This window comes from Melanostigma gelatinosum (assembly GCF_949748355.1).
Source record: "Melanostigma gelatinosum genome assembly, chromosome: 21".
NCBI classification, from domain to species: Eukaryota; Metazoa; Chordata; class Actinopteri; order Perciformes; family Zoarcidae; genus Melanostigma; species Melanostigma gelatinosum.
Window position 1 is genome coordinate 16,352,759 of NC_136654.1, and position 106,144 is coordinate 16,458,902.

At 43.1% G+C, this 106,144-nt stretch overlaps 11 protein-coding genes across 17 annotated transcripts; 8 read left to right on the forward strand and 3 right to left on the reverse strand.

Moving 5' to 3' along the window:
* Window positions 1–15,591: 15,591 nt before the first annotated feature.
* On the reverse strand, window positions 15,592–27,213 carry LOC306795380 (regulator of G-protein signaling 9-like; the record flags this gene model as incomplete). The annotated part of the gene is made up of 19 exons (XM_079293881.1): window positions 27,074–27,213; window positions 25,446–25,542; window positions 24,376–24,426; window positions 24,175–24,281; window positions 23,006–23,057; window positions 22,867–22,925; window positions 22,718–22,794; window positions 22,540–22,621; window positions 20,972–21,034; window positions 19,962–19,991; window positions 19,766–19,827; window positions 19,255–19,368; window positions 19,053–19,168; window positions 18,800–18,887; window positions 18,324–18,462; window positions 18,136–18,218; window positions 17,668–17,785; window positions 16,319–16,722; window positions 15,592–15,754 (listed from the first exon to the last, which is right to left on the reverse strand). Exons 1-19 carry the CDS (start codon window positions 27,140–27,142, stop codon window positions 15,592–15,594), a joined length of 1,974 nt encoding a protein of 657 aa, XP_079150007.1. The 5' UTR covers window positions 27,143–27,213.
* Window positions 27,214–28,085: 872 nt separating this feature from the next.
* On the forward strand, window positions 28,086–36,134 carry LOC306795328 (guanine nucleotide-binding protein subunit alpha-13-like). The gene is made up of 5 exons (XM_079293809.1): window positions 28,086–28,399; window positions 29,211–29,437; window positions 32,333–32,383; window positions 32,950–33,150; window positions 33,831–36,134. The coding sequence occupies exons 1-5, from the start codon at window positions 28,117–28,119 to the stop codon at window positions 34,200–34,202; spliced, it is 1,134 nt and encodes a 377-aa protein (XP_079149935.1). The 5' UTR covers window positions 28,086–28,116; the 3' UTR covers window positions 34,203–36,134.
* Window positions 36,135–36,911: 777 nt separating this feature from the next.
* On the forward strand, window positions 36,912–42,915 carry LOC306795062 (uncharacterized protein). Of its 2 annotated transcripts, XM_079293403.1 has the most exons (5): window positions 36,912–37,052; window positions 37,846–39,069; window positions 39,230–39,340; window positions 39,545–39,661; window positions 39,758–42,915. In XM_079293403.1, the coding sequence occupies exons 1-5, from the start codon at window positions 37,043–37,045 to the stop codon at window positions 39,784–39,786; spliced, it is 1,491 nt and encodes a 496-aa protein (XP_079149529.1). In that variant the 5' UTR covers window positions 36,912–37,042; the 3' UTR covers window positions 39,787–42,915. The 2 variants fall into 2 exon arrangements, with proteins under 2 accessions (XP_079149529.1, XP_079149530.1); XM_079293404.1 differs by lacking the exons at window positions 39,545–39,661; window positions 39,758–42,915 and having other exon boundaries at window positions 37,846–39,083; window positions 39,230–39,282.
* Window positions 42,255–47,438, reverse strand: bicral (BICRA like chromatin remodeling complex associated protein). The gene is made up of 12 exons (XM_079292652.1): window positions 47,178–47,438; window positions 46,960–47,005; window positions 46,594–46,642; window positions 46,403–46,468; window positions 44,991–46,205; window positions 44,848–44,896; window positions 44,719–44,759; window positions 44,569–44,618; window positions 44,318–44,463; window positions 44,105–44,199; window positions 43,910–44,012; window positions 42,255–43,830 (listed from the first exon to the last, which is right to left on the reverse strand). Exons 2-12 carry the CDS (start codon window positions 46,998–47,000, stop codon window positions 43,361–43,363), a joined length of 2,325 nt encoding a protein of 774 aa, XP_079148778.1. The 5' UTR covers window positions 47,001–47,005; window positions 47,178–47,438; the 3' UTR covers window positions 42,255–43,360.
* A 3,399-nt stretch (window positions 47,439–50,837) lies between these two features.
* tbcc (tubulin folding cofactor C) lies at window positions 50,838–52,069 on the forward strand. The gene has a single exon (XM_079293575.1). It carries the CDS (start codon window positions 50,848–50,850, stop codon window positions 51,880–51,882), a length of 1,035 nt encoding a protein of 344 aa, XP_079149701.1. The 5' UTR covers window positions 50,838–50,847; the 3' UTR covers window positions 51,883–52,069.
* Window positions 52,070–54,882: 2,813 nt separating this feature from the next.
* prph2a (peripherin 2a (retinal degeneration, slow)) lies at window positions 54,883–59,162 on the forward strand (the record flags this gene model as incomplete). Its single annotated transcript, XM_079292695.1, has 3 exons — window positions 54,883–55,463; window positions 57,040–57,271; window positions 59,124–59,162. 3 exons carry the CDS (start codon window positions 54,883–54,885, stop codon window positions 59,160–59,162), a joined length of 852 nt encoding a protein of 283 aa, XP_079148821.1.
* A 6,122-nt stretch (window positions 59,163–65,284) lies between these two features.
* On the forward strand, window positions 65,285–81,670 carry qki2 (QKI, KH domain containing, RNA binding 2). Of its 6 annotated transcripts, none has more exons than XM_079293029.1 (9): window positions 65,285–65,874; window positions 68,041–68,189; window positions 69,309–69,425; window positions 72,860–73,003; window positions 75,413–75,500; window positions 75,717–76,001; window positions 76,841–76,864; window positions 77,500–77,577; window positions 79,603–81,670. In XM_079293029.1, exons 1-9 carry the CDS (start codon window positions 65,733–65,735, stop codon window positions 79,623–79,625), a joined length of 1,050 nt encoding a protein of 349 aa, XP_079149155.1. In that variant the 5' UTR covers window positions 65,285–65,732; the 3' UTR covers window positions 79,626–81,670. The 6 variants fall into 6 exon arrangements, with proteins under 6 accessions (XP_079149155.1, XP_079149156.1, XP_079149157.1 ...); XM_079293030.1 differs by having other exon boundaries at window positions 77,503–77,577; XM_079293031.1 differs by lacking the exon at window positions 76,841–76,864.
* A 3,795-nt stretch (window positions 81,671–85,465) lies between these two features.
* On the forward strand, window positions 85,466–88,473 carry timm23a (translocase of inner mitochondrial membrane 23 homolog a (yeast)). The gene is made up of 7 exons (XM_079293072.1): window positions 85,466–85,826; window positions 85,980–86,038; window positions 86,143–86,236; window positions 86,788–86,872; window positions 86,959–87,017; window positions 87,204–87,314; window positions 87,672–88,473. Exons 1-7 carry the CDS (start codon window positions 85,721–85,723, stop codon window positions 87,794–87,796), a joined length of 639 nt encoding a protein of 212 aa, XP_079149198.1. The 5' UTR covers window positions 85,466–85,720; the 3' UTR covers window positions 87,797–88,473.
* Window positions 88,474–88,738: 265 nt separating this feature from the next.
* LOC306794865 (elastase-1) lies at window positions 88,739–91,062 on the reverse strand (the record flags this gene model as incomplete). The annotated part of the gene is made up of 6 exons (XM_079293094.1): window positions 88,739–88,918; window positions 89,009–89,172; window positions 89,402–89,682; window positions 89,786–89,880; window positions 90,683–90,792; window positions 90,927–91,062. The coding sequence occupies 6 exons, from the start codon at window positions 91,060–91,062 to the stop codon at window positions 88,739–88,741; spliced, it is 966 nt and encodes a 321-aa protein (XP_079149220.1).
* A 6,363-nt stretch (window positions 91,063–97,425) lies between these two features.
* Window positions 97,426–100,378, forward strand: syt15 (synaptotagmin XV; the record flags this gene model as incomplete). The annotated part of the gene is made up of 8 exons (XM_079292696.1): window positions 97,426–97,432; window positions 97,515–97,704; window positions 98,209–98,348; window positions 98,483–98,775; window positions 98,865–99,032; window positions 99,699–99,807; window positions 99,960–100,142; window positions 100,239–100,378. 8 exons carry the CDS (start codon window positions 97,426–97,428, stop codon window positions 100,376–100,378), a joined length of 1,230 nt encoding a protein of 409 aa, XP_079148822.1.
* A 693-nt stretch (window positions 100,379–101,071) lies between these two features.
* nat9 (N-acetyltransferase 9) lies at window positions 101,072–105,235 on the forward strand. Its single transcript, XM_079293779.1, has 6 exons — window positions 101,072–101,207; window positions 101,993–102,102; window positions 102,297–102,437; window positions 102,551–102,610; window positions 102,899–102,993; window positions 103,074–105,235. The coding sequence occupies exons 1-6, from the start codon at window positions 101,131–101,133 to the stop codon at window positions 103,221–103,223; spliced, it is 633 nt and encodes a 210-aa protein (XP_079149905.1). The 5' UTR covers window positions 101,072–101,130; the 3' UTR covers window positions 103,224–105,235.
* The last annotated feature ends 909 nt before the right edge of the window (window positions 105,236–106,144 follow it).

Sequence of the window (106,144 nt, forward strand, 5' to 3'; positions counted from 1 at the left end):
AGATGGAGTGCAGCTCTGCTCTGTGGGATAAAGTCTCTCATAGGACCCATGTCAGACTGCACCTGCGTCAGTATCGAGATGACTGTGTGTCCAAATTCATCCTACAACGTTCTGTTAATGAAAACTAACCATCCAGCTGTGGTGATGGACTTTGGAAGACGTCATTGGAGAAAAAGAACGACAGGATAACCGATGGTGCACTAGTGACAGTGCTGGCAAAATGAGTGAAAGAAAGGCATAACACAAAACAAAGAGAAACCTGTCACCCCTCAGCCGTCATTGTCCACCTGCAGAACCTTTCCTACGGTGCTGCTGGGCCCGATCTCCAAGTCAGAACCCTCATCTCAAGAGGATTTGTGAATGATTTATTGAATGATTAACAATAAGATCCAGGATAATCGTTGATATCTCAACCTCTTGGCCTCTGAGACTTTATCAAATAAAACATTCCAAAAATGCGAAATCATTCTTCCAACGCACTGTTCACCTTCGAAGCTGATTTGATTCCATTAATTAGGAGCTTGCATTAGTGGGCTAGTATTAATGTAGTACCGGTAGATGGCCTTCCTCTCATCAACATACTGCAGCTTCGTTTAGGCAGACTTCCAAGAAATCCCAAACTTATTCCGCAGCAATGACTTCAGTTCCTGATGCTGGTATTCTAACTGACACTGAGAATTCCTACTTAAAGGTACGCTGAGTAGCATTTTAGGGGATCTATTGGCAGAATATATTATTATTAAATATGTTGGACAAGAATCTCTGTCTTTCCGCTACCTTATAGCCATTTATATCTGCAGAAACTGGCCGCCATGTTTCTACAGTAGCTCACAATGGACAAACCAACCACTGGCTCTAGATGGGGCCAAAGGCATTTTTTGTGTTGTTGTGTCGGCCACCATACTTCTCCGACACGCTTGGCACTTGGGAGGAGTTTCAGTTGACACGTGGATGCCACCAGATCCTACACACCAGACCTTTAATGCATTTCATGAGTTGATTTCATGACTATGCTCAGCTCTGATAACAGGACGGATGTAAGAAGTACTCAGATATTTTAAATTAAATAAAAACAGCAAGGTATTCGCATCAATATACACTAAAAGTACTCATTATGCTCTATAAGTATTGATGGAGTATTAAATGGTATAGTACAGTAAATGTGCTAATTACTTTCCACCACTGGCAATACCGATGTAGGAATGTAGAATATGTTCTATGAGCGAGAAATAAATTGATAGAGCGAGTGTGTCTGCTTGGCCATCTTGGTTTTTGCATGATTTGTATCACCAGTACTAAATGTAGGCAGGTTGTGTTTTTGTTATTTATAACGGATAATTTCATGTTGACAATGGATCAAATGAGAACATGTGCGTGAAAGGAGTGACTTGTAGTGACAAACTCACAGGTAATTATCACCGACTCTACAGTTCCCCTCAGCTCAGCGTTTATCGCCATTGAGCCTCATTGTTTAGCTTCACTTGCTTCACACCTGCCCAGCCCCAAACATCCAGGTGTTCCCCTCAGGAGTTGGCTGGGACCAGAAGGAGAGTGAATATCACATTACTTACATTCATTTGGTCTTCAGAAACATGACGCCGTAGTAATGTTAACACTGCTTGTAAATAAGCAACTGTTTGCTGCCAATTTTGCCCTAGAAGATAATAATATGTTATCGTTGTGTTTACAGCTTGTTTCTGCTGCCTCCAAGTGGCCCAAAAATCAATTGTATTTTCTCCCGGATTATATTTGATGTATCACAAATGTGCTTCAAATCGCAGTCCGTGGAAGTCTGAGTAGAGAGACGCTTTTTATTTTGTATTAAGTCTGTAACTTTAAAAACAATGTAAGGTTTTGTTTTGGCTCAATTTACAACGTTTACCTGTGTTTTCCTCAACTTCATTTGAGAATGCTGTTTGGTTGTACGGGAAAGTCATTTAGTTTCAATACAGAATATAAATACACATTCTGGATTAATGAAAGTCCACTCAATGTAGCACTGCTATCACTCTTCCCTTAGGTCATCATTAAAACAGTTTCATTAACGGTTATGTAGATGACAGTAGCACACCAGAGAGACACCGTCAACATCAACCAGCTCTTTTCCTCTTTTTATCCCTCCCTCTCTCCTCCATATGGATGGATTGTGGAAGACAAGTTGATTTGTGAGTGCAGCACTGACGGGTCCATGCTCATTTGCACACATGCCCAACACACACACAGACACACACACAACTAATAAACCTTCCACATACAAATTACACTCCCAATAGGAATAGCCCCAGAGCTTATTATGGAAACTACCACATGATGTCTGCCACATATGCATTCATCATAATTAGGGGCTTTAACTGCTAACATTGCACCCCCGTCTCTCTGTGGGTTCCTGCTCTCACACATAAAGATCTGACAGCTTTACAGGAAATCGTTGCAAGCCGGACGTAGCAGCCGAGATGAGTGACGTTGACGGGATGGCAGCATTTCTCTACATCGGCTTGGCCCCCTGCCAGTCAAACGTAAAGCAATCGAAATCTCAGTGACACCCGATCCGCTGGCACACTTGCCAAAACATACATGTAATGATGCAAATATGCATTCATTCACGCACATATTCCCGATGCGTTTCAATCGCTCCCAACTCTTTTTTGTCTTGTGGCCCTTTAACACAAATCACAGTGCGCTCACGTGTGCATGTGAGTTGTAAACCCTAACCCTTTTGATTTATCGAGTGACTGTTTTGGGGGGGGCCCCGAACCCCACGTTGGTCTATGTTACTGGGACCCATGCAGCTAAAAGACACTGTGCTACACGATGCCACAACGTGATGTATACGTAAACTGGAGCAGAAAGCTCCTCTCACTCATGGAGAAGAATGACAGCTTCTACAGGCAGCGTATGGGATGAATCAATGATCATTACAGGTAACCGACACGACAGTGAAACACTGCAACTGTAACATCTATAATCCATAAGTCACATTGAGTGAGCTTGCAGGTATGAGAGGATTGTGCGCACACACACACACACACACTCCAAACAAGCAGCTAACCGCCAAACCTCAGAGAGGAAGAAATGCCAATATGTCCTCTTACAGTAGTTCCTGTGATAGTAACAACTGGCTGCCCGCTTTCTGTCAGCAGCAGACGGGAGCTTTCTCTCGAGGAAACTCTTCACTTATGAAAACTGAAAGTATCACTGCACTCATGCTGTGCGTCTCTGCTCATGTTCCCCCTGAGCTTCTTGTTCTCGCATCGGTCTACTCTGACTCTGTCTGTCGGTCCATATCACACTTACATAAATAAACTAGCATTGTGCAGTGGATCCCATTCGGTGACAGTATAAGAGTGTGAGGGTGTGTGTGTGTGTGTGTGTGTGTGTGTGTGTGTGTATATATGTGTGTGTGTGTTAGACTTACCTGTGCTTTCTGCTGTCATCCAACTTGAACTCCTGCTGCTCCATCCTTTCCTTCCTCCGGCTGCTTTCCTCCAAATGTCTTTCTCTCTATTTCTGTTTCCTTTTCACCTGGTTTTCACCTGCCTCTCTCAGCACCTGTAGGAGTACGCATTTAGACAAGCCTCTGTGTGAGCACGAGTGTGTGTGTGTGTGTGTGTGTGTGTGTTTTTCAGCTTTGGATGTCTGCACACTCCTCTGGAGGACTTGACAACGTGACAGCGAGCGTATGTGATTTCTCTCTCCCCCCTCCAAAACAAACCCTCTTTTCTAACTCCTCACTTTTCTCTTTCTCTGTGTGTGTCACCGATTGTGGCCATGAAGGCGGAGACGGGACACCGAGATGAGAAAGGAAAGTGAGGGAAGAGGAGGGCGAAGGAAGACGAGAAGTGCGCGGGAGCCCGTATGGAAGAGCAGCCAGCCGGTGTGCGTTTGAGTGCATGTGCGTGCATAAACCCACTGTGTTTTGCTCTCTGTCTGTAGCCTCAGGTTCCCCGCCGGTCGGCTGAGGAGAGGAGCGAAAGGGGGGGAGGAAGAGTGATTAAAAAAAAGCCTCTTCAGCGGAGTAGCACAAACGCCGGTAACACTTCAGCAGCAGCGGTGATGCTTCCCGGCCGTCTCCTCCTGTCTCCCCCTCTCCACCTCCTCTGTCTCCTTCTCCCTCTCCCTGCTCGGGGGTAAGAGGCACGGCAGATCCATGAGAAGTTAGAAAATCTCACAGACGGATGAGGAAGGGTCCTGCGCACGCCTCTGCATGTTTGGAGCTAAAGTTTTTTCCCCCTCCTCCGGTCCAGTTATCAGACCCCTGAGGTGATGGTACTCCGCAGCAAGGGATCCCCCCCTTCCCCGGTGATGATGTCCCTTCTCAGGTCCCGTGTGATCAAAAAGGATGAGGAGAGGATGAGATTTGGGGTTTTTCTTTGGCCCCCCTCGTCCTCTTTCCCATGTGGATGCGAGGTGATCCAGATGTTGGTGGATGGGAGCGTCGATGGCAGGTCTGTGGGGTTGGGCCGGCTGTGCACTAGCAGGTCCTCATCCTGTTGCACTGATTTGTTTTTTGTTTTTTTCTTTTTCCACCAGACTTTCTCTCTCTCCCTCACCGTTGCGCTGCCGCTCATCTGCCGGTGCTGTCACACCAGTAATCCTGCTTTCCATTTCCTCTTTAACTCCATCTTTTCTTTATCTCTCTCTCTATCTGCTCTCACTCCATCACAGGAGGGGCTGCAGTGTGAGTCCTGATAATAATGGTGTGAGGATTTAGCCTTCCTCTCCTCTCTCTCACTCGCTTCAGAGCAACCCCTCCTCCTCTCCCAGCCTACTTTTGCTCCCGTTTTTCTCGGTATTATTCACCTTCATCCTGTCACGAATCCTGCCTTCTTTTCCTTGAATCACCTCACTGTATTGCTCTGCTGTTCTGTTCCCTATCTCTGCCGTTTTTCCCCCTATTTCCCAGAACCATCAACAGGTCTAAAATGAATCCCATTATAAGCATTGTTTTTCCAGTCACTCAACTGCCCATTGTTTATCAGTGTGAATACATAGTCAATAGACCAACACACATCTTATTTCCTTGGACTACTGACAGAAAGCAGACAAGCCAATTGCCTCACAAAGAGGCAAAGCAAATATTCCAACGATCCTGCTGTAACAATCCGAGGGCCCATTTGAGGGGAATTACCACATTTTTTTATGAAGTTCAGCTTCCTCGTCGTAAGGAGAGTTCAGACAGAATATAAAATACAAATATTTTTCCCCTTGTGCGATTTGCATGAAAGTTACTGTGCCAACTGTGCAGACATTCACAATGGTACGCTGCAGCTCAGCCTCTGACAGATCTAAAAAGTCACCAAAAGTCCATGTTCAAAACAAGTTTAAACATTTCCTTTGCTGACTTTTCCATACAATCATGGAACTTCTAAATTTGCTTCATGTTCAGTCTGCACATACTTGGAGACATATATTGATTTTTTTTTCACCATACTTTGTCAAACTGTAATAATAAAGAATTGCTTTGTTATTTGAATTCATTTGAAAGTAAAACAAATTTAACAAATCAAAAATTGAATTAATCAGCAACAATTTGGATAATTAATCAATAGCATTAATGTCCGGCATTCACTGGTTCCAACTTAACAAGTGAGAATTTGCTGTTTTTCTGTGTTTCATATCATTGTCAAATCTTTGGGTTTGTTGATTTTTTTTTTGTAAGTTACTCTTAAAATAGTGTGTTCGTCCTTTTTCTGTGTCCCCTGGAAACTGAGCACATTTGCTTGTGTTTTATCTATTTGCAGCATTTCCTTTTTTTAAAACTGAGTGAATCGATAAAGAAAAGTCGAGCCTACAAACATCACATTTCCCTTAGATCATCGACAGGGCAAACACACAAGCCGGTAAAACCTGAGAGACAAAGCAAATATGACAATGAACCACACCCATACAAATGTGTCTCTCAGTGTTGAATGCTGTCCGTCTCATTCACGGGTCAAAGTGCTCATTGGGGAGGCGATCATCTGCCTGAGAGGAAACTGAAACGCAGGAGGGGAAATACAAAATCACTTCTTCATAATGCTCACTTCTTTTCGTTCTGCAGTCAGACAACACATGGTTTTTCAGTAATGTTGACTGGAATCGTGTTGACATGCGTATAAGTGTGTGTGTCCTGGGAGTACAGAGTAATGCTGAGTTTGTGAGAGAGAGAGAGAGAGAGAGAGAGAGAGAGAGAGAGAGAGAGAGAGAGAGAGAGAGAACTGTCTCACTTTTTTCCCCTTCTCTTCATGGCTTACTTGCTTATTTCGTGGAGGAGAGACAAACAATTTCTCTTTGCTCTCCTCCCCTCTTTCACTTTGTCGGACAGGTGTTTCATAGTTTCAAAGAGTGGTTTCTTTTGCAGGCTGCCATCACTCCCAATAAAAGCAGTTTCTCTTCTTTTTGCACACTTGGCAGCTTGGTCAGGTGACAGGCTTTTTTAACGCGGCGCTATAAATACAGAGGAGTGTTAAAATAGAGCTTTTGAGATGTGAGCCGTGCGACTGAGGCGTCTACGTCTGTATTGGATGTGTGTAGTCGATACAGTGACACCCCTGATGAATGGGAGCAGACAATAGAGGACAGATGTTTCAAATGGTCGTCTTTCTCTCAGCAGCTGGACAGTGTGTGAACCAGCCAGCGGAGAACATGTGTTCTCCGGCCAGCAGCCCGATCGGATCCACAGATTAATGATTCAGAGAGAAACAGAATTATGTTTACTGGACAAAGCTTGCTGGCAAATAATTAATTCTACAATTTTGAGTGCTGTCAAGGAGGATTTATGTTTATATATCTTGTGAGATGTGGATTTGTTGAGCACTGTGTGATACTGATACAACATTGGTTTCTTCTGAGACTGTCAACAAATCCTCTGTATGTGCATCTCCTGCCGGGAACATCTGCAGCTCTACAGTATCTGGGTAGTCATGGGTAGAAAGTAAACAATTTACAGATTATTTATAATTTCATGCCAAAAACGACCTCTTGTGGCTGCATAAATTATGATTCTCTGGAGCAAAGAACAAACAAAACATCAGATTATGACATGAGATAACAGTGTCTGTTTGTTCAACACTCACATTAGTTTCCCTAACCTTCACGTTGTCGTTTTTGTGCTTTCACCTTATCAAACCCTCACCAAAGCAGTGTCATGTCAGGAGAAGGTTTTATTTTTGGAAAACTGACAAGTTATGTTTCCGCTGCTAATTATCCGTCAGATCAGATAATAAATATTCTTTCATGTTGCTTAATTTGGAGCAACATTGAACATTGCATAGACTAAACAATTAATCAACAGATTATATCACTAAGAAAGCGAACGTGAGTTGCAGCCTATGTGAAAAACAGCCACGCCAAGGCTTCAGCACCATGGACAGCGCTTCACATTGTGGCCGGTCAAAAGACTTCAGGCAAGACAATTTTCCTCGAGGTCTTGGCTTGTTTGGTGATTCATCCTCTTCGTTGACAATTCTGTTATTGTGCCAGAGGTCGGGCTATTTTTACGCCTCTGTCTGCGACGGCCCTGGTGTTATGTTGTCCGTCCGTCCAATCCGTTCTCGTGGGCGCGTGTTGCAGAACCACCCGGAGGGAATAAATCAAATATGGCACAAAAGTCCACCTGGACTCAAGGATGAACTTTTTCGAATTTAGAAGTCAATGGTCCAAGTCACTGTCACTCCCGGGAACAAAATGATGACAATTTCACAAAAATGTTTACAATGACAATGATGTGAACTGCAACATAGCTGGTTGGTGGAGGCATACAACCGCGAAGCTCTTTGTGGAATAGCTGAATTTAGTTTGTAGAGACAAGCCTGCAAGCCAGATGAGGCAGCTGCAGATGTGGCAATACATTCATACCCCACTCTGTGCAACACATCCCCAATGCACACTCCATAGGGCATTTAGAGCAAATCAACATTTTGGGAATTAAGCTTTTGCACTTCACGCGAAGAAAAGATTGACATCATTCTCCTGATTTGAGAATGGTGTCAATATTCTCATCTTATCCCCTTCCCCCCAACATTAGCATGCAAATGCAGTTTTTTAACATGATAAAAAAAGGGTGATAGACTCTTTTCCCTTTCTCATTGCCAGTAGATGAGTATGCCTTTCTGTTTATTTTCTGATGTGTCGTATTCATGAAGCCAAATGTGTCAGAATTAGACAATTCATTTAATGTGCGTCATATAGCATCACGTCAGACACGGGGGCGAAAATGAGCGTGTCCAACTGGGTGTCATGATTCCACGGTGGAGTCGATAAATACCTGTGGTTACTGCAGATTAATTAGTCCCAGGATTGAATGAATGCTGTATTCTCATATCAGTAATTATTCCTGACTCAACAGTGTACACATTTATAGAAAGAGCCACAATTATTGAGTTCAACCTTAAACGTGGAAGCTAAAGAACCACAGTTTTTCCCATTAAAAGATTGTGACTGCTGTGAAGTAGTGCAAAAGTGGGTAATAAAACAACATTACTCAAACAGAACCGACACTAAAATAAAAGGACACGTTATCTTTAGGTTAAATCAAAATAGACTTTTTAAAGAAGACTTTGCCAGACTGAAAAGGATGTACTATAATACCCTGACTGCTGCAGCCTGGTTCCTCTTGGGCTTTAAACTGCAGGAGCTCTTAAACTGAGAAGACAATCAGTAAAGACAGGCAATGATACAGATAATGTCCAGCTATCAGTTAGATAAAAGCCTCATAAGGAATGAAATGGCCTTGATAGTATGGAGTGCAGGGAGTTAGAATTGGCTGTGATTGAAGATAGAAGCATAGAAAGCCTTCTGAAGTGCAATGAAACCCCTAATTTTAGAGATGTTCTTCAGCTAAAAGAAGACTGAACAACCATCTCGACCGGACAAATAAAAGAGAGTTGCAAGCCAAGAAGGACAAGACTCTTAATAATTGCAACTGCAGTGGACGCTGTCAGGGATAATGGCATTTAAAAAAAAATGACAAATTAAACCATCTTTGATTTAATGTCACTGAAATCCAACTCTTAAAATGTGAGAAACAACAAGCCAGCATCACTGAGCTTCAGTTAGACACAAAGCTATGTCGTCCGCATAACAATTAGAAACAACGGCATGCTTACAAATGATCATGCTCACAAATGACGTGCCCTAAAGGAAGAATGCAAATATATAACCCATGGAACAGAGACGAGTGAAGGAAGCAAGAGATGAGCATTTCTAAAAGTGACTCTTTCTCACAGGAGCATATCCTCTACAGGTCACAGCCGGTGTTGCCAGGCCTTTTTTTGGGTCGTTGATTAGGATTGTTCGGTCATCTGTGTCGGAGGCAGAACTACTGTACAAGAACAACAAGCAGAAAGACACTAAAAGTCGGACAGATGAACCGCAGAGTCTGGGTTTGTCAGTGCAAATGACTCATTGCACTTTACACACACGTCATCTAAAGGTTTTGTCCTCTTGATTGCCTAGACTGTTTACTATGTTGGTCTATTCTGTACATCTATGTCATGTCTGTCTGTTCAGGGAGAGGGATCCCTCCTCTGTTGCTCTTCCTGAGGTTTCTTCTTTCTTTTTTCCCCAGTTTTTTTCCGGCGGGAGTTTGTCCTCATCTGAATCGAGTGTCTGAGGACAGAGGATGGCGTATTGCTGTACAGATAGTAAAGCCCTTGAGGATTTGTGATTTGTGAGCTCCTCGGCGTCTGACACCGACGCTCATTTAGCCCGCGTATGTGACGGGGCATTCGTCGTGGAATAACATGCGAGACAGTCCACACACACACATCAGTGTAGTTAGCTCATGACTCTTTAGCCACTCGGTAGTCTCGTGAGTCGTCAGTCAGTCAACTTAACGTCAACCACACTCTTGTCCTGAACCTAACTAAGTGGTTCTGTTGCCTAAACCTAACTTCCTGTGAAGACGGAAGTTTATATGAAAAGACGCTATGCGTGTAACAAGCGTATTCTGACACGTGGTCACTGATACGTGCATAGAGTTTTGGAGCATTGACCAAGCTGCATTATTGGACACATTGGTGTGAGAATGTGTTGAGATCAGTGCAGCTTTAGCTTTTGTCGTCTGTTTGTCGTCTGCAGCTACCAATGAAACATTTGATTCAGAATAATTTAGATAAAGAGCATCTGCATCAAATGTATAAGCCATTATTCCAGTATAAGGTCAATTATAAATGTGTGTGAGTACTGCATTAGTAGATCTTTAGATCTTAAAGTGATGTAGACAGTGATGTTTCCGGCTGCCTGGTACACAATCAGACATGGCCCTGTGTGTGTGTGTGTGTGTGTGTGTGTGTACACTGATGAGGGCAGATGTTTAAACGGGCAATCATCACTCAATGAGTAAACAGCTCTGAAGATGTGTGAGACTGTGGAGGTGAATACTAAGAGAGGACAGAGAGCGAGAAAGAAAAGACAAAAGGAAGAAGACAGAAGGGAGAGTAAACAAACTCCATCAGCTCATGTTAGAAAGCAGCCATCAGGGCTGAATGAAGATTTGCAATTAGCCCACATTTGTGTTATTTTTATCACCCAATGCAACTCTTTGATCACAGCAATGTGTCAGAAATGGAGGAGTCATCCGGAGGGGACGTTTTACCCCAAGTGAGGATTAAAATACCAACTGCTCGGAGCTTCACCGGCTGATCTCACACACCTTTCCCTGCACTCGGTCAGTTTGCCTGTTCCCCCCCCTCCTCTTCCTTCTCAAGACACACTTTGAAAACAAAAATAACCGGAGATAGACATGAGAAGTGTCAGATCCATAAATAAATTGGGTCTTTGTGCACCTTGTTTGAGACTGGCTAACATTTTAAAGCCTGCCAGGTATTAATACCATTTCAATCAGGAGAGACTTGTTTTATAATTTAACAATGATTTATTATACAACCTTCAAATATGCAAAGTGCAAAGTCTTTGGCGATTGGACTCCATCCTGAAGTACTATCACCGAGGGCAGGGATACTGAGGTCCAACAGGCCTAATCCCATCTGGAGTCCAGACACTGGTGGTGGTGGTGAAAGGAGTTGTTGCCATCTGATGATGAATCAGGCGCCTGACTGTGCTGCTGACTGGAGGCGACTGGGGTGGAGGCGGGTCGCATCTGCTTAACGCTGAAATGACAACTGACAGCAGCAGAGAGGAGAACACTTTAAAGTTTGACAGCAACGAGCTGATTGGCTTAAGGAAACTGTGTGCCGACTCTGGTTGGTTGCTTAACCGTGCACGCCCCCAATCAGCTGACAGAGTAATTACAAGGAGAGGAGAGACAGCGATCACAAGCGAATGTCTTCCTGACTGAACTTGCGCATGAGCTACATTTCTCAAGAGACAAAGATTGTATGCGTGGGTGTGCATGTTTGTACAATGCATGTTGTGCATATTTTGGTGTGTGTGTGTGTGTGTGTGTGTGTGTGTGTGTGTGTGTGTGTGTGTGTGTGTGTGTGTGTGTGTGTGTGTGCGTGTGCGTGTGTGTTTTTGTTGGCTTGAAAGGGTGCTTTGTTCGTTCCGATCCGGTTTCCCATTCAGGTCAGAGAAAGAGGAAGTTGCTCTACAATTTTTCGACTCAAATTCAAAGAAAAGCAGGCGACAAATTTTTTCTACAGTTCATGTCAAATAATATGCTACGTTTGAGCTGAAATATTGTAAACATATTTGTAAACTTACAGAGCAAATTAAGACGTACATGTGTATTATGACAATCCTTATAAGACACCTAACCAGTAAGTCAGCTGCACTATTATGTCTTAAGAGTGAGATGAGAAGCCTGATCCCGCTCTTATCTCATCCCGCCAAGCATTGCCCTAGAAACAGCTGGCGATTAGCTTAGCGTCGACAGGAGGCAGGTGGAAACATTTAGCCTGGCGGAGTGCTTATGAATGCCTCTAAAGGTGCAGACAGAATGCAAAGCACATCATTCATTTTGTGTTATTTGTGGACAGCATTTCTGTCTACAGACTTGACGAACAAGGAACAGTTTATTGGAGAGCTTTATGGGTGCTGGAAGGCGAGCTACGCTAGCTGATTCCTAAACTCATAGCCTCAAGCTCAATTACTAATATAATTCTCATCAAAAAGTGTATTTCCCAAAATGTTTTATTCCTCCAATGAACATTGGGTTGTTTTTGAAACTCTGTCTCTTTTTTTCCCCATGCAGTCCAATAATTCCAGCCAAAGGTAACTCGAAAAAATCAAAGAGTCAGAGGCAGAAAACAGCTGCACAAATGTACAAATGATAGCAAAACACAGATTTCTGAACAAACAACAACATTAAAGGCATGCCATGTCTGTATGGCTTTTGAAAAACTCATTCAGGTGCAACACCGAGCACCAAGGGCTTCATTAAAAGATGCTTCCACGCACAAATGTATTGTAATATATGCACACCTCCAGTGAATGCGAAATGACTTGCATAAATTCCCTCCCCGATGGTAAGCTAATGTATGAATGGACTGTGTGTGGACGTCCCTGTGTGGGTATTGTGAGATAGCGATCTGCTCGGAGACTAAAACACAAGCACAGATCAAAGCTCCGGCCTCAGTTCAGAAACCTCATTGAAGGCAGAAACGCTGTTGACTTGTTTGTTTTCTGTACTCTGCAGTGATGTCTGCATGGACATCAGATTGTGGCGATGTTCATACCTTTACCTCAACCTTGTTCAGGTGTGTGTTGAAATTAGATATCAGGTGCGCAGGGCAAAGCTGTTTCTGTCAAGCCTCTGTTTAATATTATTTCGTATAATCCAAATAACAACGAGGAAAGCGTTCTGATAAACCGTAAATGCAGATTTTGTCTTTTCATTTTTCAGGTTTCAGGGAACTATTGCATTTGTATCTTAGAGTCCCATCCAGCAGCTGGTGTTTGATTATGTAAAAGGCACCTTGAGCCCATTGTTGCTGCTAGATCGCCACCTAGTGGCACTTACTGAGGCTGGTGACAAACGTTATTGTACGTTGCAGGAATTATTTCAGTTGAGTTAGAGATCCTTTAAAGAGTCAGTTCACCCAATTTACAAAAATAAGTACTTTATCTTCAGGAAAAACCTATTGCTTTCTCTTTGTGGAGTTTAATTGTTTGTACTCATTCTATACAGCATGTAGTAATCGTCATAGTATACTGTTTATGTACTTTTAACTGTACCAAAACCACTCCACATGGTGACAGAGCTTGTGTGAGCTGTGTTGCTGCTGTGTTGTTTGTCTTTCAGAGTTCCTGCTTCCTGGTTGGTTGGAGCTGGAGGCCATCAAGGAATTGGCAGCAGCTGGCCTCTGTTTCCAGTCTATAAGACCCACCTCATCCTGGCTGTCTGTTTGCTCCTTTTGTTTTTTATGTTGAGCTGTCTCACCACCACCCACAATTTATTTTAATATGTTCCAGCTCTGAGCAGTTCCTTTTTTTGTGTGTCATGCATTGTGGGAGAATAGTGGGCAGCTACAGCATACAAAACAACCTTATGTAGTTAGAATATTCTGTACTTTGAGTCCTACTAAAGAGATATAGTGTCACTTTTTTAGAGTGAAAACTCACAACATACTTAAAACCTTCTTCGTTTAGATTTGAGAGAAATGTTTGTTTTTGTGGGTCACACAGCATTGACAACAGCAACCACCCTTTCCAAAAGAAGTGTATTTATTTGCAGATGTAACAACAGTTTTCATTGGAACTACTTTCTATAAAATAATTTAAATAGTCCGTCTAAAAAAACTGCTGGATAAACCGGACTCATAAATGACTTTCCCCTTCATTGTTTAGGGTGGTAAAGATTTGAAAACCTGGGCAAATAAAACCAAAACTATCCTCATGTCCAGATTAGTGAGAAAATGTTTTTTTTTTTGTAATGTGGGTGAACTACTCCTTTGAGTTAACATGTAACAGCAGCATCTCATGAAGAAGGTGAACCTCTTTTTCTTAAGACAGTCATTTATTGAGGCACTTGACACAAGCCATGGAATGTACAAATCAAATACAACAAATGAAAAGTATTTTCCACATTCTTGTATCTGTAAACATGGTAAAGAGAATACATTCTGACAGTTAATTCACATTGAACCGTTCTCTCCATCGTGGGTGGATGGGGGAAGTGCACGAACAATATCAACACCTCGCTCAGAGTAGTACACCGCGTATACGACAGCTACAAAACAGCAGTGGAGCTAAATACAAAATCAACCGACCGACTCCCCGTTAACTGTCACAACTCCTCATTGGTTAAAAGTCTGTCGGGAGCGGATCAGCAACAAAGCGACATGCAGACAAGCTGTTCATGTGCTCTCGTTTCACCTGCATCTATTTTCCACGTAACGTGTGTAAGAGGTAAGTAAATTGCGGATGAGGCATCTAAGTCTATTCATCAGCACAAGAACACTTCTCTACTTCTGATCATTATTTCATAAATATATAAATACATTATATTTTTAGCAGGCATATGCACAGTCCAAATGTCTTTCTGCTTTGGCTTGTCACTCTCTAGGATGTAAACATTAATGTATATTAACTTCACGAAAATAACAGTTTTTATACTTTCTTTTATTTATTTTGTTGTCACCTTGAGGCCCTGAATGTCTGCGTACATGCCTGCTATGTAAAACCTTCTGAGGCCAGAAAACACAAAATATTTCAGGTGTGCGAAGGTGGATAAGGCTGCTGTCGGGTTACTGTGCCTGAATAGATACAGAATGAGGTTTGAACGCAAAAGCGATACAGCTCAAGTTTTCAAAGCTCTTGCTCATGTTCGTACACCCTGTTGTCCTCATGGTCCTCCCAAAACTAAACATCCAACCGAAACAGCTGGCTCAGCTGGTGCTCACATCTGGAAGGGTTAGCGTCAATAAGGCTGTAGTTAGAGGAATGCTCAAAGCATATGTTTCGAGGATCAAACACATGGCTGCCTGTTGGCTTGTAAGGTGCAGGTTCGTTGGGGGGGGAAAATATGGTTGGACACAACTTGCGATGTCAGTAAACACAGCTGCAATGCCACAGGGCACTAACATCATGTCGGCTCGATTTAAATTGCATACCAATCACTCACAGAGGGGATGTTTCTACAGAGTTATAATCCTGACTGTGCGAAGAAGCCAAAAACAGACGGAATGTAAACAAAATATTACAAAAAAAACCTTTACAGCCTTCTTTGATGGCTGTAGTGAAACATTTCTCAGAGGGGAAGGGTCTCGCACTGGTGGACTTCGCACTCAATCCTCACAGCTGTGAAAACACTGTATTTCGCCATATTTGGTTGTTTTTTTAAAAGAATGAGCGTGGACAGTGGGGAAGAGGATTATGCTGCAGCCGACATGTGACTGGGGATTTACAGTCAATGTGTTTTAGGCGCTCTAACATACCGTAGGTTTCCTATAAGGAGTTAAAACTTGGACACAGAAAGTCCATGCTCAGTCTAAACAGTCAGAGTCCCAGATTGACCGTTTTGTGTCATGTTGTGTGGTATTTGTGTTGTCGTTTGTGGCCTTTGTGGTGAATATGTAAGCCACAGTTACACAGGGATTTTACCCCTTCATGTCTGTGTGTGCTCTTCTAAAATCCTCCTGCTCAGACAAAGACGGATGATAAAAGTCCCATATTTCTTTTATTTTTTAATACCTGTGTAAATGCAGCCGATTAGCCCGTCCCGTTCTGTGGAGTGAGACTCTCCCAGGGACAGATGATCTCTTTGGCTCCCACTCCTCCACGAGAAGCAGCCCTGCTCTCGTGGACCTCGTCCTCAGACTCTATGGGGTAGATTCGGCACTCTGGAGGAATATCCACTTTAATCTGGAAAAAACTGATGAAATACAATGCGGGCTGCAAGTTATTAGCTCGACAACATTGGATTTGAAATGTAAAAATTAGTTATAAGTGCAACTTTAAAAAAGACTGTTGTCTTAATGGTACACTGGGAAGATTCATAGTGGCATCTAGTTATAATGTTTTCCCTGTTCACCTGGGATGTCTCCCCTTATTATTTTAAATAAAATCATCGCATTCAAAAAGAGTGTGCAGACTGACTGTGTGTGTGTTCCAATACTCACACTACCGTACTATTTAGTGTGCCAGAGAAGATTTAGTACGTCCCAATACGTAGTAAGTCAAATGCAGCATGCCAAATACTTCATCCCATTTTGCAGTTTGCAAGCCAGCATGCTTTACTGGCTATTCGTGACCCACAATCCTCTGAATCTACACTGCAGATTCATGAGCAGAAGGGCCAAAGGTCAAGGTGCAATGTTATGAGGAAGTAGTGTGTCCCAATCGATTGCATACTGCATGCAACAGTACGTGTAACGGCAGCTTGCAGTATGTACTAACACTAAAAAAGATAAAGCGGGTCATTTTTCCTCACACTCACTTGCCAATCCGTCTGGGTGGAGCCTGACTTGGTTGATCTGGGCTGATTGGCTGAATGCGGCTGCTCGTCCCGGTAGCCGAGTGGCATTTGGGCGACAAGCTGGCGAACATGGAGGCGGGGGTGCAGCCGCGCTTCAGCAGACGACGCAGGGACAGAGCCATGCGAGACTTGGACACATTCCCACCGACCGGAGCTCTGGCCGCAGGGTCCCCCTCGCCTTCTCCCCCACTGGCCTCCGCTCGCCGCTCAGAGGCCGAGGTGCTCTCCAAAGCCACGCTGATGGGGGACGGACAAGCCGGGGTGTGGGCCAGGAAGGGCAGAGAGGGTGAGGCGTTGGCGGTGGGGAAGTCGGTGAGGCCGGAGTAGACGACGAGGTGGGGGACGGGAGTAGTGAAGCGGCACAGCTGTGAGGTCAGAGGGCAACAGAAAAGTGCATTTTTGGAAAACTTCCATGTCATTTCAAATGTTGCACTTACTTTGACACCATGATGTACATGATGAACACTTATAATAAGTCATAATAAGAAATACCTGATCAGACGTACAATACATATTCGGCTACAACTGTTTTTAGGCGACATGACAATCAAACGACATGAAAAAAAGTGAATGAATGACAACTCAAAACAAACAGAGAAACATGCGATGGTTTGTGGGGGTTTTATTCGCTCATGACTGATGACAAAGAAAACAAACTGTACAATACAGAACACTGTATGAGTGGAGATGGACAGTACAACACATTGGTTGTGAGAAACAACATGACAAACAGTTACAGCTTTTCTGGGGACAGACATGTAACAGATGGTAACAGGTATGGCCGAACACATCTCCAATATTTATCTCTTTTTATCTTTGTTTTTGGTCTCTTTAGCTTCTAAATACTCCACTATGTCACCAGATAGTTGCTAACTCTGTATATCTGCTGTTTGGTGCTGAGCAGGTAATGCACAGAGGATTTTTAATCACAAAATACTAAACTATAAGAGTGAACCAGAACAGTAAAGTTGCAGGTAGTAAAAGTGAAACTACAAACTTAAACATGTTATAAAGCTCCCGAGAGTGCAGTGATGTTCATCGCTACGAGCGACCCCTTTCATATTAAACACGGTCATTTGACTCATTGTTATTATAAAAATATTGATTTCAACAGCTCCGAACTTAAAAGTAAAATGGCATTAAAATGTAAACATTATCATTAATAAATAAACTGCAGCATATTGTTTTTAACGATTCCACTAAATAGTTCTATAAAATCCATGAACATCGCGTGTTTGTGTTTATTTCTTCGCAGGAGGACGAGGAGGGGGGGGCGCCTCCTTGCCCTGCTTGCTGAGTTTGCTCATGACCTGTGTGATGTCAACGTTGGCGGCCATCTTGGCCTTCTGCTCCTGCTCCATCTGCCGGAGGATGATGGGGCTGAGACTGGGCCACCTCTTCTTTGCATTCTGCCCCAACTGGGCGTCACTGGGAGGGAAAGGATAGAGAAACAGGAGCGAGGAGGAGAGGAAGGAGGAAGAGACGAGGTGGAAATTAAGTTTTGGAAAGTGATGCATGTGGTGGTTTCATGAAGCTACAGGGACACTAATATCAGCCAGAGCAGATGAGAGACATACAATTAGGTTTTTCCAACCAATGTCACTCCTAAGTCGTCCTCTGCAGTGAATAATGTTCCTCATTTGATGCTCTTGTGCTTTATCAGGCAAATCAAACCACTGAAGTTTTTTCCACAATTAAAGCCGAGAAGATTAAAGCTCAACATCGTCTGAAAAAGTCAATTTAATGCATAAATGTGGGAGTTAAAAGCCAGCGCATGCCTGAACTGGTGCTCTTCGGGACAGATGGCCTTCTTCACCGTGTCCTTAAACACCGGAGATTTCTGGTACCGCCCGTACGAGTCCTGCAAAACACACACAAACTCGTCATGGATCAGTGCTTTGGTGACGGCGAGTGCGGGCCTGTGGGAATTATGACGCCACCATTATCTTGTGGTGTGTTGACTGACCTTCTTCATGAGCATGTAGATGTGAGTTTGGGCTGGGTCCAGGACGTATCTGTGTGGGTGTTTCAGGCCCTTCACCGTGATTTCCATCGTCTTTCCGTCGATGTTGATCCACCGCGGTGCACCGCGTGCCAGGAATGTCCTGGGATGAGGAGAGTTAGAAACACTTGCATCAAGTACTGCACTTCAGTACAAATTTGAGGTACTTTACTCGATTATGATCAGAGGATAACATCGTTTTTACTCCACTACAAATATCTGACAGCTATACGAGTTCATCGCCAATGAAAAGGGAAGAAAACTTCCCAAATGTCTTCTTGTTTCATCTGACACAAAAATATTCAGTTGACGATGATATAAAACTGCAACCAGAGTCATGAATTGATTATCAAAACAGCTGCTTGACTAATTGTTTCTGCTCGATGACTAACCTCTGTCAACATTCAATGTATTCTACACAGAGTAAATGAAGACATTACTTGTAGATGTGCTCTGCTTTCTCGCTCATCGTCGCAGCTTCGCCCCACTTCAGATCTTCGCAGCCTTCCCAGAATGCCAAGTTCTCACCTAAGACGGCACAGAATAGAAAATAATAGAAAAGAAAACTACTCTCAGCCCATATCTGATGGCTGAAATATTAACATTGTGTGAGCAGAAATGAATCTACACCACGATAACACTTCTGTAATCAGTGCTGTTCCGCTTATTGTTTTCAAATAACGACCATCGTACCGCTGAATTCTTTCTTCAGGAAGAGTCTGAAATCATCTCGTCCTCGAGGGTCTGAGAGCAGCTCTGCGAAGCTGAAAGTCCACCTCTCCACGCGCATTTTAGTTGGAATTTCCACACTTTTTAAACACACAAATAAGACGAACAAGTCATTGGAAAATGATTCTCTGGATTATCAATTGTTTGTCGTCCTCAGCTGACTCACTTGGGCATGTTCAAGGTCCAGTATGTGGCGTCATCAGTGAGCCAGGGGTTGCTGGGGAGACACTTGGAGAGGAAAGGGTCGTGGCTTCTATAGGTGGCGCAGTACTTCACCAATCTGCAAGAACAGGGAGAAAGATGAACATTATGGTCTGTAAAATACTGGAAAACATTTCACCTTCCCCATAAAGTTTGTGTTTTGGGTACAATTTGAAGGATATCTTCAAAATATGAAGACATATATTAAAAACATGAAGAGTAATTAAACTTAGTCTGTTCCTCTGTCACTCTGTATTTTATGCTAATCATTTTCAACTATTAAAACAGCAGCCTTGGTGATAACATGATAATAACAAGTCACTGAACCTGCAGTTACTGTGTCTATATCATCTGTGCTTGACTTTCAGCAGGTCAGTCAGTGGAGATGCTATTTTGAGACGATATGATGTAACCAATCTAAAGTGACTGGTTTGTCACAGATACAAGCAGACTGGGAATATGATGGACCAGCTTACGCGCTAATGGACACCGATGACTTCACTCTGGGCCTCATGATGGCCTGCTGAGTAAAGATCATCTACAGGGAAGCGGAAGAGAGATGACAGCTATAAAGATGTCGGTCTCTAAGGATCACTGATGGTTAACAGGACTGGAAGGGAGGAACAATGATGGGACAGTCAGAGAAAGAGTGGACTTTAAATCCTCACTCACGATTCTCTCGTAGACGTCGGGTGTTTTGGCCTGAGGAAGAAAACGTATTAAAGGTCATGTTGTGAGATCACAAAATAAATCTAAATTTGCATAGACAAAGATTGATTTTTGGTCTGTGTGTATTTGCGTGTTTTTGTACATGCTTTCATGTTTTTGAGTAACACTGAGTATTTAAAATCGAGAATACTGACTAGTTTCTCAACATTACCAAACCTAGCTTAACTTTAGCTTTTGGGTTCAAAGAGTACTCAACACATTCAGCACTGCACTCCTGTAACATTGTCTGATTCATGATCGACAGTTTTTAAAAAGTAACGTTGATGCTGCAGAACCAGAAATATCGTCCTTTTCTTCCATGTATTCTTCTTCTTTGTCAAAACTTGCCGTCCACATTACCCACAACGCAACAGAAACTCATAAACTCCACATCTCCAGCATATTTTTCATATTCAAACTTGTAGTCGTTAACCTCAACCCACGCTGACTCAAGTTTCATCACATCACATTTATCAGACTTCGCACAGCCCCCCCTCTGGAGCCACAAAGGGCCTGACTCAACCTTTTTTTAGTCTTGCAACTTAAGACCTGTGAACTGATCTTGAAGTGTAAAAGCGGTGGAGTTTACCTTTAGGGTTTGGAATTAAGTTTAAAGTCGAGGTTGCAGTAAGGGTTAAGTATGTACGTAGCTGTGTCAAGTACAAACATGAGGGTTGTGTGTGTGTGTGTGTAGGTGTTCATAACCAGTTTAAAAAGTCTGAAAACAAAAAGAGAGACATGGGAAATGCCTGCAGAAGATAAGTGAAGACAAGAGAAGACAAGGAAAGACAAGAGAAGAGAAGTTCATTTCAGTAACCGATAACTCAAATGACTGAAACAGTAGACGGGGGAAAGGAAAGGGAAGTAGAGGACAAGCATCCTTTACTGGATCCATGTATTAAAGCCTCTTATTGAATATAAGCTGATTGGCAGGAATTATGTTCACCCGGGTCACACAGAGACTCACCTGTTACCTCGTCTGCGTTTGGATCTGTTAGTCGATCCAGTCCATAGTCCATGGCGCTCACTGTCCCTGGCTGCACACACATCAACAACAACACGATGATGTCACAATGTGCGTTTACCGAAGGACGCATTGTCGAAAGCAGATGGCTGTTGTTCTAACGCTAATCCCAGGCTGCCATTGTGTCACACTCCACCCAACCATCTGAGACAACAAGCAGCCAGTCACGTGTAAAATGGGATTTTGTGAAATGAAATGTGTTTGTTTTCAGCAGACATGTTTTGACTTGAAACCACATTTAGCAGCAGGATAAGTCTGTCCCTGGATTATGATGTTGTGTTAGAAAGAAAGCTGACTTTGACTTTTAGGATTAAAAGGATGAGTCTGTGTATTGTATGTAAATAATGCATCTCAAGAAAAACGTTTTCTGCGGGAGGAAGATGTTTACAGATCCACGCATTGCCTTAAAAGAGAAATAAACTATTTATTGGAAGCCAGTGTGCAGACCTCCGCTGTGCCCAACACTTTCTGTGGAAGAAAATATGAAGGACTAAAAAGGAAGCTTCTGTACAAAAGATCAAAGTAATATATTTTGGAAAATACGCTTCTTCACTTTGTTGCTGAGCGTTAGACAAGAAGATTAGCCTAGCTTAGCATAAAGACTTGACGCAAAGTAAAAAGAGAAATGCACCTGCCAGCACCTCTAAGCGTCTATTTCTTTAAGTATTCGCTCGATATCTAAAGTGGTGTTTAGCTGCTACAGCCTGAATGTGTCTGGTATGACCGGTTAGCTTAAAGGTAGCACACTTTAGATGGATGTTGCTGTTTAACTGATATGTCTGAGTCAGTTCACTGACTTTATGACTCTTCTTCTGTGACACAATGTTTCCAGCAATCGTCATTTAGTGTCTTGAACTTTGGCAGGTCAGGAAAAGTTGCAAGTTAAAAGGTTCCCTTTAAGAGCAGTCGAACAATCGAACTCAGTCGAACGATCGACTCGTGGCAGCTCCCTTATATTTTGGCTAGAATTGTAGAAACCAAAGAGATTTCGACACATTTAGTTTTAACGGCTATTCACAGTGTTCTGTGATTTGTGGAGTGATAAAAGCAGATATCCAAAAGTGCCTCAATAAAAGCCTTTGACTCTATTATGTCAACAAATTTTGAACCTGGCTTTATCCAACGTTAAGATTTGTGTTCTGGAAAGTTGTGAAGCTGAATCTTTCTGGAGGTTATGGAGTGAGCCTCCTGGTCAGTAACCCAGCCTCATGAAACTCAGACTCACAATGCCACGAGGTGCAAACCGCCGCACCACATTCTCCTACGCAGTGTGAAATATTAATCAGTGGTGCCCTTTTCCTCTGACTGGACATGCAATGGTAATGAGGCATCATGGGTGGAGATAATGAGATCGCCTGGGAAGTATGGAGGTGGAGTGCAATTTATTTCCAGACGTCTCAGTCTGCTGGCAATCCACTGATATACACGAAGCCGTATCCTGTGTGTGTGCAGTACATGTCTGATGACTATCTGTGTGTGTATGTGTGTGTGTGTGTGTGTGTGTGTTTGTGTTCTCACCGGAGGTCTGTGAACCACCCAGTAGGCTCGCTCCTGGCAGTCAAACACCACACGGTCCGGTTTCTTCCTCTCCTTCGCGGCCCTAGAAATCGCACACAAACACGGAGCGTCGTAACACCACCGTAACACCTTCTTGATCTCAAAACTGAAGGGGACGTCTCTTAGTTTGTCACACCACCTGTACTGTTCTTTAGCTTGCATCACTATGAAATCCCATTTGTGATTCATCCACTTGTGAAGACGGTTATAGTGCTCCTGTGGACATAACACAACACCTCAGTAAATGCCAGCAGACTCAATGGATGGCTCTCATTCACTCAGTCTCACCTGCTCGTGCGGCTCCAGGATTCCTTTCTTGCGTATGTTTCTTTTTGCCAGGTAGATTGCTGTCATAATGAAAGGGAAACATGTGAGTGTTTGGTACCAGGAAGTGAGATCAAATGTGTGCCACTACAGTCCCACTCACCATAATCTGTATCCTCAACAGGCCACTGCTGTGTGGGCCAGAAGTACGGTGTCTGGGACGGACAAAGGTCACAAGTGTCATTGTGATGTATCGGTTACAGACCAGAAGCCAAGTAGGATTCATTTATCATTGCTCAGGAAACTAAAAGCAACCCAATTTGTGGTTTTACGTCACAAAAAGAAGAGTGAGTAATAGCACTATAAACACCCGTCTCTTTGCTTTGAACAGTGCAGAGCAGTTACGCTCTCGTTTAAAAGCCGGAATGACCTCAGCCCCTCAGAGGCGCTTCATTCATCATACTTTGTCTTTATAATTGATCAAGAAAAACTGTGAAACATTCACAGGTTCCAGCTTCTCACATGTTTAATTTACTGATTATCTCTGTTTTATAAATGGATTACAATAGTTTGGCGTTTTACAGACTTAAAGATGAATCTATAATTTAAATACATAATAGCTGTCCTAACTATCTCCCTTAGAAGCTGCTGTGTGCTTCAGCCAAAAAAGGCACCAATGAAAAATGCAATCAGCCTCATTATAGGATACCACGGTCTCCACCTGCTAGCGTCCTAATTGTCAAGTCAATATAATTACAGAGCATTGAAAGCCAACAAACGTCGACTAATGTGCGTTTTCATCAGCATTCAGCTTTGATTGACTCGGATGACGTGCATTGCATCGAAAACTTCAGTCCTTGCACCGAATAAAAGCTGCACATGGATCAATATTCAATCGTAGTAAAATAAAATCATAATATAGCCTGTTAATAGTTTTATCAAAAAACTTTAAAATGCACTTCTTGTGTTGTTTTTGCAGGATGTCCACAGTCCTTTTTAATTTAAACGGTTCCCCGTGGAGTTTTCTTTAAAACTAAGATTTCATTTAAAATCTAATTTATATTTAAAGTTTCTCAACATAATGTGTTTTAATGTGCATTTTCAAATATATATTTGAAATTGTGCATTGTTTACTTGCAGTTCTCTTCTTCACTGCCTTTATAATACGTGTTTTTGCACATTACCGCCACTAACTGTTGTTTGTGCATCCTCACGCGAATGCAAAAACCTTCATTCATGGCGCTATTTGTCGTAAAAACCTCCACGAGGCGCCTTTAAAAATCTCTTTAAGAGCTGCCTTGGCTCTGGGGTTTTGAGATGCGGTGTGTTTACCTGGAAGCGATAGAGAGATACGTCTGGTTTGATCACTAAGCGTTTGTGGTCTTGTAGAGGGTAGATGTATCCTAACGCCACCAGCATGGAGCCAAAAGTCCTCGCCTCTGGAGACAACCGGAAGAGAGTCGAGCAGCAATTAAATCAACTGACAAACTGTGTATTTAATGTATGAACGGCATCCGCTGCCTCATCTCTCACCTTGTGTGTCTACTTGGAATCTGTCCGCTAACCATGTAATGATGTCTTCACCTGAGGAGGACAGATAGAAAGCAACAGTCAGGGGTAACAAAATGTTCACCAGCAGATAGGAAAGCAGCTCTGAGGGCGAACACCAAGAAATAAGTGTTTGTGTGTGTCGATACGTAGGTGGGCTTCTAAATGCCAAACCCCTGATACACCGCCACTGACTGTGCTGTTAGCCTGTGAGCCTCTAGAGCTGATGTGGAGGAGGAGGCACAGCAAGACACAAGGAGAGGAAAGGAGGAAAGGAAAGAAGAGAGGAGGAAATAAAAACGGGGTATATAAGAGGAGACAGGAAAGGAAAGGAGATGAGAGAAAAGAGGATTGGAAAGAAATGTAAAGGAGTGGAGAGGAATGAAGGAGTAATCAAGAAGAGAAAATGAGAGAAGAGGAGATGAGTGTGATGGAAAGGAAATAAAAGAGATGAGGAAAGGAGTAAAGGAAATGAGGAGAGAAGAGATAAGGTAATGAGGTTAGAGAATTGGAAAATAAAGGGGAAAAGAAGAGATAGGAGGGAAAAGGGGAAAGACAATGTGAGGAATGGGAAGGAGAGGAAATGAAATGAAAGGAGGGGGAAAGGAGAGGTGAGACAGAAAAGGAAAGGAAGGGAGATAAATGAGTGGAGAGGAGAGGAGAAGCTGTTTGCATGTTTGGTTTCATTCATTCATCTGTTTTAAACTGTCTGGATTCAAAGCTCGCAAATGACGTAAAAGTCCAGGTTTCCTCTCCTCCTCCTCCTCCTCCTCTCTGCTGCTCTCTTATCTCTGGTACTTGCTCTTTTCCTCTCGCCCACTCAACCACCATCACCCTCCTTCCTTCACCTACTTTCTCCCTCTCTCCCCGACCACTCGGAGACCACGGGGGTTGTCATGGAGATTAAATCTGGAGCTCTCGAGTTTGAGTCGGTAGCTCCGGTATCCTCCAGTGAGACTATGCAGCCGCAATCACTCAAGCAGCTGCTGAATAACATCAAGTGTGTGTGTGTGTGTGTGTGTGTGTGTGTGTGTGTGTGTGTGTGTGCTCTTTACCAGTAATAGCGTGGGGTATTGTTGTTATAACCAGCCTCTGGGGCTGTGACTTAACTCCTGTTTTCGGGTCCTGCATCTCCAGCAGCACCTTCTCTGCCTGCAAAGGAATATCAAGATGAGGTGAGACGGATTTGGGGATTAAATCTGCTCCAATGTCAAGGACAGGATGGTGATGATGATAATTATCCACATCTTCATCATCCCCATTCACCTCTTTTCTGTTTAATGAAATCGAATTGCCTCTCATATTTGAACCCTCTGAGACACATTTCCCCCCCCCCTTGTGATATTAACGCTTCATTATTTCTATCAAGCCAATGCTGTGGGACTTAGTGACTCTGTCACCGCTTCTATTAAAAACAATATGTGACAATTAACCGTGAAGCTTAACACATCTAAACAAGGGGAGCGGTGAGATGGGAGCTTTGTTTCATGCCCTGATCTCATAGCTTTTGTTTGGCTTACGTGGGAGGTTCTGTGGTGAGTCACAGCCCTCTAAATGGTGTTTAATTCATCATATCACCAGCTCAGGTGTGAACTGGAAAGCAAGAAAGCATGCAGTACATTAATTGAGTTTGTGTGTGTGTGTGTGTGTGTGCGCGCGCGCGCGCGCGCGTGCGTGTGTGTGTGTGTGTGTGTGTGTGTGTGTGTGTGTGTGTGTGTGTGTGTGTGTGTGTGTGTGAAAGAGAGAGGGAAGGAGTGAGTGTGTATGCAGCTCCCGGGCCTGTTTGAAGTGCTTTGTGCTTTGAAGTCATCCTGGAGAGGCCATAAGCCGCAGGCTGAGCCAGACCAAAGTGGGCTTTCATGGACCAAAACACAAAGTTCTCCTGGAAATGAGTACAGCATTCCCCTGGAGAGCAGGACATTGTGAGTGCTGCATCCGGGTACAATCGTCATATTTTTATCTTAACTATTTCCTGCATACTTTTTTAAAATTTGAAATGTGAGATGATGAGTCGAGCCTCGCTCATGGCCACAGGACAGGGCTGCTGTTGTGCAACACACAGTGCCTGGATTAAGTTCTCTCCTGTGGCTGGTTAGATGGAAGCACCGATACTGATCCAGGATTAATGCTGATTAAACTGAACGACCATGACACTGAAAAGGTTGCAACAAAACTGTCTAACATTAAGTGTGACAGACAGGTGCCCACTGAAACCAAGATGACATGTGCTTCAGGTTTTAATGTCTTGTCATTCTGTTGCATGCACTTCTGAATGCTTGGTTCCATTTAAATGTTGTGTTTTTTTCACTAATTCTGACCAATCTGGTAATTTAAATGCGTATTTGCATGCATAATTGAAACATGGTATATTTGTTGTCTGCTTTGTTGCATTCTGTATCCCAAATTATATCTGTGGGCTTTGTTGCTTTGCAAAAACCTAAATAAATCTATACGCTAAAAGCATAAAGAAACCAGGATTCCTCTGAGGACCTGTAGAGATTAGTGCAGTTTTTTATAGGACAAATGCCAATACAGCCTGTGTTTATGGAGATACAGCAGACTACCACAGCCCAAGCAATATTGGAGAATTCATCTAAGTGACTGGTCTATAAGTGCGTCTGCAGGTATAGTCCAGCCTGAGCAGCCCGGTGATCATCATCTCTGATGTAAAAGGATAGCCTACCTTCTTGATACAAGCCATGCGTGGTCGATACCTCTGTCCATGGTCGTGGAGAGTGTTTCTAATAGTCATGTCTAATGATCACTCCCTCACAGACACACACACGGAATGCCACTGTGTCGCCTGAGAGTCCTGTGTCGTGTGGGGATGCGTGAAGGGAAGTGCAACGACAGACACTGATGCTGCCTTCAAGTGTTCCCCATAAGCTCCTGCTTGGAGGGTGGGAAATTTGAATTGTGGTGTTACGTTCTCATTTTCCATCATTCAAGTGAACGTTATAGTTCAATTAGTTTTAGGAGAATTGGGCTTTTTGTTAAAAATACAACCAAGCAGATGCAAAACAACAATAAATGACATAAATTTATGAGAAAAGTCCAAAATAATAAAAGTGTAACACTTTTATCAACAAATATTGACAACTTTTCTGTGACAGTACCCTCGGAGATTCCTCAAAGGTCTACTCATAGAAAATCGAGGGGTATCCTGGCTACATTTCCTATTTCATTGACCTTTTTGAAGTGCGTTGAAGTATATATTTTCATATTTCCAACAGCACGTAAAGGCAGCATATCTAAAGAAAGGGGAATCAACCAATCAGAGCGCGTCCTTTTCTAGCAGGTATGCAATTACCAAACTGAACCAGCAGGTGGCGACAGGGTACCATCAGTACAGATATCAAGTCAAGTCTTGCGTTTTAACAAAGTTATAGATTATTTTGTCAGCGAAACAAAAAATTAGGCGTTTGAATTGAGTTTAACAAGTTTATAAAAGTTAAGGTTTTAATCATAAATTGTGTGATAGCGTCGTTAAGATTACATATCTACACATGTAGACTTCACCTGACGTATTTCTACGTGAACATCGAATAGTTATATGTGTGTGCGTGTAATAAAATGCAGTGTTTGTGTGAGTCAAAGCTTAAAGCGACTTAATATTGATGGTAAACAGTCAGCAGCACTACTTCCTGAGTTTAGGGAAGGGGCTTGGTCTCGTGCCCGCGCCCCGCGAACGCGCATCAAATTAGCATCGATGAAGTTTGTGCGAACATGGCGGATTTCCTGCCGACCAGGTCCGTGCTAAAAGTTTGTCTACCCGTCTGCTTGCTGAACACCGGAGAGGTGGAACAGCTCCGAAAGTCCAAGGACATCGACCGATGTCTCTCCCGGGAGAAAACGTACGTGAAGCGGCTGGTGAAGATCCTGCTGCTCGGCGCTGGCGAGAGCGGCAAGTCGACTTTCCTCAAACAAATGCGGATCATCCACGGCCAGGACTTCGACCAGCAAGCGCGAGAGGACTTCAGAGCCACGATTTACAGCAACGCTATCAAAGGTATAACCGTCGCTGCCTCGAGAGGGGCTGAGATAAGAAGACGGAAAGGCGCTTAAAAAAATGGATGGGGAAAGTTTCCACATCTGTTTAGCAGCGCTGGGCTGTGAGAGAGAGAGGACGTACATAAACAGTCTACATCTGCTGTCGGCACACCCTTTACGAACCGTTTCTCGACTGAAATCTCCACTTTTTAAAGAGTTCATAGACGCGTAGCCGGTAGATATTCAACGGTTTAAATTTGAATCATAGCCGTTGGTTTCAAACTCAACGGCTAACAGGGATGTAGCTAATGGAGGTAAACCCACCAGTGTGTCTTGTAAGGTGTTCCTGTTTTTCCACTCTTTGTATGTACTCAAAATAACTTGGACAACCTTCTAATAATATTTAATTTAGTGTAAACAAAAACACCTTAACATGCAGTTACATTAATACCTCTGTGACAAAAAAAAAAAATTGATTGTTATAAGCCTCACAAATGTATTTATTTCCACCATTTGCAAGATCATGTGTTGGTGTAACTGTGTCCAATCAAGATCAATTATTAATATTACAGAAGAAAAAAATTGTATAAATATTAGTGATATGTGGTTATTAGTGGTTGTGATACTCTGAAATATATTTTTTGCGTTCATTCATACATCCCTCTCAGACCAAACAGGTTTGTAGCACACCTGTTATTCGTGGTCACCATTGCAGTTCACCTGCCCTTCTAGTCTCTCTTCCACCTTAGGTTTCACTCACATGTGGCCTCCTTTAACACACTTCGAGTGGGCCTCTCTCTCTTATCGAGGTGTCTTCACTTCCTCTCCAGGTGTCCGCGTGTTGGTGGACGCCCGGGAGAAGCTGCACATCCCGTGGGGTGAGCCAGACAACCAGAAGCACGGGGACAGCCTGATGGCCATCGATACCCGGTCGGCCAAGATGGCCAGCGGGCAGCTGGAGATGTCCGTCTTCCTGCGGTACCTGCCCGCCATCAGAGCTCTGTGGGACGACTCGGGCATACAGAACGCATACGACCGTCGTAGGGAGTTTCAGCTGGTACGTAGCATTGACACAGATCTACACAAAGTTAGGCCCAGATTTTTTGCACACCACTCTTTCTCGCACCAAAATCAGGAAGAGTTTTCTGGGCTTTTTTTTTTTTTTTTTAGAAAAGTCCCAGTGAACGACAGTGGAAATAGAAAGTGAAACAGGGTTTTTCTTCTTCATTCATCCTCCCTCTCTTCTCCATGCAATTCTTGGGTCTCTCGCTCTCTCTCTGTCTCTGTGTGAGCGGTCAGACATGTGATTGACTCAGCTTCCTGTTTACACCTCTCCCCGCTCCTTCTGTCTCGGCGTCTTTTTAACACACTTGACATTTTACCCCAGAATAACAGCTGTGGTCGCCGGTACGTTGGCATGTCCTTACTGAGACCTTCCTGTGCTCTCATTTATGCCTGGTGTCACTTTCACAACCTGCAACGACTACATTTGTTTAATTTTCTGTCCGGTCATGTGATGAACTTTCTACATTATCCAGCAGTCGGGGACACGCTTGCTTTCAGTAATGAGACACGAGCAGAACATTTACATTTCCCTTTCAGTTGCATAAGGCTGAACCGTTCTCAATGGCGTTTGGTTTTGTGTCCCACACACACACACACACTCAGCTGGTTGTGCAGACAGAAAAAGGGGAATAAGAGTGATCAGAGCTGGAATGTTGATCTGTAGTTAAACAGCTTTATGCTCACAAACAGAGCTCTAACTCTCCCACTCAGTGTTATTGTCACACCTCCAGTTACATAAGTACCAGGACACATGCACACATACGATCTGTGAGCATGTGAGGCTGAAACTAACCATTATTTTATCATATTTTGGTGTAAAAAGTATCACCTTCAAATTGCTTGTTTTGTCAACAATACAAAACTCAAAGATATTAAAGTTGGTGTCATCTCATTTTAGCGGCTTGAACAAACTTTATTATTTCATTATTTTTAGCTTTGAATCGTTGTTTGTTTCTGAAAGAGATATTTAAATTTTTTATGTGTTGATCAGGAAATATTGAATACATATTCTTTAATGATAATACTTTACTGTTGCGTTAACAAGTTTTCATATTTTTATTTTATTTACAGTCTGTGTATGATTAACACAGATTACTGTACGGCTGAAACCTCAACAAACAAGTAATCTGTAGAACTATTTTGGTTATCGTTTGTGATTTTGAATGATTATTAATCCCCCAAAAAAATAATCTATCAGGTTAATCAATGATTAGCAGCTGTAGCCGTTTGTAGCGTATAAATCCTTGATTTTGAATTAAATCGCAAACTTAAAGGAAAGGAGTAATATTCTATATCTATTGTGATATGAGACTAGATATCGTCTTGGATTTTGGATATCCTAATATGACATACATCTTTCTTCTATTCCAGTAGAGTGTTGTCATTTTGTGAACTGTTCTTCTGTTATTTTCCGTTAACCACTTAGCCTTTATATCCACATGAATGATGTTTATTTATCATAAATCTCAAAGCACAAATAGTCAACCCTACGATATCGACACAGTATCGATATCGAGGTATTTGGTATTTGCGCTTCCAGAGGCATCGTCTCCCCAAAATACAAGCTCTCCCATTCAGACAATAACAAGAACAATAAAACCCCAAAAGCAGCATCTGAAGAGTTGTTCAGTTGGGAGCTGTTGAATATTCCCTGCTCTCGTTTACGAGGACTACCGGTAATGAGTTTTTCTGCCAGCAGATACAACCCATTGTGTTTTAAGTATCTGCATCACAAATCACATCTCGGGGTCTCTCGTTTATTATCATTACACACACACACGGATCCTCTCGCTTTGCATAGAACGAGGTTCACAGAGTTGCTCTTGAAATCCCCCCCCCCCCTCTAAACATTTCAAGAGAATACAGTTCAAAGGACACGCTGACATTTTATGTTTCACTTTTGTTTTCACAGCACACTCGTGCTTCATAACGAACAGATAGAGCTCATAGTTGTTGCTCTACTCATGTCGCTTTTTTGACGGTTTGCAAACCCCCGGTCCTCTGGAGGTCCGAGCTCGGCTGCTCCGCCGTTGACAGAAAATGTGTCCAGAATTTAAAATTAGCTTCATAGAAAGGTAGCTCGGCTTTCTTTTGGCTTTAGCGACGCACCATTCTACTCCGCCCTTGTGTAATGTTACACTCCCCACATGCACACACACACACACAGGATTTTCAGGTCAGTTTAGTTTTTTAAAAGATCAAAAGTGAGAACAGGAGTTTACAGTGGAGGAGGGGGAGGGGGGGGTTAAAATCCAGAAATACTGCCCAAACTAACAATACTGCTGATCAAATTTGAATTTTAGAGCAAAGGTTGTTTTGTTCACTGTCGTTAATGCAAAACACTTGCAAAACAAACAATAAAGGGTGTGGTGTGTTTACAGTGGAGACACTGGGTCACAGGAAAGATGGCGGAGGGGGTAAATCTGGTCTGCAGTTTTTGGTTTATGTTGAGTTCAGGACACAGATAAAGGAATGCGTCTCAGTCCCGACGGCCTCATGTCCGGGCTTGCACTAAATGTGCATGAACAGCGTCAGAACGTTCTAGAAAAAAACATCCCCCCCACACACACGCGCACGAGCGAAGCTAGCCACACTTCTGTATACATCAAAGACACACTGCTGAACACGTGTCTTCTGCAACACCAAATACTTTGCATCCTGCTTCAGCGACTCAGCTCTCAGCCGAACACACACACACAGGTTTGGAAGTGAAAACAAACCGTGTGTGTGTGGTAGCTAAAGGGACATATTTTCCGACCGCTACAACAGCAACTAATGCATTGTGTTGAATTCACTACTATCCGTTAGCAAACATGCAGACTTTGAAATGACTGAATCTAATAAATTGTGTGGAATTAACGGACATTCCTCCTCTGTCCTGTCGCAGGGTGAGTCAGTGAAGTATTTCTTGGATAATCTGGATAAGCTCGGCGATCCGGTAAGTTTGTTTCTGCCCTCGCAGATTGTTATAATCAGACGTGTACGGTATATGTTAAAGTTGCTATTGCAACACGTCTGGACCATTTTAACGAGCGACCGGGATGGTTGACAGTGCTGACGAAGACGCTCCTATTAGCTGGAACCACGTCTCCTTGAGGAAAGGCCTCAGAAGTATTGAACTCCGTCTCCACAAGAAAGGCCATGTTGTCATCCATTAGTTATACACCAGCCCACTGTTGGAGCCTACAGGACTTGTAGTTGTTGATAATCACGTGTATCTACTTAAAACTACATTACAATGTAAACGTGTAGTAAATTGTTATAATCTGCTTATAACCCTTTTCGAGCCTTTCCTTGACCTCGATAGAAAGTCTACATCATATTAACGATGGCCCCATGTTGGATGAAAACAAGATAACATGTTCTCCTCCATAAGCCCACTAATACAACGCAGAACAAGCTTTCTATATAGTATATTAAAGTAGGCGTGTTGTCTTTCCTTCTTGGTCTACCAGCTCAGTCTGTTCGATGGTCGTTCACCGTGTTTCTCCGTCTCCCCTCCAGGACTATGTTCCCACTCAGCAGGACATCCTGCTGGCTCGCAAACCCACCAAGGGCATCCACGAGTACGACTTTGAGATCAAGAACGTCCCGTTCAAGATGGTGGACGTGGGGGGGCAGCGGTCGGAGCGGAGGCGCTGGTTCGAGTGCTTCGACTCGGTCACCTCCATCCTCTTCCTCGTGTCCTCCTCCGAATACGACCAGGTGACCACGCCGTCTCTTTTCCTCTGGTACACACGAGCCTGTGACAGCCCGATAAGCATCAAGTTAATCAGTTTGTTCTGAAAGATAATGTTTGGTGACTTTTTGATAAGTCCTCATTGTTGTGTCTACATACGCGCTCTTATTCTGTTGTGATTCATGCCACAGCACGTTTGCCTTCAAATAAAACTCAATTAGTTTGTGCCCAATGATACCATATTTTTAACCGTATGATTAATTATATTTTGTCGTCTTTTGCCCAAATTCACAGTTTGATGCGTACTTGAGTTTTAGGGTCATAATTTAGTCCCGATAAACGTAAGAAATACACACAGGACATTTGTTTTTTATTTTTAAAAACATGCACCTTCCACACAAGGATTACCCATAGTATATTTGTATGTAAATATTATAACTTAAACTACGTGTTTTGATAGATTTTATTCAAGTTTGGTTCTTACATAGTTATGACCAAGATGTGTACTGAGCAGGAAAATGTATAGAATTGGGAAAAAAGACTTTCCAATGCCCTCTGGTTTGCGACACTGAATCTAAATTACCTCAATTACTTGTGATAAAAATCAATCAGGTCGATCCAGAAAGAACCTTTAGCACTTTGAGAGATCTGTGTGGTTACATTTCCGCAGTAGTAATTGTACTCACCGTACTGTTCTCCTCAACAGGTGCTGATGGAGGACAGGCAGACCAACCGGCTGCGCGAATCGCTCGACATCTTCGAGACCATCGTCAACAACCGCGTCTTCGTCAACGTGTCGATCATCCTCTTCCTCAACAAGACGGACCTGCTGGAGGAGAAGGTGAAGAGCGTTCCGCTCAAGGACTACTTTCCCGAGTACACCGGGCAGGAGCACGACCTGCCGGACGTCCAGGCGTTCATGGTGGAGTGCTTCCGGGCCAAGAGGCGCGACGCCACCCAGAAGCCCCTGTACCACCACTTCACCACGGCCATCAACACGGAGAACATCAGGCTGGTGTTCCGGGACGTCAAGGACACCATCCTCCACGACAACCTCAAACAGCTCATGCTCCAATGACCCCTGTCGACCTGTGAAAGTAGAGGACCTGAACGGGGACAGACCACCATCCCCCCCCCCCTCGCTCCTGACGAGGACTCGGGAAGAGGACCAGCCTCAGAAGAATCCGTTAGACGTCAGCATTCTTCTCCAGCCGTTTTTATATTAGTTTTTACCCTCCTCTTTTGAAGAGTGGTCTTCTTGTTTGTTAAAGGGTTTGGTAGGGGAACAGACTGTCTGTGGTTATACAGAAAGACGGGCGGGAGGTTCAGATGTTGGATAACATCTGATCCCTTCTGCTTCGTCTGCGGAAAACCTGCGAAACTTTTACAAACCGGGCAGATGGTCTCTCAACCAGATACACAACCTGCCGAAGCAACAGATACAGGAACGACGATGTCTAGACAACATGGAAGCAAAAGAGTTAAGGGGGTCAAAATGTAATCAATGTTGATTTGCCAGTTTGTGTCCAAAGCACTGAATTCATCTAGTTCCAAAAAAAAGAATCACTCCACTATTTCTGTTGCACCCTCCAGTGCTGCTTAGCGAACGTGGTTTCTAAGCCCCCCCCCCCCCCCCCACAGTTGTTTTGTTCCCGCGTAACACCGTCCCTCCCTCTTCTCGTCCCACTCATCACCTTTTCTCGTGCCTTCGAGACATTTTTGCCAGGACAAGGACCAGTTCATTGATGGCGGAAAAAAAGCGTTCACAAAGTTCAATATTTTATGTGGTAAATGGCTCCAGCACTGGCACCTTGTCTTGAGGGGAAAAGGGCACAAACCACAAGACTGAACCTATAATGTCTTATGTAGACCTAATCACTGTTTAAATCCTGCATTTGTGCCTGTTGCCTCTATAGAATGAAAGCCTTCAACAGATAGCTAAGATGCAAGTTCCCATGCAAGTTGTCCTTTTTGTTTTTTGGCAGTTCAGAGGACAAAAATGACCTTGAATGGCGCATGAGGCAGTCGTGCCATCAAGTGAACATGCAGTCCACTGTTTTCTCAGGGTTGAATCAAAACCAGCGTCGATGCTGAAGTCGTCGTTGGTGAACTAACTGAATAGTTTAAACTTTGTCTGGGTGGCCAGGCCTCAGTACAGTTAGCTGGGTGGTGTTTGGTACTGGATCCTCCTGGCTTTGACCCAGAATCCCCCTCTCTCTCTCTCTCTGTTTCCATCTCTGATTAGATGCCTTGTAAAGGGACAGACTGAAATGATGACTGTCTGTTCGTAGACGAAGAGAGATTTGCTCTAGATTGTCTGAATATACTGTAACTGTGACTCCAGGCGTCTCTGAAAAACCCTTGAAGGTTTGTTTGTGTTTTATACGCCAACTTGACCGATTTAGGAGTTTTTAAAAAAGGCGTTTTAAATTTCTTGAAAGAACAATGTAGACAAGAATCAGCTACTGGAGCGACTGTATTCTTTAGGGGGCCAATTATTTTTTTCTTTTAGAGGACAATTCCCAGGCACTGTTTGAATCTGTATTTCTAATCCAAATCACCCCATGCTTTCTTGTGACTGTTCACATTCTCTTCCCAAATTAAGCTCCTGTGAGCGTCCATTTGCTTCTAGTTTTGGCTTTGTACATACTGTAATCTGTTGCCGTGTAAATAATAGTCAGGTTTATCTCCGTATATGTAAATGGTTGTAGAAATGGATTATTTTGTTTTTCAAATCACTGCTTTTCCAATGAAGATTACCTTTTTTTGATTAGGATGTGTTGTCTTATTGTTTTCATCACCTTCTTGAAATTCATTCCTGTGCCAAGTCTCATGCCACTCTAACCCTATCAATAAAATACACTTTTCTAATGAAAGTAGACTATCTTTTTCTTAATTTGACATCTTGAGTATTTTGCCTCTTCATGATTAACATTGGCCCAAAAAAACGCAAGGAGATATGTTACAAAATTAACAATTGTTTTGTATTTCTACATTAAAAGTACACTGAAACTAAACGTTCTTTGGACATCATTTATATTATGTTGGCAGTCTTATACAAGGTATAATATGTTTTAAATTAATGTTATTTCATATAACAAATGCATGTGAGGTGCCTTTGAGTGTGAACTAGATCCTCTCTGAAATCTGTTTCTTTAACAAATATTTCTTTGTATTGTACATACAAAGTACTTTCAAGTAAGTTAAGCATGTTTCCTGGCCTACTTAACCTTAATACTCCTTCATAAAACTTGGGGGCAACTGAGCAACTCCATTTGCTGAGGAAGGCCAGGAGTAAATTCAGCTCAGATATTTTCTGTCTTTTAGACCGGCCAAAATCCTTTTTGTTATTAAAGGTCTTGTTCTACCAAATATTATCGTCAACACCACTATATTAAAGGCTCTAGTGGGGATTTTGACCGACTACATTCACAAAAATAAAGCTTCGCTCGGGGATTTACGTGAAACCGGAAGTAGGCAGCAGCGAATCATCTCAACTCAGTCGACGCACCACACCCACTGAACGGTCACTACAACATGATGAAACATGTATACAAGTAACTGTCACACTCTACTAGACAGGCCCGTTATAACCCAGCACTTATGATTACAGTTTTAAAGTCCGTTGCTAAATTATAGAGCAATACTTAAAAGCTAATTTCGCGATATTTGTTCAGCTATTTACATCCAGGCTTCTGACGCGACACCTGAAGGGTCCTTCCACGTGACAGCAACAGTTAACGTTATATCAAAACATGTGAACATGCGTCTGCTAAACTGGTTGAAAGTTCAAACCACTGTGCATTAATGTGATAATGTATGTCACGTTACGTTGTTTGACGCAGTTACAACTTTCCTGTTCTAACTTTTTGGAAAATGCTTCAACCTGATTGACTGTTTTTACAGCCGCGTGCAAAAATGAGCTCTGGTAAGTATCCCAATTAGGGTTTATTTGTCCTTCACGAGCGACACCACGTGCCCTATGACTACAGTTAATATTTCATGTTTGTATTGGGACTCGCTGTACTGCTGAGCGATTAAATACAGTAGAATGAAGTAGAGTGGGCTCTATTGTGAGTTATTTTCCTTCAATGATATGGTCAGCCCACAAAGTAAAGAACATATGCACCATGCAATGAATAAGAGACACTACGTGTACTTTTAATCAGCTATAGGTCGATATTTAGTATTATTTTATAGCATCTTAAGTTATGCATACTTAAGTACTGTACTTAAGGACAATTTTGAAGTACTTGAATATTTCCATGTTCTGTTCTATAGCAGTATTTTTACTGCAAACTAACCTTAAGTACATTCATATTTTGGTGCAACTACTTTTGTACTGTTATTTAAGTAACATTTTGAATGCAGGATTTTTACTTACGGTCTGAGTATTTCTTCCGATGATTAGAAAATGAATAAACTACTATGTTGATCATTTTAGCTTTTGAACCATTTTCTGTTTCCAGCTTCTGAAAATGTGCAGTTTTGGTGCTTTTTTTGTGTTGTGTGTAAAATAGTAAACTGAATAGCTTCGAGTTTTAGACAAAACAGGCAATTTAAATACATCACCACTGGCATTTTATAACGTTTTATGGCCAGAAACAATTGATTAATCAAGAAAATGATCAGCAGATTAATCGTTTGTGTTATTAACTGTAAATATTGACTACACTGCCACACTGTGCTTGTTTTAACCACACTCTCTGTTGCCCCCTCAGAGGTTTGCCCATTCTGCGGGAAAACGTACAAAAGGTTGAAGAGTCACCTGCCGCATTGCAAAGCAGCAGCGAGCACCAAAACGCCTCCAACGATACACGATGTCACGGGGAATCAGACGTCGCCGTCTTCTCAACTGCTCGCAGCCTTCAGCGAACTAACGGCAAAGTCCACACAGGCGTTGTCGGTAACATCAAGTCCACCGTCGAAGAAGAAGTCTGTGGTATCAGCAGCAGCAACACAGTCGTCGTCCCTGGATTCTGCTTCACTTCCACCATCAACGAAGAAGACGAAACAGAAGCCGTCCGAACTAATCAAGACAGCCGTCGTTCCCTCCTCTGTCACCGTTTCCCTCACCTCCTCCCCGTCGCTGCCGCCGTCTCCCTCCATCTCCAAGCCCAAAAAGCAGAGTCTCCGTGCTTTGATAGAAGCTGCAAAGTCCGAACAGGTTTCTAAGGTATCACTGGAGGGAAGCAGGTCCGCCTCAGACGACCTGCCTTCAGGTTCAGCTCCATTTGTGGCAGATCCTCCAAGCTCCAGGACCACAGCTGGGACCAGAACTGATCCAGACTCGGTAAAAGATGACGCCCTCCCTGCCTTTCTGTCCACAGACGCCAAACCCAAAGCTGCCTCCAAAAAGAAGGCATCAAAGACGAAGAAGGCTGCACAATCCCTTCCCACAACCACAGATACCTCCAGCCCGCTGGACTGCAAAGTCCATGAAAGTAGTGCGAGAGACAACTTCTGGGTGGAGGACGACGGGGAAGCTGTGAATAAGATGTTCTTGAAATCAGGAAGCGGCCACCGGGCCCGGATTACCCTCCAGGATGTTCAAGCCACGTTAGGCCGAGCTAACGGCCCCCGTCAGTCCGGCAGGCCGAGCATCCTGAGCCAGATGGAAACTACTGACGATCTAAGCAGCAAAATCAGTCTGATGTCCAAACAAGCATCCGTAATCCCTCTGCACCAGCCTGAACTAACCCCCCCTGCAGCTCCGCTCCTTCCTGGCCAGCTATCGTCTCAAGTGAGCAAAGCCTCGCCTCGTCTACGCACCGTCGCCGTGAACGACGGGCTGAAGTTGACCGGACTCCTCACAATATCACCGTCACTCGCTAAGTTCTCCAGCACTCTGCCGGCAGCGAGGGGGGAGACAATGAGAGCCGGTGATGGGTTGAAGTCGCAGCTCGAGGTCAGGGAACAAAACACTGCTGATAAAGGAACTACAGGTCAGTATTTGATGGTAAAAAACAGAACGTTTCTTTGTACGGACTGAAATGTGTCTTTCGTGCCAGATTCTACGTCTTGTTTACTTAATAACAAAGAGGGTGTGTTTTGAGTGTGTATTTATCTGTGTCACTGGTTCTTCATGGGTGCTGATAATTATAGGTGCTCTGACACAGCGGAGTCTTGGACAGGTGAGACTGAGGGAGCTGCCCGAGTGGCTGGCCTGCAAAACCCCCAACCGCCCAAGAGATGTGGTGGAAATGGTGCAAAGAGGTGAACAACACACTCATCTCACACACACACATACAAATATATGTGTAACTCAGAAAACACACCACGAGGCCCAATGTTTGTGTAAGCTAACCGGCTAACATCTAATTCTCGGCAGAAAATGATGTTGAACTATTCCTGTTTCATATTTAGTCATGTAGGAAGCTTAACATGTGTATTCAATCCCATCTTCTGTGCTTCCACCAGGCTGGCAGTGGTATTACAAGAGGTATATTGATGTGAAGAAAGGTGGTGCAGGTGGACTGGGCATGTTGTTAGCAGGCTACTGTGTCCTCGGCTACATCTGGAGTTACCCTCATATCAGTAAGTGTGTGGATTACTCTCATGTTTGCTCCATGGTGTGAGCTACGGAGATAACTGAGCATGTCTGTGGTTGTTTTTTCTTCTTTTTTTTTCTAGAGCGTGATCGCTGGAGGAAGTACCATTAATGTCAAGGGAAGATGTTCGGACAAGCGTGACTGTGTATGAGGAAACAGCAGCTGTGACAGAGGGAGGCTTCAGCCCTTAAAGGCGCAGATTCTCTTCATACAATATATAATGAATCCAAACATTCCACAGGATTTATGTTGATACTTGTCAACATGGTAGCTCTCCCTGTCAGACCCACTCTTGTTTTCTTCTACAACCTCAATATGAAGCTGCAGCTGGTTAGCTTAGCATAAAGACTGGAAACAGCTAGCCTTGCTCTGTTAAAATCCATCTACCAGCATGTTTGTTCAGCACTTCATATCTTATTTGTTCATTCCATACAAAAAGTAGGCTTTTAGACTCGCTTGTTTCCCGTCTTTATGCTAAGCTAAGCTAGGATGTAGCTTTATATTATGGACAGATGAGAGTATGGTATCTATCATCTTGTTTAACTCTTCACCAGAAAGTGAATCAGAAATTTTCCCACAATGTTGAACTATTCCTTCAACAAGTTTCACTCTCAACTGATTTGCACCTGCAGGGGACATCTGTGGACACTGCACTGTGGCTTGTATAAATTACCTTTTTATTATTATTTATTCACTTATCTATGTTTACCTCAGATGTTAACCGAGTTAGCTTTGTATCTTATTTCAGTTTGAGAAGGGAAAATGTCCAGAACAGAACAGAAATAGTTGTATTGGGCTCATCAGTGGCCTGTCATGTGATTCCCCACTAGGCTCCACTAGGTGTCACTGTTGTGTCACCAAAACTAAATGGGCTGTGCAGTCAAATGTTTGCTATGCATAGTTTTCTTAGCCCCTTTGTGCAGAGGCTTTGGTTCCGGGGTCAATGAGAGGATTAAAGGAAACCAAGAGATGTTTTAACTTGATTAAAAGCTTTACTCTGGCAGCCCAGATGTAGAGGAACATGAAAATCTAAATACCCGAACGTCAGTATCCGTCAGAAGATCGTATCTGTGGGTTTCAAATCAGTTTTTCTTTTTGCGAATGCTTCCCCTGTCACATGATGTTATTGTGCATGCTCAGTCCGTCGGTGCCAGTAAGTGAACACTCACAGAATAATAATGGAGGGCCGCTGAAGGAGGTTCTCATCTGGACTGGACCAGTTTATCGTATTCAAAATTAATTTATTGTTGACTCTCCTTGCTGCTGTAGTGAACACACATTAGCTACAAATGAAGAAATTACTTTTTTTTTTTTTGTAACAGGTTTTCTTGATGCCTCTTCTTAGACCACACAATAAAAAATAATTTCCATTTCCTTGTTTTTTGTTACATTCTTTTTTCTCCATACAAAAATTATAAATATTTTGTGTTTCACTTTTCATTTTTGTACAAAACAACAAACGACACAAATCAAGAGTGAAAATGTAGGCAGCAAAAACATTTCTGAACTGGAGACGGGGGAGAAAAAGCACAGGATGTTCCTGGCCTCACACGCTGACATGCATCCGGACAACACGACGTGTCCCCAGCACCCAACACAGCCCTACTTTGTGCAACTCCTCAACTGACTTCCTCGTGGATTTAAGTGCTATAGAGGCACAACGTCTTGCAGCAACAACTTGAAGGAGCAAATAAAAGAACTCTCATGACCCTTGCATGTCAGAGTGTACTGGAAGATATAAGAGGTCTAGATGGGTTGAGACAGAGATACAGGCTGCGATGGCCACTGGCATTAAAAGAAAGAAAAAAAGACAAGACGTGTTCTCCATCAACCCATGTAAAAGGCCTTCAGTCTGCTCCTGTCGCCTATTGGCGAGCATATTTCACAGACGATTGTAGGAGAAAGGTGACACGATCCAGAATCAACCTGAGAGCATTGAACACATTTATCCGAAGCTTTGGTCCCGTGCCCCTTTCTTGCTTAAAACCATAGTGCAGATTTCTGTAGATTTGCAAAAAGGCCCTACCAGGAACCAAATTACATGTCCAATATTTCGGATTCATTCTTTATCATGATGAAATATCACTAAGTTTGTGCTTTTAAAACTAAATGAAAACTCTTCACAGTGGGAGCTTCAGAGGAGACACTACAGAGCTGTTTTCACCAGCACAAAGACTTGAGATCAAAAGATCTGACGGCGATTCTGGACGAGGCCACGCTCTCTCCTAGTTTGAGTTTTGGTTGCGCTGCTGAGTGTGAAGAGATAGAGAAAGAGAAATGTGGGAAACGCTTGAAAAGAAACAGAATGAAAGTGAGAAAAACATCCCGGGGGGACTGAGCGAACTCTTGGGAATGAAGTTAGAAGTTTGGCAACCAAACAACAGGACGAGATGGGAACACAGTCACAGCCCAGTGTGTGTGTGTGTGTGTGTGTGTGCAGACTAACACACACACACACACTGATCGACATGTCACAATAGCTGGATTTGATCGATATGCAGAAGGCAGACCAACGTACCTAGAATCAACAACAATGTTGTCTTAGTCACAAAGCCGGGGAACACATCACAACAAACAAAATCAGTCATCTTTTTTAATGTCATTTCTAAAAAATTAAATAAAAATTGAGGAAATAAAAATTCTAAAAATAGTAAAACATACTGGAACATAACTTCCTCAATCTGAGGACTAAGCTCCCCTTGACACAAACACGGTGAAATGATAGAAAGTGGTTGAGATCGAGTATCTGTCCTGTGTCTGTGTCGGGGCTCGCATACCTTTAAGGTACAAAAGAAAAAATGCCAAAGAAAATGTGACTTGAGCACAAGAAAAGAAGCATTGCTGAGTACAGTAACACTACTATATATACGTCTGTGTGACCAGTTTGACGGGTCGCTCGTGTGATTTAGAGGTCCGCCTTGTTGCCGGCGGCTGAAAGCAGGCGAATAGATTTTGGTTCTGTTCCAAATATTCATTGTGTTTTAGCCGAGCGCACACCGGGGATCAGCGAGAGCCACGTATTCATATAGTTCCTGAAATAAGCAACAGTACGTTTAGTGCAATTCGTCAATGTGAATATGTCTCCACTGAAATCTACACCTCCGAACCATGAGTCTACGTAACATGTACTAAAGCATGTGTGTGTGTGCATGTTTGTAATGCAGGAAGAAACCGAGTCGATGGATGCTGTTGAATAAAGCTCCTTCATGTAAACACTTCAAAATAAAAACCTAAAGTTAGGCACAGATTTGTCATTTTTGTCCCGTCCTCCTCGTCCCTGTTTTTCTGCATCGGTAAAAAGGGAAATCAACTGGCACAGAAGATTAATGGTGCGTTTGTGAAGAGAGGGACTCTTATATTCAAGCTATTAAAATTGACAGACCCTTCCCCTTTAAAATAATGTTAAAGTAAACAAAAACAAGAACTTATTCCATCTGTGAGCACATCGCATTGCACACATTCCCGGATCTTTATCGGTAATCTTGAGTGGCTTGCATTCACCTGAGTCTCTGACTCCTACTTCATACCTAAAATAAAAACTGAACACATGCTACATGGCCGGAGATGGTGTCACAAAGATAATAGACCTGAAAGAAGAGTTAACCTCTCTTCACACAGGGACTGGGGTGTGAACAAAACGTTCACACGCACACAAAAGAAGTCAAAACGAGGGATGATATCAGTCTTAACATTCCAAGATGCTGTTGACTGCCGCCTCTAGAGCAGAGTCTGTGTCCCCGTGAGGGGGTGAGGTGAGCTGAGCGGGGTACTGGGGCTGGGTCGGGTGGTGAGACACCTGGTGGTTGGTCTGTCCTTTTGCTGCAAAGGGTGAGGGGTTACCTTGGGGGTCACTGTTGGCAGCGAGGGGGCTGCTGTTGCTGTCGCTGCTGGGCCCGTAGTGTTGCTGGGATCTCTTCAGTTCCAGGACGCTCTTGTTTTCTAAGAGCGGAGGGTGGAGTCTTTCTGTGGCACCTGGTCCTACAGCTCCACCCCCTCCCGGGTCTCCATACCCGGGCTGGGAGTCTGTCCTGTACGGCGGCTCCGCAGAGCCTCTGTCCGACTGATTCCAGCTACAGCTGGACGACGACTGAGAGGGGGCGGGATCTTGGGAAAGTTTGGATTTCATCCCGCAGCAGAAGTCTTCGAAGAAGGCGTCTGTAAAACAGAAGAAGAGTTAAATAGAACCTCTCTGTGGGAAAAACTTTGGCTTTATTCTTGCTTCTTCTTCTTTTACCTGGATCCACTAGTATCATGCGTTTGTCATGTGTCAGGTTGCTGCGCTCCTCTTGGTTGAAGGTCCTGTCAATCATCACCATTTCTGATGACGGACTGGAACGCTGCAGGGCACAGAGAGGGAACCCGTTAGCCTTTTGCATGTCATAACATGAAACACCTGTGTGCTCCAGTCTCTGCTCATGCGTGTGTCTACCTCAGCTTCCACCATTAGCAGCCGTCTGTATTTGTTCACCATGACATGGGTCCTCATCAGCACTTGGGTTGCAACCACCTCAAATTCTTCATCCACTGTGGCAAAAAAAAAACCTCTTTAGATGCAGCTACTTCAATTCTGCAAATACATGCACAACCACGCTAAAGCTGTAGTTTCCAGCAGATTCACAGGTGAATCTATTAAACTCTGTACCCTGTGAGAACTCCTCCTGGCTGGGTGGAGCCCCCTGGAACACGTGGTACGGGAGGAGTCTCTGCAGCGCGTCGTCGATTGAATTGAATCGACGCTGATCTAGGGTCTGAACTCCAGCATGATCCTTCCTCAACTGTAGTAAAATCCTGTAGAGATGACAGGGAAAAGACAAGCTCCTTCAATGGCTGAATGACGAGCTCACATGACAACATTTGACAGATGCAAAATACATCGAAGTCAAAACAACTCACATTTCTCCTCTTGTAAGTGGCGGAAGGGCAGGTCTCTTCTGAGCACTGACCTATGAAGAGAAAATGTACAGAATAAAGCCATCGATATCATCTCTATCTACATACAGCATATACATGAGTGCAAAACAAATAGGCTGCAGGATGAGTTACCTGAGAGTTGAGCTTTGAATCTTGAGTCATGGTTGTCATGGCTAAAAGAGATCAAACAAACAAGTCAGCCTCCTCAAGTGCTGCAGACCACATTGAAATACATTGACAAATATGATCGGCCCTTAATACCATGTATGCTGCTGAGCTGCGCCTGGTGGAGGGCAGGAGATGAAGAATTCTGAAAACGTTTAAGTGAAAGTGATGTCAGTCAGACTGAAAGTTTTCAGGGAAGAGAATACAAGTGAAACACCATCGGGGACGTGAGGCTGTACCTGTCTGTAGTCTTGCTCCTGCGTCACAGTACCAGCTAAAGGAGACAGAGAAGTGCAATTCTGAGTTTGAGTCACTAGGAGGCGCTGAACGGGGCTAGCCGACACTTGGCCTTGACCGGCGATCCCCGCCGCCGCTGGGCCCACCAGAGTCAGGCGGCCGGGAGCGCACGACGTCTGAACGGGGGCGGCGTTCGCACAAGAAACTCCGGTCCATGTTTGAGCGACAGCCCCTCCGACCTGACTCCTGCTGACTACTCCCTGATTCAAAATGAGCTGCCCCCCCTGCGGCGCCGTGAAGTTCTGCCCTGCAACGAGCTGCACCGCGTTCTGACTGGTGATCAGGGCGTTGGAGTTGGGGTCAGCGGGGCCGTTGTGGAGCAAGAACTGTCCCGGTGGTATATTTGTCTGGGCATGTGCTTGTTGCTGCTCGACTATGGAGCCGTTGGCCGTGTACTGCCCCCCGGGGGAAGCGGCGTTAGCGTTAACTACGTTAGCCATGGTGGTGGCAGTGGGCTGGAGACCGAGGCTGTAGACAGTCTGAGCCCCGGGTTGGAGGGGTTTGGGTTGGATAGGTCTGACGAGAGTCTGGGTCCCTCCCGGGCCTCTCTGGATGATGATGTTTTGAAGGGGGATGTTTTTGAAAGGTAAGCCCACTTGGCCGAGCTGCCCTTGGGTCGGAGCAAACACTTGCCCCCCTGTTGCGGCTACAGGCACCCCCGGCCTCAGCACAAGCTGAGGGGTTCTCTCCAAGCTGCTCAGAGTCATCACGCCAGCACCCGCCCCGAAGGACCCCAACACCTGGATGTGCTGGGCGGAGCCGTTGGGCAGCTGGGAGACCCCTTGCAGGAACTGGCCCGAGGGGAACGCAGCTGTCGCAGTGGTTACCACACCCACACCCCCCCCATAACCCCCAGAGACCAGCTGGGAGGGGAAGGGGACGGGAGCCTGCACCAGAGTGGGAGCGGGCTGGGAGTCCAGCAAGGCCTCCTGGGCCAATGTCTGCTCCGTGATGTCGGCCTCCATGAGAGACTTCTGTAGGATGTCAAAGGGCTGGTCCTCTCCCCCGAGATCCACCCCTCCGGGGCAGTCCCCGGACCCCAAATCATCCTCGATAAATGAAAGGCTGCTGGAGAGCTGGAGGCCGGCCCCTGTTGAATCGTCGCCGAATTCCCCCATTGTAGAAGAGCCATCCTTGAGGCCAGAGTTTGAGCCGACCTGAATGAGGCATTTAGAGGAAATGAGCAGGAAGTGGGAAACTATTTGCATGTGCACTGCATATATATTCCTCGTAGGTCTCTTTATAGCCTGTACAAAAGAAGCAAACTATTCCCCTAAACTTTGTATAATATCTTTTTCATCATGTACTTTGTGTGCAAAGTGTGTTGTTGGATCAAAGGAACAATCACACTCACCGTGTCACTGGAAAAGAATGATGCATCCGACCCAAAAGCTGCGTTATTCACATCGTCCTCCTCAATCTGCAGAAAAACAAAACAGACTTTTAACAGACAATCAGCAGATTCTTAACGCATTGAAGTGAAGTAACTACTCGGACAAACTTGGCAGAGAATGACTGTGAATACACTCTGAAAGAGTCACTCACAGACTTGCTGTTGCTGCCATGGAGATAGTCATTCAACGCATCCACATCTCTGAAAAGGGGTAAAGAAGAGAGTTTAACATAACATGAATGTCTTTTCACTTGTGTGTGAGTTGAAAAAAAGACTGGTGAATGGGACAAAATATATATATATATATATATATAAAATGAAAAGTTCACAGGTTCCCATGGCTTTGATTTGAAAGAGGAACTGTGGTTAAATAACTATTTATCAATTAAAACGTATGGACGCATGCAAAATAATATGTGGCAACACAAGAGTTGCTGGTTGAAGACAAATGTAGGTGCATACATTCATAAAGTGATGATATTTCCGTAGTGTAAAGAAAGTTTTATAGTTATTTTTACCCTAAAATATCCAGAAGATGACGATCATCCTCATCATCCATGACACCTGAAAGAATATGGGGGGGGGGCACAATTCAGCAGGTGAGGAGGTGGCTGCTGTGGTTCATTGGCTTCATTAATCATGACAATAAACCTCAATGAATCACTTGTTTTTATTCTGAAGTAGCAGAGTATGAGCTGTAATTGATTCGTAGGAGTAGTCAGAGCATCTCACTCACAGATTTTCCAGCAGGAAGCATGGGTTCAGTCATTTAACACCCTTTGTTTCCTGGGCTGCAGAGTGAGAAACTGCATTTAGTAATATGACATAATTAAAACTGTGTGACAAGGCAGGGGTGTGTGGGAGTGTTTAGGATGTGAGATAAAGAAAGAGATGGGTGTGTGGAGAGGAGGAAGGGGGACAGACTGTGTGTTATTCAGTGCTGTGGGAGATCTGTATGTAAGTGAAGGGCAGGATGGCCTTCATCCCCTCCTACAGACAAACTCCCACCCATTACACTCCTCTGCTGTCACACATTGGTTGTCTACACAGACTGAAAATGGCCATTAGAGTGTAAATAACTCCACCCTGCTGCATTTGTGCCACGGTTTGTTTGAGTTGCTACATTGAACGAGGTGTTGGCTTTATGTTGTGTCAGCCAGCAAAGGTATGCAGCTACATTGATGCTACATTATACAAAGAGGGGACAAAACCCACGTTCACTCATTTGATCCAGCAGAGAAATGGGGTAACGAGTGTTTGGATGTCTGTCCAATTATTTTTGTCTGTTTTAATGTAATTTGTTGTGTTTGAGCAATGTGGAGAACACAGGGGATGTAGCTATATCAATTCATGTGGTCATTAATCCAGCATTTAAATAAATGGTGTTTGATTCCTAGGTTCTGTTGTACTTTGAAGAAGTCGTGGGGAAATGCAGGCTGTGTTCCTGAGTAAAACATTACAGCTGCAATGCTACAAAATGGCTGTTACCCTGCCATAGGCTGTCTTTACAACAGAGCCACGTTCAGCGTCCATCTTTGGTTTCAGAGAGAACAAAGAACGACATGGCTTCAGAACAAAATAGGCTCTGTAAACTAACCACACTACGATTTAAACGTGCCGGGAAACCTGCCAAACGGTCGTTTTATTACAGGATAGTGTCGTTTATTTAATAGCCACACTGAATGGACTTCATTTTCTCGTAAAATGGGATGATTATGCTACCAAAGGCAGTGAGGCGCTTTAGTACAGCAAACATTAGAAACAATGCAACGAAATGTGAGAGGAAGCAATGTCGACCTTTCCAAACAAAGAACGGAAACCAAACTATTAACAGTTACATTTTATTCACGCAAAAAGTATATGTCTGTAAGCTACGCTATATATGTGGACTGTTTATGTAAAATACGACCAATAGTCTGTTCTCTCAATAATCCAAGGGTCATCCCAACAACAACAAGCTACGAACGTTACTAAAATTAAAACGTAGATTTCCATAAAGACGACAGGGCTTAAGTGCCTATGCGGACAGGAAAAAATGGCGTTTAAAGTAGCTCCAAAACACTGGATTTGAAGATGTATCGCCCATTTGTGTTCGGGGTTGTCAAAATTCAGACACCCTTCCCGTTCAATTTTAACAGTTTGTTTAAGTTTTAGCTCAAAATCCGTCCTAGCATGCGTGCTTCGACGCAGACCAAGCTACGGTTAGTCTCCGCCGTTTGGTTTAAGTAAACCAGCTAACTTACAGCTCCTAAGTTGTAATATCCCAAAATAGACTGAACGGACAGTATGATAATCGCATTGAAGCAGCACAAAAACGCCCGGCTGGTCGTCGCTGACGTGCTCTTTCTTTCTCTGTTGGGGACGCTTTCATTTGTCCTCCATGCGGCTCAACTGCCAGCATGAAAAAACGTCACATTTAGTATATCGATACAACGGAACCGGACGCGTTTCAATCGGGGGCTTCTGTCGCAGCTCCGTATTTCTGGTCGGGTAGCTCCACGAAACCTGGACGCTCCGCAACAATTTTGTTTTTACCGACAAACAACCGGCCTGTTCTGGTTAGCTAGCCGCGGTGTCGACGACGCCTATTTTGGAAAACGTCGGGTGGATTTCATCGAAAGTGCCAGAGGACTAAACCCGTGTCGAGCCATACATAGTTATCCCGATTAGCACAACATAAAGACGACTCAAAGAGGCAAACCCTTTACTCCTGTCTCACTCCTCTTGAAACCCAATATCTCCATTTGGCAACTTTTAATTTGCTCCCCCCCCTCCTTCTCCTCCTCCTCCTTCTCCCTCTCCCACTCATATATTTTTTCTCACTGTCCCTGTTCTGTCTCGGATAGATTTTTCTCTCCGCTCAAAACTCTCTTCCCTCCCTGAAGGAAGGGAGGAAGGAGGTTGTGTGTGTTTTTTCCTTGAAATTTTTATCACAAAATTATAATACACTCAAAGGGAAACTCACCGTCATGAAAAAGCAGTGCCTTGTCAACGGGGTTTCCTCGCCATCACCGCACGGGTTGTTGGGGTAGTGCACAGAACAAGGCGACCCAAATCATCAGTCCACAGCGGTAGCATAGGAGTCGCTAAATATTAATAAGAGTTATAGAAACAAACACAAGCCATTGTTAAACGCATATTTTTTTACGTTAATTTCGTTCATAATAAGATGTTTCTCTGCCCTAATGAACAGTAGATAAATGTTATTAGACCTAATCATTATCAACGGTAGAGGGCGGGCCTCTGGTGTATGCCACACCTTGACGTTTCCTCAGGTATGATTATAGTTACTGTATTTAGTTACCTACTGATCCACATATATTGTACACGGACATAATTAAAGGTTAATGCATCACACTGACATTAGCCTACTTTTTAAATGATATTAATATATTTTGTATATTCCTCCCAGTGTTATGCCACCACACACTGTATATAAATATCCCAATATTGTAAATAAATATGAAATGTGACAATTTAATACTGTGATAAATACAATTGCAGGTTTAAACTAGAATAAAAAAGAGATAGAGCTTATAAAGTTCATCGAGTGCATGTCAAGGATGAAGGGAAAAGTTGATTTCTATTTTTTTGTGAGGGCGGGCAGGTTTAGGAATTTATTTTTATTTCATTTAAATCAACAAACACACTTGTCCAGATGTACACGAAACCAGGAAAGAAAAACATTTAAAAAACAAAATGTATATCCAAAAATAGCTTTGCACTTCACACAAAATATGTAAAAAAAATCACTAAAAGTTAACATTAAAAGATCACAATAACAACAAAGACTGCAGTGCATCTGCTGTTACAGTAAATGTAAGTTGTGATGTATGTCTACTTGTTGCATGTATTACACAAAAAATAAATATTAGCTACATATTCTAAAATTTAAAATACAATCAGAGTATCTGGCCTCATCGAATAAACTGCTTGGATTCCACACACTCGAAATATTTAGATCCAGAAGAGCAATTCAATGTGCTGTACTTCATATAACACCTGTAAATATGCTGCTACCTGGTCATGTATGCACATAAACAAGCCTGCTTCAGCCTACTGGCAATTTTGATGATTTAAAATATTTTATATTATAGGGAGTTGACAATGCATTTGATTGTACTTTTCTTAATATTACGTGTAATTTAAGACAGGTGCCTCAACAATTACATTTACATCTTCTTTTTTTTTACTTTGCGGGGTTGAAGGTAGCTTACTCAAATCTAAATATATTGTAGGTTTTGTTTGATTTTTAATAATAATTTGCGATCACTGCCCAGGTGGTTTACTTGCCATGACATTGCCGCTACACTAGGTGGCGGTAAGCGCCTTTAAACTTGTCTCGCCATAGTCACGAAGAAGAAAGCCTGACGTAACACTTCCGCAACAACTGACAGTGCGACAACATGGATGCGACGCATGAAGTTAGCCGGGAACCCGGTGGGTTTGCGGGCGAAAGCGGCGCAGAAAAGATCCAAGAGCGGCTTCAGAAGCGGCACCAGGCGAGGGCAGAGGAAGCGGAGCGGAGGAAGGAAGCCAAAGAGAGCAAGTCTGTCGCGGAGGAAAAGGGCGAGTACTTCTCCAGCTCCTTCAACACCGAGCGGGCGTCCATCGAGGAGCTGCTGTCCAGCTGCTCCGGAGCCGACCGGGCCGTGGTGACTCCGAGGCTGGAGGAGGCGACGGCCAAAACGCTCCAGCTGCAGAAGTTTCTCAACGACAGCATGTTGTTTCTGACGCAGTACGAGCTGCGACGAGGCCAGGCCGCTCTGCAGAAGCTCCAGTCCTCCATCGTGGAGATCAGAGAGGAGGCTCAGCCCAGGAAGAAGTTCACCTTTGGAGCTCGCACCAAAGCAACGGACAAAGTGACCGATGCTCCTTCACCTGAGGCCGACACACCTGCAGATTCTGGTGGCAACAAAGTGGATGGAGCTGCAGAGTCTGTGCAGTGCAGCTTCTCCGACTTGGACAATGTGTGTCTGACGAAGACGGCTGAGGAGATCCAGAAACGAGACGTGCTGTTGACTCACCTGTCTAACTGCAAGGTCCGCCTGTTCGGTTCCCCCAGCACACTGCACCTGAAACACATCGACAGCTGTGAGATCCTGTGTGGACCCGTGTCCAGTTCAGTGTTCATTGACCACTGCACAAACAGCACTCTGGCCATGCCCTGCCAGCAGCTTCGTACCCACAACACCACCGACACGAGGGTATACCTGCACGTCACCAGCCGAGCCATCATAGAGGACTGCCATGGGGTGAGCTTCGCCCCGTTCTCCTGGTCTTATCCCACCCTGGAGGAGGACTTTGATGTGTCTGGTTTGGACCGGGACCGAAACAACTGGAGCCAGGTGGATGACTTCAACTGGCTCGCTGCAGGAACACATTCCCCCAACTGGACTGTCATTCCAGAAGCTGACAGGAAAACCACCTGGGACCCCTAGAATGAACTTTTAAAACCGTGTTATTTTTCTCAGTAACATGTCAGTCAAACCATCATAACGTTGTTCAGCCTTCATACAAATAAGGGTTTTCATGTCATTTCACAAAGATCAGTTGCTGATCAGTTTATTTATGCTGCTGATGTCTGTTAAAGTTGCACTAAGATATAAAAAATATCCTGTTGTGCATCCACACAAGATTAAACTGCTTTTGAGTGTTGAAGGCTTGTGTTCTTCTGTGTGACAAACGAGAGCGAAATGCAAAACTCCTAAGAATAGCAGTGAAAGAAGACTTGAATCTCTAACATTCGATTTAAAGGTGCAGCCTGTGGGATTCTGCATCATTTCGCCAACATTTCATTTAACCAAGTGAAACTTCTCCCGTCTGCCAAGTGTGTAAGAGAACTACGATGTGTTTGGTTTGTCCCTTCTGGGCTCCTGTAGAAACATGGTGGCCAGCTCTGTGAAGAGAACCTTCTCCTTTAGGTACAAATGGCTCAATTTATTACAACTATTCTCATTTTCAGGTGAGGATACACTGAAGAAAACATACTTAATATTAAATAATTAATACTTTTAATTCATGATTAATGTTACATTCCATTTCTCCAAATAGATCCCCCTAAATGCTACACACTGCCTATAATAACTATTTATATGTGCTAATTAAATATTATTAGATATGTTAGCAGGATTTCTGGTAAAGCCCATCTGATATTAGTTTGTTGCGGATATATTGGCGTGGTTATATATCTCAGCCAATAAGTAACAATAAATTGCAAAATAAATCATTTCCAACTGTAAAGTTACGTTTTATTCGGAACACTTAGCCAAAACATGTAAAGGTTTTGATGCTATTTCCAGTCATTTTGAAGACTGCAGGGTTTTTTCTGCTCTTTATTTCTATTGCATTATACTGACGGGTGTTTCTATTATTGTGTCCACCCCATTTATATGAATGAGGGTAGGCTAAATATATAAAAACGCACCTGAAAAGTTGGCAGTACTCCAGCTTCTTTTTTTTTCTTCTTCAAACTGTTCCCCTCCTGCTGATCCTTTCTTACAGATTTCCCCGTAGTGAATTGTCAATGAATGGGCTATTAGTGACTGTCGGGAACTATGAACTATGAAAAGAAAGAAATGTGAGTCATTGTGAGTGTTACAAAGCACCTTTAAATGTATAACTACTTTTCCGACATCAAATCCCCTCAAATCTATCGTATAATAAATACAGTATCATTAAAAGGACCATTCAAATAATTTTAGCATAACATCTACGAAGCACTCTCACACAATGGTAGAGAATCGGTCTCCATTGAAGTGGATTTGAGCAAACTGACTTGAATAAAGAACAGATAATGATCCCTTTGCTGAAATGATGCCTTTATGCTGCTGGCAACCACCGACCCTGAGTGGCACTTATACAGAGAGCAACGAAATGTTAATTGATGGATTTGTAACTAATTCCTGTAGTCACTCGTAAGTAGAGGCTGCTGTATAGACGGATAAAGAACTACAGTATTGTCAAACAGTTGTAAAAGGAGACAAATAATATGAATATCATATCTTCATAAAACTACAGTATGGTGTGTTAAAACATTTATTAAAAGTGTATACTGCTCATAACTGCTAAAAAAAAAAAATATTAGCTCGCTAGAACAAATATCTTAACAATTGTTTTAGATTTATTTACAATTAAAAGTCAACATAAGACAAAGACAGAGCAAGCCTGTCACATGACATTTAGAAAACAGTAATGGGACGCAGTAACAGTGATGCAATGCAGCTATAAGCTGATTTAGTTTGTGAAGTGTTAACTGGAGACAACGGTTGGTTCTTAAAGTCTAAAGGCGTCGTAGTAAAATGTACAAGAGAGGGGAAAGTGTTGACTGTAAGTAACTCAGGATAGACCTCAACAAACATCATTTAAAAGATATGAAAGAGGGAGCCATGCATTCAATACTAACACTAGAATAAGCCAGGAACAACAACTCTTCAGACTCGATGTTGCAGTAAGCGACGCTGCAGCTCTCATGTCCGTCCACCATGAGAGTGAACTGTTCCAACTTGATTCTAACTGCCAAGATAACAAGTGACAATAAGACAATCGTTTAAAGCACTTAAATGCATTTCTAAGACGACATTTTCCACATCTATCTTATGCCCGTATTTATTGACGTGTGTGTGTGTTTATTGACGTGTGAGCGTCTGTCTGTGTTGTCCATCCGATGTGTCTCAGTGTTGTGCTTTTTTTTAATGTAGTTCTAAATAAATGAATCACACATTCAGTCGGGTTGAAGTGTGAGCCTGAAAGCTCTTTTGTTTCTGTGAGTGGGCTACTGGGGCTTGAGTTGCTCCACGGTGAACCTGTGAATGAGTATGTTTCATAATTAGCTCCACTATCATTCCCATGGTCTTTGTCAAACTTCAGCTGATGCCATGAGAGCTCCTGGTGCGTTCGATCAAGGCGACCGTGGCCACATGAAGGCTCAAACCAATTATGGCCCCTGGCAGCGGCTTACGATCAGGCTCATCTTGTGTCGAGGGATTTCTGCAAATTGGATCAGGCCGCTTACAGGGACTTAGCATGACGTACTGCAACTTTGAGTTTAATCGTGAGGATCCTCGGCAATCCTCCGCCTCTCCTGGAGAACGGAACATCACGATTAGCCTCACCTGTTTGTTAAGGAAGACAAAAAAACGGTACAAGTTTTGGGAAATAAAGCCGTTTGTAATTTGAAGTTTCTGTCACAATGGGAGAGGAGATAGTTTTCAAGAAAGAACACTCCTGCGCTGCTCCCCGGGTCCTCCTGGGTTCTTTATCTCTGTTGTTCTTGCTGTGGGATGGATCGCAGGCTGAGCTGACTCTCCTGTCCCATTGGACCAGCCAGAGGAGACTCTGACAGCAAAGAGACCGGGAAACAGGAACATCTCGGAGCTCCTGCCGTTCTAGATTGTCAGTCGACTCATCTTCACGGGCGAGCACAAATCTCAGGTTGAACAATGGCGTTGATGTTGATCAAGTTTGACCTGAAGAAGCGAGTGAAGCTCGCCCAGACGGTCTGGTTCATGTACTGGTTCGCCGTAATGGCCGGCGTGCTGGTCTTCAGCATGGGCCTGTTCTTTAAGATCGAGCTGCGGAAGCGCTCAGAACTTATGGACAACAACGAGCGCCACTTCCTGCCCAACCTGCTCATATTCATGGGTCTAGTGGCCTGCGGCATCAACGCCTTTGGAGGCAAAGTCTGCTACGACTCACTGGACCCTAGCAAGTTTGTAAAGTGGAAGCCCATGTTGAAGGACTTTTTGTTTTGCTGCGTGGGGTTCAACGCCCTGCTGCTGTTGACGGCCCTGCTGTGCTTCACAATGAGGATCCCTCTGCAGTTCACCCTGGCCGAGGGGCTGAAGAACGGCATGAAGTACTACAAGGACACGGACACGCCGGGACGCTGCTACATGAAGAGGACCCTGGACCTGATGCAGATAGAGTTTCGTTGCTGCGGAAATGACAACTACAGAGATTGGTTTGAGATTCAGTGGGTTAGCAACCGCTACCTGGACTTCAGCGCGAAGGAAGTCAAAGAGTAAGTGACAAGAAATCCAAACTAAATTCCTCTTAAAAACCTTATAGAGATGAATGTGTGAGGTGACGGTGAAGAGGTTGCCATTGAGGTTTCAAGGTGGAGGCTGATGAGGTGGGGTCCTTTTAGGGGTTGTCTCTAAATTGTTTAAGTTCAGTGGAAGTGGATTTGAGGTGAAGGAAAGTCAGGGCAGGTGTATTATTCACTTTCCTCCACTAAGGATTATCGTCACAGAAAGGGTGACAGCCTCGGGGCTGCAAGGGCGGAAGAGGTTACTCTGCAGTTTTATGGATAAAGTCGAGGAGGGACTTGAGGAGGTGATTAGGACCAGAAAAGGTCCACAAGGTCAATAAGGCACCAGCAGGATTATAAGTGCATTGTTCCAGTCCAGTCATACGAGGCCTCTTTGTGACAACCTGCTCATATCCACACAACAAGTACCTGTTCATTTTGAGAGGACAATACGTGGAGAGGACCATTTTGAGCGTTGGCACGTAGGTAGTGTTTAATCTCAAGGATTACAGCGTCCATGTCCTTCAAGAATCAGTGTCCTGTCCAATCAGCAGAAGACCTGGCAACATGCCAGGGACAGACAGCGCTGCACAAGAAAAGTATTTGTACCTGGGATTTTAAAACGAGTGTAAACAATGTGTGTCTGATTACAATAATACTGGGCTGTAACATATGGAGATGACTGGCAAAAACTCATGCGATGCCATTACAGGACAGTAGTCATGGAAAAGACCTTTATTTATGGCTCATTTTAAAGTTCCAAAGAGGCAAAGTTTTTTTAATCCTTCCTTAAATATCCTTAAATATCAGTACAGCCATCTTTCTAATTCATAACGTCGTGATTCATATCCAGAACTTCTCCCACATAGTGTAGTGGTTTGTTCTGTCGTATTGACCAAAGCTATCCGGGACATGATTTTGGGTGATCAGGTGTTGTCGTTTCCAGAAATCACTGATCCATATCTGACCCTCTCCGGTGTTAGTAATCCAATCATACACGTCTTTCCATTGACCTACTACCATCAATCTATCACAGGTGACCTGATTTGGGTCAATCCCATGAAGTATTGATTTCCCATGTATTGAGTTTGTGTGACCTGTAGGACCGTGTGATAGAGATGGATCAGTATTAATCAATGACGCTTGATTAATACTGGAGTGGTTCTTCAGAAACACAACAAAAAAGGAGTACAAATGAAGCACTAACACAATAAAATCAATACAAACCACTTCATCAGTCTGCAGTAATGCCACCTGTGTGCAGCTTAAAAGGTTTGATCTATGTTTAGCCTCTTTGAGAGAGCTGGGTAATTGCCTATCGTTGAGGAAACACTTGAAGAAACACTTTATTTCTTGAATTTGGTTCAATTTGATTGTATTAAGTAACTGAAAAGATGAAAAGCACAAAGCTCGGCAACAATAACCATCAAACCTTACAGTTGTTTTAGCATAAGCCATAGTGATAGTTCAGGCACAAATATAGTTCCTGACCATTGATCTCGTCTCACTTTCACCTCCAACCCATCATAACGTGACATTAACGTGACACTCCGCGTCGTCCTCTTAGCCGCATTGGCAGCAACGTGGACGGCCAGTATCTGATGGACGGAGTCCCGTTCAGCTCCCCCAGACCCTGCATCCAGCTCCAGATGACCAACAACTCTGCATACTACAGCTACGACCACTACACGGAGGAGCTCAACGTGTGGAAGCGCGGCTGCCGCTACGCGATGCTGTCCTACTACGGAGGCATGATGAACACCATCGGAGTCCTGGTGGTGCTGGTCACGATGCTGGAGGTCAGGGCCAGAGATGCAAACGTGAAATTAGTTTCGACCCCACATCAAACTGTTCAGTTGGAGAATAATGTTTACTCCATCATGTTAAGTGTCAGTAGAGTACATACACCATCACTTAGGGTTGTGTAGGAGATAATCCCACTGCACTTTAGAGGTGGGGAGGTTTATCATCCAACAAACCAATCAGTTCGTCTTTTCTCTTGTAACTTCGAAAAAAACACAGTTTAAAAACACTTTTTTCGGCAAGCGACACAAAGGTGTATGGAAGAGGATTAGCGCCTCGCGAGTAAAGAGCAAAGTTTATCTGAGATTATTCTGCTGACTTTAAACTCAGAGTTCTAAGCTAAGAATTAAAAAAACATTTTTTATAGATATTATTATATTATCTAATACTACATTTTTTTGGTTAACTTCCTTACCTCTGTTCAAAAACACTTCCCTGAGCTCTCCTATGGAACCATCCAGGACCGTCTCACACAGTGGAATAGACAGCCCCTAAAATGTGACACTTCAAGGGGATGTTTTAAGACAAATAGGAATATACTGCTTATTTATGTGCTTTTTATATTTAAAAAAAATGTCAATTACCTTTTTGAATATGCAAATATTTTCATGATAACATCAAAAGTTTGACTGCTGGACACATACATGCTGGATACTTAACAAAATAAAAGATGTATCAGTGTGTATGTGCTGGAGGTTTCCAGTTTCCTCATCACTCGTGTGTACGTCACATATTGGTCCAAGCTTCCAAACTATTGCCATAAACTCCCATCTGTGTTTGAGAGACATGTCTGTGGCCAATATCTCCAAAACTACCTCACATAAAAGCAATCTGGGCTGATATCAGGGCGAACCGTGCTTTTAAACTCTGACTTAAAGTGACCTCAGAGAAACTTCCCTCTGCCAGTTGATGAAAGTGAACACAGAAGAACCTTCTGCACAGTGAAGAAATAATAAGCGAGGGTGGGGTGCATAAAACGCGAGTGTGCCGAGGCTTAGAGTGGGTAGGTAGTTATAGGAGTGTGGCCGGAAGTGGGCGAGTGGCTGAGGTGTGGTCCTGCTCCTGAAATTCAGCTAAGTCTTATCTCCAATAAATTGGGTCTTAACATTTCTCAAGATAGAGGCGAAATTTAGTGTGAAGATTTAATTCAAGAATATTAATATTCAGTACAAATGTTTTTGCACACCTATCCCTTTCAACTGATTTTGTTCTTGATTTATGGATTCATGGATTCTGCAACAAAACTGACATCACTCCCACCTGAAGAGGAGAGGAAGGGGACGTGTGAGATCACTACATTTCTCTTCCAACTCTTATTATGTAGACACACACACATGTTCAGCTGTGAATGGACTCCTTTCAAATGGACTCCTTGCATAATTAATTATAAGCTGTATATTCGCACACAGCGAGAGATCATGTGTAGGGTGAGTTAAGTTATGGTTCGTCATTTCGGGTTTTTCCCCAACCAAACACATCCGTCTCGTCTTTGCTTCACAGCATACTTTTGAAGAGATTGTTTTGGTTCCCAACACTCGGTGGGGTTTGGATCTTTAAAAAAAAAAAGATTATAATTCAAGTAAATGTGATATGTGTTGATAAATGTCAGGTGCTTGGCAATCACAAGTAAAGATGTCATTTTTTTCCCGTTGTGTTGTTTGTCGGATAGTTTGGCGGGGATGGTGGTTGCTATGCAACCCCCCCTCCCATGGAAGATGATACTTACAGCACAAAAAACACAGTTTTATTTTTGTTGACCGGTCTATAGTACTTTGACTTGTAGCTGATACCGTTCATAGACAAAGCAAACAAATTAAACTCTCCACGCAGCTCTTTTTTATACTCCAGTCCACCTTTGTCCACAACGAGGACTGGATAAGCTCCTGAGATGGAGTCAAATTATGGATTGAATGACTCGATATGAATTATGCATGAATGTTGCGGCGCATGGTCGGAGAGTGAGGCATGGGAACGTGGATTTGAGCCCCGTAGAGAGGCAGGGACAACTCCAAACCTGTGGATGACTGAAATTGGCAGCTAAATCTTGGCTCCTGACCTCTGTACTGTCATCTCAGATCATCTTTGGTGTTTCCCTTCAGTGTCTGTATATTGACACACATGTGTATATTCCAACACTGGGTTGCTGTCTTTGTACATAGTGTAGAAAGGATGACAAAGTTTCACTTTTTTTAAAGAAATATAATGTAATTAAGCAAAGTATTTTATTTAAATCCATGTCAATTTGTTTTTGTTTTCCATAAAATTTTTTGTCTTTGTGTGTCTTTGTGGAAGAAGAGATTATGCTGATTGTAAAAACGAATAAAGAATTTTAGAGATGTGGTTTGATGGTGAAATAACTACGTTGTGTTGCCTCGACCTTGAGTCACAGACCTGCGATCAGGAGGCGAGGCATGCTGTGTGTGCCGCAGGGTTCCTGATTTAGGCGACAGGATGAGGGCAATTATGGCATTACTGCTTCCACATGGACATTGGATGATTCTTCACATGTCCAATGTAAAGAAGGGGTGGGAGGGGGGGGGGGTTAACACCAGATGCTTTCACCAACAAAATAGAGCCTGGGCATGTGTTTGCGAGTGACTTTTCTTGTGAAAATGTATTGATTTCATGCACAACTTGATATTTGTGTGCCTTAAATCAGCTCTAAAATAATGGGCTGTGGAGAGTCAGCAGGAAAAGTAAAGAGGCCAACTCTGCACGGCATTTTTGTTGGACCAAAGCACATAACCAGCACTGAGTAGATAAGAGGCCTAATCGGCTTTAGATTAGCATGAGCCCCTCGGCCAGGTGAGCAGGTGATGTCCTGCTGCAGGACTGGCGTCACGGAGACACACAAAGACGAAGATAGAAGGACAAACAAGAGAAAGTAACGATCTGAGAGGGATTAACAAGGCTGATTTTGAGACAAATGAGGATTCACTTGAGGTACTTTACACAAGAGAAATGTACAAACGGTGGTGGAAGAAGAAATCAGATAAGTAAAGTGAAAGTCCTGCATTAAAAATCTCACTTGATTAAAAGTGCACAAGTATTTTCACTGTGACTATTTTAAATATTTTACATCAGTAGAGTCAACAATGATAGATTCAACAATGCATCATCGTGTTTTTTGTTCAACATCTTTTAATTTAATGCAAAGTAAATAGTCGTATCATTATCAAATAAATACAGTCGAGTGAAAAGTACAACATTTTATAGTTATAGTACTTGAGTAAATAGTTTACCAAGAAAAACGTTGAAATATATCCCGAGATATATTAAATATCAGCTCAAAGTGTTGAGCAGTGTTAATCAGTATTCAGATCATTTACTCTTCAACCCGCAGGCCTCTGGCGCAGGCCCCTGCTCGGAAATGGCATTCCCAAAATGAAGTAAGTGTATCTCTGCAACTACAAGGTCTATTTGTATAGTCTTAGTATTGTAAAGAAGGTAAAACACAAGAGATTGTTGCAGAGGTGTACATTTCAGTATGTTATTGGGTCAGAGTAAATGAAGATGGAACAGAATAAATTTAAGATTTAATTCCCGTCTAACAACAGTTTACACTTTTATAATGAATATCCCTTCGGAGTGATGCAGTTGCTGCCCAAAACCTCGAGCAAACCATATCACATCTGAATCTTACCTGATGCTAATAAAGTGACGCAGAGAGGTAATAATTAATGAATCAGTTAATAATAATAAAATAATTCCATCTTGTCAGGCTTCAAGTCATGCGTTTGTGTCTGTTCAGCCAGCGATCAGACCAATCAGCAATAACTAACTAATAACTAATCAGCGTCCTGTAAGGGGCCACTGGCAGCTGCGGGCGTGGCTTATGTGTTGGTGTGATGCATAACTGTCAGTTTAAAATAACAATGGCGCCTCTTAAAGAGGTCAGCGTAACTGCAATAGCATCAGAACTAGAGAGTATTTCTCCATTAAGACTGGCATGAAAACGCTTTTCTCCCAACTGATTAAAAGATGGTTCATCCAATGACCAGCCAAATATTTTTAGTTTGCTTCTTAGATGAAACCATAACCTATTAGTCTATTAGACCAGCTCAGGGCTGAAGGCCTATGCCTTATGGATGAGTGCAGTACAACGATTCATCCACCAGATGGCGACATAGACCGTGATTTCACTTGCAAGGCTGAGGATAGGCTGTTCGATACTGGACAAAGGCAGTCCATGCTCCTCCATGCCATGCAACTGAATGCAGACGGCTTGAATCAGCTAAACAATTATCCAGAAAGCGTTGATATCCCCTCGAATACAACTTTTGTTCACCAGAGGTAAGACACGATTTATGGTTACGTCTTTCAATTCTTCGGCTGCTAGTTCAAGTGCGAGTGATAAGACTTATACAGTCGGAATCTACGTTGTCTCAACTTTAATGACATATAGTTTGCGCAGGTAGCATGAAGAAGCAAAACATCGCTAGCACCACTGCCGTGCATTCGCTGTTTTTGCTGTGTGCTCATTTAGTTGGTTGGTGTTGTAATTGTGTGTTGCTTTGATAAAAATGCTTATCATGGGCTTTTAGCCATCCAAATGAGTTTCTTAATGATATTTTGTATTTTTAATCAAATTGGATGATAAGGTATAATGTTTTCTTCTAATATGTAGTGGAGTAGATGTATAAAGTAGCAGAAAAATGGAAATAGAGTTCGCTCAAACTCAAACTTGTTCTTTACTCGTTACTTTTAAACAGCATCTAAACAGCGCTACTTTTGTTTGATACGAATGCACTTGAAGCTAAAACTAAACTCCCTTTATAATACATATTTCACCAAATGAAACCTTGCTTTCGATGTTCTTTCCAAACAATTCATACTCACAAAAAAAGACTGAAGCTTTCTCCCACAGAGCCAGCATCTGTTCACTGTCCTGTAAGAGACACAAACAAGCTGCAGACAGCATCCGGAGTGTCTTCTGTATTCTGCTGCTCTCTGTTGGTGACTGCAGGTAATAAAGAGAGATACAAAAAACAATACTGACTAATCCGTTAAGGAGCTCTTACAGTGTTCTCACATGTAGTTAGGTTTCCAGCTGATTCACTTTCTTCTCTCCGACAGTCTGATTTGTGATCTCACCAACACTCCCACTGCTTTGTTCGACTTTTAAACTGGTCTTTGGGTGTGATTTATTTTGACTCCGAATGTCTTCCAAACTTCGTCTTTGTTGTTGCCAAATTTGCTGGCATGCATGAACTCTTTGGGCTTCCCACTGTGAAAGGTTTCAGTTACATTCAAAGTCCACAAGAGGGTGTCTTTCCATCAATGATAATGTAACAGGAGTGGCCTCCCCACTGCTGCAAAACATTAAAGATCAAGAAAATGTTTAACTTTGACTTGATTATAATTAAAAAGAAACGCATATGAGCCAATTGAAATGTAGTCCCTTTATGTGTAATGAAGTGAACGCCTTAATAAGACCCATTTCTTCTGGTACTGATGATGAGAGTTCCTCTCTTACTGCAGCAGAACCCTCCAAATATAGTCGAGAAAACAAAATGGATTCAGGCTGGATACAAATATTATTGTCATCACATTCTGATTTGTTGATCACTTTCATGATTATTCAATTAATTGTTTATTGTATAAAATGTAACAAATGAGTGAAAAAATGACCACCACATGTTTCCAAACATGTTCAGTTCTGCTCGAATCCAGAGTGACATCTTTAGATGTCTTCTTTTGCCCGACCAACACTCCAAAATCCCAAAATATTCAATTCAACAGAGCATTTTTGCTTGATAAGTTACTGAAAATAATGAATTGATTGTCAAATTTGTTGCTGCCAATTATTTTCTGTCAAACGAATAATCCTTACAGCTCTAAAAATGACAATCACAAGTGTCCAGAACCCAGTAATAATATTCATATTACCGGTACTTGTTTTGTCCTTCTAACAGTCCAAAACATATTTAATTGATAATGATTTAAAGCAAAAAAGTAGAGAGAAAAACAACAAATCCTCACACTTGAGAAGCTAAAACCAGAGAGTATTTGGAATTTTTTATGTGACAAAGAACTCAAACATGAATCAATTATCAAAATCAGTCAGTCAACCAATCAATAAATGATCAGCCGTTTCAGAATAAAGAGATATAGATTGCTTTGTATTCAGAATGTGACAAAAGAAAATGAAGTGAGCAAATAAATATGCATAAAGGAGCTGCAGTGAGGGATACATGCACCATTTGAGGCATTTATCGATGATTTAATGTGATGTAGAACAGGTGTGACGTCTTCATGTTGACATGTGCTCTCATATTTAGTTGATCTTGTCCTTTCAGCCAAAAGGTCAGGGACGGTACTACGTATCACATCTCACTCCAAACTTCACTATGGGCTGAATAAATATGGCAGACAGAAAGAAAAGCAGAGGCAGAGGCAGAGAGAGAGAGAGAGGCCCGTGACTGGTAGATGTGTGGCCATGCTCAGAGGGGCATTGTTGGAGTTATGAGAGGACAATGCACTGCCCCCTCCCTGAATACTCGCCATACCAGCTGACCAGCCATTACCGACACTGCGGCTACCCTGTTACAATTCCTGCTGCTCTCTCCCTCTCGCTCACACACACACACACACACACACACACACACACACGCACACAAACTGCATCCCACCCAGTCTCCATCGTAAGTTTAAACCAGGCAAAACCATACTTTGTGTATAACAGTGGACAGAGGAGAGAGACCAGGTGGGAGGCCAGCAGCGCCTGACAAAAGGCTTAAGTCAAGGCATGCATGGGCACACATGTTGTCTCGCTTCTGTGTGTGTGTGTGTGTGTGTGTGTGTGCACATGCGTGTGATTTACAGTGAGTTAAGTTTAGCCACTAGCACCTATCTGTTCCTTCAGCAATAACGTTTCTCTTCCAGCCACCCAGAGAGCACCAACTCACACATCGCACCTTCTTATTATTTCAGGATCCTTGACAAACGTCCTGAAAGTGGAGGGTGTGAACAGGGGGGGGGGGGGTTGTTCAGTCAAAGTGTCAAAAAATACTTCATCACAAGTACAAGCTATTTAATGCTGAAGTCAGTAAAATATAAGATTAAACCAGTGGTTCCTGATCGCTTGTTTAGATATTTATGACACCATAGAGACATTCCCTCCTGAAACTTCTCAGAGGGTTGCATTTTAATTATTTTTGGAGGCCCAAATCGGTAAACATATGCAATACTTCAGAATAGAAGCACAAATCAGGAATAAATCCACACAAATGTATTATTTCCTCTCCCACTAGTCATATCACGACCCCTCAGATTTATCGAGTGACCCTTTGGAGGGGCCCGACCCCGAACTAAACTATCGAACTAAAGTTAAACTAGCGCCACCTTGACCAGCTGCAACAATTTGCTGCTACATTGATGCATCAATATCAACAATCAAATAGTGTAATATACAACCACATCCAATATAATTTGTCAGCAGAACCAATACTTTTACTTTTGATATAATTTGCTGATGATCATTTTTTACTTGTGCAGGATTTTGAATACAGGACTTTAACTTGTATTTCCAAATTGTTGTATTTGTACTTTTACCCAAGTAGAGGATAGTCATATTTGCTTCTTTTGTATCAGAAGTAGAGGCTAAAGTTGCATGAAATGGATGTAAGTGCTCAAGTACAAATACGTCAAAATTGATGTTCAGTACATGAGGGCACCTGGAAACACACACACACACACACACACACACACACACACACACACACACACACACACACACACACACACACACACACACACACACACACTTCACAGGACAAGTGATGGACAGTAACAGGTGTGAATACATATGTGGAGCTGTTATATTGTTGTACTGTGGGTGTAAGGTGTGTGTGTGTGTGTGTGTGTGTGTGTGTGTGTGTGTATGTGTGTGCGTGCCTGTGCGCGCGCGAGAGAGAGGCGGGGGCTCTGTGGGGACGAGCACGAGCCTCCTCCCCTGAGATAGCGGCGACGCGCGGCGCGCTCTTGACATCCCACTCGTGCTGCTGCTGTACTGTAATCATATGATAGGGAGTCGATACCCGCTGCAGAATACCGACACACCGGGCGGACACTAGCGGAGCAGTCGTGGCCAGTTGATGGGCGATTGTTTCTTTTAGTGCGTGGAGTCCTTTGAAGTGTCGCCTGAAGTCTCAAAAAAGAGCCAAACTCCACTCCAAAAAGGAACTTTTTCAAACTCTGGAGAGAGTTGGACACAGGGGGGGGGGGGGGGGGAGAGAAAAGAAGGGCACGCAGACGAAACGTTAACCGAAGGACAGTCGGTTTAACCGGAGCTGATATTTGAATTTGATCAGCTAACAGAGAAGCCGGTGGAAACCCCTGGGGTCCTCGCATCGCTTGTGTCGGAGCGCGCGTGTGCGTGTGTGTGTTTTGGGTGAATTTCCCCACAAGTTTCTCCACTAACGTCAGCTAGGTCACTTTATCGTAGAAGCTAAAGCCATGGTCGGAGAGACAGAGGTGAAGGAGAGACCCAAGTCCAACCCGGACTACCTGATGCAGCTGATGAACGACAGGAAGGTGATGAGCTCCCTGCCCAACTTCAGCGGCATCTTTACGCATCTGGAGCGGCTGCTGGATGAAGGTAACTCGGCTTCAGTTCGGGTGTTTTAACCCCCTTCACTGAAGACTCTAAGCACTTGTCAAACAAATGTCATCCCATCAAACACTGAGATATTCTAATGATGAATTATTAACCCACGTTGTATTTATGTTGCTTGACGCTGAATTCCTTCATAGAGATGTGGTTGTAAATTAAAAATGAGCGCGTGAATTGGATGTTTGTTTTACCTCAAGTCACATTTTAATTTTGTTGAGAGCAGCACACACACACACACACACACACACACACACACACACACACAGAGTTGGTGATGGGAACAAACAGACAGTTGTTAGTCCAGTGACCGAATGCGCAGGCTTACGTGAATGATGCAGCCCATCCCTGAGCAGGAACGAGAGCGTGTCACTGTGTCAAATATTTGATTTGAGGCTGCGTACACGCTGTCTGTACAACTTATCAATGCACTTCACTTGTTGATATCTTACGATTCTTGCGAGCACTTCAGAAATAACGACAGAAGACTGGCATTGTTGCAAAAAAAAAAAAAAAAAAAGTTTAAAAGTGGCATCTTATTTTTTAAGTGTACACTTTTTTTTTTTAACGTCAGTTCCCGAGGCCTGTGGTTGCTGCTGTTGTTGCACATCAGGATGACAGAGGTCCTGACTTTGTGCTCTGTGACATGTCTCATGACGCAGCAAGGTTGTTCTTATACCAGACAGCCTCTGCAGCCTGACACATGGGTCAACCTCACATCTCTGGTCGTGTTCATGTAGAAGACTGACAGCCGGGCACATTCATCCCTCAGCCACGATAATGGCACACCCTCGGTTAGAATGAAAGGCATTGTACCGCGCTCGTTTTTTTTCAGCCTGGCTGTATCTCCTGCCTGAGTAATGTGGACAAGGGCACAGCACCAACAAAGTGTGTGCCGGGTAATAAGAAAGCCTGCCAGTCACACATACTGTCAGGGTGCATGTTTGTGGCATATTCGGAAACAGTCCGGTCGATATATAATCCAATGACAGGTTGAAGTGTTAAGATAAGGCCTGCTACAGCCCCAGCCCCCCTTATCTCTATTTCCTTCGACTCTCTTGTTCTTCTTTCACTTCTCAATTTCCTCCCTGTTTTAGCTGAAGTGTGACAAAAGCCCTGCTTGGCTGTGCAGATTTGCTTGTGTGTGTGTGTGTGTGTGTGTGTTTCTTCTTTTAATTGTCACTTTTGGTCTGTAACAGGTCAGAGTGGGTTATTAGAGGATCATCATTGTCGCTGTAGCTGTGGCTTTAATTATAGGATCCTACTGTAGTTATTATGGTCAGATTTATCACTCTCAGAGCGGGGAGACATGCCTGTCAGCCTGCTTAGGTCAGATGATATTTGTGCCTCGAGGCAGTTATTCTGCAATGTGTGTGTGTGTGTGTGTGTGTGTGTGTGTGTGTGAGAGTTCAAGCCGGGTGTCTGTGTGTATGTGTTGCATATATTTGTGTAGTGCAGTAGTCAGTTATTATTGTGCTAGCGTGTCATTACAAAGGCATCAAAGGCTAACGTCGGCCATTGAAACGACAGTAAACAAGCAGACAGGCAGACAAACATACAGTCTCATTTATGTTGGTGCTTCTGCGCCAAACCTAAGACAAGAACTTGATCGTTTAAGTCATTTTGCAGCTTTTCTGTGGTTTATATCATTCATTTGAAGATGTCAAAAACTCTGGAAAAACTTTATACACCAGAAGATTTATCATCAAGAAAATGGTGTGTAAATAAGCCTTCTCGCTTTTAAAAAAATTCGATTTTTGTGGTTGTTGACCAACTGTTTTTCCTTGTGTTATTTACAGAGTGAAATGGGGAGCAACGTGTGTGTGTGTGTGTGTGTGTGTTAAACACAGTTGGAGAAAGAAATAGAAAGACAGAAATTGTCAGCAATAGAGGAGGCCTGATTGCAAAGCAGTCAGTGGTTAGATACTACATTGTGGTGCAGAATGCTTGTGACTGTGTCCCTGCCTGTCTGTCTGTCGGTCTTAATTGTCTGTCTGCTGTCACACTCCGAGCCTCCCGTAATCCTGGTGACCGTGACTCATCGTTCTAAGAAATAGACGGTCTGAAGAAACGTGACACTTGCGGTTGCTCCTCGACACTTTCACGGACGCCTTGGGTTAAACTTTGCTCCCTCTTTCTGTCTCTGTCTCCCAGAAATCGGCAGGGTACGCAAGGACATGTACAACGACACAGTGAACGGTGGCATGTTCAACGGGCGGGACATGGAGGAGCTTCCCGAAGCTGTCGGCCCCGTCGCTCAGCTGCAGGAGAAGCTCTACGTGCCCGTCAAAGAGTACCCCGACGTGAGTGGACGAATCCATGACATTTGACCTTTCAGAAGAGTTTCTGTTTATCCGGTCACTTTATCTCCTCGTAGTTACAGAGGGGCGGCCAGAGGGTCAGTGAGGCGTAATCATAGCTTTACATTTGATCTACAAGCTGATTTCATTCTGAGATAATCTGTGCTCACACCCAATGATGTCATCGAGACTTGATCGATAATAAACCCCGGCCAGTGTTTCCAATAAGATAAAAATTCATAATTTACAGTAATATTTTAAGATTCAGATTTGTTTTTCCCAAAAAGGCAATATTCCCTTACTTCCTGATTACGTACGATTACACCATGAATATTTACACCACTCTTAAAAAGGTGGATGAAGTCTTTCCCCCAAATATAAAGACAAGTGCACGGCAGTCAGTGAAGGGTTCAGTACGCCGCTGCTCCCGCCAAGTACAGTTAAGCGCTTCGATATGAGTTGCGTTGATCCTCATGCTCACATGATTTTCCCCACGCATCAGCTCGCCAATCACCGAATACAATGACAGGCTGTCCTCACTCACATGACAGGAGGCTAACAGGACACACACACACAGGAAAACGGTTGAGATCAGGGTTAAATTTAGAGAGAGGTTCCTCTATCTGGATTTGCGGCCGTGTCTCGGAGAGACTCTGGGGTCGCCCCTGAGCCCGGAGCGAATATGTTGCAACTGAAGATAACATTCGGTCAAACTTCAGTGGAGTTAGAAAAGTAGGAAGAGGCTGGACAAATGCTGTGAGAGACAAACGCTAGAGACAGAGGGACAGTGGCAAGGAAACAAACACAATCGCACACACACTCACTCACTCACTCACTCACAGAGGGGCAGCTGTCTAGTTAATCACTCGGCCTTAGTGACAGATAAGGTTAAGAGAACGCCGCTGTCCTGTTATGCCACCAACACCAGCCAGCACCCGTATAATGAGCTATTTTTGTCTCTCTGAGTAACACCTCACAGATGCACAAACACTGACACGCAGCACATGCAAATACACACACATTGTAAAAAAGACAGTCTGAGAATGTGATGTGTCTTCCTTCAGGCCTGTTTCTTTTTTACGATCATGTGTGTGTGTTTTGTTTTCTTGCTCTTTTGCGTAGTTTAACTTTGTAGGGAGGATCCTGGGCCCACGTGGACTGACGGCCAAACAACTGGAGGCAGAGACCGGATGCAAGATTATGGTGCGAGGAAAGGGCTCCATGAGAGACAAGAAGAAGGTAAAACACTCACAAAAACACACAAGACACACACTTTCATTGTCATTTGTTACAGGCCGTGACAATTATTTGGCATACGCACATCGCATTCATTTTCACGATTAGTTTGCAATTCTTGAGAGTTAAAAGAGAAGATTGATACCACACTTTGTTTGTTTGGCATGATGTTAGGATGCACATTTGAGGGACTTTCAGCAGCTTTGGAATGAATAGATTCCAACAGCAGACTGAGAATGATAAACATTAGAAATGTAAAATATATTTACTTTGGAAAATGTTGAGTGGTGAAATGGAGTCTATGTGAGTGAAACATGCAAAACTCTTTTTTAGCTTGTGGTCCTTAATTTACCAAAAACAAAACTCTCTCTCTCTTTCTCTCTCTCTCTCTCTCTCTCTCTCTCTCTCTCTCTCTCTCTCTCTCTCTTTCTCTCTCTCTCTCTCTCTCTGTCTCTCTCTTTCTCTCTCTTTCTCTCTATCTTTCTCTCTCTATCGTTCTCTCTCTTTCTCTCTCTCTGTCTCTCTCTATCTCTCTCTATCTTTCTCTCTCTTTCTCTCTCTATCTTTCTCTCTCTCTGTCTCTCTCTCTGTCTCTCTCTCTCTTTCTCTATCTTTCTCTCTCTATCTTTCTCTCTCTTTCTCTCTCTCTGCCCGCCCGTCCATCCGCCCTCCTTCCTATCCAGCCTTTCATCCCTCCCAACATCTGTCTGTCTGTCTTTCTATCCATCTATCTACATATGTGTATCCCTCCATCCATCCGTCCAACCAACCCTTCTCTCGAAATTAGTTTTTGGTTGTCAGTTTTCCTGCCCCGGTGTTCGGTCCATCTGTTCCCCCTTCCTCTCCCCTGGTGTCTGCTGTTGGACGGAGTCGGCACAAGCTTTCCAAACGGCAGGTGGAGCAAGTCCAGCATTCCTCCCCCTCCCCTTCTTTCTCTCTCTCCAGAACATTCCCAACCCCGCACGCCCCTCAGAGAAAGAGAGAGACGCACAGACACACACAGAGACGGAGAGGAAGGAAAACAGAGACACAGTGGGAGGCAACGGGGGAGAAGGGAGAAAGATGTTGACTTTTGGTGTTTTTCAAAATGATACATCTCACTTGACAAAACATCTACAGAGGATAGAATGTCCCAGCACGCAATACTGAGTTAAAAGACTTGATTCTTGATGATTTCAGTTTTAACTTGGCTACGACTAACACTTATTTTCATTTGAATGAGTTTTGGGAAATATGTGTATTTGCCTTCTGCCGAGAGTTATATGAGAAGATTGACAACACTTTCATTCTCCCTTTCTGCAATCAGGAGGAGATGCTTAGCTTAGCTAAGCATAAAGACTGGAAACAAGGGGGGGGAAACAGCTGGTCTGGCTACAAAGTCACTCTGCCTTGCCAAGAAATAGTTCCAGCGCATAAAGGTCAGGTTATGGTCACACAGAGATAGTTCTTATGACGTATTGTTCAACCACAATGGCAATTACAGTGTTTATAGTTGTTGTGAACGGCCTCACCCGAAGGTGGAGTGAAAGGCCTGCTGTCAATGAGATGTAATATCGTTAAAATATGGGGATAACTCTGCACAATTTCAGTCTGTCATGGAAAACATGCACAGCGTTGCACTTGTTTGTACTCATAAAAAGTGACGGAAATAGTTGTATAATTAAAAAAAAAAGAGATTTGGAGCAAAGTTGAAACCCAGCTCACCTCAGCGGAGCCAATCACAGCATGCAGTGGGTGTTAATATCGAATTATCGGTATCGGAAAGTGATTGGACACAGCTCCGCCTACTCTGACGTTGGAAAGGTGTGAGGGAGAGGATCTGACAAAGAGTTCTGTCAAAACCTACTGGCTGCTGAACAACAGGTTTAAAAGATTAAACAAACAAAATATACTTTTCTAATTGGTGAGCTTTCGAGATGCTCGTGGGTGGATTTTGTAATTATTGGACCGAACAAAGTGAGCTGTTTCCAGTCTTTATGCTCAGCTTCCTCATATTCATAGCATATAGATATGAGAGTGGTACTGATATTCTCCTTTAACTCTCAGCAACAAAACAAATAAACATATCTCCCAAAATGTCCAGTTTTTCCTTTGAGCACAGCGGTGCTTTGAGCTAATTGCTAACGTCAGCAATGACAATGCTAACATGCTGATGTTTAGCAGGTAATGTTTACCATGGAAAGCATCTTACTTTAGCGAATTAGCATGCTAGCATTTACTAATTATCACTGAACACAGTAAAGCTAAGGCCATTTGTTTTGCAGCTATTTAATTATCAATGAAAGTAGTGGACAGATTTCAATTTTGATCCAGTTCAGGATCACCAGAGTTATGAAGATTCATCCTCTGAGAACCATGAACATGGAATCAAAATTTCACAAAAATCCATTTTATAATTATAAGTTATTTCAGTCTGGACCGAAGTAGTAGAATGACCGACAGAAAACATCATTCCTAGAGCCCCTGGAGCCTAAAACTAATAACTAATGTATCACATAAGCCCAAACAGACTTTCTTCAAATTCTTTATTTGTCTGATGAACTTGAAAAAGAAACCAAATATTGCAATAATCTGATAAGCCGCGGATCCAGCTTGGGTTTGGTATTTTTTTTTCTAACTATTTGGAAGACAAAGTTATCCAAACCTTCAGGAGACCAACAAACACGACCAGCAACAGGGCCCATAATCTGGTATTTTTACCTACGAAATGATTATTATTGTTATTTAATCAACATCAGAATATTGAATTGATTTATTTGACATGGACAATGCGCAGATTATTTAGCTGTACCAGAGTTAGCTATACTGATTTACATCTTCAGCACAAGAAACAGATAAAAAAAAATCTCTGTTAAGAAAATGAACACTGTAAAAACACAACGTATATTCACTGTACAACAACAACATTAAGGAAGCACAACAGCAACCACCAGATTTCACAAAATTAAGACACATTGTGTGTTTGCGTTCAGGCCTAAATTTGAAATAGTAAGGCTGCAGCACTGTCTTATTAATTTGGTATTGAGCTCCAACAGTTGATCAATGAACTAGTTTTGATTAAGTGTCAGCGAGAGATTAAAGAAGGGAATGAAATGCAACTCCAAACTTGTGGAACCACCGAAGAGCAAAATGGTTATTTGGTGAGTTTGATAACTCTTCCAAAGCTGCATTGCACGACCTTGAGCCTCGAGTGTGTGTGTGTGTGTGTGTGTGTGTGTGTGTGTGTGTGTGTGTGTGTGTGTGTGTGTGTGTGTGTGTGTGTGTGTGTGTGTGTGTGTGTGTGTGTGTGTGTGTGTGTGTGTGTGTGTGTGTGTAGTTTGAGGCCGATCCAAAAGCCGAGCCAAACAAGAAGAATAGTGAAATCCTGTTCCCTCTGTGCCGGTAATGGGCCGAGCTTGTGTGGCGCATTCAAACACAGCTTTTCAAATGTTTTTCAGGAGGAGATGAACCGAGGGAAGCCCAACTGGGAGCACCTCAGCGAGGACCTCCACGTCCTGATCACAGTGGAGGACACACACAATCGGGCCAAGATCAAACTCCAGCGGGCCATCAACGAGGTCAAGAAGCTTCTCGTGCCAGCTGTGAGTATCAGTCCGTAAACCCCTTTGGACGGCATATATTATGGTCTGGACTGATGGAAAAACTGCGTGTGACTGGATGAGAGTTCACTGTGTTGGTATGCATGGAAGGGGGGGAAGGGGATTGTCAGTCCAAAAAACTGTGTGTTTGTGTCTTTTCTGTGTTTTTTGTGTGTCTCTGTGTGTATGAGAGAGTATGTGTAAGGGGTTAGGGTAATTAGGGAACACGTATAAAGGGGTTTCCATGGTAACCCCGGGTTGTTTGAAAGGCTGAGGGAATGAATGGAGAGTCTGTTCACTTGTTCTCCCCACTCCATCACTCCTTTCACTCGTTCACAACTCACTTCATTCCCAACTACTGGCTACAGTATCCCTTTTTTCGCCCTGTTTTTTTTTTTTTTTTGTTGTCCACACAAGGGGACGTTTTGATTGCACTCCTCAACATTTCTCACATTCTCCAGACCACCTACATCCCCCCCCACAGACATACATACATGCATAAAAGTGCACAAACATGACGACAAACAAGAAACACACTGCACAGAGATGCACACGCACACACACACACACACACACGCACACACACACACACATGCTCTAAAACATCCTGTTTTACACACAAACACAAAAGCACATATTTTGAAAATCACAAGGCTCCTTCCTTTTTTTTTCTTCTGCATTATTTGCAACAATAGAAACGGATTGAAAAGACCAGCAGGGGGATTCCTATTGCGGCAATCAGCCGTCACTTCCACTCTAATCACAGCACGGTATCGGCAAACCCTTGAAGTTTAAGGATGTAAGAAGTGTCTGCAGGCAATCAGGAGCTGAGCACCTGTTCACTTCTGTTTATAAATCCGTGTGTGTGGAGGGTTAGGTTCATGATATGTCTTAGTTTAACCCAGCCGACCTGGCTTTTCGACTGTAAATCAGTCAAGCTTTTCATCGAGCTGCAACCGGAGATGTGGAAGTTTGAGTCTGTTCCACAGCGAGGAGGCCAGAGCACGCGTCCGGCTGCTTTGTACAGTCGACACGCTGCAACAATAAATCTACCAAGACTGGTTTACAATTAAAAGGAATTTAATCCCACTGATGCAAGCACATTATTTACAGTGAAGGACACTATTTCATGAAATATTAAATCAATAAAACCCCGTTTGCAAAAAACTCAACTCAGCGCCTCAGGTATAAAACCCGTCCGTCCTCTGAGAGCCATCACGCGAGAGAGAAAAATACTTGAAATGAAACCACCCACATCCGTTCGAAACACCTCCTCTTCCGTTTATCCCAATTCCTATTGGCTAACTTCCAGGAGTGTATTCTGTCTGTCTGGCTTTCTGTCCCTGAGTTTACGAACACATTCAATGACTGTCAGTTACGGTTTAGTCCCTTCTATGATAATCCTTCAGTATAAACGTTAAACTTCTGCAACTTTGGCAAAAGCTTCATGTCTCAAATTCTACTTCTAGCTACTAATCCTAAAACACTTTATGCTTATCTTAATTATGCATTTCCAAAACCCTTTGTTTATGACTAATTATGAATTCTTTAATATGAATCATTGAACACTTTTATTATAGCTACTAAACACAGTTCTATGCTCACATTTCTTACAGAGATAAGAAGTTAAATATGTCCCGTATGGTGGAGCGGCTGTGTACATAGTCTGGTCATCTTTGTTTAAGTTATTAATAAGGGTGTGAATCTCTCCGTATCTCACAATTCCATTCAAAGATCAGTTCTCGATTCAGTACGTAGGAATGCTAATTTCAGGATCTGCGCCAGTCTTCTGTGCGCTCATGATGGCATGAAAGCAGAGTGCGTATAAGATTATGTTTTTATGTTTGAAAAACTGATATCAGCTGATTGCAATCATGTAAACACACACCTAAGAGAAAAAAAGCAACATTTATTCATACTAAACTTGCACAAATAAAAATGTTTAATTTCTATCAATATCTTATTGACTTTAAGAATAACAATTCAAGTGCTACACTAAAAACTAAAAGTGCTGCCTGTTACATAAATACAATTGGTAGGCCAACTTCAAAAGATAATTCTACTCAAAATAACACTTTAAAACTAAGTTTTGCAGGATTTTCCAACAAATCACAGATAATCCTTGACACAACTCTGACTTGGTGTGTAGAATAACTGTCCATCGGCAGCAATATCTGTGTTTGTTTATAGAAAGAAACTGTTTTGGAGGTTCCTAATCAATTCGAAATATAAGAACAAAGGAATCGTGATTCTTGCAAACAAAAAACAATTCCCTCTTGCGTCATAATTAGTGTCCGCATCCTGTAACATTTGCTGACTTTTTGACGCCCACAAAAGTGAATTCATTCACTTGTCAAATGGCTGAATGGCAGTCCTGGCTCAGTGAGCTGATTGTGCTGCTCTGCTCTGTAGGCTGAGGGGGAGGACAACCTGAAGAAAATGCAGTTGATGGAGCTGGCCATTCTCAATGGGACCTACAGAGACGCCAATGTCAAGACGCGTAAGGATGACATCATAGTTAACTTGTGGAGGAGGGTTGGTGGGTGACAAAGGAGGGGTCTGGGTACAGGAGTCCACTGTATATATGAACAATGCCTCTGTTTCTCCTGTTAAATAGACTGTTTGTCCTCTCCTCTTCTCCCCTGTCTATTGTTTGTGTGTGCTTGCTTGTGGGTGTGCGCATACTTGCGTTATTGTATGTTCGTGTGCCGCACAGTCACCGCCGGCTTCCCGCTCGGGACACCTCAGGCGCCTCGGCTCATCACAGGCCCGACGCCCATCCTGCCTCCTTCCCTGCGCAACGCCGCCCCCGTCAACACGCAGACCATCATGCCTCTGATTCGTCAGATCCAGAGCTCCGCCCTCATGCAGGGAGGCAATCCGCATCAGACGCTGATGCAGCAAGGGCCCGAATCTGGAATCATCTACACGCCCTACGAGTATCCGTACACACTCACGCCCTCCATATTGGAATACCCGATTGACTCAACTGGAGTTTTAGGTATTTGGAGATCAAACGCTCATCAGTTCTTATAGAGTCAATGGATGTATTATGAGAACTGGATAGCGGACTCCAATGAAAGTTGCTCAGCAATCTCGTACGTCAAAAATCCTCTTTGTTAGTCTCTGTCGCCGCCCACTTGTCCCATAGACGACAACTTTAGACGACAAATTGCTTTTTGCGCCACAGTAAAGTTCTGCACTTGAACATGGCTTATACAGTACCTGCATCTATGAGGGTGTGTTCAAACCGTCTTACTACGTTGACTCTTTTAACTCGTTAACTCTTCATTTATGCAGTCATGCTATCAATTGACTGGACTCAACGGTCTATATACACAGAAGTCTGGGAATGACAAATTTGAGAGCTGAATTTCATCCATTGCTAACTGTTAGCTTGCGAGGCTAAAGCCACACGTTGGCATTCCTTTTGTAAATTATCTCTTTCAAAAGAGAGTAGAGTAGTTAACACAGTCACATACAAGCTCACCCACACTTCCTTTACACAATGAACACATTGCACTACAGGACAGGACCCTGAGAGACACGAAAGACGAGAAGTGTGCATGAAAAACATGACGTGCATGCACACGGAGGACAGTCCCTGACTGAGAACAAAACTGGGAAATTACAAGGTGATTTTGAAATCTTAACAGCCAGAACACGATCAAAAACCTGACGTCTTCTGTTATTGACGGGTTAGGAAGCAGAACCGCAAGATTGCTGTTCTGCTGCATTACCACGGTTCTCTACTGGGACAACTTGGCATCCATATCCAGCTCTTGTAATACATCCGCAACATATATAGAAGAATGCCGAAGCTCATTGCTGGGCTAACAGTCCCTTCTTCCTGTGTTTTTGCAGGTATGGCTTTCCCAACCAAAGGCTAAGCGATAGCAACCCTTCCTAGCACACACACGGACTGGCTTGCAGAGACCCCCCCCCCCCCCAACACATACTTATCCCACAGAGCAAACACTCAAAGTTTGCTCATACTTTAGGATGACAGATTCCTCGACAGTCATTCTGTCGTCAAGTGTCCATTCCTGTTCATTTCCTCTTTGTATTAGCAGACTAGTGTTGTGGTGTGTCAGCTATTTAACTTCTTTTAATAGTTCAGCTTCTGCTTGTAATTTTAACACATTTTAGTGAACCGATAGATATTTTAGCGCCGCTGTTTGTGCTTTAATATATGTTAAAGCTTATTTTAATCACAGAGCTATAGAGTGACTTTGCTTACAGCCGATGTTGAATCTACGAGTGAAGCTTAGTGAGGAATTAGTGGTTTGGATTAATATTTTCTTGAGAGAACAGAAGACCACGAAACAACAAGAACTCTGTCTCTTAGAAGTGAGATGTTTTGATTTACTTTCACCCTCAGCCTTGAACACTTTGTAGATTCCTGGTTTCACTGATGTTGGTGCCATGAGTGGACTGTTTGATGTCTTTCTGATGAGTAACCTTCTGTGTTCTGTTTTGGCGATGTCAATGGCTGTTAGCAGGTGCCATGACCACTAAGGTACGACGCTACGACAAGAGAATCCATCCTTACCAAAGGGTAGTGACCCCAGACAGAGGTTAGTTAGCTCACCAGCCACTTTATGTGTATGTATATGTGTGTGTGTTAGTGTGCGTGCATGCAGACCAATGGACCAATTTCAGTTTACATGCGTCTGTAATACGGCATGCCTTAAAAAACCGAGGGGGGGGGGGGGGGGGGGGAGAAAGAACTGCATCAGTCAAAAAAAGGTCACACGCTGACACGGCATCGGTAAAATGTGAAAGTATCTGTTGCAGTGAAAGTGAAATAAGTGAGCAGATTGGGAGGAACCATGTGAATGGTGACAGCCGCAGCGGGTATCTTCGCTCGCCTGGTAGATAAACTGGACGGCTTGCAGGCCGGGACCCTCTCAATTAGAATGGATCGCTCCATTCATGTGACTCGATCCTTGTGACTCTGGATTTGAAGTCCTCTCTCTCAGAACCGTTTGTGGGGGGTTTTTTCGTTGTTGTTTTTATCTCTTCACTACTACTTTTTACCCGACAAATAACTGTGGGAAATTTTATTTATACCCAACTTCATTCCAGTAGATTTCCGCAAATGTTTTTTTAATTAAATCCTGTGTTGTGCCCAATGACTATATGACACTTAAAGTAACAGTGATTGTCTTTTCTCTGAAGGTCATTGAATTCAATATGATCTTTGGTCTTTACTACTAAAACACAGCGTGTGATAACTACTGAAGTCTGTGTTACAAGCTCTTTTGTATGAAATACTGTTGTTTTGGTCTTATCAGTCGCCCACTGGACTTTATCATTGGGGCTGTTTCCATCTTTCATATATTTCCTAGCCAGAGGGGTGCTGTTACCATGTATTTAGCTGCAAAATAAATTTGTATATAGGGATTTTAAGGATTTAAGTGCTTATATGAAGCTTATGGAACAAGATCGCTTTGGAAATACATGTAGTATTTTTTTTTTTTATAGTTTTTTTTAGTTTGTAAAGTTTTATTTTTGTTTTTACGATACGCTTTTTAGAGATGAAGTGTCTCCATGTAAACTTCAAACTTTTGTTCAAGGTGTGTAGCGACTACTGTTTTAGTCACCGCGAAAGGTGGCAATGAAGGCAGTGTTTTGCTCTGTCTATTTAAGATGAGGTGACCTTCTGGATTCACAGGCCTCGTGACTGTTTTATGCAATAGAAATGGACTAGCTAGCTACATTATATGTGTGTGTGCGTATGTGTGTATTTGTGTGCGTGTGCGTGTGTGTGTGTGAAAGAGAGCGGTGGTGCTCTTGTTGTACACGATGGACAAAAAACACTAAAAGGCAATAAAGATGACTGTTGAAAAAAAATCTCTAAAGAAAACCAAAGCCTCTAAATTCTTGTAGTTAGTCTGTCTATTGTTAAATTGTTTCTTAAGTCCCTCTAAAATCACCATCTCTTAACCTCTCATCGCTATCTCTTATGGTGCCTCTTTGCTTAGTCACTAGGTGCTCTTCTAATACTTCATAGCAAATAGATCAAACCACAATCAATAATCAGTTAATCACAACTGTTAATCACCCTGATTTTACGCCTGCTGCTAAACAATAGCTGGACTTGTCAGTAAGTGAAAGTATAGCCGAGGCCCAGACACTGTTCTGTGGACATAAAGGTCACTCTCTCACCCACATGAAACCATGCTGTCTCTCTCTCTATCCATGGTTCCACTGTCTGTCTGTGCTAGACGTAGTCCGGCTAGCACGAGTAGTATCACTATAGCAGCGGCCACTCGACAGGAGGGGCATCTCCGAAAGCTTAACCCTGCGAACACCTTCATGAGCGCACGAGAGCATCGCTAACCAGCCATTCCTCGTGTCACCACCCGGTGGTTGATGCGAGTCCTCCTGAATGGCTATGCAGGGCTCATGGAGGTGTTGTGCAGCTCGTAGGTAGCGCCCCTCCTGCTGTGTGACTGCAGTAGATCTGCCTTGTTGTCATCCTGACGCCACTAGCTGACACTAATCTCTCTTCTATCTTTTTTTCTTTTTATGTCCCCTTTTATGTGCCCTTTTTGTTTCCTTTCCACGTCTGTCCGTCTCTGTCTGTCTAACTCTAGCTGCCACGGCAACTAACCCATGACCCCTTGACCTTCTGACCTTTCCGCCCACTGATGACCCGCCCATCTCTGCCCGCTGGCGTGCTCATTGGCCCGCGGCCCCCGTCACTCCCCCAGCTCAGCCAACCAGACCAGCACATTGGGAACATCCCGGCTGCTTCTGTCTAACCAGCCAACCAGACGACAGCGATCATGGGAATAGACCTCAGGACCCCGCCCATCACCAAGTCCTAACCTAAACTTTACCAAACGTGCCCAACGCCAGTCTGAGCATGTTTTACAACCAGTCCAAATCCCCGATCTGTAACAGCTGTTGCATAACCAGTAGACTTAACTGGGGCCAGGCCCGAAACTGGTGAAGAGCTCCTAAACCAATCCCTGGCTGTGCCCAGCTGTCAATCTGAGCTGCCCTCCCCTCAGTCCATGTGATGCAATAATAATGACTCTATTAATAACATGGTAACTATACTGATAATAATGGTACTTATCCAGCGCAGAAACCCTCCATAAACACTAAAACTAAATGAGATATGTTGATATTATGAAACATCTTTCCTCTTCGGGGCACCTCTTACTTCACTTTTCTGCACACTCTTTCAGGGGAACGGCTGTTTTCAGGGCCGACCATTTCAATTAATTTATACGTCAACGTTGGTGTTGCGATAACGACATATTAACACACTTTCCCTTCACTTGTAACACCAACAGGTGGTTCCAGTGATGTGTTTAAAATGTCACTCGTGTTTCAAAGAGTGTGTTATTTTGTGAATCTTTTCCGAGATTTCCAATTCTCCCTGACACGTTGGAACACGGAAAACAAAGCAACAAAAAAGTGAAAGCAACAGGTGCTCGGTAAGGTAACAAGAACAAACTGGAATCCAAAATGCCAAAGTGTCTTTTGAGTTTTTCTTAATAAGTAAAGTTTCCCAATACGGAGTCAACATATGCAGTGTAAATGCCACGTCTGTACGGTGCAGATCCGCACACACAGAAGGAAGGTTGCACTTCCTTTGTCTAAATCGAGAGGACTTACACAACGATGCCTTTGCCTTTTTCACACTACAGTATTGTATGAGCTTGAACAACAGTGCCTTTATTTATTTGAGAGCAATGGAACAATGTTGCACCTAAATCTTTTGCTACCACATCGTGGGTTTGTGCCCAGCATGAAATGATGTCCTTTGGGTTTATGCAGATTAATTATAATCGTCTGCATTTGATGTCTTTACACCCATAACTCTTCTCAATTCAGATTTTAGTGCCAAAAAAAGTTGAAAAAAAAGAAGTGGGTCATTTGAATTGGAAGTATTGAAGCTACCGTGTCTGAAATGTATATGTGAGGGTCGGATACCTCGAGAGAACAGTGTTATATTTGATCTATTTGTTGTGTTTGTTTGTTTGATTGCTTTGTTGGAGATGAAGTCGTCCATATCTTTATTTCTGCATGAGTATCCTCCTATTCAGAAGGTGTGATACAGTTATACACACACACATACACACACAAACCAACTGATGCCTTGACTTAAAAAAGAAAGAAGAAGAAAAAAAAATCATGGGGCCGTAACATCTGTAACAAGTTTATAATGTATTTTTATATTCTATTTTGTACCTGAAAATAACATTAAATTACCTTTTCAGATAAGAACATGATGCCTTATTACGGAGAGTAATTGGATGAATATAACTATCCTTGGTGTGTCATTGGTAATCAATGTCCTGATATACTGGAGTCTCTGATGTCCTCTGTATTAACTTGAGCCTTTGACATCAACATTGCTTGCCCTCTGTGCCTTTTGTATGCTATGAGTGTGACAATTAACAGTGTAGTACAACATTAATATACTCTTCAGTGCCAAGGTTACTAACTGTTACCACTTATGTGATTATTAACCTCTTTAATGGTATCTGTCTCTGCTTTGGATTCCTTTTAAAAAAAAAATTAAAAATGACATGTGTCTAAAAGAAATGAAAAAGAAAGATATGTGTTGAACTATGAATGTTTAACTTTTCAAGTGAGCAGGAATAACTCTTTGTACACTATTAAACTCATAGTTGTAAAACTAACAAACTTTGTTGCTTTTTCTCTGCAGCACTTAATTATGCAAATCAGCTTCCTTTCTGCATACTAATCACCAAACACGCCTAAGATACCGAAGGGGGAAAGAAACCCAAGGAAAGGGCCAAAACATGTTTTTTTCCCACTTCTCCTTTTCTGCGCTCTGTCTCTTGTTCTCTATACTCCCGCTATTTAAGTAGACATTACACACAGCGATGTGTGTAATAAGAGAAAACAAAACACACCCGACTCACCATGGTTTCTCAGAGGCATGCACATGTATAACAGAAAAAAAGGAGGGAGGGGGGGGGGGATCAGGTTTGGAGGACGAGATGGCTTGGGAATTAAAGGGAAATTGATTGTGCAAGCTCGCCCTCAAACATCTGCAGAGTAAATATTACACAGTCTGTCCCTGAAGTCTGAAAACCCACCAATAATAACCGACATTTGTCACGGTAGCTGCATTTGTGGGAATTAGGCTCCTTTTTGTCTCGGGGTGCACTTACATTAAAATATAAAGAGGGGTGAGTAAATGTGTGGGTAATTGGAGCCTTTGACACTTGAAGTTCCCTTTAAACTGCACATTTAAGGTTTCACACGCCACAGAGAAGGAAAAAAAAGGAGAAAATCACACGGGGGTTTTCTGTGGTGAATGCAGCAGTGGGTGGCTCATTCGTCCTCTCCCTGCCCTTCCTGCCTTCATTGTGGAGTTGAGGGGTGATATTGAACTTCAGGCTTGGAGTTGAGCCGGGCTCTGTGGCCGCAACCCATACACCCCCTGATCACAGAGAGAGAGAAAGGACATAATGTGACCGCTGCTGACAACCCTCTGGACAGGAAGAAGCAAAGCGGAGACAGCGAGAGAAAGTACAAGGGAGACTGTGTGGATATAAATGGGTGGGGGTGCATGGTGTGTGTTTGGATGGGTGTGTACTCTTCTCTGTGTTTTTCCTGTTTTCAGTCAAGTTCTGTGCTTTTTTTCTTCTTCTCCTGGTATGAAACACTCTTCAAGCATCTGGTAATGTATTCTGCAGTCAGCTCTTCGCCATTGCCAACACTGGGGCCCAGAGCTCCCAGCGCTTACATTCAAAGTGGGGTTGTGTGTGTATGTCTGTGTGTGTGTGTGTGTGTGTGTGTGGGTGAGATAAAGAGAGAAAGTGAGAGGAAAAGACAGGTTGATTTACATTACTATGTATGCACAACATTCTCCACGTAATGAACAGCTCCGGATTCTCTCCGCTTGGTCAATATTTGATGGCCGAGCGGCGGAATGATTTTAGCTGAATAACAGGAGTCCTATAAGCTGCTCAAAAGTTGTATTTCAAGCCCCGTCTCTCCCTTGTCCTCTTCCCATGTAAATAAGGCCAACTCCCCCTAACTCCGCACACCCTTCTGAGGCCGTTTAAAGACCTAACACTGTCTCCTTGTCTCCTTGACAACCAGCATACACTGGGGTCCTGTCGTGGCCTCTCTGTCTTTTGTGTTTGGGAGCTCAGAGAGACAGAAAGAAAGAGAGGAAGAGAGAGAGAGAAAGAAAGAGAGAGAGAGAAAGAAAGAGAGAGAGAGGAAGAGTGAGTGAGAGAGAGAGAGAAAGAGAGAGGGAGAGAGAGACAAAGGAAGAGAGAGAGAGAGAGAAAGAGAGAGGGAGAGGGAGAGAGAGACAAATGAAGAGAGAGAGAGAGAGAGAGAGAGAGAGAGAGAGAGAGAGAGGAAGAGAGGAAATGAAGGATGAAAACCGGACGGGAAAAAAAGATAACAAAGATGACATCACAGCTATTTTATGCCACAACTGAAAATTTGGTTTGTAGCCCGATGATGAGGATGATGATGATTAGCCAGAGGCACAAAATGGGTGGCAGCTTAGTGTGAGAGTGTGTGACCAGAGTTACAGAGAGAGAGAGAGAGAGAGAGAGAGAGGCCCAGGACTGAATGGAGCATTGTGGCAAAGACAGTGGGCACACTGGGCAGTAACACAGAGAACACTAACTCACAGATCATGCCAGAGAGTCTGAAAACACCCACACTGGGCGACAATGGCAAACTTCATCGCTCCACTTGGCCCCGTCTGAATACACACGTACAATGGCAGAATCCAAATAAGATGCTCTGTTATTCGTGAAATTCAACACACTGAATTCCTTCAGTGCCTCTATGTCCCTTTGACTGGCAGCAGATGGCCCGGGGCTGCGCTGCATAGATGTGCGCGTACGTGTGCATGTGTCTGTGTGGTCTTCACCCCCCTGTTGCATCATGGGTGAGCACCCTGTAGGTTTGCAAGGTGAGAAAGCACGCATCCAAAGGCCCGACAGGTGTCATGTTTATTTAAGCCAGCTCTACCTCTCTGCTTCAAGCTATGCAAACAGTCCAACTAATTCAACTTGCACTTGGACCTGAGAACCAATTTAACGAAATCATTCAATCAAAGCAGGAGTACTGTAGTGAGGAGGACTGAGGAGTATCAGAAGCAACAGGTTTGACTCTTATGAAGCTGGTCTGTTTTTACTGTCAGCTCTTTGCTGCCTCCATGTGTAGCTTGTGAGGAATTCCACTATTTTATCTGACAAGATGCATAAACTGCAACAGGTGTGCAGCAAAAAACTGTACGATAGAGCTGAAACATCCACTTGTACCAGCTTCCTAAACACGAGTATTTTGGCGGTGATTTTTGTGTATTTATTACAGATGGAAAAGAGATAACAGAGAGATGTAAGAAAGGTCTTCAGTCAATCTCAAATCGCTGACATTTCTGTTTGTAGTTGGTGTCTAAATCCACAGGGGTGCCTCGTTGTATGCAATTGTCAATACCTTTCAATTTACAACTGTTGGTCAGAGTAAAATGAGCAATTTCAAGAACTCACTTTGGGTTCTGAGAAGTTGGGATGGCCATTTTTCAACATTATAAAGACAAAATGATTAATCACTCACGAACAATAATTATTCGTTGCTGCATCAAACAATAGATGTACTCAATTGTTAAATTCCCCCATATTGCCCAAGGCTAAATAATAAATTATATACATCCAGTTTCAAATCCAGATTCAACAGTCATGTCTTTTTTTCTGCAAAGCAAACATTGAAACCACTGAACATCTTGTGTCTTGATGTCACTCCCAGAAAAGCCGTGAGCAGATTGAACATTTACTCTCATCACTTACTGTATGGATGGGTAATGAAGGAGAAACTGGAATATTTACTGATTAACAATGTAAATACTGCAGGAGAACAGTTATAATATCTGTAAGGCTTACTGGCCTTGTAAACAGACCACTTTATATTTTTATTTCATGTATTAATTCAAGGTTTTTGATATTCATGTATTTTGTTCTATTTTATTTTTTACGTTTGTTTCAATGATTTGTACATGCTTTTTGTAAATTCATTGTTCAATATTTTTTTTGATTGATTTATTATAAGGCAAAATAAATGGTATTATTTCAGACTCCAACTCACCTAACGGAAAGTTAGAAACATGATTTAATATATTGTCTTTTATAATCCATATATATGTATGTAGTGTTGGTATATATCAATGTAACGACATCGTGATAACGTTTTCGCCTGGAGTCAGTTTTGTAATGTCCTGGTCGTTTCATACCTCTTGCCCTCGAGGTGTCGTAAAGTCATAGGGCTTTCAAATAGTTATCAAAACGGCTTTGTAGCTTTATTTATCACGTTTAAAAGAGTTATGGTCTTGAAATCATGAGATTCAATTGATGTTCATGACAGTATTGTATGTTTTTTCCCACATGTCATGGTACATTCTGTTGACGTAACGACAGCTCAACGTCAGTTGTCGCTTTACGGCAGAGCGTGCAGCTGGAGGTCAGGAATTTGAAGAGAAGGCGAGCTCAGTAGTCTGTAACGTAAAGCCGGTGTTTTCACCCGTAAAACTCAGTTGACATTCAACGTACACGTGAACAGGACATCGTCTGTTTGTGTCGTTGATCATTTTTTTCTTTGATTTTGAGTATTTTGCGACATAGCTAGCGCTTGCTAACGTTAGCCAGCTCGGCTAGCGGATCCGGTTTTCCCCAGGTGACCCGTCGAGGATCCTCCACAGCCATGGACAGCAGCTCCCAAGGATCGGGAGGAATGAAAGGAGGTATCGGGGGTCTGTTTGGAGGCGGTGCACCCGAATACTCCAACACAGAGCTCGCCGGTGTTCCCTGTAAGCGTTCACATAGCTTTAGCTAGTTAGCTTAAAACCGGTAACAGCGGTACTGTTACAGCTTCATGACCTTAAAAACATTGTAAATACAACTTGCTCAACATATATAAATGTAACAAGTGATCTAATAGGTCTGTTGTAATGTCATTTCAGTGACTGGAATGAGTCCTCTGTCCCCTTACCTCAATGTCGACCCTCGTTACCTGATTCAGGTAAGCTACTAAGCTAAAGTAGCATTTTAGCTCTTTTTGGTATTAAATTAATGTGTTTTTATGTATTTTTTCTGACTGTAACGTCTGTTGATCTTGTGTTTCAGGACACAGATGAGTTTATTCTTCCCACTGGTGCCAATAAAACAAGAGGCAGGTTTGAACTGGCTTTCTTCACCATTGGAGGATCCTGCATTACTGGTAAGAGATAAGTAACACCAGCAACATAGTGTCAAACTATTCTCTTACATTGGACCTAAAACAAAATATATTCTGTTAATTGGAACATTTTTTCTACAATTGGGACAAATGTAGTGACAATAAGTATATTTGTACAGTGTAGGTCAGAAGTATGTGGACACAGCTGCTGTTCACTTAGATTTTTGTACTTTCTCCACGACTTTGTGGCTGTTTTTTGTGTTTTGACTTTGGTTCCTTGGTAGTGTAGTGAAATACAGCATGCAATGATACTCGGACAACCGTGTGGTTCCAACAAACAGTTTTAGAAAGGTTTTTCATCCATGGATTCTGACCCAAAATCAATGGCTGACCGTAATAATGCCCTTGTGACTGAATGGGAGCAAATCCCTTCAGCCAGGTTCCCAACATCTTGCAAAAACCTTCCCAGAAAAGAGGAGGTTGTTACAGCAGCAGATCGTGTCTCATAGCTTGGGAATTACATGTTAAAAAGTCATATACTTTTTTAACCTAATGTTTCACTCTGCCTTTCTGCCTCTTTGTTGTGACTGTAGGAGCAGCATTTGGAGCTTTGAATGGTCTCAGGATGAGCATCAAGGACACTAGAGACATGGGATGGTCAAAACCTCGTAATGTACAGTAAGTATGGAGACAGAGTTCACTTAACCCAGCAGTATTATTCCTGTTACTACACCTAGATCTAAATGTGAGCTTTCTCTCCTCAGGATTCTCAACATGGTGACCAGACAGGGTGCTTCATGGGCCAACTCTCTTGGCTCTGTTGGTAAGACAAACGATAATCTCAACTAGTATATTCATCTCATGGATACAAATCACATTGCAACATGTAAGAAAGCATTATCTATTTAAATGTATAATATTGTTGATGTTGGGTATGTTCATTTTCAAGTTTCTGTCTTTTGAATGGCTTGACTCTTGTGTAAATCTGGATTTTTCTCTGCCATTGCAGCCTTGTTGTACAGTGTGTTTGGGGTGGCGATAGAGAAGGCCAGAGGAGCAGAGGATGACATCAACACAGTGGCTGCTGGGACACTAACTGGGATGCTCTTCAAATCAGGCAGTGAATGTCTTTTCTTCTTTTATTATCTGCCATTACTGTGTAGTGTTATTGACTTCAACCCAAGAGTGCCTCTCTGTGTAAAATCCTCCTGTTGAACTATTTGTGGTTTCACAAGTTGTCGTCTAAATGAGTGCTGATCTTAATAAATGATGGCTGCATGACAAATGTTGAATATCAATGGCCTTGTTGTTATTAGCTTACACTTAGTGAAGTAATTCTGTTGAGCCCCAGCCATCTGCTACTTTAGGTCAATTAGAATAAGAATTACTTCCTGAAGTTGCTGTTGGACAGATGTTTTGAATGCATGTTTGTTTTATGTTCACTCACACCTCTTCTGTCACTACCGTGTGTTTGCAGGTGGCCTAAAGGGTGTAGGCCGAGGGGGCCTGGCTGGTTTAGCCTTGTCTGGGGCCTACGCTCTCTACAGCAACTGGGACCACCTCACAGGCTCCTCCTCCTCCTCATCCTCCAGGCTGTATTAGCCTTCTCCCACACTCATCTGCTTCTACATTAGGGCCAAATGTCACACAGCCTTTAACCACAGCGCTAAGAGGGATTAGACTCTGGTCACACGCAGTGTGCTTTTCTGGGAAGTGTGGGTTGGTCCCGGCTCGCTGACCCCCCCCCCCCCCCCGTAGACACTTTCCAGGAGGACTCTTGGGGAATTAAATGAAAAAGAAGATTGGACTAATTTCCACCGGAAATCTAGATTTAGACCGTCCTATAACACCCCTCTCTTTCTTTATCCTCTGATGTGATCTGATCAGTAACAAGAAAACACCGTGAGGATATTTTATAAAGATGTAATTTGTAATATCATTGTTTATGGGAGACTTGGTAGTCTTCTTTGATGCTCGTCTTGAAATCAATGAACCCATGATATTTGGGTTCAAAGAGCCGATTTATAAGAGGACATCTGGTGCGTGGTTCACCAGATGAATGGACTGAAAGACGTCTTTGCAAGAGCGAAGAGATTTTCAACTATGATCCACAAACACAGAACTGAGCCTGATGGTCGGCTCTACTCGTATTTATTTAAGCGTTTCTGCGGTGGTTTCTGTTTTACTTTCCAAGAAGTGATCACTGTAAAGCTGTTTATGTGTCTCCATCAAGCCTGCTGTACTAAAGACGATTAAAAAATGGGAAATGTTGACAAAGATTTAGCTTTTAACCAATTTTATTGCGTGAATGTAGACTGGATGTAAAAGGACGTGAGTCGTGTATACCATGCAGTGCCCTGCCACAACTTTCTGCTGTTGTAAAACAAGAGTAGTGCATAGTGAAGACTAAAATATGGTGTGTTAGAAAACAATTTCACATTCAGAATGTGCATTTAAATCTTGAAGTGGAAGAAACGGATTGTAAGTCAGACATGAAACGGAGCAGAGCTTATGTTTCCTGTCGGCGCCAAGTCAGGCGCCGGCTTAGTGCAGGAAGAAGTCCCTGATTCGCGTGGCCTCGATCCAGGGGATGTAGGCGGCGGTGCGGGTGAAGACGCTGGGTTTGTTCTCCACGGTGCAGCCGATCGGGCCGAAGCTCACCACGCCGTGAACCTCCCAGCTGTCCTGACCCTGCTGGCACAGCAGAGGACCACCAGAGTCGCCCTGGGAGAGAGGAAGAAGGGGAGAGACGGGTCGTGAGGTAAAAATTCATTCTCACTTCTACCTCCAACTCTGTGTAAATCTCAGTCCTACCTGGCAGGCAGCAGGCGGGCCCTCTGTGTCCCTGAACCCGGCACAGATCATGGAGTCTCGGACACGGTCGCCCCAGAATTTCTTCTGCCGGCAGGTCTTGAAGCCAATGATGGGCAGGCGGGCTTGATTCAAGGCTTCTGCGAGAGACACGTTCTCCTTCCCACCTGAAATGTGTTCAAGGAACAACACTTTAAGTTTTTAAACCTATTTATCAACGCTAGCCAGACTGAAATATCTCCACAACTGTTGGACAGATGGCAACATTGTTTAACCCACATTCATGATCCCCAGAGGATGAATCCTATTGATTCACTGGCTTTTCCTATTGCACAACCAGCAGTGGACCAAATGACTTTTTCCCCATCTCATTTACATCCCCTCTCCTCCACTCACCCCGGGTGTCCCCCCAGCCTGTGACCCAGCAGTGGTGTCCTGGATTGAGGCTGGTCTGCTTGCGCGGCAGGCAGGCGTAGCGGATGAAGTTTGAAGGGACGATGTCTGTGGCAGCCTTCACCAGGGCGATGTCGTAGTCCAGCTCGCTGTGAGCCGGGTAACGGAAGTTCTCGTGCCGGTAGATTCTCTTCACGGGAAAAATCCTCTCTGCCTTCTCTGAGCGCTTTAGCTGGTGCTTCCCCAGGACGATCCTCCAGCTCCCAGCATCCTCAGCTTTACCTCTAATAGGCCAAAAAATATCGTGAAAGCACGGCCTTCGTGGTTTTCACAAAAACGTATTCAAATCACAACTAAATCCTCTACTCTGTGCTCCGGGTTTCTTACTTTTGGAAGCAGTGAGCAGCAGTTAGGATCCAGTTCTTGTGGATGAGAGTTCCTCCACAGACATGGATATAATGTTTGCTTCCCCTGGGACGAACCTACGAGAAACAACCAGACAGATCAGTGATGAGAAATTACTTGGTAACACTTTATAATAAGGGTACAAATCATATACTTAGGTAATACTTAACTATTGTATGACACATGGTGATTTAATGCAGGACTTGATTACAGTTACAAGTTAATTTCAGACCTGTGCGTTTGCTCAGCCTCTCCATTGTTAGTATATAACTATACTACGAGTCCTGAAGTAAATATCCTCATAGAAATATGAAGCTATTTTTTAAAATCTTTGTTGGTGCTGACACTTGTTGCAGAGATGGTGAGAAATCAAGACACAACTGCACCAACAGATGATCAGAAACCTGGATGCTGTTATGATCATGTACACAGTGAGATGAAGACTTTGTAAACATGAATCAGAATACAATCAAAACCAAGATACGGCTTGAAACTGGGATACTAGAACTACTAATGTAAGCACACTCCTGTTACCTGACTTAAAAGTGTCAACAGTTGAAGTATAGCTATTTAGGTGGCAATACGTGAGCCGATTTTGTCTCTTTTACATCAATTTAAATGGAATATATTCTCTGTTTTGGTGGTTTTAGACAGTTGGACAGATGAAGGCGTCACCTGGTAACTATGGGAACATTTCATGGCCATTTTTCACTATATTCTGAGGTTTTATACGCTAAAATATTAATTGAAAACGTCAATCAACACACAAAGTAATCAAGAAAATAATTGTTTGTCGCAGCCTTAGAAGGGATAAGAGTTTCATGCAGTCAATTCAAGACCTCCCAATACTGAACCACACCAACCCAAAGGCAAGTTTACCTGCAGAGAGACCTGCCAGGGCCAAGAGTGAGGTCTGGCCTCATTCCCAGACACAATCCTCTCAGCCATGTTGGGCTTAAAGTGAGCCATACCACAGTCCCGAGGCCAGTCTAAGACGAGAAGAAGACACGATGAAGCGCTTAAAACACCGAGAACAGACATTCAAAATCAAACAAATGTCAAAGTGTGTTTTAACAGGAGCCTTGGAGGTGTGTGTGTGTTTGTGCATGCGTTTTGTCCTCACCCAGGTGGAGGAGCTTGTGCTGCGGCTGTCGTCCGGGGGTGAGTGTGTATGCAGCTGCAGGCAGCGATGCCTTGCTCAACAGCAGCGGCAGCAGCAGAGACAGAAGGAGGAGCAGAGGAGGTCCCGGTACAGCCATCGTCTATCACAGAATCAGAGGCCGGCACACATCCCACGCTATTTATACCAGGCAGCAATCGCAGGTGTACACATACAGTACACACACACAGCGGTAGGACAATGAGCGGTGTCGCAACAAAGGCCGAGCGCTGGATTGTTCTCCTGTAGCTTCGGGTTTCCACTGCCCCTGAGAAGAAGGGGGATTTCGGGGAGTCCCATCAGCACTTTCACATACACATAGTATGCTCAAAGTACACCCACACGCGCGCAGCACAAAGGCAATGCAGCACTGTACACAAACATCACATCATGTCACGTGACTTACAGCGATGACACAGTGACCTGAACATGGCCTTCATCTCTGATATCAAAGATCTCCTCTATAGTTCATCCTGTGTAAACATGACTCGGTAGAAAAGATGTTGTTACCGATGTGTTTACCAAAGATGGCTTCTATGGATATTACTGTTATTGTGGTTACTTGTCAATCAAAACTATATTGTTATCAGTTTACACATTGGCTGATAAATTAGAAGGAATTGCAGTATAGAAACACACATTTCATCAGAGAGCACGATAGCAGCATGGCTCTCTGTCGGTCCACCATTTGATATTTCAACTCTTTGATGGCTCGGCATAACATCTTGTACAGACGTTCATGATCCCCAGAGGATGAGTCCGAATAACTTAGGAACGCCTCATCTTGCTCAGAGGCTGATCTTACTGCGGCTCACGTTACCACAGTTTCACAAGTCGGAGAACTGCGGTGGCCTTCGGGGTGACGTAAAAACATGGACGGCTCTCTCATGAGCCAGTGTTTGGTTTGTCTGTTCTGGGCTACTGTAGAAACATGGCGATGCAACATGGCGGACTCCGTGAAGAGGACCCGCTCCCGATGTAGATATGAACGACTCATTCTAAGCTAACGAAAACACAACAATTCTTAGTTTAAGATGATTGAACACTAATGAAAACATGGGTATGAATACTACATTCCATTTCTGCTGACAGATCCCCGACATGCTACACACTGGCCCTTTAAGTGAAATATATCGACAACTTTTGGATGGATTGCCAGTGAATTTGGTACGGACATAAATGTTCCCCCTCAGGAGGAATTGTAATAACTTTGGTGATCATTTGTCATCATCATGTCAAAATGTCAATGTGTCCAATGTTTGTATTGTTACTCCTCTTTGTTACTCCATTTTGGAGCATGTTTACAGTTGCCAGATGCTGACGGTTGTTGGTGTAACGACTCACCACAGATGAAATAGTATTTGGTGGATGGTTCAGAGTGACGGCTGCTCTTATTTGTCCTTAAAGCCCGAGCTTTGAAACCAAATCGTACAAGAGGGCAATGGAATATCTTTGTCATTTTGGTGCATTGACCCTTTATGGCCGGAAGAATATAAAGTAACATGAATGAAAAGCAACAGTGACCTTCATGCCCGCTCCACTTCTGTGAAAATATGACAATAACTGCAGTGGAAGCCACTCGTGAGTTGAGTCTGTGGTGAATGAGAGAGAATGTGCCCGCTCATCTGAATGGCAGCGCCTGAACCACTGTGGTTCACCAAGTTTACATGCAACTCATCTTTGTGTATGTTTTCCACAGTGAATGAGTTGAGCGAGTGTGGGATGATGAGGGAGGCGGAGTTTAGTGGTGTGTTTTTGAGTTGGTGTGCTCGAATATAACATAATTGAGCTGAGTCACCTCCTGTGTGATTATCTGGGTAAATATTTGAGAGTAAATCCTGACATGTGCTTTCACAGCTCTTCCCTCATCTTTTTAGATCTTGGCTGCACCTTTTTTATTCTTATGTCTAGAGGAATACATGACAAATAAAGTCTCAAAAGTGTGCAAAACCACAAGTATACAGTGATTTTACTTGAGTATGTAATTAATGTCAGTGAAGTGTACTTTTACATTTTCAAAAGTTGAAGCATTTATTATGCAGAACTGCACCTCTCACAAGGTTATGTTATGAGAAATATTATGTAATGTGTCTGAGGAGGCGGAACTAATTACTTTATATCCTGCTTAGTTACAGTGTATCATATTCTTTAAACATATTTTGTGTTTTGTGTTTAAACTTAAGCAAAGTAACTTGTATGCTGTGGAGTAAAATGTACAATATTTCCCTCTGAAATGAAGCAGAAGATCACAGCTTTATCTGTGTACGGCCGTCAAGTAACAAGACATTGCGAGATATGTTTGAGGTAATTTAGTGTCACAATTATTAAATAAATCAAATTTAAAGGTTAATATTTGAGAGTATCAGCATACTTAGAAAAGCCATATCGGTAGGGCTCAAGTAAAGTACAAATACATCCAAAACTGTGCTGATCATCATGATATTTCTTCAAACTGCCATCTTAAACAAAACAAACACGTTGAGAGCAACAGAGATACACAGACAAAATGTGGTTTTATTGAGCATCTTCATGAATAACTGTATTACCTCCTGGTAGTCTTAGTCTTCGTGAATTGCAGGTAATTCTTTACTTTCATGAAAACCTCACAAGAAAGTGCATCTGCCCATCATTAAACTACAAAGTGTAGGTTTGTTTTTAGAAAATAAATAAATACAATAAAAAAGAATTGAGTAATATATTCTTAATAGAAATGATGGATACTTTCATTGCATATTTACAACAAGCAACTCTTTACTGGCTTTTTTGATCGACGTTTTGTTCAAGCATGTTTTAAAAGACTGTAATTATAAAGAGAGATTACATTTAGTTTTTTATCACTTTTTGTGTCTGCAAGAGTTTCTTCAGCTTGTATTCCTTTCATACAGCACTAACAACCTTTTTGGGACATTTCCATCCAATAGAAATTACACCCTCTCTAAAAAAGTATATAGATCTTAATGAGTGGCGGAACAACACTTCTAACATTTTATCTCATTTGTTTTACCAAATGACAAAGATAAAGTCTCAACAGCAGGACATAAAACACATGAACGTGAGGGCTGCTCCCAACGTCAATGAGTTTATTAGCAGTTAATCTCTGCATATTGAGGACTTGATCAGCCATAGATTTTAGTCTCCTAAATCAGTCAACTGCCTTGCTGGAGCCTCCACACCACCCAGGCTTCTTCAGGGACCTGATCACACTCTTCTTGCGGCTGTGTCCACTCCCACTCGAAGGTGATTTAGGATAGGTGGTGCTTTCCTCTCCGTACACCTCGTCCTCTTCTTTTGCATAAGCTGCCTCTGCTCTGCTTATTCTACGAACAGATTCTGCCGTTTCCTCCTTTTTCCGTCTGCATTCCTCTTCCACCTCCCTCCTCACTCCGTCGTCCTCTGGTGTCCCCTCGCTCTCGCCCTCCGTACAAGTCGAGGTAATAATCATCACAGGCGGATGAAGATCCGGGGCGACGGCCTTCACCACGTATGATATGAGAGGAGGCTTCGGTGCTTTCTTCTTCTTCGAGGTACGTCTCGGCGTTCGAGGGCTGTTCTGGAGCTCCAGATGTTTCCGTATGGCCGTGCTCAGCACCTCGGGGTCCAGCAATGCTCCGTGAATGCCCCATGTCATCCCATCCTCGTCCCACTGCACCTGCTTGATGCTGCCCCTCCTCCCAATCCATCTTCATCTTCAAACACGACCTCCTCCTCTCCAGTTTGTGTGAGGAGGCAGAGCTCACCACCTCCTCCTCGCCGCTGCTCACCGGGAACATGCTGGAGGACGAGAACACCAGATTAGAGTTGGACCCCACTGAGGACTTCATGTTCAGTCTCGATCCAAGCGGCGAGCCCAAGAAGGAGTGGGAGCCCATGTTGGAGTTGGACATGTTCCTCCCGAGGCCCCACAAGGAGCCGACTGCATCCACCAGCTCCAGCTGTGAAGTCATTGTCCCTTCCTCCCTGAACACCTGTGCCCTTGTGATGCCCTCTCTGGTGTTCCAGTTGCACCTGCAGCAATCCCCCAATAGCGAGTCGCTCAAGGAAGAAACCAGGGGTGACTTCCAACCGCGGCCTGTCGGACAGCTTGGCCCCGGCTGCCATGGCAGCTCAAGATGGCAAACTGAGGCTTCTCTTCCTGATTCCTGTTCATCTGCTGGAGAAGTAGGCGTCAAGTAGTTTAACATTTGCTCCAGGCTTCTGTCTCCTCCACCCTCCAACTGCTCCGTGCCACCGGGACTGTGTAGCTCCTCTATCACGTCATCAACAAGGCATCCAGCATCTGATGACACACCTGCTTCTGCTCAGCTAACAGACGACGGGATCGGGGATGGGAATGTAAAAGAGACAGAGTTATTCTCCAGGAAGCCCTCGTCCTCTGTGCTGGTGAGCTGGAGGAGATCGGGGGAGTACGACGGCAACAGTGAGGAGGTGTGAGCCTGCAGGGGAGAGAGTTCGGGGGAGTCTCCCTGCTGATGTGTGCTCAGCATTAGTGTTGAAGAAGAAGAAGTTAAAAGATCTTCAGGTGGTAGAGTTGGTGTCTGTAGGGGGGAGATGAAGTGAGAGGGTGTGGTTGGTGAAGAGGTTGATCTGAACACCGGAGAACAAGAGGTTTCCTGGGTTAGACTTGAGGGCGTGAGGTCCCACCTTTCCACACAATTGTGTCTGGAGTGCTGCTGCTGCTGCACGCGCTCCAGCGATGCATGTTGGTGATCCAGCGCTCGCTGAGGGCAGGAGGGCTGTGCACGCCTGCGTGCTGGTCAGAGAGCGATGACTGGTGGCTGTTGGTGGAGTTGATGTGCTGCCACATGTGAGGGTGCAGCTGCTGCAGCGTCACCGAGTTCCGCTCGGGGTGAGTGTTGGTGCCTGAGCTGCGTTTCAGGTCCACGCGGGTCCAGGACGGGTCCCGCTTGTGCGACGGCCCCGTCGCCATCACCACATCCATGGAGCTCTTAGAGAGGGAGAAAATGGGCGCCTGGTCATCGCCATCCTCCGGTCCCAGAAACTTGGCTTCACTGGAGTAAGAGGCCGACTGACTGACTGAACTACAGACGGGCTGGTAGCTGTCAGACACGGGACGTCCGGGCCTCGCCATGGCAACAGCACCAACCTGTAAAGAAGACACAGATTTGATTTTTATCCTTAAACCTTTTAATTACAACTTTTTATTTTATTTTTCAACTAAACTAAACCTAATTCTAACCTGAACCTTAAAACCAAGACCGAACCATCAAATAAGCCTTTGAAGAAGTGAGGATCGGTTAAAATCCTCACCCTGAAGGTCTAAAACTCAACCTGGTCCTCACAAAGATAGATATACAAGTCTAAACACACAAAGACTCCTGAAGACAGACACTCCCAGATTACCCTAATGGGATTACACAATCCAGATTAATTGATTATTGAGACAAAATGTAGATTGATTGAGACAGCTTAAGTGAGCATTTGGCCTTCAGTTAACAGAAGACAAAGAAAGGCAGGGGCAGTGAGAATGAATGGTCGAGATTGTAACAAATTACAATTAACTCATTTAATTAACTTTTCGACCACTGCTATGCCTTTTATAATGTGTATGTACTGAAAGAATAAACAGCCAGTTAACGCGCAGATATGACCGCGCAATAAAAGTGCCAATAAGAGAGAAAAACAACGCCTTACCTTTTGCGATCACACCTTGTGTCCTGTTTTGCCCCCTCTGTCCTGGCAGAGAGAAGGTAGCGCTAAATGGCGTCTCTCCTTCCTCCCCTCATTCCTCCCACTCTTCCTCCCTCACTTCTTAAGACAATCTGTCTTGTTTCCAGCCGCCCTCCGATCCTCGGACACTGCTGTGACTCGTCTTCAGCTTGATAGAGAGGGCCATCACAGGATTAGCTGTCATCCCATTAGCTGCCGTCCAATCTCTGAACAGTCTGAGTATGTGTGTGTGTGTGTGTGTGTGGCGACAAGCTAATGAGCATTTTGATTCTGAGCTAAGCTCAGGTCAGAGGTCAGAGCAGCCACGTTGCATGTATATTATTTAGTTTCATGTTTCACATTTCATGGCAATCCATCCAACAGTTTGCTAAAGAGAGTGCACGAAATGTTAACCCCGTGGTGGTGCTTGAGGAAAAGTCAAAGAATCACCAAAGTCAGTAGGATTCATCCTCTTGGTGTCATGGATATTTGATATTTCAGTTCATTTAGGAGAAATCTAAAGATACAAAAAGACAAAGTAGTAAAAGAATCACCTAAATGTGTATTTTAAATGTTTTCTTCCCAACAGTCAAACAAGTTTTTTGCTGGTAGTTTCTCCCCTTAAAGCGAGAGCAGCCGCCAGATAACAGCATGACACGGTGAGAATCATCCAGCTGTGTCGTTCTCTCTCTGCTCTCCAGGGTCACATCACCTCACAGCTAAACAGGTCGACAACAAGAGACACACACACGTTAGTAACTAATGCTAAAAAGTAGCTTCAGACTGAGGAATAATCATGGCAGGTAAGTGGTAAACTGCATTAGATCCAGTGTATTTGACAGATGCCTGGACTTAATTTCCCTGTTAACGTGTTCGTTTGTTCAGACCAGGTGTTACTGCTTGCCGTTGGTGTGTCCGTGGGTCTCCTGCTGCTCGGTCTGATTGTGTATTATCTGTGGAGGAGGAAGCGGAGGAAGAAGGGTCGTAGTCAATACGAGGAGCTGATCTCTACAGTGCCTTCAGCACCGGCATGCTCTGCTCCGGTGATGCCGGTGTCCCAGGGCTCCTTGGCCACGTTAGTACCACGAAATAAACATGCACACAGTCCTACATATTATCGAGTTTTATATGAAACAGTACAAACGTTATACTTTCCCAGCTAGCCAACATACATATTTTTGAAGCACTTATTTGCCTTTTTGATCATTCGATAGTTTACAGAAATGAAAAGAAAGATGAACAGTAATAATAACAATAATAGACCTTACAGTCTAAGTGCAAATACTTGAAGCCAATAATGTAGTGATTTAAGGACAGGTGTAATGTGCTCTTTAAGGCACACAATCTGTTCAAGCACAAACAGGATTGAAACAATGAAAAAACATCCTTTGCTACACGTTGATGCTGCTAAGCAAAGCAAAAAAGTGACCCTCTCAGTGAAGAACGGCATCCTTTACGTGGAAGCATCACAGATTTTGGGACCTGTGGTCTTGATTTAAGTTGATATAAAATGCTGCAGAAGCCACAATTAATAACATCTCTATGTGTGTGTGTGTGTGTGTGTGTTTATGTGTGAAAGGCCCCGTGAGATCCCTTTCACCTTGCCTCCTCGCTTCACGACACAAAACCATGGTGACGTGAAAAATGAAGAGGAGGAGGAGATGAAGATGGAGGCCCACAGGGACATACTAGCTCATCGTGGGTCACTCTCAGTAGGGAGTAGGTCATCACTGCCTTTATATGACAGCATATTAAGATGGGTTTAGTCCTTTAAATTAAAGTCATTGGCAAACCTAAATTCATGGATAACTCTGGTGCTACCTCATGTGGTTTACTTCCTATGTTGTTGTTAGGATGGTACCCAGTGGGGACGGTGCTGGCCGGTCTCTACGCTGTTCCTCCTCTCAACGAGGTGGTGGCACCTCCACCCGGCATGGCCACTCGTCTCTGCTTCTCTGTGGAGTACCGACACAGCAGCGAGCAGTTCATGGTCTCCCTGCTCCGCCTCGGCAACCTCCCTCCCCGTTTTCACGGCAACGTGACGCTGGTGGAGCTGCGGCGTCTCCCTGATGACCGGCGGCCCCGCCAGGCCAAGGCCCGGGGCACGGGGCCCGACCCGGAGTTCAACGACTGCTTTGTGTTCCAGGCGAGGACACACGGAAGAATGAATGCAACCGTAGCGACAGAAGAAGCATTCGTATCTCACACGCTTCCTGCGTGTTTCCCTCTACACAGGTGTCAGGCGTGTGCGTGCCTCAGAGCACCCTGAGCGTGTGTGTGCTGAGTGTGGAGCAAGACGGCAAACGCCACGCGGTGGGCAGGGTGCTGTTTCCTCTGGAGGGGGAGCTCGGTCAGGCTGGCAGGGTGCTCTGGAGGGACCTGGAGACAGAGGACGACACGCAGGTACCAGTGGTGCAATGTAATGAAGTACTTTCACTTAAGGAGCCTACTGTGCTTGAGTACACATTTAAAGTGCTTGCACTAAACTTGAATATTTCCATTTCATGCAACTTTACACTTCTACTCCATTACATATTTCTGACTGTTTTACTGACTGTTCACCATGTTTCTCCAAATTTGGTGATTTTTTTGACATTCAATGTTTGTGATGAACTGAAGAAGGAAGTTCCTTTATGTGTTCAGAAAATTCTTTACTTCTTTAGTAAATTCACTTTTTAAAAATCCTGTTTGATCAGCTGATAAATGCATCATCACAAAGCTGAAAAGAACAAAATTTGACTATTTAGAGACCCGTGATTCTCACAGGACAGTGACGCTACAAACATGTGATGACACATAACATACATAAACATACAACACGATGCATTGCTCTAGTCTCGATCAAACTTCCCAGCAGTAAATGAAGGAGTTCAAATGTGCATGACCTACAGCAGTAAAACAAATGTTTCCATTTTGCCAAGCGCCAGAGTATTTTGTTGTATTCATACTTTTACTGAAGTAAAGGATCTGAATACTTCCTCCACCACTGACAGGTACACACAGGAACGCACAGGATGTCTGCATGTGTGCAAAACTTTAAATAGTTTCATCATCTCTGATCTGTCTCAGTGTTCAGAGCTGGGTGATGTGCAGATTTCTCTCAGCTACAGTCCATCTGTGCAGCGCCTCTCTGTGGTCGTTTTGAGGGCTCGAGGCCTACAGCTGCTCACGGATGCAGGTAAGTGTTTCAGGTTCAAAGCTTGTTGACATGTGTCCATGTATGCACTGGTCATCGGACGTCTTCACAGGTTCGAATATATGAAAACAAATCGATTTAAATCTCAGCTGAGTCGCTGGGGTAGTAACTTTGCATCTGTACGTTTCCCCCAGGTGTGTGTGTCCAGGTGAGCTTACAGATACACACTCAGGTGGTGAAGATGAAGCGCAGCTGCGTGGCGAAGAGTCAAAACAACCCCTATTTCCACCACAGGGCGACCTTTAAACTGCGCCCGCAGCACCTGGACGAGGCCTGTCTGAGATTTGAGCTGCAGCAGCCAAACGTCGTCCGCTCAGGTGAAACTTAATGTGCTTGCTATATATCTGATGTCCTGCGACGTAAACTTCAGTGTTAAATCAGCTGTGTATTCACCGTCTGTGTTGTTCTCCCAGAGCCTCCGGCCCTGCTGGGAGTGCTGGTGTTGGGCCCCTTCATGTACGCCAGGGGCCAACAGCTGCAGCACTGGATGGACATGGTCAACACGCCACAGGAGCCGGTTGAACTGTGGCACGGACTGGGCAGAGCCACTTAAACACATCTGCTCCTTGTAGGGGCAGAAAGCAGATTGGAAGCAACTTTAATATCTTATCAACTGGAGAAGATTTTACATGTTTTTTTTGTTTTTTTTAAACAAGCTCAATTTTGCAACCACCAATTAAATATTTTGCATCTTAAAATTGAAAGATAATTCATATTTTACACATTTGTAACATTTCACAGTATCATTTATTTAAATATGCAAACAAGATTTAATGTGAATAATAAAGTGACAGAGTGAAATCACATCTTTTTGGTTTATAATTTAGAAACTGAAGAACAACTACATCAAAAGTTATCTGTTTGTGAATTAAGTGTCAATAAAAATATGATTTATACAGCAAAACTATGAATGTAGATTGGGGAGGAAACTAGGAACGTCCACTGTGGAAAACATAAATACAACTTGGTCATAAGAAGACAAATATGGACAGTAAAAGCATGGTTTAATTTGACAAGTACCAGTATATTGCATAGTTAAAGCAGTTGACAGAATTAAAACACTGTTTACATTAATGCATCAACAATATTATTCCAATATATATAAAGTTACTTTTTAGAAGCAAAAAATGAGGAAAAGTACTTCCTAATGTTGTCCATTAGGTAGCGCCCTCTACTTTTATGTCATCGAGCGCAGCCGCAGTTTAAACCAGCGAGTGTTGAAGCGGAAGTGAAAGAAAAGTCAACATCACGGACGTGGAGGTGATTTAAATTTGTATCGGTGCTTTACATCGGGATTTTAACACCATGAAGATAAACGAGAACACTTTACTGGAGGGAGACAAAGCCGTGTTGGTTCCTTACAATGCAGAGCACGTGCCCAGGTAATACCAACGCGTGAGACGCACGAGAGCGTCTCCGTCTGTTATCTTTATTCATTCATTCAGTTTGCTCATTTCTGTTGCTCTTCTGCTGATGTTTTCTTGTTCGCAGTGTTTGCCCTCATGTTTAAATATGATGATTTGGCTCCTTAATAACAGCTTCTTTCTATTTTTACACATTTTATTTTAACAAATTAAATACAGCAATAACTCCAGTACTGTACTTAAGTACAAGTTTAGGTACTTGAACTTTACATGACCAGTACCAATGAATGCTGCTACTCCACTACATTTATCTGACAACTTTAGTTGTTACCTTTCAGATTTAGATGATTAAAACTAAATATAAATCAACTAATAAATTATGATGTATTATTATAGGTTAAAGTGCATGCTTAATTTATTATAATCCAGTAATAATGTATAAATTATTCTTGTGTGGGCCATTCTGCAGAATGACACTTTTGGTAAATTATGTGTCTGTATTTGGATGCTAATACTTTTGGACTTTACCCTAAGTAAGATTTTTAAATACAGGACTTGTAACAGAGTATTTTACTTCAGTAAAAGATCAGAGTTTGTCTTCCACCACTGGATTCATGTCATACAAGTCAGCCACGTTTATTAAAAATAATAAAGACTGCGCAGACTGTTTATCTGACGTCTGGATATTAGTCACATCTAAATCGTGAATGAAGTCTATCTTTTTGAAAGCATTTAACCTGGTCTCAGTTTTTGTCTTGATTACATCAAAGACCTCATCATGTCTGTGTCTGTGTCTGTTTCAGGTATCACGAGTGGATGAAGTCTCCTGAGCTGCAGCAGCTGACCGCTTCAGAGCCGCTGACCCTGGAGCAGGAGTACGACATGCAGAGGAGCTGGAGGGAAGATAATGACAGTACGCGTTCATCTTCCTGCAATGTGCACACAGAAAATAACCCTTCTGGTCCTTATAAAGAGCCGACATGTCTTAACAAACATCCTTTTGCCCCTAACTTTTAACCGGAGGTCGTAGACATGTAAAATATTTCGACATTTACGTCAAGAAAAGCTGTTTCGTTATTATGATCAGTCTTGAATCTGTCTTTCCAGAGTGCACGTTCATCATCCTGGACAAGCAGCGGTGGGCAGACAGCAGTGTAGAAGAGGAGCAGTGCATGGTGGGAGATGTCAACATCTTCCTGACTGACCCCACAGACCCAACACTGGCTGAGCTGGAGATCATGATAGCAGGTGACGCTCGACGCGTTATCCAAACGCAAAAGCTTTATAAAACATCTGCAATCAACCTGTGCTTTGATTTTCACACATGAACCATTCATCTCACTGTTGCTTGTTCTGATCAGAGCCCAGTCACAGAGGCAAAGGCATCGGGAACGAGGTGACACGCATGATGATGAGCTACGGTGAGCATCTTATACAATCTGTTTGTTGTTTCAAACCTCTTGAATTCTCTTTCAAGTGGCTCTTGTGTTGTGCTCGTTGTCAGCTGTTTTCCTAGTCGGAAAAATAGCAACTAAAAACACATACTGCACCGACTCCCGCCCGAATTATCAGAATTTTCAGAATTTTCAGCAAGCCAAAATTTGTAATTCCCTACATTTCATTCATGTTGCACTTCAGAGTTCAGCTAGCTCTGTGGAGCAGATTGTGAATGAAAGTTGGTGAGTGATGGTGATCTTGTCTTCCAACAGGGGTCACCAAACTTGGGGTCAAAAATTTAGAGGCGAAAATTGGGCTGAACAACCAGGTCAGCATCGCCATGTTCAAGAAACTCCACTTCCAGGAGGTAATACGATCACATGATCTCACGACCCCAGAATATGAACGTTTTCCGAGTATAAACCGTCGTCCTCGTGTCGGTTACAGGTGTCGGTGAGTGAGGTGTTCAAAGAGGTGACCCTCGGGATGACGGTGGACGAGTCCGTTCGTTCGAGGCTGCTGGAGGACACGGCCGACATGAAGGAGAGAGACTACAGGCAGACGTGCAGCAACAGACGGGAACAAGTTCCACAGTGAAGTGCCGAGCTGCACTAAAGACCTCCAGCTGTGACGGAGATCTGAGCTGAGAACCAGTGTGTGCTTTAAACCTTTCAGACATTTACACACATCTGCAGAGGCGGGAAGTCGATTTAATCAAGTTCAATTTGGAGGTTCTGGTTCTTTATGTAAGTATTTTAATTTTGGGTTATAATCTACTTTTCCACTGCTACATTTCAGAGGGAAATACTGTCAGGTGTTGTCGTGTTGAAACAGGAAAGGATCTTCTCCCAGAGTTGAAAGTTTATCATTGTTTACTGCATTGAGGTTTCCCTTAATTGAAACTAAGGCTAACCCAAACCATATAAACTACCCCTGCTCCATATACTGTTGGTCATATATTGTTGATTGCCGGTTCAGATCTTACTATCAACATGAGATACATATCTAATTTGTAAGTGTATTTCCTCTTGTTTTTTCCTTTTATCTTTCCTTTTGCTGTCTTTTTTAGTCCTCTGATCGGGGGACATGACACTTTGCATGACACTTTGCTCTTCTTTTTTTTCTTTTGAGACGTCGGCACATTTTACTGATGATACTTGAGTAAAAATTCTGACTGTTAAACTTCTACTTGTGGAGTATTTTTCTGTTTCAGCATTACAACTTTATCGCAATACAGATTAAACAAACAAGGTGTTAATTAGTGAGCTTTAGAAGTGCTGGTAGGTGTATTTAGTTACTTTTGAATGAATATATTTTAGTTCCTAGGGTGTTAATTCTATTTGGATTGGCATCCAATTGAATCCTCATCAATTGAAAACACAAAACCTCATAATTAAGTTTGAGTAAACCGTTTTAAGATACTTAAATCACATCGTCCACAGGAGCGTGTTTTATATGAGCATGACATGTAAAACAGAACTGTGAAGTGAATGAACATATAAAGGTTAAAGGCAAGTTTGTGCCTCTTTACATTTGGTTAAATGTAACTATTTCTTTTTTCTTTTTGGTAGTGAACTCCAAACAGTTACAGAAGAGACCAAACCATTTATCTTAGTATGCTTGTTAAGGAGTTGACGATGTTGACTAAAACATTTAAAGTGCACAATATGTAGGAAAGAGTAACATTTCCATTTTGTGGTGCACAATGACTGCGGCGTAATCGGAGTGAAACATTTGTGATATGTCTCATGTTCCTCCTAATTGCCACATTAGTCTGCTGCATTTCTCATCATTTTCTCCTTCGATACCGGAAGGATAGTAATTGAGATCAAATGCCCACTGCATAATTGAACAGCTTTCATATCGCACCACATGACCCCAAATGTATTTGCATGTAATTCTAACTTCTTATCTCCTCTCAAACCTCTGTGTGCTATTTCCTCCTATTACAGTCAAGTAATTCAGTGTGCTTTGTAGCACAAAGGCAGTAAAACTGCCTGTGCAAAAGCACAGTGACTATAATCCTGCAGGCTGATTCAGCATTCCAAGTATTGTTCTTCTAATCTTTATTCTTCTTTTTAATTAATTTGTTTTAGTTTCATTTAATTTTTTTTGGTCAATTCAATGTCATTTTTAAGTTGGTTAAATTACATTTTTGAAGTTGGTTCAATAGATTTTCAATTTCAGTTTCAATTTAAATGTTTTAATGTTGTGTAATTCTTTAAGTTGGTTCAATTTAATGTTTTAAGTTGGTTCAATTAACTTTTTAAAGTTGGTTCAATTTACATTTTTTTATGTAAGTGTAATTTTTGACGTTGGTTCAATTACATTTTTTAAAGTGATTCATGCTATATATGACCTTTTATCGCTTTTTTCGACATGCTATGCTATGACTGTTTTATCGCTTTTTTCTATGACCTTTAGAGAGGTCTTTCTTAAGACCAAGGTCAGCACCTGCAGGATAAGAGTTTACAAATTTCCCTTTGACGTTCAGAGCTACAAACATTTAAGTCCATCATACTCTCTGGTGAGCCCTTAACCTGTTGTGTTCAAAGATTTATGAATTCCTATGTGTTGTTTGTGTTCTTATGTCTGTTTGAGTTTGAATGTGTGTGCTTTAATGACTTGTACAGTTTTACAGAAGGACAATCTGTTTGTTTTGTTTTTTACATCAATGAATGGCTGAGAGGTTTGTATTTATTTATTGTACATTGTTTGCATCTTGTAATAAATATTGATATGTTCTTGATCACTTTGTTTTGTCTATTTGACTTCTCTGTTGAGAAGATAACAGACTTTTGTGGGTTTTGAGGCACTGGTGGCCATTCAATGTCTTTTATGAATGCTTTGTAAAGCATATATAGTCCTTACTTTAGATGAGGTGACACAAAATGTTTACCTAACTAGTAACTACCTGAATTAATCATGAATTACAGTGTTAATACACATGTATAAAGCATATATTATCATAGTGCATATCTAAATCAATATAAATATATATAAATGCATGAATAATGTACATCTAAATAAGTTCATAATTTGCTAACACTTGATAAAGGATGTTATTAATCATCTACACCTCCTTAATAATTGGTTTGTATATATATAAATATATATATAAATACAAACACAAAGGGTTGGCCTTAAATTTGCCCGTCCCTCTTCCAATAAAAGGAGTGGTTATTATTACTGCATTAAACATTTCCAGACAACACAGAGGACATGGAGGCTCATCAACTGAGCAGATCTCTCACAGTCATGATGCTTGCAGGTTTCTTCTTTCTGCTCCTCTTCACAGGTAAGATGTAACATTTCTGTGTGATGTATGCAGGAGGGATATATCTTTTGCTACCCCATTACACTTTGATACAGAATAAAAAAAAAGACTAAAAATAATAATACTATAAGCGATATTTATTTCCTAAAGCTTTTCAGTGTGGTACTTTCAGTTAGCTCCACCAACAAAATCCCACTCCGCTCCATTGTTTTAGGGTAGAAGCAAACATGTCAGAGACTGA

What these genes read in the sequence shown, in the direction of transcription:
- timm23a (XM_079293072.1), top strand. Translation starts at nt 85,721, where the DNA reads ATGGACAGCAGCTCCCAAGGATCGGGAGGAATGAAAGGAGGTATCGGG. An exon ending in AGAGCTCGCCGGTGTTCCCT is followed by an intron (nt 85,827 to 85,979) that starts GTAAGCGTTCAC and finishes ATGTCATTTCAG; the next exon opens with TGACTGGAATGAGTCCTCTG. An exon ending in TCAAAACCTCGTAATGTACA is followed by an intron (nt 86,873 to 86,958) that starts GTAAGTATGGAG and finishes TTCTCTCCTCAG; the next exon opens with GATTCTCAACATGGTGACCA.
- nat9 (XM_079293779.1), top strand. Translation starts at nt 101,131, where the DNA reads ATGAAGATAAACGAGAACACTTTACTGGAGGGAGACAAAGCCGTGTTG. An exon ending in ACGCATGATGATGAGCTACG is followed by an intron (nt 102,611 to 102,898) that starts GTGAGCATCTTA and finishes GTCTTCCAACAG; the next exon opens with GGGTCACCAAACTTGGGGTC. An exon ending in AGAAACTCCACTTCCAGGAG is followed by an intron (nt 102,994 to 103,073) that starts GTAATACGATCA and finishes TGTCGGTTACAG; the next exon opens with GTGTCGGTGAGTGAGGTGTT.
- bicral (XM_079292652.1), bottom strand. Translation starts at nt 47,000, where the DNA reads ATGGATGATGAGGATGATCGTCATCTTCTGGATATTTTAGG. An exon ending in GCAGCTCAGCAGCATACATG is followed by an intron (nt 44,760 to 44,847) that starts GTATTAAGGGCC and finishes GATCTCTTTTAG; the next exon opens with CCATGACAACCATGACTCAA. An exon ending in CATGATACTAGTGGATCCAG is followed by an intron (nt 43,831 to 43,909) that starts GTAAAAGAAGAA and finishes TCTGTTTTACAG; the next exon opens with ACGCCTTCTTCGAAGACTTC.
- tbcc (XM_079293575.1), top strand. Translation starts at nt 50,848, where the DNA reads ATGGATGCGACGCATGAAGTTAGCCGGGAACCCGGTGGGTTTGCGGGC.
- LOC306795062 (XM_079293403.1), top strand. An exon ending in GGTGGAAATGGTGCAAAGAG is followed by an intron (nt 39,341 to 39,544) that starts GTGAACAACACA and finishes TGCTTCCACCAG; the next exon opens with GCTGGCAGTGGTATTACAAG. An exon ending in CTGGAGTTACCCTCATATCA is followed by an intron (nt 39,662 to 39,757) that starts GTAAGTGTGTGG and finishes TTTTTTTTCTAG; the next exon opens with AGCGTGATCGCTGGAGGAAG.
- qki2 (XM_079293029.1), top strand. Translation starts at nt 65,733, where the DNA reads ATGGTCGGAGAGACAGAGGTGAAGGAGAGACCCAAGTCCAACCCGGAC. An exon ending in GGAGCGGCTGCTGGATGAAG is followed by an intron (nt 65,875 to 68,040) that starts GTAACTCGGCTT and finishes TCTGTCTCCCAG; the next exon opens with AAATCGGCAGGGTACGCAAG. An exon ending in CCGTCAAAGAGTACCCCGAC is followed by an intron (nt 68,190 to 69,308) that starts GTGAGTGGACGA and finishes TCTTTTGCGTAG; the next exon opens with TTTAACTTTGTAGGGAGGAT.
- LOC306795328 (XM_079293809.1), top strand. Translation starts at nt 28,117, where the DNA reads ATGGCGGATTTCCTGCCGACCAGGTCCGTGCTAAAAGTTTGTCTACCC. An exon ending in GTCGTAGGGAGTTTCAGCTG is followed by an intron (nt 29,438 to 32,332) that starts GTACGTAGCATT and finishes GTCCTGTCGCAG; the next exon opens with GGTGAGTCAGTGAAGTATTT. An exon ending in CCTCCTCCGAATACGACCAG is followed by an intron (nt 33,151 to 33,830) that starts GTGACCACGCCG and finishes TCTCCTCAACAG; the next exon opens with GTGCTGATGGAGGACAGGCA.